The sequence below is a fragment of the Crocodylus siamensis genome, chromosome 4 (genome assembly GCF_052110815.1).
Source record: "Crocodylus siamensis isolate JL-2025a chromosome 4, ASM5211081v1, whole genome shotgun sequence".
Classification (NCBI taxonomy): Eukaryota; Metazoa; Chordata; order Crocodylia; family Crocodylidae; genus Crocodylus; species Crocodylus siamensis.
In genome coordinates, this window is record NC_143398.1 from 156,004,314 (window position 1) to 156,141,434 (window position 137,121).

At 52.2% G+C, this 137,121-nt stretch overlaps 12 protein-coding genes across 21 annotated transcripts; 8 read left to right on the forward strand and 4 right to left on the reverse strand.

Moving 5' to 3' along the window:
• The first annotated feature begins 4,768 nt into the window (after positions 1-4,768).
• RAB5C (RAB5C, member RAS oncogene family) lies at positions 4,769-33,948 on the forward strand. 2 transcript variants are annotated; one of them, XM_090044386.1, is made up of 6 exons: positions 4,769-4,924; positions 24,585-24,847; positions 29,137-29,288; positions 29,665-29,787; positions 32,114-32,207; positions 32,676-33,948. In XM_090044386.1, the coding sequence occupies exons 2-6, from the start codon at positions 24,682-24,684 to the stop codon at positions 32,789-32,791; spliced, it is 651 nt and encodes a 216-aa protein (XP_089900512.1). In that variant the 5' UTR covers positions 4,769-4,924; positions 24,585-24,681; the 3' UTR covers positions 32,792-33,948. The 2 variants fall into 2 exon arrangements, with proteins under 2 accessions (XP_089900512.1, XP_089900513.1); XM_090044387.1 differs by lacking the exon at positions 4,769-4,924 and adding an exon at positions 5,097-5,247.
• Positions 33,949-38,186: 4,238 nt separating this feature from the next.
• LOC149866868 (heat shock protein beta-11-like) lies at positions 38,187-39,069 on the reverse strand. The gene has a single exon (XM_090044388.1). The coding sequence runs from the start codon at positions 38,939-38,941 to the stop codon at positions 38,336-38,338; it is 606 nt and encodes a 201-aa protein (XP_089900514.1). The 5' UTR covers positions 38,942-39,069; the 3' UTR covers positions 38,187-38,335.
• Positions 39,070-39,215: 146 nt separating this feature from the next.
• On the forward strand, positions 39,216-41,812 carry LOC149866869 (heat shock protein 30-like). Its single transcript, XM_090044385.1, has one exon. The coding sequence runs from the start codon at positions 40,881-40,883 to the stop codon at positions 41,613-41,615; it is 735 nt and encodes a 244-aa protein (XP_089900511.1). The 5' UTR covers positions 39,216-40,880; the 3' UTR covers positions 41,616-41,812.
• A 2,726-nt stretch (positions 41,813-44,538) lies between these two features.
• On the reverse strand, positions 44,539-45,207 carry LOC149866870 (heat shock protein 30D-like). Its single transcript, XM_090041656.1, has one exon. It carries the CDS (start codon positions 45,205-45,207, stop codon positions 44,539-44,541), a length of 669 nt encoding a protein of 222 aa, XP_089897782.1.
• A 10,965-nt stretch (positions 45,208-56,172) lies between these two features.
• Positions 56,173-56,868, reverse strand: LOC149866871 (heat shock protein 30D-like). Its single transcript, XM_090041657.1, has one exon. It carries the CDS (start codon positions 56,866-56,868, stop codon positions 56,173-56,175), a length of 696 nt encoding a protein of 231 aa, XP_089897783.1.
• Positions 56,869-58,344: 1,476 nt separating this feature from the next.
• Positions 58,345-59,040, forward strand: LOC149866872 (heat shock protein 30D-like). The gene has a single exon (XM_090041659.1). The coding sequence runs from the start codon at positions 58,345-58,347 to the stop codon at positions 59,038-59,040; it is 696 nt and encodes a 231-aa protein (XP_089897785.1).
• A 431-nt stretch (positions 59,041-59,471) lies between these two features.
• Positions 59,472-66,194, forward strand: LOC149866873 (heat shock protein 30-like). Its single transcript, XM_090044375.1, has one exon. It carries the CDS (start codon positions 65,421-65,423, stop codon positions 66,192-66,194), a length of 774 nt encoding a protein of 257 aa, XP_089900501.1. The 5' UTR covers positions 59,472-65,420.
• Positions 66,195-71,331: 5,137 nt separating this feature from the next.
• Positions 71,332-72,245, reverse strand: LOC149866874 (heat shock protein 30C-like). Its single transcript, XM_090041660.1, has 2 exons — positions 72,226-72,245; positions 71,332-71,800 (listed from the first exon to the last, which is right to left on the reverse strand). The coding sequence occupies exons 1-2, from the start codon at positions 72,243-72,245 to the stop codon at positions 71,332-71,334; spliced, it is 489 nt and encodes a 162-aa protein (XP_089897786.1).
• Positions 72,246-72,930: 685 nt separating this feature from the next.
• On the forward strand, positions 72,931-73,626 carry LOC149866875 (heat shock protein 30D-like). Its single transcript, XM_090041661.1, has one exon. The coding sequence runs from the start codon at positions 72,931-72,933 to the stop codon at positions 73,624-73,626; it is 696 nt and encodes a 231-aa protein (XP_089897787.1).
• Positions 73,627-81,058: 7,432 nt separating this feature from the next.
• On the forward strand, positions 81,059-84,084 carry LOC149866876 (heat shock protein 30-like). The gene has a single exon (XM_090041182.1). It carries the CDS (start codon positions 81,098-81,100, stop codon positions 81,815-81,817), a length of 720 nt encoding a protein of 239 aa, XP_089897308.1. The 5' UTR covers positions 81,059-81,097; the 3' UTR covers positions 81,818-84,084.
• A 3,473-nt stretch (positions 84,085-87,557) lies between these two features.
• Positions 87,558-102,638, forward strand: KAT2A (lysine acetyltransferase 2A). Of its 8 annotated transcripts, none has more exons than XM_090044376.1 (18): positions 87,558-87,933; positions 88,017-88,140; positions 88,235-88,380; positions 89,589-89,678; positions 90,714-90,895; positions 91,709-91,900; positions 92,242-92,348; positions 92,575-92,682; positions 93,478-93,617; positions 94,145-94,353; positions 94,674-94,800; positions 95,526-95,636; positions 95,727-95,870; positions 96,190-96,304; positions 97,714-97,771; positions 99,390-99,453; positions 99,856-99,940; positions 100,380-102,638. In XM_090044376.1, the coding sequence occupies exons 1-18, from the start codon at positions 87,697-87,699 to the stop codon at positions 100,571-100,573; spliced, it is 2,433 nt and encodes an 810-aa protein (XP_089900502.1). In that variant the 5' UTR covers positions 87,558-87,696; the 3' UTR covers positions 100,574-102,638. The 8 variants fall into 8 exon arrangements, with proteins under 8 accessions (XP_089900502.1, XP_089900506.1, XP_089900510.1 ...); XM_090044380.1 differs by having other exon boundaries at positions 97,735-97,771; XM_090044384.1 differs by having other exon boundaries at positions 93,481-93,617; positions 94,103-94,353; positions 97,735-97,771.
• A 3,056-nt stretch (positions 102,639-105,694) lies between these two features.
• Positions 105,695-118,013, forward strand: DHX58 (DExH-box helicase 58). Of its 2 annotated transcripts, none has more exons than XM_090044389.1 (13): positions 105,695-105,805; positions 106,219-106,420; positions 107,524-107,725; positions 108,900-109,123; positions 109,606-109,722; positions 110,046-110,172; positions 111,157-111,348; positions 111,872-112,128; positions 113,091-113,240; positions 113,913-114,074; positions 115,134-115,321; positions 115,908-116,004; positions 116,779-118,013. In XM_090044389.1, exons 2-13 carry the CDS (start codon positions 106,253-106,255, stop codon positions 116,947-116,949), a joined length of 2,055 nt encoding a protein of 684 aa, XP_089900515.1. In that variant the 5' UTR covers positions 105,695-105,805; positions 106,219-106,252; the 3' UTR covers positions 116,950-118,013. The 2 variants fall into 2 exon arrangements, with proteins under 2 accessions (XP_089900515.1, XP_089900516.1); XM_090044390.1 differs by having other exon boundaries at positions 108,933-109,123.
• The last annotated feature ends 19,108 nt before the right edge of the window (positions 118,014-137,121 follow it).

The following is a 137,121-nucleotide window of genomic DNA, read 5'->3' on the forward strand; positions in this document are numbered from 1 at the left end:
GGTTATATAGAAACAATAGCATGGCAAAGAGCATGGGGTTTGGTCATATCTGCAGGGCAAGGGGTGACCTGTAGTTTCTTCAGCCACATATGGCCTGGTAGGCAGTCTGGGAGTGGGCTGACCTGCAGTTAAAAGATGGGAGGACCCAGCAAAGGTCCTGGACTTGGGGACTCCAAATACAACACCTTGCACTAGGCTGGGGTCAGGAGAGAGCCATCAGCCCTGGTGGCTGTGCATAGCATGAGGTAGGGAGCCTTGCTCTAAAACTGAGCAGAGGCATGGCACTTGCCTGGCACCCCTGCATCTCAGCAGGCACTAGTTGGCCCTTCACTTGCCAGGCTCCAGAATGGTGGGTAGCCAAGGGGCTAGGGAAGCTAAACTCTTCTTTGCTGTGTGCCGAGGCTCCAGGGCAGGGCTGAGGGAGGGCTGCAGGCAGCAACACTAGGGGTTAACATAGCTGCTGCCCAGGCCATCCGTGTTGCGTTGCCCCAGGCCTGTATGGCTGGAACCTTTCACCTCCAGGGTCCTGTCTGTCTATAACTGGAATGGCACCCAAAGCCCCCAGCTCCCAAGAGAGCCCAGGAAGTGCCAAAGAGGGCAAGTGGCCACCTGTTCTCATCCCTTCTCACTGGAGGCAGCCTCTGTCCAGAGGGCTGGGGCAGGGGCTGGCTGAGCCATTTTGTTGCCCCAGAGGAGAGAGAACGCATGCAGAAGCTCCTTACATGCTCCTGATGGCTGCCCTACGTAGGATACAGCTTAGGCCAGGCCTGCCTCAGGTCTGCAGGCTCTGTGCTAAGCTTGCAGAGCTACCTCAGTTCTGGCAGCTCAGGTTTCAAAGGGATTCCATGTACAGGGGTTTCTCTGGTTCCACCCCCACTCCCCACCGAGCTGCCTTCTCTGTGCTAGGGGAAGCCTGTGCAGAGCTCCCCTGGGTCTATGCTGACCAGGACAGGCTGACACCAGCAGGTCCCAGGTTTCTGTTAGCGAGTTGCACGGTGTCACCACTGGAAACACACAGAGAAGCCTCCTGGTTGCCATTCACTTAATGAGTCCTCTGGGTAGGTTGCATCACTTGCCCCAGGGATGGTGGCAGGGCCTAGGAGACTGGTGCTGCCTGGCTGGCTCCAGGCTGTTTGGCTGTGACAGTAGCCTGCTTCTAATACCTGTGGAAGGGGAATGAGACCTAACCTCATCCTATGGCCCAGCTAGTGCCTGCTAGCCCACTAGATCCAGCCTGTGATGCAGTGCAGCGAGGCTGGAGGGCCCCAGTGCAAGCTGGCATAACCAGGGCCACAGTCAGCCCTGCACTTCAAAATTGATGCCCCCCACAGGGACCTGCCACCAGGCAGGGCTAGGGCAGTTTATTACTTGGGCTGCTAAAATCTCCAAGGTAACCTGAGCTCATTCTTCAGTGCCTGGTCCCTGTCCCATATCTTGGCAACCAGCAAGGACCCTAATAATCTCCTAGTGTCAATTTTACCATCCCTGGAGCTGTTTTCAGCCTGCCTGCACCCTTCCAGCCCTGTCTTCTAGGTGCTGCACTCTGGATCCCTCTTGCTCCTCCGCATTAAGTTGCCCAGTGCAGAGATTGGGGCGGTTTCCAGTGACAGCTCTGTGTATACCAGAGCCCTCTGTGCAGCCACCTTCAGAAGCCTGGGCACTAGTGCCCTGTGTGGGCTGCTGGCAGGTGCTCAGTAACAGGGGTAGTGAGTTGGGAGGTGGTTATTCATTTATTTTAACAGAGCCTTTCAGTAAAGGAAAAGAGATACTGCCCCTATCCCAGGCAGAACACCTGTGGGGGCTGTCCCATGTACTGGTCCTCCTGCCATTTGATGGAGGCCAGCTGAACTCCTGTGCAGACTCTGAAGAGATCTCCTTCCCCCTCCTCCAACACATAGATCCAGAGCTAAGAGGGTAATTCTGACAGAGGTAGATAAGTGGGCTGTGGGTGTAGTTGCAAAGATGCAACCCTCTTGCAGCTGGGGCAAAGCAAGGTTCTAAGCACCATGCTGCAGCCGGAGCATGCAGGGGGCCTGGGGCAGTTCAACTGGCTTCCCAGGCCAGGATCTGCCCTGGGGGAGATGAGCTGTAGCTGGGCTGTCTGACAGAGCTCTGGTGAGGGTGAACTGGTACAGGCACACTATGGCACAGTGCCCAAGCAGCTGGGCTCCATTGGCTCTTCTGCAAACCTGGCTGGACAATAGATGCCCAGTCTCTTTGGGGTTGAGATGCCATGCACCTTCTTCCTGGCAGTGAGGAATGATAGCTTAGTGATAGCTTGGAGAAGCATAGGCAGCTGTGATCACAGAAACCTCTCCTCCAAACAGGGAGGCAATACTAAACCTTCACATTCATTCTTCCTCCCCCCAAACTTTGCTGCTGGAGAGAGGCTTTTAGGATGGCTCAGCTAGGCTCAGGCATACTGCACCAGAACCCCTCCCCTTTATAACCAGCTCGGAGAACAGCAGGATCCCTTTCAAAGCAGCTAATGGCAAAGATGGTGCTTGCAATCAGTCTGTTCAAAGGAGCTCCCTGCCCCCTCCACAGCAAATGACAGCCCTGCTCAGCTTCCATCAGCAAAACCAAGGGATCCTGAAATTACCCCCAGGACCTCTGCTGGGAACAAGGGAGAAAAGTTCTCAGGAGCTGGGAAAGAAAGATGGTGTCAGCGCTGTAATGCAGCTATTACCTGTGGTCCCAAGCAACCTCCCTGAGGGACTGGCCAGATAGGTCATCAGTATCATCCAGCCTCATTACTGAGCCATGGGACCAGGGAATTTCATATGCCTTATAAAACCACCTGGAAGGGGGAAGGGCTATGCTCACCAGGGAGGAAACATCTTGGTGACCCTCTGACTATCCCAACCCATAGCTGAGGCCAGATGTGTCTGCTCCAGCAAAAACCTCCCTCTTGACTCATGGTGACTTTTCCTGACTTAGAAGGCCTCTTTTTCAAAAAGAGATGCCCCTCAGAAGCTACCCCCAGAGGGCCAGGCACTGAGGTCATAGCAACCATCCAGGCATACAGAGCTCTGTACTGTCTCGGTTCCTCTCCGGCAACAGGAGAGAACACTTGCATTATTCTGCAGTGCCCCTGTCTGGACATTGCAGGCACAGCACACCTGGTTTCTGAAATGAGATCTGGTTAGGGCCTCCCAGCTATAGGAAAGTCACCAGGGTAGAAAAATCCCAGCACCACATCCCAGGTCAGGGGTATGATTTGGAGAGTGATCTTGAGCACTGCACTCCATCCTAGAGATATGAAAAGTTAGGTTCACCCAAACCCAGACATGTATCCCTGCACTGCAGGTGCCTTGGCTTTGCCTAACCTGGGTGTAAATCCACTAGGATCTTTGCTATGTCTATACCAGTGATTCTTAGCTAGGTGCTGTAGCACCCTGGGGTGCCTTGAGATCCTTTCAAGGGTGCTGCAAGGTGCAATGGAACGTTAGCACTGTTAGGTGTGAAAACATGATTCACAAGACAAACCCAGAGATTTCAAATAGGAATCCACAGTGTTAAGTCATTCTGTCCTATTGTGGTCTTTCTGAGCTCTTGGCAGCACAACAATTGCTCTGCTATCTTTCCATAATCAAAAAATGAGTGTAAACAAAGGAATGACATTTTCCGAGGGGTGTCTCGAGTCTAACAAGGGGTTCCTTGAGTTTAAAAAGGTTGAGAACCACTGGTTCACACAGCTCACTGCAGGGCACAGGCTAGGCTGGCTTCTGAAAGCAGCTCAGCCACAGTCGCGTGGACTCCGCTCAGGGTAGAATGGCACAGGGGATTGTTTAGATCTACCTCGGTATCTCCCCACTACATTACATAGCGCCATGCAAACACCCTCTAACCCTATTGCTAGTGCAGCAGAAACGTTCTGACAAGGTAGGCCGGCTTCCTTTCTCCACTGGCTGCTTCATAGAGCAAGTATTTAACGGGTACACACTTCAGCGTTGATAAAAGCCGCAAGGAAGGAGGCGGTGCCAGGGAGTGGCCTTGCTCTTGGTGCGTTGCAGTGGCCCAGTGTGAGTGCAGGTACCTGGTAAAATAGTGGGGATGCTGGGCAAGCTCATCCCAGCACCTGCAACCACTGCTTCTCTCCTAAGCTTTGGCCTGCCCCACACACAGCTCTGTTGATACTACACAGACCACCCCACCCGCTAACCCAGGCCTGGGGTTATTGCCCCCTTCCACCCCAACTCACACTTCATCCCCATTGCCTCCCAGCACTGGTGGTGCAGTTGCTCTGTGAGCACGACCTGGCCCTGTGCAGCGCTGGGGTAGCCCAGGGGTGCAGGGTTGGGGAAGGTCCATGGGAGGAATCTGGATGAAGAGCCGCAGATGGGGGCTCCAAGGGTAGAGGGGCTGGGCAGGTGGGGCCTAGCAGAGAGGCGCTGAAGCCGGCACCTCCAGGCCTGTCTAGTGGCTTGGGGCATCCTTTGCTATAGGAGCGGCCAGGAGTGAACAAGGAGGAGGGGGCTGAGGGGCGTTGCGGGCAGCGATGGGAGGGGCTGGACGCAGGGCCCGCCCGGTGGCCTGAACTTCCAGCAAAGGGGCAGCCTTGGGCACAACCCGGGTCCCACTACACCCCCACCCCGGGCACGAGGCCCCTGCTGCCTCTCAGAGTCCCTTGGCTCAGGCCCCGCCCCCGCCCCCGCAACAGCACTACAACTCCCATCAGGCCCCGCGCCCCCTCGCCTGCTCGGGGATCACGTGGGGCGGGCCGGAAGGGGCTGCGCCGCGAGGAGCGGGAGGGGCGCGCCCACTTCTTCCTGCCATTGGCGCAAGCCGCTGCCCGTCAGCCCCGGCTCGCAGCGGAAGGGGTGGGCGGATCCGGAAGCGGAACGCCTGAAAGGCGGAAGTGCAGGCCGGAGCCTGGCAGATTCACCTGAGGTGGGGGCGGTGCCGCAGCGACCCCCTGGTGGTGAGTGGGGCCGGGAGCGGGGTGGCTCTGGGGGCGGTCCGGCCCAGCGCGGGGCGCGGCTCGCGGCACCGGAGCGGACTGGACTGGACTGGACTGGACTGGACTGCGTCTGGGGGCGGCGGCGGCGGGGCGTCCCACCCCCACCCGGGCAGTGGGCCGCCCCGCCACTCCCCGCGGGGCCGCGCCGGGCGGTGGCGGTTCGGAACTGCCCGGCCGCCGCGGAGGCGCCCGGCCGCCGCGGCACGGGACCCTTCCCTGCGTCAGCTGGGACAACTCAGGGGCCAGGTCGGGGCTTCCCTTGGGAGCCCGGGGACCACGTGGAGGTGGGGCTGGGAGCAGCGCATAGGGGGCGTCCAGGCCACGGGGTATTGCGGTTGGGGAGCAAGGGAAGAAACTTGACTGGCTTCTTCCTCGGTTTACTTCGAGCAGAGAGAGGCTGGACTTACTGCCCCCCTGAGGTCCCATCCATTCCTCACTCTGTCTCTGTCTATGAAGAGTCACTCAGCCCTGACCTGCACATGTCCCCGTTCTGCAGCTGGGATGTTGGTGGCTTTCCCCCTTTCTGCAGCTTGCCTGCACTGTCTGGCCCACATGTGGAAGGAGCTATGACAGGCTTCTTTGGGTAGATGTGGTATCTCTTATTGAAGCAACTAAATAGCTGGGAAAACTTACTCCCTGTATGCCTGAAGAAGGATGTTTGTGCCCAAAGGCCTGCAACAATCTTTTTTTTTTTCTGATTATTTAGCTGGCCTCATAGAAGAGATTCCATTTACCCAAGGAACCCTGTTTGCCTATGTCCTTGGGCCAACACGGCTACACCCAACAACCTTAAAGGAGATATGATGTGCTTTAGGCTCTGGCAAGTGACTTGCAGTGTGGTGTTCATGCCCCTGGGGGGTCTCCAAAATAACTGGTTGGGTAGATGGTGCTTCAGCATGTTTCCCTGCCACTCTCCAGATGCCAACCAACAGCCTCTCTGCCACATCTGTTAGACGTATTTGATGTGGTGTCATGTGCTGATGGGTATTGGGCATCTGGTGTTTGTTCTTGTTCTGTGCAAAATAACTCCATTCTGGAGTTAGTTGGTGTGGTTTGGTTTTTTGTTGAGACTCTTAATTAATACAGGTTTTGGGCTGAGCTTATGTGGGCTTAGATTGCGTGGTGTCTGGAATGAGCTTAATACCTGGCTCAAGGTTGGAGACTAATCGGTTAATGGAAAGCACTAACAATGGTGAGAGTCATCCTTAATAACCTAAACTAGATCCTTCAGCTAATCCTTCAAGTGAAAGAGTATACTTGGATCGGTGATTCTCAACCAGGGTTCCTGTGGCACCTTACATTGCCTTGATCCTTTCAGGGGTGCTGCAGGATGTCATGTAACATTGGCACTGTGGGTACGCGTGATTCAAAAGTTACCCTGAATAAGAAGAATCCATAGTGCTGTAGTCAGAGTGAGTGAAGTGCTTCTCTCCTCTTTCCCCTGTGCCCTTCCCCAACAAACTGCTGTACAGAAACACTCCACTCCAAAAAAGGAGCAATAACTAAGGGATGGCTCTCTTCTAAGGGGTTTCTTGAGCCTCTCTTGAGGCTGAGCCACTGGCTTAGACATTAATGAGCATGTTTGGTTAATATCCAACTTGCCGAGTCTTGGTGAGGGTTCCTGTCTTGCAGTGCTCTAGCACAATGTGTACAAGGTACTTCACAACAATGTAGTAGATAAGGCCTGTTCCGGAGAGCCCAAAGTCTGGGGGATGATAACATATTGGTACAGTTCTTGAATGTTTCTGTATAGCAACGTTGCTCTAATGTAAACGGATGAGCAGTAGTTGGCAAGGAGTGCAGAGGGGAATTTGACTGTCAAATGGGACACTGATTTATAAATATATGTTGTCTTGGGGCTTCAGACATGGTATTCCCCTACATGTGGCAGGCTTACAGAATGGCCACTAAATAAAAGGGACAGTTTATTTGAGGAAGTGGTGTTTTCATAGGTACTTAAAAACCAGCACTTATCCCCTTCCAAAGATGTTATGTAGTGCTGTCTAGCTTGTGAGATCGATTCATTTAAGTTCGATAACTTTACTTTCCAGTGCCATGCAGCAAATGTTACAACACTTCTACTTGCTTTACTTTAAGAAGATATTTAAAAGGTTCTTTCCTAAATAAGAATAGAAACTGCACAAGGGCCTCAAGCAGGAGCTTAGGTTACCTAAAGCTTTTGGAACCTAACTGCATGTCTGTTAGACAGCTTTGCTTTTTGAACTGCTGAAAACAAAATATAGAGGTACAGTCTATTTTAAGAGCATTGTAATTAAATCACTACTTTAGTACTCTTAAAGTGGTGATGTATGATATCCAAATTGCATGGAGACTGCACTAATACACCAGATATAAGAGCAGAGTAAGAAGTCTGGTATCACAGAGATTTATAAGGGGTTAGAAGCACAGTTCCTATGCCCTTACAGTCACTCCACATACATTGGTTACATTGACTAACTGAGAAGATATGACTCAGTTCCAGTCTCTGCTGTCTTATTTGCCCTACCTGCAGTTGAAACAACATTCATTCCTCATCTCGGATGAGCAGCATTATCTGTTGATTCACATTTTTAACTTGTGTATGTGTATATTTACAACTTTGCCCTTGACCATAAGGACAGGGGAGGATGAGAGAATACATTGGAACAATTCTATTTTAAGCTTGTGGTAAGCTGGCTTGTTTAAATTTGTTCTTGGCCAGCTGCTAATGGTGGACCTCCATAGTTGGAAAAAGGCTATAAGCAACTGAACACCAGGTATTGTCCATCAGAATGTTTGTGCAAAACTAATAGTTACATGGCCTTTGTAAGATGGGAAGAGCTCAAGTTATTCCAGAACTCCAAGAGCAACACTGTCCAGGGGCTTGCCTGAAATGAAGTTGGTCCCAAACTAACAGCTTGAGTTAATGTCTCCTCACCCTCTACTCTGGCTAGTGCCTTTGGAACTTCCTGTTAATATATTCATTACATGCTTGGTTGTCTTGCTGTGGATCCTGCTAAGAATAATTCCTCTTTAAACTTCCTGTGAATAAAATGGAGCTTTGTCTTTTAAAGGGATGAGGATGTCGGAAGGTGAAGTGGGCCTGCATGGCAGGGAATTCAGACAGCAGTGCATGTGGACAGCTGCCCTAAAGCCATTTGTACACTCTGTACTCCAGGTGTCCTGAGCAATGACTAGACACTTGTGGGTTACTGACCCAGTGTTCACTTGACTGGCTGAAACAATCCTGGTTTGGAGTCTTGCCTTACAATTGTAACTGAAACATTGTTTATTTGAATTGGAATACCTAGGAGTTTTTCATCTCTAGGTCATTCTAGAGTGGATGTTTTGCTTGTGAACTGAATGGGTTACCTTAAGTTACCATCCCCTTACCATAAAATGAGCCAGTAAAGCAGTTTCTTTAGCAAACTGGTCTCTTTGTATAAATGCTCTGGGAATGCTGCCACCCTTTTCCCCCCGCCCCCATCTTGTCTGAAGGCTAATATTAAATGGGAAAATTATGGGACATGGCTCTTTTAAAGACCTTATAGATTCCTAAAATGGATATGTTAGTCATCTGTCTCAAGCTACCTTTTAGGCAGCTAAAGCTTAATACTGAAATCAAATGTATGCTGTGGGAACAGTTTTAAATAGTGTGTGGCTAGGTTGGCTAGCATAGATTTCATAGACATTCAGGCTGGAAGGGACCTCGGAAGATTGAGTCCAGCCCCCTGCCCAAAGGGCAGGAAGTCAGCTGGGGTCATAGGATCCCAGCAAGATAAGCATCCAATTTGCTCTTTGAAGGTGTTCAATGTAGGTGCTTGAACCACCTCCAATGGCAGGCTATTCCAGACCTTGAGGGTTTGGACAGTAAAGAAATTCTTCCTTATGTCCAGCCTGAAACGGTCTTGTAGTAGTTTTATGACTGTTTGACCTTGTCATCCCTTGGGGTGCTCTGGTGCACAAACATTCCCCCAGATCCTGGTGGTCACCCCTGATAAACTTATGACTGGTCATCAGATCCCCCCTGAGCCTGTGCTTTTCCAAGCTAAAGAGCCCCATGGCTCTCAGCCTCTCATCATAAGATCTGTTTTCCTGACCTCTGATCATGCATGTGGCTCTTCTCTGGACTCTCTCAAGCTTTTCCACATCCTTTTTGAATTGTGGAGCCCAAAACTGAATGCAGTATTCCAGCTGCAGCCTCACCAAGGCCAAGTACAAGGGGAGAGTGATGTCCCAGGTTATGCTTGAGAAGCATCTATGGATGCAAGCCAGCATTTTGGTCACTTTACTAGCTGCAGCATCGCATTGCCAGGCTCGTGTTCATCTTGTGGTCAACGATGACCCCCAAGTCTTTCTTCTGTAGTGCTAGCCAGTGTAGCGCTGCTGAACCTATAAGGATGCTGCAGGTTTTGCCTTCCAAGGTGGAGAACCTTCCACTTTTTTGGGTGTTAAACACCATCAGGTTCTCATCTGCCCACTTACTGAGCCTGTCCAGGTCAGCCTGGATTACCCGCCTGTCTTCTGGTGTGGCTGCTTTGCCCCAATTTTGGTGTCATCGGTGAACTTGGCCAGTCCACTTTTGACTCCAATGTTGACCTCCTCTTGGCATTCCCCCTCAAGCCTCAGTTTTGGTACACTTGCACCTCTATATTCCCTGTTCTCCATGAGGCCAAGTCATAGCCTGTTTGCTTCAGACCTTGGCTCTTCACTTCTGTCAGTTGCAGCAGCTGACAAATTCCCCCACCAAGTGAAACTAGTGGGAAGGAACTTGAACTTCATTCAGTGAAGTTTTAAAAACTGGAGATCTTAAGAGGCTAAATTTGCTACTAGCAAAATGGAAGCAACATGTTGAAAAGATCCATCCTTCTGCCAGTGCAAAAATCCTTTGTGGATATGAAGAACCACCACCAACTAATTCTTGTGAAAGCTAAAGTAAGCTTCAAGTGCTGTTCCTTGTCATTTCCCTTGACAACTTGGGACTTTAACCTTAACATCTCTTCTTTGTTACCCAGTGAACACCACAGACTGGTGACTATCTAATCAGTGAGGAGGAGAGCTGTAAAATAAATGAGACCAAGGCCTTATGGATGTATGGAATAACACCTATTACAGTTTCACTAGTAGTAATAGCCTAAAACAGTTTCTTGCTGTCTTTGGTGTCTCTTGGTCTGTGACTAAGTGTCCAGATAGTCATTCTCTTCAGTGAGGTCTCTCTTATGTGGCTTTGGGGCCATGCAGTAAAAGCATTCCATGTGGTTGCCAGAGAAGTTTGGAGCTTTTGTTTGTGGCTATGGCTGACAGTTTCTGGGAATTTAAGGTTTTGGTGCTAAATCCTAAAATGCATGCTTGCTTCTGTGAGCAGGAGAAAGAAACAACTAAGAGTATATTTCTGAAGGAACTGAAGCAAATAGCATTGTTCTGTTTGGCTAGCATCTGGTGTCCCACCAGTCTTGTTTTGATGAACCTCTTATAAATGTGTTGGATGTGATTTTTTGTTATTGCTTCATTTTGTTATGTGCCTTGCTTTGTCACTGATGTGACTGATAACACCCCCCTCTCTTTCCCTCCCCTCCCCTGCCCCCAGTTAAGGATCAACATAGTGAGTGGCTTCTCCAGCTCTTGAAACCCGGTAGATGCAGCGTTTGCCTTATGGCTATTCACAATGTTTCATCTTGGAGCTGATGTAGGCCATGGCTTAGTATCCCAAGCACCCTAAAGGCATCAGGAACAGCAGGTAGGAGTCCTTGTGGCATAAGGCATTGGACTGGGGCTCAAACTCTCATTCTCCCTGGCTACTTCAAACTGAGTGACTTGTTTGCTAACTACAAACTTCTCTCCTTTTTTTAATTGGTAGTACTAATACTCTGATCACCATGATCTCAAAGGAGAGAACATGTAGTGTTGGGTTTGTTTGTTTGTTGGGGGGGGGTTGTTTAACTAGCAAGGGGCCTTTACTAGACTGAGGAGCTCCTTCCTCTCAGAGCTTATATTGGCAAACCTAAGGAAGAGCTGTCTGTTAGTATACCAGACACCTACCACAGCTCTATGTATATAGAACTAATCTAAATAAAGGGCAGAACATGGTGTACAATTTTTTTTTGAGGGGGGGAGTGGGAGTGTCTTGCACTAATACTTTTATCCTAGTAACATTTAACAGGAAAGTTACCACTCTAACTTATATAGCCTTTAATGTTTTTAAGCAGGCTGTCACCAATAAATGGTGTGTGAAAGGGGTGGCAGGGTAACAAGTCACCTGTACATTAGGGCTTTGCCAAAGCCCTGCAGCTAACTTTTTTTCTTCCGTGGTTATCTTTCTGTAGTTGGATATTGTCTGTCATAATAGCTCACATTGCTGTAGTGCAAACAAATCCTATGATTAAGTGACACTTGCTAGAATGTAGTTTCTAATATTATCCTCATCACCTTCTTCATATACCAGGAACATGCACAAACACAATACCTCAGCCTGTTCTAATTGTATGTTTCTCTATTCAGCCTATGGTGATCTAATAGGGCACTGACTACAGTTTCTAAAGCATTAGTCATGCCATTCAGCCACATAAAGCCTTAACTGGAACTACCATGCAGCTTCTTTTTGAACCTTGTAGAGTTGTTACAATCCCTATCTTTGTATCCACTTACAAAACTGACCATCTCTCGCCATTGTTTTGCTTCATAAAATGTAACTGGTGTGTGTCCTTTTTTTATCTGCGCTCTGTTAGCAAGGTAGGCTTAATCCTGTAGCTTCCTCTTTTGCTTGAAGTCCCCTTCATGATGTAGGATGGCTGATTAAACACTACCTGAGGTCTGACAAGATAAGAATGTGTAGCCTCCTGAATAGAAGAGATGCTTTAAGTACAAACAGCACAAAAGGAAATTCCTTCTAATCTCATGACTCTGCACTATATACTCACCCCTTTTATCCTACCAAGTGAAGCATTATCAAACATGCAGCTCCAACAAGGAGAACATATTAAATGACTGTACAAAAAGACTAGTGGAATAGTTCTTCCCAGTCCTCTGAAGACTGCAGAGGATATTGCTACCTCAGTTAATGCTAGGCTTGAAACGCCTGTATTTTAATCATGAATGCTAGCAAGTGCCCAGTTTTCTTAGCTGCAGAACACAAGAAATGCTGCTATTGTACTGACTGGAAGTATTGTGCCATTTTTAACTACCATGGGACATTGCTTTTGGTCATCTCTTTATACCTGTTCTGTGTACCTCCTGGCCGTGACACCTTTTTTTAGCTTCAGTCATCTGAAGCAGTGGTAGGTATTGCTCCTTTTATCTGGGTCCCTGCTACTTGCATGTACCCTCCATACCCATAAGTAACTCTTTTAACAGCTGGAATTCTTATTTACTCTGAAGCTTCTCCTCCCCCCCCCCCCCCCCCCCCCTTGTTATACCTTGTTGGGACTTGGATTTTTAAGGTGGCTGGAACAGTGTCACTAAACCATCAGAAGATATTTTCTAAATAATGTTTGGGTGAATTAGTAGCACAGACTAGTGAAACGCCCTAAACTTGCATTTCAATGTGGCCTATTCCTGTGTAACTAACTTCTGAAGTATTAACTTTGAAAATGAGGCTTTTTTGTACCACCTCCTATTTGGAGGCCTGACTATCTGGGTAGAACACTTTTTATATGAGGAAGTGTGGGTGGGGGGAGGGACGGATGACTCCGATGCTTTCTGTGACACTAGTAATCTCCAAAGTATTTTTGAATTATCCATGTTAAATTGCGGGTTCTTTTTTCAACCAGGGTTCCCCAAGATCCTCTTAAGGGTGCTGTTGGGTGCTATACAGCACTCAGAGGTATACAAACACCTACGCATGATTCAAAAAATTAAACCCAGAGACTTCTAATGGGAATCCAGTGTGGGAAAAAATGTTGACTTGTTGAGCAATTAGTGCTCTGTTTTGAAGAGTTTTTTTCTTAATTTAAAGGGGGGGGGAATATGTAAGGGGTGCTTTGAGTAATGAGGTTGAGCACAACCGTTAAGTGAATGATTTAGTTGCCTGCTCTGTGGCAGTACCTAAGGCAGTAGTTTTTAACTGGGATGCTGAGACCCTTTCAAGGGTACCTCATTGGCTTTGCCTTGCTTTGAGATAGCATCACCTGACTGAGAATCACTGTTGTACCAAATTCAGAGGGTTTTTGAAGGGGGTGCCTTTGTGTATGGGGGTGGTTTGTTTGTTTGTTCTTTTTAAATTGACCTGCTGACTGAAGTATCTTTGTCATAAAGCCAGCTGTTGATGAGCTGGTGACTAGAACTTGCCCAACCCCACCTCCCCTGTTGAATGATAAGTTTGTATAATACAGCATCAGTGACATGATTTCTACCTCCATGTACCAAGGAAGAACTTTGACCTACAGATGTAGTAGCTTCTGCAAGGCATAGCTGCCCAAAGTATCTTAGCCAGGGCTGATGAGGAAAATAATGCCCTAGCTGAAGCGACATAATTGTATGCTCTAAACTAGAGCAAACGAACCCTCTTCCTCTAGTGTGGACACTCCAATTTTTCTGTAGCCCAGGCCACTTCACTTTAAGGCCATTTGACTCCCTCCCCCCCCCCCCCCCCCCCCCCCAGTTGTCTGCAGACAAAGTTACTTTACTCCTCCTTGATTGTCCACACTGCGAGGGGTTAACTTGCTGCAAGTTAGATGCCTGACTTCCTGTTCTAACTTTCTGTTCTGAATGTCCTTGGGTTGACAGCTTTCAGGAAGCTGGTTAGGGCTTAACTCCTTTTCTCTCCATCCCTTTAAAATGGGAATGCTTTTAAGTGTGATCTGCAGCGTCACATTTTGGATGCGACTGTATTCTAAACTCTCTAGTGTGATGCCTTGTGAGGAAGGGTCACTGCAGGTACAACTTCTCTAGCTGCACAGATGGATTTGTTCATTGTTGCTCTTGGGTTCTGAGCCTGTTGGTTGCTTACAATCACTACAAGAACAATTCTACCTCTTGGTGCAAGGTGTGGCATTAGGAGAGATGAAGTGTAAAGCCAGTCCTGATGCCCTGTGGGGCTGAGGAGTTGGAGAGAAGAGTTGGAATTTACCATGCATGCTAAATATGGTAGGGATTGGCATAGCTTGTCACAGCAGGTTGCTGGGAAGGTGCAAGGGTGTGCCCTACAGCAGCAACTGGCAGATGCTAGGAAGCGATTACAGACAAGCAGTTAGATGTGGGTGCTATAGCTGAAGTGTGCTGCTGCAGTCCAGATCCAGTCTTTGGGTCCATGCAATGGGTTACAAACTTGCTGAAATATACTGTTACCAGGGCCAGCTCTAGCTTGGCAAAGGTACAGTTTGTTAGTATTTTTTTTTCCTTCTGCCATGCTGGCTTATATTGGCTTGCCTCTGGCTTTTTGGGGGGTAAAATGCTTGCATCCGGTGGTCTCTGCCTCAGTCAAGGAGCTGAATGTGTGTATTTACTGCACAATTGTGAGTACTACAGGCCTTGGTCTGCAGAGTTTTTTGAAAGCTCATATGGGGAAGGGGTATGATGGGTATTGAACTAGTTGGGTTTCTTTTCTCCTTCAGCCACAGAACTCATTTGACTTGTGAAAATCAAAGGCCAGTAAATAGGCTTCCCAAATGTGCAGGGAAACAAGGTAGGTCAAACTGCTAGTAGGGCCATCCTGGGGGAGGAGAGGGGGGACAAATTAGGTTGACTGCCCCAGGTTCCATGTTCTATGGAGGCCATGCAGAGCTGGGCGGAGCAGTGCAGTGACTCTGTGTTACTGCTGCTGGCTTTGCATCCAGTCGCTTGCTACCCCCCCCATTCCTGCCGCTGCCAATAGCAGGGGCAGTATGCCACATGGGCTGATTTGTCCCAGGCTCTGTGCCCTGCTTGGGTTGGCTCTGACTGCTAGCATTGAAAATGTGTAGGTGTCCCTTTGCTTATCTTCAGGTCATTAATCTGCTTGTGTCATTCAGTAACTTTAGGGAATTTCTTGCTGAAGAGAATGCAGTAGCTTGTTTAAATAGCTGACAGTCAAGTCCTTTTTTTTTTTTTTAATCTGGCTCAAAAGCTCTAGTCTTGGTCAACAAGGTTACTTGCAACTTACTGGTCCTGATTAAGCTACTGGTGTCTTCAGGCTATCTCTCCATCTCACCTGGCTTTCAGTGTAGCTTTATCAATAGGTAGGCTATTGGACACAACTGCAGCTCTCCATTAATACCAAGACACTCTATATACACACCCATTTATTGTGTGTGTGTGGAATAAGGTACCTAAAGTCACTTGCTTAGCTGTCATGAGGATCTTGGAAAACTGGGTATATCGCAAGCTACCTTGAGGAGGTCTGACAATAGTCCTGCCATGTGGAGAATAAAATTTCAGGCTGGGATGCTGAACTTGAATGCTACAGGAACAAGTTCCTTGGTTTAACCTGTGTTTACACACCTGTAGGTAACCAATTTACCCTAGTCTCACATACAACACATGCTGGAATAAGGTACATGCCTCTTGTGTATTTTTGTCTGTGTAGTATGTGTTGTTGGGTTGGGTCTTTTGCTTGTTTTGAAAGGCAGAATGAAGAGATCTTTCCTTGCTGGAAGTAGTTGAGCAGCAATAGCTAGGGTATTGAGCCAGCATGTTGCTCTGCTCCCTGTGGATCATGTGCAGACTCTACTTTCATTTGTTCCCCTTTTCTCATAGATAGCAGGAACTGCTCTTAATGCAATTATTGTATAATGTGCATGCCAATTTCTAGCAGCTGTCCTTTGGAAAAAGGTGTTTTCCACATGAGGAAACTGGTAAAATAGGGGATCAAACCTGGGCTGTTTGAATGTGAGGATAAGGAATCCCCTCAGGCCGGAGAATCCATTGTGCCTAATCTGCCCTAGCTGTCTGTTAGGGCTGTGCAAAGCTTTGGGTGCAGATTCGATTTGGAGGAGATTCAACCAGGTTTGGTGACTGAATCTAGAAATTGAATCGGGACCAATGAAAAAATCCGAATGAAGTCTAAGCTCTCTGAATCTATTTTGGAGACCTTCAGTAATTTCAGGCAGTCCCTGCCTGCTGTAGAAAGGAGCTGGACCTGGACTCAGAGCTGGTAAGTAGGGGATGGGGGAGGGGACCATGGGGCAGGACCCCTGCCCACCCCGGCTTCCAGTACTTAAAAACCCCAGCCCCCACCCACTGGTGGTTGTTGGGGTGGGGGTGATCCCTGCCACCTCCATACTGTGGGGGGCTCTACCATGAGCCCCTGACCTTCCCCACTGTTCCAGCCCCCCCCCCCCCCCCCCCCCCCCGGGCTCAAGGCTGCTCCACCCAACCCAGATCCAGCCCTTTTAAGGAACACCCCCCTGACTTACCAGCTCCTGCAGTGGTCTCAGGGCTTCTGGAGACTTCTGCAAAGCCCCCCCCATGTGGTGTGTGGCAGTAAGGAGCAGCAGGGATTTTCCACCCCCTTCAGGAATGGGTGAATGGGGGCTTGTTTTGTTCCGAAGTGTGGGGAGCTGGGGTGGGCAGGGCAGCCATTGAGAGCAGGTGGGGAGTGGGGCCTGTATGATTCGGCAGCAGCCAGATCTCCAAATTGGATTCAGCCAAATCAATTTGGGACACTTGATTTAGATTCAGCAATTCAAATAGCTACTAGCTGAGTCACAGGCCTAGTGTCTGGTCTGTGTTTAAAGTCTGCTAGATCAGTTTTTGGTTTTTATAGCTTTGTCTAGCCTTGAAGCATCTATCTCCATAACTTGTCTATACACTAAGCTCAGAAAAGGTATTCCAGTTAGGGCTTCTGGCAGGTTGTCTTGCTGATCCTTGGCTTTGACTTCTCCCAGAATCTGGCTTACTAAAAGCTGCTAAACTGGAACTGTCTCTGAAGGAGTATATTGGTAGGGCTTTTTCCTCCTTTCTTTTTTTGGGGGCTGGGTGAGGGGGTTGCCAATGGTTGCATTGTCTGTTGAAAGTAGTTCCCAAAAATGAGCTTGAGGATGGCTGCTTCCTTCTGTTTTTCTATACTGGCAACCAGTCTTGAATGGACTATTGCCAAGTGACAAGGCACTAAATGCCACAAGAGCTTGGATAACCTAAATGGGACTCTATAATAGACTGTTTTAATATTCGGATTGATGGAAAAACCCTGGTTGATGGATGCATGCAGGTACAGTAGAGCTGATATCCAAGGAATAGCAAGGGGATTATCAAAAGCCTAGACTTCTGAACACTAAAAATGCATTTGGCAAATAGTGGTCACTCCGGCTTCCAAGGTGGCAGAAGACTATATTTAAACACTCCCTGAATCTGGACTGTCTTTCCTTGGCCATCTAAACTGTTTATTGGTGCCAGGAAACCTTCTTCTTCTGGGACTTGCAGTACAAGCTTGGCAGTAGGTTGGAGTTTTAGGTCCTTGCTCTCCAACTCATTGGGCAGATTTAAGCTCAGAAATGTAACTTTGCTCTCAGTTGTTTCTTTTCCTGCCATGCCTTCTGACAAACTAGGAATGCAAACTACATAGGCTAACCTTCAACTAGCTAGCAAACGCCTCATAAAGATAATGGATTAAACTGCTGCTACAATAACTGACATGCCTAGAAGACTACTTTTGAATTGGTCTGTGATCTTGCAGATAAAACTGGCCTTCAGAAGGCTGAGCAGCAAACAGTATGGTAGTTTGAGATGCTCTTAGCAGATGGTGGCAGAGAGCTGATGTAGTGGGTTAGGCACAAACAGCTTGACAACTGCAGAAATATTGATAATCAGGCCTAATAGTCAAGGCTTTTAGACAGGGTTTGTAACAATAAATACCTGTTGCTTATCTCAAAGTAAACACACTGACTCCTGAATTGAATCCAAGTGAACAGCACTTCAGTTATGCAACAGCAGTGAATCATAGCAGGAGCACGTGCCTGAGTAAGCAGGAAGCTCAGCAGCAAAGCAAGTGGATACGGAGGTGTGTAGTTATGATGGCCCAAGCTTCTGGGGCGTCTTAATTCTAAGGGGAACTCTGCTATTCATTTGAACGCTGCTGACTTGCTCCTGCTAGAGTGCCCTTTGAAAGAAGCTGGCACCACCGAAGGAGTGCTGAAGGTTGGCATACCACTTCACTTCCCTTTCAGTAGGAATTTACTTGGTGTTTGCCCCTAGCTTTTGTTCTCTGCATCTGTAGATGGAGACTTCAGTACTGTAGCCTGTTTTCTTGGCAACACTTATTGGAGGCTGTCATTGTCAAACAACTTTAGTATATTGTAGATTGGGGTGGGGGGGGAAGCAAATTCTGCTTCCAGAATACATGTTCTCTACTCTTGTTTCCTTGCTTTGAGGGTTGCTGATTCTTACTGAGGTAGAAATGGAATAGCTTGTGCAACCTTCCAAACTTGTCCATGGTGTGTAGTACTCACTGTCTTCTGTATGTGTAGTGAGACTCAAACTACTCTGGCTAGTCTGCTGGCCTCACTCTTTTCATAGCTTGCCACAGCAATTAACTAGTCCTTGGCAGTGTAGGCTTTTTTTTTTTTTTCTTGTACTGTTAGCACTGATTTTGACTCACAGAGCAAGTCTGATCTCACAATGGAAATGAGATGTGCCTTGGGAGTGGTTAGGAAAGCAGAAACTACCATTGGGTAAAATTGTCTGTCTTGGCTAAGAACATGCTTCTAAATCTCCCCTATTTTCAGGATCAACAAACAAATCTAAAATGGCATTCATGGAGTCTTGTCTAAGACCTCATGTCTTTTACCTCAAATGATAGTATATACCATCCCAGCTATCTTGCTAACCTGCCAACTGAGTTAAATATTCCTTCCTGTAAGGAGCTGAAGAGCTAAACATGAACTGATAACTTCAGACCAGGTGAAGGGTGCAGCATAATGCTTTCTCTGTATTGTACCTAGATACATGTAGCCTCATGAGGGAAATTTGCAATGAGTGGATAGTCTGGGCCTGAACTAGAATTGAAGCATTGCTGAGTGAAAGGTGGTGGCGGGGGTGGGGCAGCAGAATGCATGTAGCAACCCAGTTAGATTGCTTCCATTCCTTCCTTTTGCTAGTCCCTGCCCCCCTTCCCATTCTGAGTCTTAAATGGACTTGCTGCAAGTAGTCTTTAGCTGAGAATTGTAGAGATGCTGCTTACAAATCTTGCTGTTTTCTGAGGTGAGCTGGTGCAGAGAGATGAGGGGGGAAATCCCTGAAGCTAGCTGCATACAGGTACAGTGACTTCAACTGGAACAGCTTCTGCGGTAGTGGCTTGTTGCCACTATCTTGCATGTGGTCTTGATGTAGCCTTTAAGGCTGAGGATGAGAATTGGCAGTCTTTCTATCTGTGCTTAGCTTAAATTGTTTAGTTTGTCTCACAGGTGAGGTGCTTGTTCAAAGCACCATTGTCCAGTCCCTTGCAGAAGTCCCTAACAAAGGATCATAAAAATGCTTGCTAGAGTGCTGTAACCTTGGAGGTTTTTTAAGGCCTGATCAGACAGAACCTTGGCTGGGATCTGGTTGGGGCTGGTCCTGCTTTGACCAGGGGTTGAACTAGATGATTTCCTGAGGTCCCTTCTAACCCTAACTCCTCTATCATTTCTATACAGGAGCTATTGTGCATATAGAACCTTAGGATGACACTATAGCTGCTGATGGCCTGAGGCATGCAAAGCTTCATGGCTTAGAGTGCAGAATAGGATGCCTGCTTAATATGGGTATAAATAGCCACTTGAGGCTATCTTCTTTCTATAGAAAATCAGCTAGCTACCTCTGCTTTAGAACTGTTACCAGAATTAACTTGCATCTGGTTTATAATTGCTCCCATATATATCTCCAGGCAGGTAGATGTTGAACTGCTGCTCCTTGTTCATCTGTAACACTCAGCTGATTTAATGCTCACCTTCCTTACTGTACAGCTCTTGCGTTGCTGGCTGTATCCAAAATTCAGGATACACCAATAAGACTGAGTTGTTTTCATGATTGTGACCTAACTGTACTATAGTCCTTTCACTGCCAGCTAGTGTCAATTCACTTTGCCTGCCTTCAAGTAATAGTCTCTTTAAACTTAAAAAAAAATCACATGCACTTGCTTGCTAGCCAGCTTTTGGGGCGTTTCTGCATCCCTTCTCAAGCTCGAAGCCTCAAAGTAAATGGCAGATAACCTGAAGGGGAAGCATGTCAGTCACGGATCTAACTGCAACTTGTATAAAAGCTAGCTTGGGTGCATCTATGCCAATTTAATATAGACTACTGATGGTGTTCTTCCACAATTGTATAGAGCTCTGGGTAGACTAGCTGCCAGAGTATTGGCCACTTCTCAAGTGGATATTGAAGCCCAGGTTTTAGTGCATCTGTCTACAGCAACAAGAACTATCCAGTCTAAAGTTAGCACAAATACATCTACATGAGCTGCAGCTCTACTTCTTCTGAGTGCAGATATACCTGGTGAGGTATGTGCTCACACGGAGCCAGTACTAGAAGGGATGAGCTGGACTTCTATTATAGACTTGCTGGCCCTTCTGGGACTGGATTGGGAGGGGTGGAGAAATAACTAGACTGAAATAATTGGCTCCTAATCTGGCTTCTGGATGACCATCTGCTGGAAAATGACTTGGTCCCCTGGTCATGGATTTTTTTTTTTTTTTTTCAAGTCAGGTTTTCTTTCTCTTCTCTGGTATGGATGATTTGGAATCTGTAGAGAACCTGTTCAAACCTTCATCTCCCAGTGATTCTCGTCTGAGTTGCATAACAACCATGTTGACTTAATGACAAGAATAGGTCAATACTAAGACAGTCCAGGGGAAGCAATTCTCATGACCACTTTGGGAATCCCCCTTATTGGAGGTCAGGCCTGAGCTTGGCTATGACCTGTGAATAGCATTCTAGTGTGCAGAATGGGATATAGTGTGAAAAAGCAGGCTGGTGCTTGCTTGTTGATAGAGGCTGCCTTGGTTAAACGAATGAAGGTTAAACAAGCAAGAGCTGTTCCTTCAAAGGGGGAAGATTAGAGGAGAAATCCTGAAGGGTGGAAGAGGCTGGCTGTCCCAGGCTGGTACAGATGTAGAGCCTCTGTATGTATTGCAGATCTGGATGAGGACCAAGGTGGTGCTGGCCAGAAATAACATTTTGCTTCCTCCACTGTTCAGCAAAGAGCTGTTTAATTCCATTGCTAATAGAATGGTGCTTTTTGCCCAGAATGGGAACCTATGCTAGCATTTCTGGTTTTTAACAATCCTCCTTTTTGTCTCCTAGTTTCTCTGGAAGAGTAGTTCCAAGTTTGAGTGCTGCAAAGTGGCTTTTGTTTTGTTTTCCTCAGGGTCGCTGGAGGGGACTTGTCAAACAAGGACTAATGGCAGTCTAGCTTGGACACAGTGCTTGAGTACAGGTTGAACTCTTCTGGGTTTTTTTTTTTTTCTCCCCCCTTTCCCTCCCCACTCCCAGCCTCTGCACACAGCCAAAAAACTGTGCACTGACCAGATGCAAATGCTGGTGACATGAGGGGTCGCTGAATTCCAGGGGTGCTCTCGGCTTCAGCTGGAACTACACACTTCCATTGTTCCTAACAAATGGGATAAACTTCCATATGCTTAATGACCTTCGGGTATGGTAATCCTTCTTTTATAGCAGAGCATTATGACACTTTAAGACAAATGGCATAATAAAGCGATAGTTTACAAAAGCAAGTACACAGTTGTATTTATCAGTGCTCTCTCATACAGATGGGCCCTTTTCAAAGTACTGTCCTTAATGTGAGGGCTTTCTGCTAATCTACCTGGAGCCTCTGAGAGCAGTACCATTAAAGTACATTCCTTGCTTGCTGCTTTCCCCCAAACTAGCGCAAACTCAAGTTCTCCTTTTTAAGAATAGACTCTGAAGCTGTTGCTGGAAGGTGTGTGTGTATTTTTTCCCTCCTAACTTGTTTTATAGACTGCAAGGGCCTTTTGGATTGACATTGTGACCACAACAGTGCAGGAATATGTTTTAAAACCAATATGCTTTGCTAAGTCAAGTAATGCTACCATCACCAGTGAAGAAAATAATAGGCATCTTTTTTGATGGTCTATAGTTAGTAGCTGAAATACTTCATCCAACAGCATAAAAACACAGTTGGGCACCTTGGCTGGCTGCTATATGGGGTTGGGTAGTAAAGACCTGGTTGCTTCTGTCACTGATTTGCAAAAGTGCTTTTTCTTTGCCCTGTCTTGCCTCACCCTAGTTATACCACTGGCTTCATGAGTCTAGCCTCATCTTCATATGTACTTCCAAAGTCTTGTGTTTGGATGAATGGCTCTTTGTTCACTCTTATGAAATTTCCCATGCCTCTTAGTAATGTAGCTTCTGTACTAGCTATATTTATATCAAGCAGAGACCCTAGCTGGAGTCAGTCCTGCAGTAGTCTAGGCCAAGTCAACTCCTGCTCCAAATTTTTCTGATCTAGGTATGTCCAAAGTCTTTAGACACAAACAATGGCTAGGCCTTGTGGACCCCTCCTGAGCCCTCACCAGATCTAGTTGAAAGTCAGAAGTGGGGTGATGTGATACAACAGCAAGCTGCAAATCTCTTGGTCTACCTGGTGGCTCACAGTGGGGAGCAACTGATTTTAATCTTTAAGCAGCCTATTCCTTTGTGAATTCTAGCTATGTAGGATCCTAAGCAGGATTCATGACTTCTTCCCCAAGTTCTTCTTGGGGTCTGAAGGTTAAAATAGTAGGATGGCAGCAGCAGAGTGTGGTGTCCCTGATCTTAAGTGAGGTTCTGAACCATACAGTCTGCAGGCCATCTCTAGCAGCCTGAGCAGGACTGCCTAGCATGGTGTTCAGTAATACATCAATGGCCAATGCGTACCACTAATTCTGACCTGATGGATAAGTATTCTTTTGCTGAGGTGATCCACAGAACTAAGCTCTGCCATACGAAGGCAGAGTTGGAAAGTCATGAGACTTGGCAAACCTTCAGTATCTACCTTGGACTTCAGGTAGTGTTCCCTTCTAGAAAGGGAATCCCTGCTAAGCAGGCTTGGGACCCTAGCAAGGGAACTACACATGGTCTTTCAGGAGCTGCTTTTCTTTCTTGAATAAATAACAGCTTGGCTTACAAAAGCTAAAGTGCTGACAAGGAGCTAACTCCATATCTGACACTACAGGACTTTTTGCTAGTTCCATGTTGCCAAAATGGTAACGGATCCTGTAAAGGAAATGGGAGAAGTTGATGACCAGTGTATGGGGCAGGAAGTCAGCCTAAATCTTCTGTGGACTTGCAGTTTTGCATCCTTACAGCTTCCAATTACAAACCTTCCCCCACAGTGGATTGAGTAATTTCCTCCTTTCTTGGGATGGGGGTGGGGAGCTGGGTTCTTGTATAGAGTGGTTTTTAACATCTTCAAATAAGCCTTTCTTCATGCTCCTTTTTTGTAGCAACAGTTCTTAACATCCTTACGCCCTTGGAAAGATGTGGAGTACTGGGCCTGCATGATGCCTGTACAGCGGAAAGAACAGCTGGTCCTTAAATGAATGATAGCAAATACAAACTAAGTCCCTGGTAGCAGATAAAAGTATGCTAGCTGTACTGGAGCAAAATTCTCAATAATAAATGTGCTGATTCTGATTGCTGAACCTGGGGCTTTTTTTTAAGATCACTTGTATCATGGGATGGTTGAGCCATGACTTTTCTTGGGATGAAGGGTTCTGCTATTATAGAGATTCCAAATGAGATGGATTTGGGCAATGATTGAGGCTGACTGTAATACTATTGTAACTACCACTTTAGAACTACTGCTTGTGGCAGAGTTTTTTCATTATTGCCTTCCCTGCTAGCTGTGTTCTTGTTTTTTATACCACCTGTTTGATTTCTGATTGCTGCATAGGAGCCTGGTCCCTTTTTTGTAGCTTCAAAGTTAAACTGTCTGGGTCTGAAATGAAGATGACCTTCTCCTCCTTCCTCCTCCCCTCAAGAAAGTGTTTTAACGTTCCTTTTTTTTTTTTTTATTCTGCATGCTTTTTTGTCTAGTGTCTCATCTCTGCCTTAGTAAAGAGCAGACTGTAGAGGACAGTCTTTTAGATCAGGTTTTCTCCCCCCCGCCCCCTGCACACGCAATGTGTACTGCTGACACTACTAGTCTGAGATGACAAGCTACCCAGAGACCAAAGCTCAGGCCCCATTCCATCCATCTAGTTAGGGGTCCCTGAAGTAATCACACTTTCCTTCTACCTCCACTGCCTTTAGGCTGTAGAGGTGCTTGTGTGGCTTGTGGCACTGGATATGCCAAGTTGCCAATGGTCCTAATGCAGCTAAACAAGTCCTGTAGCTCTGACCAGAGCCAGGACCCCAGAACTGTCTGTACATCTAATCTGTGCTATCTTGAAAAAGGTCAGTACACAAAACAAAGGCCATTGCTCATCACAGAAGGATTTAAGCTTCACTGGGCCTCCCTATGAACACTGGCGGGGCCTAGACCAGGCTACCTCCCCCTCTCCCAGCAATTCTGGCCAAGGGCTGTAAAATGGATGCAGTTGCATCCCACTAAGTCCGTCTTATAGACTTGGCATCATGGGAAGGGGAAGACCCTGTCTTGTAAGCTCACCTTTGGAGACCCATTATACCTTGGACACAAGATGGGAGGGTGCTTGTGCAGGAGGGGGTTCTTTCTAGAGCATGTGATTTAGAGTCTGTGCTGGGAGATAAGCATATTGCTAATTCTGTCCTCTTCCAGTTGGAAACCTGCTGGCAAGTGCCTCTGAGTCCAGAATCTGCACAGTCCCCCTCACCTTGGCACACGAGTCTTCTGCGCTGCTGCATCGGAACAGACCATGGCAGGTCGAGGTGGAGCTGCTCGACCGAATGGACCAGCTGCTGGAAATAAAATCTGCCAGTTCAAACTTGTTCTCTTGGGGGAGTCTGCAGTGGGGAAGTCAAGCCTTGTTCTGCGCTTTGTGAAGGGACAGTTCCACGAATACCAGGAAAGCACAATTGGAGGTGAGTGTGCTGGTCTCAGCTACAAAAGCATAGCCCATGATGTAGGAACCTAGAAAGCATCTTGAAGCAGCTGGCCAGTGGTTGAAATGGAGCTTGACTAGAACCTAGAGCTCCCTAGTCCTATTACTGCCCCTAATCTTGGACAAACACTCCTGTGCTGACCCTTCCTATCTGTAAAAGGGTGCAAGACTTGGCAGATCCTGGCTGAGGAGGGCTTCTTAATAGATGATCAAAGTATTCTTCATGCGTGGGATAAGTGTCCCAAGCTTAAGGTGTTTGGTAATCTCAAATGTTTAACTGCGGAGTATCCAGGCTCTGAAACCCATAACTGCCAAAGTCAAGCCAGATAAATAATAGGCATAGAACTTGTTTGGGAACTTAGTTCTGATAGTAAGGTTCTTGTTATGCTTCCACTTCTTATTTAATGCTTCTATGGCAACTTCAGCCTTTACCTGTGGAAAAACAGTTGGGATAATGACTACATCTTGGTCTTGACACAGTTCATCAGCTAAAGATGGGGCCACTTCTCCCTGTAACCAGCTAGTGCCTTGTATCTGCAACAAGAGTTTCCTGGCTTCCCATCTAGGAACCTCTTGCCCTGTACCCTCATGGAGGGAATCTCAAATGGGACTTGGAGAGCTGCTGCTGTGCCTGGAGAATAAATAGCCCTTTGTAGCTTCCCCCATGTCCTCTCTTATTTGCCCTTCCACAGCTGTGTAGCACACTGGCTGCAGCTGTCTGCTCCAGCACCTCATTTAGGAGGGCTGGCATGCATGCATACAGGTCAAAAAGTTCTGGGGTGGAGAGAAGCCAGCTGTCATCCTCTTCCTGTTGGAAACCTGCCAGTAAGTGCATCCAACTTCAAAACTGACGCAGTCCCCCTTGCCTCTGCACTGTAATGGGCAGATGAAGCAAGTCTGGCATAGTAGCCCTGTCCCGCTTTCCTACTGGGGTCAGGCTGTTCCACAGCTGTGGCTATCTCCTTGTGTTTTTTTTTTTTGTGTGTGTAGTTTTTTAAAAAAAAACTTGAGTAAAATTGAGAGATGGGGAAGTTCCCTTAAGTGCTGTCAGTTCTTTACCTGCCCCCTTGCCCTCCCAAGCAGTAATAAAACAAGTTTCTTTTTCGGGCATAAAAGTTGCCACAGTTGGCAAATTCTTTTGTCACTTTGGTCTCCTGAACCCTGGTACCTCTGTGTTCTCATTTTGAGCTGAATAAAGCAGGTTTCATTTTTCAAGCAGAAATGGCACACTACCCTAGAAACAGTCCCTCTGCTACCTGAAGCAGGTAAATGGCTCAGCACTGAGAATACTGGGTTAGGCTTCACTTTAGCCTGGCATAGCCTACTTTTGTAAATTGCACAGCACTCAAGGCTGGCACTGATGTTAACTTCCATGACATCCTTGTATAGTAGGGTGTTGTGCAGCTTGCTTAATGCCAGACTTGGCTGGCTGGCTTGGAAATCCTGCAGCTGTATATTGAATCTGAATGACCTGAAAGTAAAGTGGCCTTTTTCCATCTGCAAAGGCAAATTGGTGGCAGAATATCTCAAAGGGCTGCTGAAAATGGAGCTCCCAGGGGAATTGGAATGAATGTTAATAAGGCTGGAGTGCTTGCTCTGTAACTGTAGCAGTGATGCTGTTTGTCTGAAGGCTGTCTCATTGTGGCTAGATAAATGGGCCACTGACAAAGACGGGTTTTTCTCTTGCAGCAATTACAAGGCTGAAACCTGGGAGGTAAAAGACATGCTGATGCTTGATTATAGACCATTATTAATGGCTCTTTTTGAAGCTTCTAAAGTCCTTCTCTTTGGAAAGAGTTAAAACAAATAAATAACATCTGTCTAGACAAGGTAAATAAGTAGTGGATGTATGCAAAACCCCTTGGCAGGTGCCTTCACTTGGCTATGAACATGCATAAGTATTAGCAAAACAACTTGTTCTGCATGTACAATCTTTTTAGAGACTTTTCAATCCATTTTTGGTCTCACACAGTCTTTAAGTGTCCCTTTACCACTGAGCTAGTATCACAATAACAAAATCCATCAAGAATGACCTGCCTAGAACTCACTGCAGTAGATCAATTTCTTGATGCAGGGAACTTGTACTTTTGTAACCAGCAGGTCTGGAGCAGTAGCATGTCTAAAGTCCAGTTCCTTCCACTAGCTGTAAGTAGGGCACACTAATACACGGTACTCTTCCCTTGAACTCACAAGATTCACAGTATCAACTTCAAGTTGCATGATGTAGGGGAAAACTCCTGTGCAGGTCTCTCTTGACCAATCACTAGCTGTTGCAAGGAAACAACTCCTGAAGACTAAGCTTGTTCCTCATGTTTGCTAGGGCAGAATTACTAGCTAATCAGGAGAGGCTTTAACATGGTACCAGGATACTTTCTAAATTCAGAAGGAAGTTGGCAGGCTTTTTATGCTGTAATGTCCTGCTAGTGACTTGGGTCAAAAGCACAGGACTAGATTGAAATGTATGAGTCATGCAAGTTGGAGTAATATGGGAGTCTTAAATGTAAAAATTCCCAGTAAACTTCACATGATTCCTTTGAATCGGCTAGTGAGGCTCTGCTCTGAAAGCCACTTCCAGACATGTGACACTCACTTCCCTCTCCTTTCCTGTTGTGCCATAGCCCAGCTCTCTCCTCTTAAGTGCTGACCTGACACCTTCCACAAGCACTGTAGGAGTGAAACTGTCCACCACAGAACTGGTGCTCCTTAGGCAGTCACACTGCAGGTGGTTCTTCCCTGTCAGTCTGCTAATGTGCTTTACTCTAGTTCTGAACTCTTGCAGAATTCCCCTTCCTTGTCTCGTCTCATCCGCTCAATCCTGGGCCATGCAGCAAGAGTGAGCTAGGAGGTGCCCAATTAGCATCTTTGAAGTGATCTTTGCAGAGGGCAGTGACCATCTGATAACTTGTCACCGGTTCAGATCAGTTGGAGGCTTTTAATTCATCCCCTGAGCTGTCCAGTCATGCAGCCTGGGGTAGCCTTTTAATTTTCTAAAAGCATAGCAAGCAAACATTAAATTCATGCTGCCTGGAGGGAACTGCTTTGAAAGTGCATTGCCCTGCGAACTTTTTTTCTGCTGCTCCTATACAGGGGATAAAACTGCATTGTGTGCCTGCCTTCCTGCTGCCCCCCCCTCCTCCCCCAAAAGGAGTGCTTTGCTGATTTTTAAACTTGACTAATGGTGGCTTAGATCTGCTTGCAGCACTCCTGTATCTAGCTGCCTGCTGTTGACAGCTTGGCTGGCTGCTTGTAGCACAGCAAACTGCAAGGCAACACTGTAGCAGCTGAAACAGCTGGCTCTGAAAGCTCAGTTCTGTTGAGTCAGGCAGAAATTCCTAGATGACACCATCAGAATAACTAAGTAGAAAGCAAAGAGCACTAAAACAAAATTCTAGTAACATGCCTCAAACTAGCAAGGAAAATGGATTTGGGACTCCTAGTTCTGTTCTTCTTGGTCCTCTCACATCTGGCATGGGCAAAGTCTTGTCCTGCCTGTGAGGTGCTATTGGGGCCTAATGGGTGTTTAAGAACAGACTGTTCCCACAGATCAGACCTAGGAACTTCTAAGATAATGTCTGTAGATGGTAGTGCTGAAAGATGCTTGCTGAGAATGTGCTTGCCATCTGCTGGAAGATCGTGTCTGTTTGCCTACAGGCTTTTCAACCTGCCGACTGTCAGCCAGAGATTCAAGGGGCACAGGCAGGGCATGCTGCAGTATGTGATCTTAAATGCCTGGCTGTTCCTTGGAACAGGAAAACAACTGGTTACTACATTTGGTGAGCTGCCCTGCTGTCACTAGTGGCTTCTTTGCATTTGCTTTGAAGGGGCTTCTTTCTAAAACTAACCACAGGAAGAGGCATTGCAGCTGGCCAAGCCATACATGGTACAGAAGAGGGTGCATCTCTCCCAGTAAGCTGGGGGAAGGGGAAATGAACTAAAATAAAGGAAAGATTCCTGTGTTGATGTTCACATCTCCATGGCAACACTGCAGTTTAGAGGGTGACTGCTGTTTTGAGCAGGACATGCCTCTAGTATCTCTTTCCAACCATCTCATTGTCTATTTGCAGTCACTCTGCATGTCTCTAGTGCCTTCATGGTGGGCTGTAACCTTGACTACAGCTAGTAATATGCCATCTCAGTAGGGTAGTGCAGACCTACTTGCATTTGCACCAACCATCAAAGCAGAGGGAGAATCCTGCTTTGAGGCCGTTGGCTAGAGTCCCTGTACTTACTTGGAGCCAGGAATAAAACAGAAGCCCTTGACTGTTTCAGCTGCCTTCCTGACGCAGACTGTCTGTTTGGATGACACAACTGTAAAGTTTGAGATATGGGACACAGCAGGACAAGAACGATATCACAGTTTGGCACCAATGTATTACAGAGGCGCACAAGCAGCCATCGTTGTCTATGACATCACTAACACAGTGAGTACTGTGCCTGGTCTGATCTGGGTCCTGGCTCTGGACATAGAAGCAAAGAGTAGGTAGTACACTAGGTGGTGGTCTCCTAGGAAGAAGGTGCTGTCTTGGCTGTGCCTTTTGTAAATTGGCTTGCCCAAAGGATAGGCAGTATGTGGGGCCAAGAGCCCTGGGATCAAATGTCCATTTAAGTGGATGGAGACATTTGGTTGAAGCTTGGTATGCAAGTCACTTGAGGGCCTGGCTTAATATGCTTAGTAGATGGGTGCTCCTCCCTTGCTGTCAAGATTTGGTTGGGGGGGGGGGGGGTGGAGGGGGGGAGTGTCCCACTGAAGGGCGGGGGGGGGAACCGTCCTCTTTGACCACAATCCATCTGTTTCAGGACACATTTGTACGAGCCAAGAACTGGGTGAAAGAATTGCAGAGACAGGCCAGCCCCAATATTGTAATTGCATTAGCAGGCAACAAGGCAGACCTTGCCAGCAAGAGAGCTGTGGACTTCCAGGTAAGTGGGGTTGTGGTTTTTGTCTTTTGTTTTTTTGTTTGTTTTGTCTTTTTTGTTTTTAAATAAATCCACAGCAGCTGCTTTCCCTGGCTCACACTACGCACTACTGCCCTGTATTTGATCTGGATTTCTTTTTCCCCCTCCACTATCAAACTCTCAGATTTTTTTTTTTTTTTTTTTTCAGGCTGAGTTGGGTTAAGCTTTTGTACCTGAACCTACCAAGCCCACTAAAAAGCAGAACAGGAGTAACTTTGCTCTGTGGTGCTGCACTTCATTTAACTAGATGTCGTTTTGGCAAGATATGGCCCACAGCACTTGAGCAGCAGCCTTTTTAAGTGTCTGATTCATGAGGAATCATTAGACAGCAGCCTGGGAAACAGCTTCCCTACCTGAAGTGGACTTGTTCTTTTGTGGGCTCTCCTCCTGAGCCAAGCTTTGCCCTTGCATTGTGCTTGGGCAGGCAGCCTTCAAATACTCTGTAGTTCCAGGCAAGGATCTCCTAAGATACTAAAACATGACTTCCTTGGATTTACCTTATATCTCCACTTAGTGTCTCCATAAGCTTTCATGGCTCTTCAATGGGGTATTGGATAGAAAACTGGCTGGATCACTTCCTTAGAGGGTAGTAGCCAATAGTTTTGTCTAGTTGGAAGGCCGTCTGAAGTAGAATGCCTCAAGGATCAGTCCTGGGGCCAGTTTTGTTCAATATCTTCATTGATTTATTTGGAAAATGGGATGGAGTGTACCCTCAGCAAGCTTACTGATGATACTGAGCTTGGAGTAGTAGATATGCTGGAGGGTAGGGCCAAGATTTGGAGAGACCTCAACAAATTGGAGGATAGGACCAGAAGACTCCTCAAAGGTCAATAATGACAAGAGTTTGTTCTAAGTACAGGACTTCGCAATCCAGTGCACAGAGATGACCCAAGCAGGGTACATGGCCTAAGGCAAACTAGCCTGTGCAGGACCCTATCCCCAGACACAAAAGCCAGCAGTGGGGGTGTGGTGCCAAGCAGCTGGATGTGAAGCTGGCAGCAGCAGTACAGAGTCACTGCCTTGTCCAGCTGCATGGGGCCCGGGGTGGTTGCCCTGATTCACAGTGTGTTGTCCTGTTTCTCTCTGCCCCATGACCCTGCCCATGCACCAGTACAGGCTAGGGACTGACTGGCTATGCAGCAGCTCTGCAGAAAAGGGCTTGTGGGTTACTGTGGAGAGTAAGCTGAATGAGCCAATAGTGTGCCTTTGTTGCTGAGATGGCTAACGGCGTAATGGGCTGTGTTTAGTGTTTCATAGTAGTTTCATTGTTAGTAGGGTCGATAGGGACCTGAGTAGATCATCTAGTCCAACCCCCTGGCATGGCAGGAAAGAGTACTGGGGTCAAGTGACCCCAGCAAGGTGTACATTTAACTTCCTCTTAAAGACCCCCGGGGTAAGAACCAGCACCACTTCTCTTGCAAGTTGGTTCCAGATCCTAGCTGCCCTGACCTTTGAAGTAGTGCCTCCTGATATCTAGCCTAAGTTCCCACAGATAGAGGAAAAAATGATGTGGCCTGCAGTGCTGAAGGGAGGGGAACTTTATTTGGAGTGCTGTGTCCAGTAGACAAATGGGAGAGAGCCCAGCAGAGGGCAATGAAAAATGGTTAGAGGGCTGGCACACATGACTGGTGAGAAGCAGCTGAGAGAACTAAGTGTATTTAGTCTGCAAAAGAGAAGCCTGAGGGAGGATTTAATAGCAGCCTTCAACTACCTGGGACGGGGCGGGGGGGAAGAGGTTTTTTTCCAAAGAGGATGGAGCTAAACTGTTTTCAGTGTTGGCAGGTGATGGAACAAGGAGCAATAGTCTCAAGCTGTAGTAAGGGAAATTTCTGTTTGGATATTGGGAAGAACTTTCTCACTGGGAGGCTACCCAGAGAGGCTGTGGAATCTCTAGGTTTGGAGGCTTTTCAAGAGGCAGCTAGATAAACCTTCTGGAGGCATGATCCTGCTTTGAACAGGAGGTTGGACTAAATACCCTTCTGAGTGTTTTTAATTTGTTTTAATGGGTGGGCATCTTGCACAAACCTGCCAAAGCAGGGCAAATGTTTAGTATAGCTGCCAGTATTTTGACAGTTCACACCCCACCCTCATACTGTCAGCAGACGTCTCAACTCTGCTTGGTTACTGCAGGTCAAGGGAAAGAAATGGTCCTGGAGGCAAGAGCAGGCTGGCTGCATCCCTGGCTTGCCTTGCTGTGGACTTCCCCTGCAAGGAAACTGCTGGGGGCTTGTCCAAGCCCTTGGCTGATCTAATGCTAGGTGGGCAGAACACTGAACTTACTTACTTACAGGATGCCCAGACGTACGCAGATGACAACAGCTTGCTGTTCATGGAGACGTCAGCAAAGACTGCAATGAATGTGAATGAAATATTCATGGCAATAGGTAACTACCAATTATTTTATTTTTATTTATTTATTTTTAAGGTGGGGTTGGGGTGTACCAGTGTCCTGAATGTCAGTGGAATCCATTAGATATGATGCTGCTGCCCAGCTAAAGCTCAGGGCAGCTGCTTTCCCTAAGCCTTGTGGCTCTTCATAGCCTGAGTTGTTGTCTGGAGCATGCTTCTGGGGATTTCTAACCCAGTGTAGCAGTCCCTGCTGGAAGATAGCTATGGAGCTAATGGTGAACTTGAATGTCCTTGTGGCCAACCTACTGGCCTTTCTTGCATGCCTGTCTGGGAGGGACAGTAGCTTACTGGCCCCAGACTCAGCTGGAGTAACCCAATGTCTGAACTGCTTGAAAGCAGAAGCTTGACATTAGAGTAGGAAACTAGAGATTACTAGTTCCATGGGGTAACTGGCTCTTCAGTGGCAGCAACAGCACCAAACTAACTTGCTTTTCTTCCTTTAGCCAAGAAACTGCCAAAAAATGAACCCCAGAATGTTCCTGGTGCCCCTGGCAGGAATCGGGGTGTTGACCTTCAAGAGAACAGCCAGCCTAGTAAGAGCCAGTGTTGCAGCAATTGAGCAACTCTTCCACTTGAGCAAAGCCCTGTCAAATGACCTGACTGGAATCCACTCTAACCAATCGCACTTACGGTAGAGCAGCTGCTGATTGTGGCTGCTGTGATTTTTCTCCATACCCTTCTGATCCTAGGCTGGAGGGAGCTATTCCACCTGCACCTTTCTGTATCAATACTAATTCAATTCTAAGTCTTAAGTCACTTTTTTTTAATATATGAACTTCTGCTCTTCCCTCTTCCTGGTGGTGGATACATGACCTGGTGTCTGCCTGGCCTGTTCTTCCCTCCCTTACTTCTGTTAGGTGGGGGCTAGCAGCTTGCCAGGTTCCACAGCCTCCTCGATCACTCTCTTTAAACAAAGGGATAATAGACATAATCTTGTGTTTTAAAAATTTATCCACGTATAAAAGCTAAGGCTAGTCCAGTACAACACCTGTAAGAACCACTAAACAAAACGGTAGCATTATAGTGACGTTTAAAAAAACAAACCTGTGGCTCTTGGGCCACATGTATTGACCAAATCACAATTATGAGTATTTTGGGGGTGGGGGGGTGGGGGCAGAGGGGAGCAAGACCCGGTTTCTTCTGTATTTTGTATTGTATGTTTCTTCAACATGTAACCAATCAGTATCTTGTCAATATAGTACATACCAACTAGCCTTCTGTTGTCTTTATTTTTGTGTTGGACTTTAGCATGCCAACTCTTTTTTCTATCTCCTTAGTTCTGTTGTAATGCACTAATCCTGTTGCAATTTTTTTGGGGGGGGGAGGTGGGGGACAACCAAATCTTGTATAGAATAAATTGTCTTTTTTTGACAGTGATGTGATGCCACTAATGTTAATAACCTTCCTCTAGTGCAAATTGATCTGGCTTACTGATGTACAGAGGTAGGGGGGAGGGATGGGGGAAAATTTTGGATAATCTTTTTTTTCTTTCTCTTTTGTCTGTGGAAACCATATGTATTACAAAAACTTGTGATTCCACAAAATAGGGCAGGAGGTATTAAAATGGCTTCTGTTGCCAGAATCTAACTGATGTTGGCTGCTGCCTAGTGCCTGATGCAATGTCTTATACATATTGGTATTTAAAGATGAACTGTCAACTTAGTCTTCATCACAAACTTCAGTTTTGTGTGTGATTAAAAAATTTTTATAAACCTATTCTGATTAGCAGTGTGTATGTGTATAATGTCTGCTTCTAGTCTGGAAGACTTGGGGAAAACTGGGGCTGGGAGGGACTTCAGGTCATCTAGTCCAATATCCTGGCTGAAGCAATATCATTCCTAAAAATACACTATCCCAGTTAAGTGTCTAAATCTGCTTTCCAACTTCTAGGGCTGAAGATTCCACAGCTTCTCTAGGTAGCATGTTCTAATGTGGACCACCCTCAGTTAGGTAACTTCTTTTTCCTCTTTCCCCTCCCAGTCTTCAACCTAAGCATCTGCTGCAGCTTGAGGCCATTTGCTCCTAGTCTTGTCCCCTGTGGCCATAGATGGGGGGGCTCCCCTGCTCTAGTCAGTTTGGGTATTTGGAGTAGAGACAACTAAGCTGGGATTTGCTAACAGTTTTCAAACTGAATAACTTTAACACTTTCCTCCCAATAGTGGCCTGGGAAGCAAGACTTATAGTTTCATGGTCGGAAGGGACCTGAGCAGATCGAGTCTGACCCCTGCCATGGCGGGAAAGAGTGCTGGGGTTAAATGACCCCAGCAAGGTGTACATCTAGCCGCCTCTTAAAGACCCCCAGCACCACATCCCTTGGAAGTTGGTTCCAGAGCCTAGCCGCCCTGACGGTGAAGTAGCGCCTCCTGATATCTAGCCTAAATCTACCCTCTGCCAGCTTGTGACCGTTATTCCTAGTCACTCCTGGTAGTGCTCAGGGGAACGGACTTCCCCCAATGCCTCCTGGTCCCCCCTGACTAGTTTGTAACAGGCCACTAGATTTCCCCCCCCTCCCCCAGCCTTCTCTTGTGGAGGCTGAACAGGTTCAGGTCCCATAGCCTTTCCTCATAGGGCCTGCCCTGCTGCCCTACTTGCCACTTCTGTGCTAGACTTTCAAATCTGCCCATCTTTCTGGGTGGGGGGACACAACCCAATACTAGATGCATTGCTGGAGGCGAGGCCTCACCAGTGCTGAGCAGATTGGATGATTCACTTCCTGAATTTGCAAGCAATATTGCTGTTAACCAACTGCATACTAGGTTGCATGTGGTTGTTGCAGCAAAAGCACACTGGCTCATTCAAGTTATGGGCTACTGCAAACCCCAGGTCCTCTTCTGCAGTACTGCAACTTAACCCATCATTTGCCAGCCTGTTTCCCACTAACAACAAGAGGTTCAATCAATAGTGGCACCTGTGTGAGTGATCTCATTCTAGGTGAGAGCAAGATTTTGGGTTTGGAAGCTTGCTCACTTTCCTTTGGATTGTCATTCAATGACTAAATCTAGGCAATTCTATATTTGACCCAGTTAATCCTTTTGGGTTGAGGGTAAGCTTGAATACATGGTAACTCTGATTTTCATTTCATGTGACTGCTTCTAACCAATGTGTGCTATAGCACTGGGTGATTCCAAGTCAGATCAGCTGCATATGTATGTAGGAACTGTTCCATCTGCAGTAGAGCTGCATAGTTTTCTGACAAGTCTGAAAATCTGGATGAGTGCCGCTAGTGCAGATCTTAGCATGGAGAGCATATGGGAAACATGTTGCTTCCACCAGTGCATGGATTCCCCTTGATCCTAATACAAGGGCTCCCTCTTGGCTTGTTTTTTTTACTTGGCCTCTTTGAAGAGGCCAGAACCCCAGCCCCCCAATGCCAAGTTCAGACTGCTTGCTGAACTACAGACTTTCAGACAGCAATGAACTTATCTGATAGTTCATCTTTAACAGTTTCTTTAGAGGTGGGGAAACATAGTACTCTCACCCTTTGCCAGAAACTTGTGACCATGCTGAAGATTTTGTAATGCAGCAAGGGCCAACAGCTTCTACAGATGTTCCTGATAAAGTTGCTTGCTGTGGGGAACTGCAGAAGCTAAACTTCCTGAGGTCTGAGAGGAACCAGGCCTATATGTACCTCTTTGAGATGGTAACATGGCGCCATCTATTGGCTGTTTTTCAGCTGATCTGGGTTTTCTGACTCAGACGTCACACTACTGTGCTATAAAGAGAGTGAAGTGCTGCCTGGGGCAGGGAGGCATCTAAAAAGCTTGTGTAGTACAGCACTAGGCAAGACTTGTCTAGGAACTGGGAGCAGTGGTCACAGCATGCAGCATGGAGAACACCATCACTGATGATACTTCACTGAAGGATGATTTGTCTCCCAGCATTGCTGATGAGGCTGATCCAGGATCAAGAAACTGTTACACCCTGGGTATGTGTTTCCATGTGGAATGAGTGGCTGTAAGTTCTTGATTCGGTCCACAGCACACTGTTTGTTTTTGCCACTGCTGCTTTTCTGTTGCCTACTGTTGTCATACTTTTCAAAGTACTGAGATCCTTGCAACAGACTTGTCCTCTGTTCAGGGCAGTCCTGGGTGATTTTTAATCTCCCATGAACTGATGGGAATTATTGCATTTCTTCCCCCCCCCCCCCCAAGTTGGCCTTGATGTCCTTGAAGCACTCTTTTTGCCCTTCTCTTGAGCATATGCCTCAAATGAGCTGGGAGGATTAAACTTGCTTTGGGAGTCTGGAGTTGGATATCTGGATGATGTGGCCAGCCTGGCAAAATTTGATGTTGGATGATCATCACCTCGGTGCTCATGACGTTTGCTTGCAGGAGGACATTAATGTTGGTGTGTCTGCCTTCCCACTGGATTTGGAAAATATTCCGCAGTAAGCAGTGATACTTTTCCAGTGACTTGAGGGGTCTCCTGTATGCTGTGTCCCAGCCCTGTACAATAAGGTAGGGATCACAACTGCTTGAAAAACCATGAGCTTGGTTTCAGATCTAATGTTGCAATCCTCAAAACACCCATTTCCCCAGGTGTCACTTGCACTTTTTGAGGTGATGTTGGATTTCTTCATTAATGTCAGTCTTCAACGAGAGATGGCTTCAGAGGTATGGGAAGCGTTTAGTGTTAGTCATAGAATTATCCAGAGTCTCACCATAAATCTGACTTACTGGAGCTGGGAATTGCTCATTAAGAGCTTGTTGATGGAGGGCTGTGGCCTTCTGAACGTTAAGCGTCAGCCCCATTTTCTTGTATGCCTTGATGAAGATGTTGAGGACTGCCTGAAGGTCTCCTGAGTGAGTACACACTACATAATCAGTGTACTGGAGCTAGATGATTCTGGAACTAGATGACTGAGCTCAGGGTGGACTTGGTTGACTCTCTCAGATTATTGAATGGATGGTAAACTTCAGTTTAGCTCCATGTCAGCTGGAAGCTTGTTGGTGGCCAGACATAGCATCATGAGTGGTGGAGCTGTGAAAAATGCAGATTTAGGTGGAACAATAGGCAGAAGCCAGGGTGTCAGCTTTCAAGTTCTAAGGTGGTGAATTTGCTTCCTTCTTGTAAAATTATGAAGTTTTCATTTTTAAAAAAAATAACACCATGGCTCCTGCCTATTTTTTTACAGAGTGCAAAATGCCTCAACAGAGGAGAATTTCCTGCCCAGGAGAGCACCCATCACACCACCCTCCTGTGAAATGAGATGCTATAACCAGAAGGAAACATCATTCAACATCCTGTTCGACACCAGGCAAGACTGAGGTAAATAGACTATTTTAACGTTTTTATCTGAACTCAATTTGCACAAAAATGAACTATTCCAGTCACCAGCTCTTACACCTTGAGCTCTCCTGTGAATTTTCACTTCTACTTAGGAGAATGAACAGATTGTGAAACTTTTCTCTTATGCCTGAGGAAGGGTTTGGGTGCCCAAAAGCTTGCAAATAAAGGTTTGTTTGTTTGTTTGTTTGTTTTTTACTGCTGGGTTTTTCCCGTCCCACTATGGGAAGTCTGGTCTGTGCCTTGGAAGCAGGGACTTCCTGTGATCAAGTGTGCAAGCACTGTGCAGTCTATCTGCTTTTGGCAAAACCTAGGTGACAGGACCTCCATCTGTAGGGACGACTAAATCTCCAGCATCCTCCCCTTCTGCACATGCATATTTGGGAGGGGGCACATGTTTCTCCCCCTCACAAAGATGTGTATGGGGCTCTTGAAGTGTCCTGGAGTGGCTTTACTCCAGGTCCTCGGGCACCTCCTCCTAATTTGCTAGTTTGCATCTTCATGCAGGTGCACAGCTGCATGGCCTCTTACCCCCGAGAGACATCTGAGCAGTGGAGCTGGCTGCCCCTTGCTCTGTGGGGCCCAGCACACTACCAATGAGGCCAGAGGGTGACCCAGACCAATGCTCCCTGCAAGTGAACCTCACAATAAACAAAGACCCAGCTATATTCAAAGAGGAGTTTGTTTATTTAAATACAAAAACAACTGCTCCTGCTTCAAGCCTCATGAGAGAGGAGAAGCTGCTTCCTTTTGGGCTCCAATCCTTCCTGGTCTGCCAAGCACAGCCTGGGTGATGGGCATCAGCTCTTGTTCCCTGTTATGCCTTGGCTCTGTCACTGGTCCCTTCCTTGCAGCCTGCCTCAGCCTCGGGGCTTCCTGCAGGGGTGATGTGGATGGGCACATTCCTCTCAGGGGCAGCTATCTGCCGTTGGCATGGGGCTTTGATGCGCAGCTGGCCCTCGCTGGAGATGGAGCAGGTCAGGCTGTTGGGGTCTACGCCCTCAGGCACGTCCCACTCCCGCTTGAACACCTCGTACTTGTAGGAGAAGGAACCTTTGCTGTCCTTGTTCTGTGTCTCCTTCTTGCCTGTCAGCAGCACCTTCCTGCCCACCAGCTTCACCGTTAGCTCTTCTGGGGCAAAGTCCTTGACATCCTGGCACACACTGAAGGCCCCATCTGCTCCCTGGGGCAGAGTCACACTGGCACTCTGCTCTTGCTCTGCGCTGGGGCTGCTGCTCCCTTCACCTAGCAGGAGCTGCTCGACACTGCTTATAAGCTCCTGGGCCCAATCCATCTTCCACTGCAGCTGCTGCTCCAAATCAGAAAAGACTGTGCTAGGTTGAGGCCACAGTGTGCGCAGAGGGCCCACATAGGGAGCTGGGGTGCTGTGGGAAGGTGGCTGGAGGTGCAGGCGGCACAGCATCTCTGCTTCTGGCTGGCTTGGGGTGCTGAGGCTGAGTCCTCTCTAGTCGTACTGGAGCTGGCCTGCCTGCCTGGCTGGCTGGAGCCAGTGGCTTTTATTCCCTTCTGGCCCAGGCCTGGCTGCATCCAGAACTCTGTCTCCCAGTGCCCCTGGGAGGATGACATGGTGCGTTCCCATTAATCACCTCCCAGATTGGGCAGGGTGAGGCAGCCCCAGTACCACGTGCCACATACCACATGTTTTAAGCCAGCTCATGGCTCTGCCCTGCTGCTCTATAATTAGAAGCATCACTTCAGTTTCTAAACAAAGCAGCAGCCCCCACCTGGGGAAGAGATCTGAGAGCCCCAGGCCCTTGGCCTTCTTGTTCCCTGACACTGAAGGTGGGGAAGGGGTTTCTTCTTGCCAGTCTTGATGCCTGATTCCATCTCCACCCCTTCCCACTATTGCCCAGCTCTAATCTCCTCCTTATCAACCATAGACACTAGGGTCAGAATGGACCTCAACAGATCATAGTCTGGCCCCATGCCTGGGCAGGAAAGAGTGCTGGGGTCAGATGACCCCAGCCGGGTGCCTATCCAGCCTTCTCTGAAAGACCCCAAGGTGGGGGAGAACACCACCTCCCTTGGAAGCCCATTCCAAATTTTAGCCACGTTACCGTGAAGTTTTTTCCTGATGTCTAGCCTAAATCTGCTCTGTCAGTTTGTGGCCATTGTTCCTTCTTGCCTTAAGAGGTGCCCTGATGAACAGAGCATCTCTAATTCCTTGCTGCACCCCTCCCCCAAATGAATTTTTAGGAAGCCACAAGATCACATCTCAACTGTATCCTTGCAGTTGCATCTGTATTATGTGGTTACAACTGCAAGGACACAGTTGTACATGTAATATAGCTGCTGTCAGCTGCGTGCCCAGGGGGCGCACAGCCTGCTCCTGTAGGGTCTTTGCCCTAAGAAGCTTTTATGTTAGAATGATGCACCATGGCCTGTTGAGAAGCAGGGTTGTGCAGGACAAAAGGCACCAGCCTAGACTTGGAGGTCCTGTTGTGTTCCCAGCTCTGCCCCTGCCCTTGGCCAGGTCACTGCTGCATTCTCTGCCTCAGTTTCCCCCTCCTCCACATTTGTTTCAAGTGCTCCAGCTGGACTACTTTTCACTGGGTTTATACAGTGCCTGGTAAGGAGGGCCTCATCCTTAGGGGTGGGAAATGCTGCTAGAACATCGATGATGGTGGAGTACTGGATGATACTTTATCCTGGAGGATTAGCTCCACTACTGAGGGGACTTTAGGCACTTGCTTACATAACTGATAGCCTGGACAGGCACCAAGGCTGAATGCATGTTGGTAAGAAACATACAGAGCAGTCACAGACCATCCATTGCCTTCACTGGGTGAGGGTTTTCTCTTCCAGCTGCAGTAATAAAGGGTTCATTACACAGTAGCCCATGCTAGATGGGGAGTGTAGGAAAGGAGGAAGAGGTAATTGATGTTTACAAACCATCTGTTGAGGCCTGTGACATGGGGCCACATTAAAATAGTTGCCTAATGTATTAATCTTTTTGGTAGACAGTTCATATGACAAAGGGATCCTCCATATGGTACATAGCCCCTAATTCTGTCATGCATTGTAAAAGGTGGTCTGAAAGAATTTGAAGGCTTCAGCTTGTGGTCCTGAATCCTGCCTATGTCTAAAACCACTCCCCTCCCACCCCCCATGCACAGCCATCCACTGCCTGTCTGTCTTTGTGAGCTCTGCTCTCAGTGGGAGCACAACAGCTTGGTCTGTAACCAGAGCTCCTGACTGACTCCACTGCCCAGTTTGGATGGGTGACGCTTGCCTTGGGAAACAGGCATTGTTATTTTGGCACATGAGTAATCCCTGAGCCATCAGCCTCTTAAAAATAGAAGATGGCATCTTGAGGGCGTGGAAGATGCAGAGAATTCTGGATGGGGCCAGGCCTGGCCGGCATGGGCATAAAAGCCACTGGCTCCCACCAGCTGAGCAGAAAGGCTGCAGCACCGCTGGAGAGGACTCGGCCCCAGCGCCCTGAGCCAGACGCAGAAGCAGCAATGCTGTGCCGCCTGCACCTCCAGCCTTCCTCCCACAGTGCCCTGGCTCCCTGGGTGGGCCCCGTGCGCACGCTGTGGCCTCAACCCAGCGTCCTCTTTGCTGAGCTGGAGCAGGAGCTGCGATGGGAGATGGAGCGAGCCCAGGAGCTTCTGAGCGGTTTCCAGCAGCTCTTGGCAGGTGGAGGGAGCAGTAACCCCAGCAGAGAGCGAGAGCAGAGCACCAGCATGACCCTGCCCCAGGGAGCAGATGGGGCCTTCAGTGTGTGCCAGGATGTCAAGGACTTTGATCCTAATGACCTAATGGTGAAGCTGGTGGGCAGGAAGGTGCTGCTGACAGGCAAGAAGGAGATGCAGAGTGAGGATGGTAAAGGCTCCTTCTCCTACAAGTATGAGGTGTTCAAGCGGGAGTGGGACGTGCCTGAGGGCGTGGACCCTGATGGCCTGACCTGCTCTATCTCCAGTGAGGGCCAGCTGCGCATTGAAGCCCCACGCCAGGCACTGATAGCTGCCCTGGAGAGAAACGTACCCATCGAGATCACCCTGGCGGGCAGTGCAGAAGCTGGAGCTGTGGTGGGCTTTGAAGAGGGGGCCAATGGCAGAGCTAAGGCATAACAGGGACTGAGAGCTGACAGATGTTGCCCAGGCTGAGCTGGGGAGAGCAGAGTCCTGGAGCAGAAGCTGAGCAGAGACTTATCAGAGACTGATGCACAGCCAGTGGGGGTGGGAGGATGCGAGAGACTGTCTACCTGCCCTTGAGACTTGTATTATGTTGCTATTTTATGTAAAATAAATGGGTTTGTCTTTTCCAAGTGTTGCTGTTGCCTTTGCCAGGCTTGCTGGCTCCCAGATTGTCCCTGTGCTCTTCTTTTTCTTTTCCTTTCCTAAGAAGGATGAATGGCCTCATGGTTTTGATGTGTGGGGCTGGGAGTCAGGGCAGCCTGATCCAATTCCTTAGTGTGCTATGGACTCCCTGTGTGACTACAGACAAACTCCCCCATGGGGCAGGGCTCCACTCCTGCCTGTAAAAAGCAACAATGTCAGTGCTCTGCTGAGAAGCACTGAGTGCCGCGGGAGCTTAGGGGAAGTGATAAAGGCAGATGCTCTGGGAATGCAGGGCTCTGCTGGAGCAGGCCAAGGCTCTGTCCCATAGCCTGGCAGCCAGGCTACAACTGCTTATCTGAGGCACAGAGGTTGCAGGGAATGTGGTGCTGCCAGCCCCTCAGTATCCTTGCTCCTTAAGTTTTTGGCAGATGCAGATGAAAGCTTCTGGGGCCTCGTCCTGGCTGTCCTCCGGGAACTGGGCATGCTGCTTGCCCTTACAGCTCCAGGCTGAGGAGGGAGCAGAGCTCGACTCGCAACACAGAGATGGAAGCTGCAGAGCAGTGTTTTCAAGCAGCTGGAGCATCTGATGGGCGCAGCCCTGCACGCTGTGGGGCCCGATTTGTCACAGGTGCTGAATGCCACCCATCACCTCTACCTGCTGTTGCCAAACGAACTGCTCCGGGTGCTTGGAAAGCTTTTCCCTGGGGAAAGCAAAGTGGGCCTGCACTAGAGAGCCTGCGCTGCTGAAGGCCCCTCAAGTGCCCGCTGTTCATAACACAGCTGCTGTCCCTGACTGGCCTAAGCTCAACCAACTTCGTCATCTTCCTTTAAATAGGGAGCTGTGCTGTAAAGCCAAGGAACAATGGCAGGGTAGGAAGTGCGGACCAGGCAGCACGATGCTTTTTTAACCCTGGTGTCTCCAGAGTTGACACTAGAAAACACGTTTTGTGCCCAGTAGGTTGTTTTTTTTTTTTTTTTTTTTTTTTACAACAAAACAAGTTCTGAAAGGATGGTGATAACAAGGGCAGGTTGGGAGTGGGATGTGAGGCACTGGGCAAGGGCTTCTTAAACAAAGAGGCTTAAGATGTGATCTTCCACATGGAAACTGCTGTGCAGTCACCGTTTATTGAAACAGCATTGTGCTCATTGAGTCAATGGCAGCAGATCCTGGCCTTGGCCTCAGTTTCCTGGTACTTGTAAACAAAGCCAGCAAGACAGACAGCACGACCCAAACCTGAGTGCATTGCCCTGCGCTATTTTCTTCTCTATGAGATGAGACCTATTTAAAAACTGAGCCCAACAGTTATAGCAGTGACTGAACTGCCAAGAAATAATTCTCATCAGAGAGAAGATACAATTGGGAGCATTACACAAAGTCCCTGCTTAGTGCAGGGATGTAAGCCAGGAAGGTCTGCCAAGTGTCTAGGGACCGGCTTAGCTCTCCTCTTGGCTGGAAAGTGAGGCAGTGATTGATGGCAGCTGTAGCCCTGGCAGACCCATGGGTTATTTCTGAGCACGAACATCCACTTCAGACCCAAACAAACAAATGTTCCAAGCAGGCCCTGGATGTGCCCCAGGGACACAGTTGTGTGCATGAGCAGAAACCGTGAGTTACTGCAACATTAGTTTCAGTTGTTTTGCAGTATTCAGCTGATGCAACCATGCAAGATCCAGTGCAGTAATGTGAGTGAACATGCCAATGATGTGTATATGCACATATGTGCATGCATGAGTCCACATTCACTCCAGTGAGCCTGTGTCTACCAATTGCAGATTGAGTGCCTTAAGTGTGTGCCCTGAAGCGGTGCCAGACCCAGGAGACAATGGGGTTGCAGGAGATCCTCCCTGTCACTGCCTAAGCAATCTGAGCCAGCCTCTTCAGCATGCATGCCACAAATTAAGGCCTATGCTTTTTCCAAGTGCTGCTCCTAGCCCCTGCCCTGCTGAATCTGCTGCTCTGGTTTCTGCTCCCTGCTCTCTCCTTCCACTATCCTGATTATCCTCTGCTCCATCTGCTTTGTACCAAACACTGGGGCTACCTGTTCCACATAGGGGATGAATAGTGTAGGTTGCATACCCTTGTCCTGAGCTGATTAAATTTATATCAGGTGAGTAGCTCCACTGCAACCTGAGTCACCCATGTGACTCAGCTGGCACTGTTGCTGGAAGGGATTGTTCTCAGGCTAGTGAATTTTACTTTAAAAGTGTATGCAAATATAGACAGTGACAAAACACAGAGGCCCCAGACCTTGTGGGGCAAGTAACAAAAATGACCACAACTGCCGGTTCTACAGTTCCCTGCTTGTTTGGAAATCAATACAAGAACAGTTTCTAGTCAATGCATTGACAACTGGAATGCAGGAAACAGGTTTATTTCCACCAATTACACACAAAAAAGACATTTGGGAAAATCACTGTCACCTGGCCAATGTAAATGAAACCTGGCAATACAGCAATATAGAAAGAAAGAGTCCCGTTTCTCTCCAGGTCCTGGACAGATATAAGAGTTCTGGCCAGAGTCCAAAGTGGCGAAGATCACGATGGTCACAGCGGCAGGAGGGACACTGGGACAGCTGGCCGTGATGTACTCGGATGGGACTGCAGGGCTGGGTGAGTGAGGTACCTCAGAAACAGCTGCAGTCTCTGGACAAGGGTAGTGGGCTTGTCGTCACTCCTGCTGCCTGGATCAGGTCTCCTGGCTGCTGCTCCCTACCTAGCTTCCCAGGTCCTGTTGCTCCTTGGCGGCAGCGTCTCCTTGTGTGGCTCCCTCTCCCGCCTGGACGCTGATGGGAATGGCTTTCCCCTCTGCGGGCTGCAGGGCCAGGCGTGGGGCCTGGATGCGGAGCTGTCCATCCGAGCACAGGGAGCAGGTCACTCCCTCCACATCCAGGCCCGCGGGCAGCAGCATTTCCCTGCGCAGCTCCCGGTACTCCTGCAACCTGCCTCCATCCTCTCCAGGGCTCCGCTTCTCACGCCTCCCCATCACCGTCACCCTCCTGCCCTCCTGCCTCACTGTCAGCTCATCTGGCGCGAAGCCGGCCACGTCCACGTGCAGCTCGAACTTCTCATGCTGCCGACACCCAGCCTCTGGCTCCTGCTCTGTGGCCCCAGCCTGGGCCGCTCCATCCTGCCTCGGCTCCCCTTGGCCCACAGGCTCCAACCACAGGAGCAGCTGGGCCTGCAAGGCGGCACGGCTCAGCCTGTCCATCGCCTCCACCTGCCGCTGCAGGTCACTCGCCATCTGCTCAAAGACACTGGCTGGCCATGGCTGCAGGAGGCTGCCCATCCCCTCGCTGCTGCAGACACACGCGGGCCCCCAGCCTCGCGATGGCCACTGCCGCACAGGGAGCAGCCGCACCAGGCCCCGGGAGTAGCGTGCCATGGCTCTGCTCCTGCCACACACACTGCCCTTGCCTTGCTCAGCTCAGCACTGCCTCTGCTGCCTGCCCGGCTGCCTTTTGTACCCACGTGGCCCTTCCAGGCGCTTCCTGAACCGTCCTCCTCCTGCCCATATCTGGGCTGAGCCCGCCCCGTCCGGCCCTGTGCGGCCTTGGTGGGAGGGCCCTGGCCCTGACTCATGAATGATGGATCAGGGCAGCGGAGCCGGTGACTTGTGGCACTGTGGAGCAGGGCTGGCTGCGTGGTGGGGGCTGGGCTTTGCTGGAAGGTGCCTGAAGCCTCTGGGTGCACAGAGTGGGGATGGGCTGAAGGGCACGATCCCTGCTGCCTGGGTTAGCCATTGTTGTGACATGGGCTTGGGAGATTTTCCTGGTAAATCTCAGTTGTGCTAAAGTACAGGACAGTTGGAGGGATGAGAGAGCTGGCATCTGTGTGTGTAACCCTGTCTGCCGGGCTCGTCTTAGTGCCTTGCCCTGTGCCAGCACGGCTGGGCCACGTGGAGTGTGAGACAGCTGCTCACAGACCTGGGTCTTTCAGCTCCAGCACTAGAGGACTGTACAAAAGCTGGGAGGTGCCAGGCTTTTAGCGCACGGTTAGCACCCCTGGGGCATAACATTATACATGTACTAAGTGCTTCTAAAACACTGAAATACACCCACATGGCTGTATCATTCAGACCAAGATGTGCCCCGCTACCATGTAAACGTAGAAGTGAGCATGCACACATAGTTGCATATGCACAATAACCCTTACCTATGGCAAGTGTCTTCCTTGAATAACGGCACCACCCCGTCCCCATTTCCCCACTCCCGCCACACATGCAGTATCACAGACTTTGGGACCAGAGTCTCTGGGAAGCTCTGAGATGTGGACTGATGTTCCTGCCTGTTGCGTTTTCCTGACACTGGGGGGTGCATCCTGATAATTTTTGTTCCCCGGAGACTGGCTGACTTCACACACCAGCCCTCTGCCAATCTGGTCCCGTGACTGTGAGTCGCTGGAAAGGCACTGCGTCAGCTGGATTTCTCTGGAGGCTCCTGGAGCATTTCTCCGCGATCCTGGACAACGGGGCTCATGCAAAAGCCATGGCTGCACCAGAGGGAGCAGGTACACAGCCCTGCAGCCCGTCCCCACTCTGTGCACCCAGAGGCTTCAGGCACCTTCCAGCAAAGCCCAGCCCCGAGCACGCAGCCAGCCCTACTCCACAGTGCCACAAGTCACCGGCTCCGCTGCCCTGATCCATCATTCATGAGTCAGGGCCAAGGCCCCCCCACCAAGGCCACACAGGGCCGGATGGGGCGGGCTCAGCCCAGATATGGGCAGGAGGACGACGGTTCAGGAAGCGCCTGGAAGGGCCACGTGGGTACAAAAGGCAGCCGGGCAGGCAGCAGAGGCAGTGCTGAGCTGAGCAAGGCAAGGGCAGTGTGTGTGGCAGGAGCAGAGCCATGGCACGCTACTCCCGGGGCCTGGTGCGGCTGCTCCCTGTGCGGCAGTGGCCATCGCGAGGCTGGGGGCCCGCGTGTGTCTGCAGCAGCGAGGGGATGGGCAGCCTCCTGCAGCCATGGCCAGCCAGTGTCTTTGAGCAGATGGCGAGTGACCTGCAGCGGCAGGTGGAGGCGATGGACAGGCTGAGCCGTGCCGCCTTGCAGGCCCAGCCGCTCCTGTGGTTGGAGCCTGCGGGCCAAGGGGAGCCGAGGCAGGATGGAGCGGCCCAGGCTGGGGCCACAGAGCAGGAGCCAGAGGCTGGGGGTCGGCAGCACGAGAAGTTCGAGCTGCGCGTGGACGTGGCCGGCTTTGCGCCAGACGAGCTGACAGTGAGGCAGGAGGGCAGGAGGGTGACGGTGATGGGGAGGCGTGAGAAGCGGAGCGCTGGAGAGGATGGAGGCAGCTTGCAGGAGTACCGGGAGCTGCGCAGGGAAATGCTGCTGCCCGCGGGCCTGGATGTGGAGGGGGTGACCTGCTCCCTGTGCTCGGATGGACAGCTCCGCATCCAGGCCCCACGCCTGGCCCTGCAGCCCGCAGAGGGGAAAGCCATTCCCATCAGCGTCCAGGCAGGAGAGGGAGCCACACAGGGAGACGCTGCTGCCAGGGAGGAGAAGGAGCTGGGAAGGGAGGAGGAAAGCAGCAGCCAGGAGACCTGATCCAGCCAGACTGGGTGAGAGCGAGCCACTGCCCTGGCCCAGAGGCTGCAGCCATTGCCAGGGAGATCGGTGCTCTGGACCCTGCAATCCCATCCAAGTACATCGTGCCCTGGAGTCCCTCCTGGAGCAGTGACTGGGGGTTGGGCTGAGTCCGTCACCATGTTTTTCTCTGGACCAATCTTCCATATCTCTTACGAACCTGGAGAGGGATGGGGCTTTGGTTTTCAGTACCATTATATTGCCAGGTGACGTGTGGCCGACTGACTGTATTGCTTGTGTGTCGTGATAGAAATAAACCTGTTTCCCACATGGCAGTTGTCCGTGGCTTTAATTGAAACTATTTCTTGTCCGATTGCCCAGCTCAGTGTTGAAGAGGGGGAAGTGTCAGTGCTTTGTGTGTAAAAATCACTAATTGAAGGGCATAGTACGGAGAAGAAAGGATTACATCTGATGCTGACATAAGGTGTGTCTTCAGCCAGTGTAGTCGACCTTTACAGCAACGTAAGGAAGGAGTAGATAGGCAGCATAAACCACTCCAGGGTATTGCTTCCTCAGGAAAAATATGCAGGAGATCATCGGTCCACATGTGTCCTGGTGTAGTTGGTTTTTTTCCTAGACCGAGAGGTGCACTCCTGCCACTGTGGCAAGGCTCTGGGATGGTGCACAGCGTGTGCACTCCAAGATATACTCTTTGCCAGTCTTCTTGTTTCCCTAGTGTAATTTCCATTGCTGCACACAACTGCTGTATACGTGTGGCACAGGTCTGGGTCCTTACAATGTTAGACTACTATTGTGTAGGTGAATGTCCCTACAGTCTCGGGACCTAAGTCTGACCTAGGGCCTGGACTTCTGGAGGAGACAGTTGTGAAGACTGGAAGATATTAGACTATACTGTAAAAGTGTAAGAACCAGGACTCGTGAGGAGAGGTCCTAAGAAGAGGTGTCCTGTACAGGCCTGAGAGTGCCTGTGCCAGAAAACTTCCCTTTAACTAAGAAAAGCAGTTGTAAGGCAACCATTGAGAGATGGACAGAGGGATACCGGCACCCACCCTAGCAATTTCTTCCAGATGGACAAACCCTCTCCTGACACCCTGGAGCTTGAACTCATGTTCCCTGCCTTCCACTGGCGTCAGCTCTTATGATGTTTCTAGACCTCGCATTAAGACTCATGCTTGTCTTCATGGCTCAGCTGCTGGATGAGGGGAGTTTCTAGCTTTTGTTACAAACAAAAAGTAAGTTTCTAGCTCTAAAGATGCAAGCAGAAGCTGGAAACATGGACTCTAGTGCCCCAAACAGAAGCCAATGAAAAGACTGTGCCCTTGTACAAATGTCAACAGGGGGAGCCTAATGCGGTCCATTAGTTGGGGGCCAAGATGGGCATGGTGTTGCATTAGAGCAGGGGCACTCAACTCTGAGCCTGTGACCAGATTCAGGCCCTGTAGCCCATGAGACTCTTTAAGTGTCCTGAACTTTATCCATGGGTGAGCGCAAGACAGTGGGAGTTGTGGCAATTCACACATCCATCAATCCCCTGTGGACAAATTTCCTAGCCCCTCAGGCCAGATGACATGGCCTTGCACATTGGACCCCACTGGCATGTGCAAGGCTGAAGCAGTGGAGACAGATCTGGCGCTTGTGGGGCTGAGCCAGGGCAGCAGGCCTGGTCTGGCTTGTGCAGGGCTGCAGCTGGGACATTGGGCCCAATGTGGTGTGGGCAGGGTTAGTAGTGGGGAATGGGCTATGGTTGGCACATGTGGGGCTGGGGCAGCAGACTGCATTCAGTGTGGGGCCATAGTCACAATGTGGGCCATGGACTGGATCTGGCCCGTGGACCCACTCCATGCCACTCGCCTGTGCCCTGGGGCCCAAAGCTCGGGCACCACTGGGTTAGAGGGCTCGTTCCCTTTTGACTCCAGGCCAAACCTTCTTTAGACTCGAGGCATTCACCGTGAGACCCAAGGCCTCCCTCAGAAACTGCCAGCTCCCAGCTTTCGCTTGTTCCTTGGATGGCGGAAATATATCCGTGCTACTGTTTCATGGCTGAGCGTACCAACCACCTGCAAGAGGGGAGATTGCCTCTAACAGGCTGCTGTCTTCAAGCTCACTGTTGGTGGAGGTGCTCCTGTCCAGCCCTCTATCCAAGACCTCTTGAGTGTGTGTTGACAAAGTTTATAGAAGAAGGCTATGGGCTGCCCTGGTCCCCCTGCTTTCCCCGTGGCAGGTTCTGGTGTGAAGTCTGTGTTGTGTCAGGGCATGGTGGTGAATGTGGAAAACCTCTTCATGTCTATCTGCAAAGAGGAGGACACGGACACCAAACAGGTATACTTCTGCTTGTCCAAGGTGCGTTGCTTGGGGTGGCGGCAGCGGGAGTGCCCTAGGCTCCCTGCTCTGCTGCTGGGCTGATGTTCAAGCTGGCGCTAGGGCTGACGGCCAGCTGGGCTGTATGTTCGTATCTCCCAATTCAAAAGTAGTTTTTAACCCTTCCATAGTAAGATGTGGGTCCCCCTGAAAGGTATGGAAAGAGTAGGTGGTAGGGAGCAGGCTCTTCCCCATCTCCCTATTCCTTCATTGGAATCCTTTGTGTTGTTAAGAACCAACGTGCTACGGTCTCTACCCATACTCTGTCCCAGTGCTGGGCTTGGCTAATTCCCCCCTGCCAGGTCTTCGTTTCATGAAGGGCTGCCAGGAGTTGTACGTAGCTAAGGTTTTCAGCCTCAAGTTTCAGAGGCTTCTCCCAGCCTCTGACGTTCAGGCTCTTTGATGTTGTGAAACTTCTCACCAAAGTCAAGTCCGTGTATGAGCTTGCTGTTAGGGTTCTGATTTTACTGGACACGGTGTCTTGACAGGCTGACTCTTCCTAGGTCTGTTTTGGGATCTGGGCCCAATGGGGTATCCGTTTATTAGGTGGCTGCAAACCCATTCAACCAGCCCAGCAGCAAAGTGGCTTTATGGAAACTACATGGAAGGCCTGAGCCAAGGCCCCTAGGGAGAATAATCTTCAAAGGAAGCATTGGGCCAGATTGGGGTAGCTTAGTGCTGCTCTACTAGAGGAACGGAGAATTGACAGCAGCTGGGGCTCTGGCCTGTTGCTCCTTGTGTCAGGGCACCTTTGATGCCTGCCACTTTAAGAGCTTGAGCAGGCAGCAGGGCAGCCTGCAGGTGGCTGCAGTGCCCATCAGGAGGGTCACATGGCCATCAGGAGGCCGTTTGATTGGAGCAGGGCTGCGCAACTGCAGTATAAGAGCAGGTCTTGAGCACTGGAGCAGGCAGTTGCTGCAGGGATGCTGGTGAGGGAATGTCGCCAGCCTGAGATCTGCTGCTCCTGGGTACATCTGGAGGTCTAGGGTAGGAACTGTGGGATAAAGGAGGTTCCTAGGGGCCCAGGGGGGTCTCAAGTGCCAGGGAGTGCACTTGGGGCCTAGGGAGAACAAGGCCCAACCTAGGAAGGGGCTTACAGCTTGTGGGCCTGCAGCGGGGCTAGGCAACCCCCTGATTAGGACTGGCAGGGGTGAGGCAGGGGCTCCGGTGATCCCAGTTGAGTGAAAGGTAGCCTCATATGAGATCTCTGGGGCCAGACCAACCCAGGAAAGGGTGGCCCTATGGTGGGGCCCAGAGGGGGCCCCCTGCTATCTAGGGAGGTCAGCTGCTGATGCACCATGTCAGATAATCCTGACTGGGCTGTGTGGAGCCATCTGGCACCCCGACTGGCCTGGAGGCAGAGCCAGAGCCCAAAGAAGCTGAAGGTCCCTTTGATAGGGGAGATATGCCTGCCAAAGGGCGGACAGGATCAGCTGGCCAGTACGCTGTGATGGGGGAGGCTAAAATACAGCCTCTGGATGGGAGGCATCTGTTAAGGGGTCAAAGAGCTGGGCCAGAGGAGGAGTGCAGTTATGAGATGGAGGCTGCATCAGAGCGCCAGAGTGAATAGCCCAGGGAGAACACCCAGGAGGCCATCGGGGAGAGGAGACCCAAGGGCAGGTTGGTGCTGGGGAATGACCTAAAACTACAGCCTGCTGGGGCAGATGGTGCAGTGGGGCGGCTTGTGGCAGGGTAGCTTCCAGGAAATGCCACACCTGTGCCTCCCTAGTAAAGTGCAGGGATGAGGCACCAGGTGGGTGACTGGTGCCACTTTGGTCAGGGGGCACGTGACCCCCCTGTGACGAGTCTCGCTGCCCGGGGGGGAGGGGTGTCCCTCTGCAGCAGATCTCAATGCCCAGCGGAAGCTCCCCCACAGCCGATTGCTGCAGCCACTTCCAGGAGTGGCTGCAACCATTGCCCGGCGCTTACAGGAGGGCCACTGGTGGCTCCCACCTGTCCATTGCTTAAGCAGTGAGTGCAGCCAGTTAGGGGGTACACCGGCGCTCTCGGGGAGTGTATGTGTACCGCCATGAACCCGGTACATGTTGCCCCTGGTGTGCCACAAAGCCTCAGCCCCTGCTGTCTTGCAGGTACCCCATGGAGGGGAAAGGCTGGGGAGCACATCCTGACACAAAAGCACAGGGGCCCAGGCCTAATGAGTGGGGCCTGAGGCAGGATCCCGGCACGTCAACAGATGTCTGAGGTCTGAGTGGGCCATAATCCAGGAGTGGGGTCCACGTATGTCTACAGACATCTGAGGCCCTTGGGGCATAAGGCCCCGTGGCCCCAGTGAGGGGGTGGAGTAGTGGCCCCAGGGAAAGGTAGAGTGTCGGGGGCTAGAAGCCTATGGGGGCATAGAGCCCAGAGGGTGAGAAGAGGCCCCAGTGAGGAGGCTTGTCTCCAAGGCAAGTCTCTGGTTGCCTACAGCCAAGTTCAGGCCTGAGGTCGAGTGTGGCATAGCAATGGGGCTGAGGGAGTTAGGAGTACTTTGGATGCCATCTGTAAGGCATGGGACACAGCAAAGAGGAGGTCAGAGCTCTGTATTGTGCCCTTGGCATCAGGGCATGAAATGGGTAGCCTCCTGCCTAAAAACAACTACCTATTTTTATTAAAACAAAGGTGTGGTGGGTAAGGCAACTCGGCAGGCTGCTCTAGACAGGTGGGCAAGCTTGTACTGTGACTGGCCCCCGTCACGCTCCTGCTCTTCCTGGAACCCCTTTCTGTAACCGGCTTGCCCTACCTTTGCTCTGCCGTTGGGGCTGTATCAGCTGCCTCGTGTGCTGCAGCTCCTGAGGAAATGCATCCTGGAGATGAGCTGTCCAGTTGGTGAAGGATTTCTTCGGACCCCCCCGCCCCCCCCATTCGAGAAGCCCACCATCAAGCAGGTAATGCAGGTGCTCTGCAGCGGCCCTCGGTTGTCACAACAACCTGCTTTGCTGTACCAGTCTCCTACTGTGTCTGCGTAGGGTGCCTCCTGCGGGGCACTGATCCTGCCAATCCCTCCCATGCTTATTCTTTTCTATCATGGTTTTCAGTCTCCTTCATTTCTTCTATCCCCGTAAAACCAGAAGAGCTTCCTTGCCGCTCAAAGGTGCTTCCCCAGGCAGAGGCTCACCTGAGCCCCAGTCCCAAGGCTCCTCAGAAGCAAACCAGACTACGTCTTGTAGCAACAGCATGCCAGTTCGTGAGGATGAATTTCTGGGTTGCTCATGTCTCATGTAAGCACCACCGGGGATTGGTGTCGCATAGTCCTGGGAGGCCTGGTGTCTGTCCTGGGAGGCAGGGATGTGCTGGAGTTGCACGGAGCTGTGCAGCTCCTGACTCCACACCTCGCGTGCGCACGCTTCTCCCGTCCTGCTGGGCCTTGCCTGTCTCTGTCCTTAGCTCTCAGGCTGTGATGATGGTACGTCTGGTAATCGGATGGAAGAAGCCTGCCCTGAGGTTTGCTAATGGGCCCCTCTCAGTCCCAACCAGCAGTCCTGCGGGTTTCTCTCTCTTCAGGCAGAGCTGCCAGGTCTGCCAGCCTGTGGGCAGACTTCTGCAGTGTGATGTTACTACAGTCCCACCGTGCCCTGACCACTTATTGCCTGGAGCAACGCTGAACCCCAATCTCTGCTGGTGGTTGCAGCTGGACTCTCTGGGCAGCTCTTAGCCTCTCAGTCCATTAACCTCATGTTTTGCACTCTCACCAGCCCTCATCATAGGACCACAGAAAAGTAGGGTCTCAGGAAGTTGTCTAGCTCCACCCACTGCTCAAGGCAGGATCTTCCATATCCAAACTGTCCTATACAAGTGCCAATCTAAACTTTCCTTGAAACTGTGCAAACAATCCTGTTGCACAGCTGCAAGGCACATTGTGCAGAGCCTGTCCTGGCACTGACCATGATATGGTGGTGCCTCTAGCTGGGGCAACCCAGAGGTTCATTCATCCCTAATGTCCCACTTGCCTCCCCCACCAGGGGGAGAATCACCTCCTCGGACCTGCTCGAGATGCATCTGTGGATGCATGACAAGGTACGGTTGGCCTTCCTGACTGCATCCCCACACTGCCGGCCCATGTTCGTCTTGGAGTCAATGATGACTCCAAGATCCTTTTCCGCCCCCGTGCTGACAAGAGGGGAGTTCCCCAGCCTGTAGGTATGGTGCCGGTTGTTCCTCCCCAGGTGCATCACTTTGCACTTATCTGTGTTGAATCCCATCCTATTCTCATCCGCCCACCCCTGTAACCTGTCTAGGTCCAATTGTAGTCTGTTGCTTCCTTCTAGCGTGCCCACATCCCCCCACATCTTAGTGTCATCAGCAAATTTGAACAGGGTGCTTTTTACCCCCTCGTCCAAGTCACTGATGAAGATGTTGAACAGTGCGGGCCCGAGGACTGAGCCCTGGGGAACCCCATTGCCCACGTCCTTCCAGGTTGAGAAGGACCCATCCGCTACCACGCTCTGGGGGCGGCCCTCCAGCCAGTTGGCGACCCATTTGACTGTGTGGGGGTCGACACCGCAGTCCCCCAGTGTCTTGATGAGAACTGGGTGAGAGACAGTGTCGAAAGCCTTCCGGAAGTCCAGGAAGACTATGTCCACTGCTACCCCTGCATCTAATGATTTGGTGATCTTAAACCTCCAGACTGATGAGGGAGTAAAGCTTGACTCACACAACCGGGATGGAAGCTGCAGAGCAGTGTTTTCAAGCAGCTGGTGCGTCTGATGGGCCAAGCACCGCACACTGTGGGGCCCGATTTGTCACAGGTGGGAGGATGTCAGGTGCTGGGCAAGGGGTGCTCAAGCAAAGAGACTTAGGAAGAAGTCTTCCGTATCTGAACAGCTGTGCAGTCGCCATTTATTGGAACAGCGTCCCGCTGATTGAGTCAATGGCAGCAGATCCTGGCCTCGGCCTCCGGCTACTTTGAAACAGAGCTAGCAAGATCCAAACCTGAGTTCCTAGCCCTGGACTATTTTTTTCCCCCTATGATCCAAAGATCTATTTGATCCTGAGCCGGACAGTTATAGTAGTGACTGCACTGCCGAGAACGATCTCTCATCAGAGAGAAGATGCAAACAGGAGTGTTACACAAAGATGCTGCTTAGTGCAGGGATGTGAGCCAAGACAGCTGCTGTCTGCCGAGTGTCTAGGGACCAGCTCAGCAGTCTGCCTGGCACAGAGGTGAGAGGCAACGGTCGATGCCAGCTGCTGCCTGGCTGGCCTATGGTTCTTGCTCAGAAAGACCCATCAGCACCAGACCCTGAAAAGCAAAAACTCCAAGCAGGCCCTGGATGTGCCTGGGGACAGAGTCTTGTGCATGGGTCTTATGTGCATGTTCCTTGCAGCATTCATCTCAAATGCCCTGCTGTTGTCAGCTGATACAAATACGAGAGCCAGAGCAGCAATGTGAGTGAACATGCCAATGATGTGTGCATGCACATTGGTACGTGCATGAGCCCACGTTCCTTCAAGTGAGCCTGCATGTGCCAATTGGATGTTGCGTGTCCTATCAGCGTTTCCCGAAACGCTGTCTGACTCAGGAGTAAATGGGCCCTCGGGAGAGCCTCCCCGACACTGCCTAAGCATTTGGGGGCCAACGTATGTAGCATAGCTGCCACAAATAAAGCCCCATGGCCCTCCCCAAGTACCCGTCCTATACCCTTGCGCTGCCCGATTTGCTGATCTTTCTGCTTCCTTTCCCATGCTCCATACCTGATCTGCTACTCTGCTTTCTGCCCCATGTGCACTGTGCTGACTGTCCCTTGCTCCGTCTCCTTCATGACACACACAGAGGCTGCCTGTGCCATTTGAGGCACCCATATTGCAGCTTGGCCACCCCTGCTGTAAACTGATCAATCCTTACCAAGTGAGTGGCTCCACAGCAATCCAGTGGATCACTCAGGTGACTCAGACTCACAGGCCTGAGCCCTGTTGCTAGAAGGGATTGCTCCCAGGCTAGAGCAGTTTACTTTGAAAGTGTATGCAAATATAGACAGTGACAAAATACAGGTCCCAAGGTCCCCAGATAGTGTGTGGCGACGCTCAGACCTCAGGGCACCAGTAACAAAAGTGACTACAGTCACAACTGTTCCCTGTTTGGAAATAAAAAAACAACAAAACAGTTTCCCGTTAATCCACTTGCAACTACAATGCGGGAAACATGGGTTTATTTCCACCAATGACATACAAACATGACATTCAGGAAGATCACTGTCACCTGGCCAAGATAAATGTCCAGAAACAAGAACTATTGAAAACAAAGGCCCCGTTCCTCTCCAGGTTGGGCACAGGTATAAGAGTTCGGTCCAGAGTCCAACACGGGAAAGACTCAATCGGTCACTGCTGCAGGAGGGACTCCTAGGCATGATGTACTCGGATGGGATGACAGGGCTTGGGCAGGGATACACCCCAGAAATGGCTGCAGTCTCCGGGCCAGGGCAGCGGGCTCATTGTCACCCCCTCTGGCTGGGTCAGGACTCCTGGCTGCCGCTTTCCTCCTCCCTTCCCAGCTCCTTCTCCTCCCTGGCGGCAGTGTCTCCGTGTGTGGCTCCCTCTCCTGCCTGGACGCTGATGGGAATGGCTTTCCCCTCTGCGGGCTGCAGGGCCAGGCGTGGGGCCTGGATGCGGAGCTGTCCATCCGAGCACAGGGAGCAGGTCACCCCCTCCACATCCAGGCCCGCGGGCAGCAGCATTTCCCTGCGCAGCTCCCGGTACTCCTGCAAGCTGCCTCCATCCTCTCCAGCGCTCCGCTTCTCACGCCTCCCCATCACCGTCACCCTCCTGCCCTCCTGCCTCACTGTCAGCTCGTCTGGCGCGAAGCCAGCCACGTCCACGCGCAGCTCGAACTTCTCGTGCTGCCGACCCCCAGCCTCTGGCTCCTGCTCTGTGGCCCCAGCCTGGGCCGCTCCATCCTGCCTCGGCTCCCCTTGGCCCGCAGGCTCCAACCACAGGAGCGGCTGGGCCTGCAAGACGCCACGGCTCAGCCTGTCCATCACCTCCACCTGCCGCTGCAGGTCACTCGCCATCTGCTCAAAGACACTGGCTGGCCATGGCTGCAGGAGGCTGCCCATCCCCTCGCTGCTGCAGACACACACGGGCCCCCAGCCTCGCGATGGCCACTGCCGCACAGGGAGCAGCCGCACCAGGCCCCGGGCGTAGCGTGCCATGGCTCTGCTCCTGCCACACACACTGCCCTTGTCTTGCTCAGCTCAGCACTGCCTCTGCTGCCTGCCCGGCTGCCTTTTGTACCCACATGGCCCTTCCAGGCGCTTCCTGAACCGTCCTCCTCCTGCCCATATCTGGGCTGAGCCCGCCCCGTCTGGCCCTGTGTGGCCTTGGTGGGAGGGCCCTGGCCCTGACTCATGAATGATGGATCAGGGCAGCGGAGCCGGTGACTTGTGGCACTGTGGAGCAGGGCTGGCTGCGTGGTGGGGGCTGGGCTTTGCTGGAAGGTGCCTGAAGCCTCTGGGTGCACAGAGTGGGGATGGGCTGAAGGGCACGATCCCTGCTGCCTGGGTTAGCCATTGTTGTGACATGGGCTTGGGAGATTTTCCTGGTAAATCTCAGTTGTGCTAAAGTACAGGACAGTTGGAGGGATGAGAGAGCTGGCATCTGTGTGTGTAACCCTGTCTGCCGGGCTCGTCTTAGTGCCTTGCCCTGTGCCAGCACGGCTGGGCCACGTGGAGTGTGAGACGGCTGCTCACAGACCTGGGTCTTTCATCTCCAGCACTAGAGGACTGTATAAAAGTTGGGAGGTGCCAGGTTTTTAGCGCACGGTTAGCACCCCTGGGGCATAACATTATACATGTACTAAGTGCTTCTAAAACACTGAAATACACCCACATGGCTGTATCATTCAGACCAAGATGTGCCCCGCTACCATGTAAACGTAGAAATGAGCATGCACACATAGTTGCATATGCACAATAACCCTTACCTATGGCAAGTGTCTTCCATGAATAACAGTGCCTCCCCCGTCCCCATTTCCCCACTCCCCCCACACATGCAGTATCACAGACTTTGGGACCAGAGCCTCTGGGAAGCTCTGAGATGTGGACTGATGTTCCTGCCTGTTGCTTTTTCCTGACACTGGGGGGGGCATCCTGCCCGTGCATCCTGATAATTTTTGTTCCCCGGAGACTGGCTGACTTCACACACCAGCCCTCTGCCAATCTGGTCCCGTGACTGTGAGTCGCTGGAAAGGCACTGCGTTAGCTGGATTTCTCTGGAGGCTCCTGGAGCATTTCTCCGCGATCCTGGACAACGGGGCTCATGCAAAAGCCATGGCTGCACCAGAGGGAGCAGGTACACAGCCCTGCAGCCCGTCCCTACTCTGTGCACCCAGAGGCTTCAGGCACCTTCCAGCAAAGCCCAGCTCCGAGCACGCAGCCAGCCCTGCTCCACAGTGCCACAAGTCACCGGCTCCGCTGCCCTGATCCATCATTCATGAGTCAGGGCCAGGGCCCTCCCACCAAGGCCGCACAGGGCCGGACGGGGCGGGCTCAGCCCAGATATGGGCAGGAGGACGACGGTTCAGGAAGTGCCTGGAAGGGCCACGTGGGTACAAAAGGCAGCCGGGCAGGCAGCAGAGGCAGTGCTGAGCTGAGCAAGGCAAGGGCAGTGTGTGTGGCAGGAGCAGAGCCATGGCACGCTACTCCCGGGGCCTGGTGCGGCTGCTCCCTGTGCGGCAGTGGCCATCGCGAGGCTGGGGGCCCACGTGTGTCTGCAGCAGCGAGGGGATGGGCAGCCTCCTGCAGCCATGGCCAGCCAGTGTCTTTGAGCAGATGGCGAGTGACCTGCAGCGGCAGGTGGAGGTGATGGACAGGCTGAGCCGTGGCGTCTTGCAGGCCCAGCCGCTCCTGTGGTTGGAGCCTGCGGGCCAAGGGGAGCCGAGGCAGGATGGAGCGGCCCAGGCTGGGGCCACAGAGCAGGAGCCAGAGGCTGGGGGTCGGCAGCACGAGAAGTTCGAGCTGCGCGTGGACGTGGCCGGCTTCGCGCCAGACGAGCTGACAGTGAGGCAGGAGGGCAGGAGGGTGACGGTGATGGGGAGGCGTGAGAAGCGGAGCGCTGGAGAGGATGGAGGCAGCTTGCAGGAGTACCGGGAGCTGCGCAGGGAAATGCTGCTGCCCGCGGGCCTGGATGTGGAGGGGGTGACCTGCTCCCTGTGCTCGGATGGACAGCTCCGCATCCAGGCCCCACGCCTGGCCCTGCAGCCCGCAGAGGGGAAAGCCATTCCCATCAGCGTCCAGGCAGGAGAGGGAGCCACACACGGAGACACTGCCGCCAGGGAGGAGAAGGAGCTGGGAAGGGAGGAGGAAAGCGGCAGCCAGGAGTCCTGACCCAGCCAGAGGGGGTGACAGCGAGCTACTGCCCTGGCTCAGAGACTGCAGCCATTGCCAGGGAGATCGGTGCTCTGGACCCTGCAATCCCATCCAAGTACATTGTGCCCTGCTGTCCCTCCTGGAGCAGTGACTGGGGGCTGGGCTGAGTCCGTCACCATCTTGGTTTCTGGACAAAGCTTTCATATGTGTCACCAAGCTGGAGACGGATGGGGCTTTGGGTTTCTGTACCACTTTATTGCCTGGTGACATTTAGCTGGCTGTCTGTATTGCTTCTGTGTCACAATTGAAATAAACCTGTTTCCTACATGGAAGTTGTCAGCGGATTTAATGGAAACTGTTTCTTGCCTGATTGCCCAGCTCAGTGTTGAGGAGCGGGGAACGTGTCAGTGCTTTGTGTGTAAAAATCACTGATTGAAGGGCGTAGTATGGAGAAGATAGTATTACATGTGGCGTACACATACAGCGTGTCTTAAGCCAGTGTAATTAACCTTTACAGCCCCATAAAGAAAGAGCAAATAAGCACCATAAAAAAGTCATATACAGAGAGGCTGAGGGAACTGGGTTCATTTAGTCCACAGATGAGACGACTGAGAGGAGATTGAATAGCAACCTTTAACTACCTGTAGGGTTATTGCTAAGAGGATGGAGCAAGGCTGTTCCCAGTAGTGGCAGATGACAGAACAAGAGGCGATGGTCTCAATTTGCAGCAAGGAAGGTTTAAGTTGCATATTAGGAAAAACGTTCTCGCTTGGAGGGTGGTGAAGCACTGGTACAGGTTTCCTAGAGAGGTGGTGGACTCTCCATCCTTGGAGGTTTTCCAGGCCTGACCGGACAAAGCCCTGACTGGGATGAGCTAGCTGGGGCTGGTCCTGTTTTGAGCAGGGGAGTGGACTATATGATCTCTAGAGGTCCTTTCTAACCCTAAATTTCTATGATTCTATGAAAAAGCTCTCTGGGTATTGTTGCCTCAGGAAAAATCTGTACGAAATCATCCGTCTACATCTGTCCTGGTGCAGTTGTTTGTTTCCTAGGCAGACAGGTGCTCTCCTGCCGCTGTGGCAGGGCTCTGGAGCGATGCGCACTGTGTGCACTCCTAGATATATGCGTTAACAGTCTGTCTTTTTTTCCTAGCGTGATCCAGCGTTTCTCAACCTGTGGGTCGCAACCCAACAACGGGTCTCAAGAATATATGAAAGGGTTGCAAACAAATTTAAAAATGGAAACACACAGGAAACTGTGGCTTTTTCCTTGCAGGATGGCAAAGGGGGTTGCTTGCCCCGCCCTTGCCGCATAGCCAACACCCCTCTGCCCCACACACAGTAGGGGACTGGGCCTGGGGGTGGGGGACAGCAGGTCAGGTCTGGCCACTGATTTACACAAATGGGTCCTGGTTCAAAAATGTTGAGAACCACTGGCACAATTTACATTGCTGCAGAACTGCTGGACACCACACTAGTATACATGTGTCAAGTATTTGGTAGGTTACTGTTTTCTGGATGAGTGTCCCAACAGTCTTGGGAACTAAATATGACCTAGGGCCTGGACTTCTGGAGGAGACAGTTGTGAAGGCTGGAAGATAAGAGCCCAATAACTTCTTGCCCATGGCAGGGGACTGGATTTAATGATCTGCCAGGTACCTTCTGGGCCTTCGATTCTATGGTATTGCACCATGCTTTAAAAGTGTAACAGCCAGGACTTGTGAGGAGCGATCCTAAGAAGAGGAGTCCTATACAGGGCTGAGGGGACTTGTGCCAGAAAACTTCCTCGCAATTACAAAAGGGGTTTGTAAGGCAAATGTTGAGAGAAGGGCAGAGGGACATCAGCACCCACTCTAGCAATGTCTTCCTGATGGAAAACCCCTCTCCTGACACCCTGGAGCCTGTCCTTGTGTTCCTTTCCTTTTTGTATCGTCAGCTCTCATGATGGTGCCAGACCTTGCATTAAGACTCGTGCTTCTCTTCATGGCCCTGCTGCTGCTAGGAAGAGGTAAGTTTCTATCTTTTATCACAAACAAAAAGTAAGTTTTTAGCCCTCAAGATGCAAACAAAAGCTGTAAAGGTGGACTCTAGTACCCAGAACAGAGGCCAATTGAAAGTCTGTGCCCTTCTAAAAATCTCAGCTGGGGCAGCCTAATGCGGTCAATTAGTGGGGTGACATGATGGTGGTGGGTTAGAGCAGAGGCACTCAACCCCTGACCTGTGGCCCAGAATGGGTCTTGAAGCCCGTGGGGCTCCTTAAGCATCCAGAACTGTATCCGCGCGTGGGCGCGAGGCAGCGGGAGCCGTGGTAATTCACACATGCATCGATCCCCTGCCAACAAAATTCCAAGCTTCACAGGCCAGGTGACATGGCCTTGCACATTGGAGCCTACTGGCATGTGCAGGGCTGAAGCAGGGGGGACAGAGCTGGCACTTGTGGGGCTGAGCCAGGGCAGCAGGCCTGGTCTGGCTTGTGCAGGGTAGAGCTGGGACATAGTTGCCCAGTCTGGTGTGGGCAGGGCTGGTAGTGGGGGATGGGCTTTGGCTGGCGCATGTGGGGCTGGGGCAGTAGACTGCATTCATTGAAGGGCCATGGTCACAATGTGGGCCATGGACTGGATCTGGCCCATGGGCCCACCCTGTGTCACTCATCTGGCCCATAGGGCTAAAAGCTCGGGCACCACTGGGTTAGGGTGCTGGTTCTGGTTAGCACTCTTTCCTGCCCAGGGCAGGGGGTCGGACTCGATGATGTAATTGGTCCCCTCTGACCCTAACATCTAGGAAAGTATGAGACCGTAAGGTTCAAGGCAGCCCCTCGGCGACCCAAGGCCTCCCTTGGAAACTGCCTACTCCTGGTTTTCACTTGTTCCTTGGATGGTGGAAATATACCCATGCAATTGCTGAGAATATGGACTGCTTGCAAGAGGGCAGATCGCCTTTAGCCGGCTGCTGTGTTCAAGCTCCTTGGTGGTGGCGGTGGTCCTGTCCAGTCCTTTGTCCAGGACCTCTTGAGTGTGTGTTGACAAAGTTTTATAGAAGTAGGACTATAAGACGGACAAGAAATCCTCAATGGCAGAGCAGGCGCAGGAAGGCTGTGACCCCAACAGCTGTGAAGTTGGAAGAAGGCTGCAAAAGAGAAGTGGCCCCCCGCAGTCATTGTGGTTTGCCATGTCACTGAACCCAGCCACCAACCACCAAGACCGTGTGGACCCAACTGCACACCGGAGTCCCCACACCAAACAAGCCACGTGCAGGCTTTTGTCAGGGCCAAAAGCCCTGTGGTAATGGAGGACTGGTGACAGGGACTGGGCTCTGATACCTGGAGGCCCCCAGCCAAGGATCGGCACCTAGGTGGTAGATGCACGATGTTTGTCGGGCACTGTGTCGGGACCAGGGTGTCCTTTGGCAGCTGTACCACCAGCTGAAGGCTGAGGTCCAGCGATGCATGTGTGACATGAAGAACAACTGGTGGGTGGAGAAGGCGCATGTGATCCAGGGCTACGCCAACCAGCATGACATGCATAACTTCTTGCATGCTACCAAGACCATCTCCGAACTGTGCTGCATTGGAAAAAACCCCCTCTGATCACAGGACAGGTCCCAGCTCCTCAAGGATGAGGAAAGGTAGGGTCTCAGGAAGCTGTCTAGCTCCACCCACTGCTCTAGCTAGGATCATCCCTAGCCAAACTGTGCTATACAAGCGCTTGTTTAAGCTTTTCCTAAAAAGGCACAAACAACCCTGTTGCACAGCTGCAAGGCACATGGTGTGAAGCTATCCTAGCACTGACCATGATGTGATGGGGCCTCCTGCCAGAGCATCCTACAGCTTCGTTCATCCCTAATGTCCGACTTGCCTCCCTCCTTCCAAGGAGTCTTAAACTTTGTCCTGTACAAGTTCAGGCACCTGCTGCCGAAGGAGCAGCAGGCCATGTATGAGCTCTCCATGATGTTCTCCCAATTTCAGCAGCGCTTGCAGAATGACGATGTCTCCCCCGACAAGGTGAACTACACCAGGTGAGTGCTGGAGTTGTGGGGTGTGTGCGGTAGGGGGGCTGGGTCCCTGTGTCAGGGCAGAGCAGGGAGGAGTCATCAGCACAGACCTTGGGTGTGCTCAGTGGTTGTCAGTGATCAGCGGGACACTGCTCTGGGGCTCTTTGCTCCTCCATAGCCCTGGGGCCTGGGTAGGCCCTGTCCAAGGCTTCACTGACTTTCCATCCCTGGCAGAAGCACTGCAGCCTGGGAACTATGTGACGTCCATTCCCCCGAGCTGCATCATCTGATGTAGTCCCAGCGTCCCTTGTCCTGGTTCTTGCCACATTGCCGGCTGTGAGCCCTGCAAACCCTGAGAATCTGCTGATCAGCCTCCTTGACAACGGATGCAAGTCCCGCTGCAATCTCATCTCTAGGCCTAAAGGCTCAGAGCTTTGAGTCCTCGCGGCACCCGTGGAAAAGGCTTGCTGGTCTCTTGAGAGCTAACAGCCTTGCTCGGTGGCATTAAAGGTCCTAATTTTTTTAACAGGTTGTCCAGTTCTTTAGTGCTAGGGTGTTGCATGGAGGGGGTGGGGTGATTTGGGTGGGTGACGACTCACAAGCTGATACATCTGTGTCCTTGGTTAAGAGCTAAGAGGGTTTGGATGTGTCCAGCACTTTGAGGGGGAAGGGAAGCAGAATCACAGAAAAGTAGGACTGGAAGAGACCTCTGGAAGTCATCTAGTCCAGCCACCTGCTTGAGGTAGTATTGTTTCTGTCCAGACAATGCCATGCAAGTCGTTGCTTATGCCTGACCTATTCCTAAATGTGCACAATCTGCCCCATCTCACAACGATAGCTATTGCCTAAAGACACCCGAAGCACCTTAACTTGCCATGGGTAAAACACAGGGATAAGGATTGTTAGTGTCCCACTACTATGAGAGTTGGTACAACGCACTCCAGCACAGGGCAGGCCTGGTCTGTGCTGCTTTGCCCTGGCCCAGGTGGCCTGAGCTGCCTCAAAGCCAGTGTGGGGGGGCGGGGTGTAATGCTGGCTCTTCCTGAGGCTGGGCAATAGGCCCACTGGCATCTCTCCCCAGACTCCCTGCTCTGGGCTTGGCACTGAACATCAAGAGATCCCCGCCCAACAATTTTAGTGATATCTTCTGGTGCTGGTCATCCCTTGCCCCAGCAGCGATAGAAGCAGCGACGGCAGCGACCAGCGGGGCCCACCCTATCCAGGTTTTTAACATTGGATCCGTCCCCACAGCCCACCAGGGGTATAAGGTCCACATCCACCACCGGCTGCCGTCTGCAGGCAGCCCACCATGACTGGCGGTCACCGCTGCAAAACTCGAGGACATCAAATAGTCCCTGCTCTGGGCTTGAGTGGAAGTGTCGGGTAGCCTCCTCAGCAGCTTGGGATCCCTGTCTGAGATGCTGCCTGTGGCTTGTAGCCAGCACCTGGCTGTTCTGTGCTTGGCAGCCTGGGGCTCTGTGGCACCCGCCTGAGGGGCGTATGCATGTGGCTGTCTCTCTGTCTGTCTTCTCAGGGCAACAGGACACACTTGAAGAACCGCCTAAAGGAGTATCACATCAAGCACAACATCCTGTATTTCCTGGCCTGCACTGATAAGTACACCATCGGCTCCTGAAAGAAGTAGGTACAGCTTCCACCCGCTCCAACTTCATGGCCCAGCACCTCTCCTCCGCATCAACTATAACATCATCATTACAATTGTCACACGCAATATATTTGTGGCCATCTGGGTGCACAGCGGGGCGCACAGCATGCTTCTGAACGACCTTTGCCCCAGGAGACTTTCCTGCTTGGATGATGCATCATGTCCCATTGAGAGGCAGGGTTCTGCAGTGCAGCAGACACTGGCTTGGGACTTGGGGGCCTATTATATTCCCAGCTCTGCTTCTGTCCTTGGCCAATTCACTGCTGCACTTGCTACCTCAGTTTCCCACTCTGACCCATGGATTTTAAGTGCTTGAGTCAGGGATTATTTCTCACTACGTTTATACAATGCCTGGCACAGGGGGCCTCATCCTCAGGCCTGGGGCTGCTGCAGGCATATCATTCCTTTTGTAGCATTAGATGATGCTTTACCCTGGGGAACTAGCTCCCACTGAGGGGAGTCCAGCCACTTGCCCCAAAGAGCAGCAGAGCTCGTGTTGCTGATAGCCTCGGCAGGCACCAATGCTGAATGCATGTTGGGGAGAAACATACAGAGCAGCCACTGACCTCCCATTGCCTGTGCTGAGTAGCGCTTTCTCTGCCAGCTGCAGTAATAAAGCATTCATAAGCTACCTCTGGAGGATCCCCTGACTCATTCCAGCTGGCCATTTTGGTTCAGGTAACAGGCGCTGTTATTGTGGCACAAAACTAATCCCTGAGCCATCAGTCTCTTAAAAATAGAAGATGGCATCTCGAGGGCGTGGAAGATGCAGAGAATTCTGGATGGGGCCAGGCCTGGCCGGCATGGGCAGAAAAGCCGCTGGCTCCCACCAGCCGAGCAGAAGGGCTCCAGCACCACTGGAGAGGACTCGGCCCCAGCGCCCTGAGCCAGTTGCCGAAACAGCGATGCTGTGCCGCCTGCACCTCCAGCCGCCCTCCCACAGTGCCCTGGCTCCCTGGGTGGGCCCCGTGCGCACGCTGTGGCCTCAACCCAGCACCGTCTCTGCTGAGCTGGAGCAGGAGCTGCGATGGGAGATAGAGCAGGCCCAGGAGCTTCTGAGCAGTGTCCAGCAGCTCTTGGCAGGTGGAGGGAGCAGTAACCCCAGCAGAGAGCAGAAGCAGAGCACCAGCGTGGCCTTGCCCCAGGGAGTGGACGGGGCCTTCACCATGTGCCAGGATGTCAAAGGCTTTGCCGCCAAGGAGCTAATGGTGAAGCTGGTGGGCAGGAAGGTGCTGCTGAGAAGAAAGAAGGAGACACAGAGTGAGGATGGCAAAGGCTTCTTCTGCTACAAGTACGAGGTGTTCAAGTGGGAGTGGGACTTGCCTGAGGGTGTGGACCCTGATGGCCTGACCTGCTTCATCTCCAGTGAGGGCCAGCTGCACATCAAAGCCCCACGCCAGGCCCTGACGCCCACCCTCGAGAGGAATGTGCCCATCCAGATCACCTTGGCGGGCGGTGCAGAAGCTGAAGCTTTGCTGGGCTCTGAGGTGGGGGCTGATGGCATAGCCAAGGCATGACAGGGACTGAAAGCTGACAGCCGTTGCCCAGGCTGAGCCAGGGAGAGCAGAGAAAGTAGAGTCCCAGAGCAGCAGCAGAACTGAGATCTGTGCAGGCTCGGTGGGTGTGGGATGGTGTCAGGGACTGTCTAACTGCCCTTGAGATTTGTATCATGTCACTCCTTTTTACATGAAATAAATGGGTTTGTCTTTTCCACGTGTTGCTGCTGCCTTTGCGAGCTCGCTGCATCCCAGTTTCTCCCTGTGCTCCTCTTTTTCTTTTCCCAAGGAGGACTGATGGCCTTATTGTTTTGAGGTGCGGGGCTGGGAGTCAGGGTAGCCTGATCCAGTTCCTGAGTGTGCTCTGGACCCCCTTTGTGACCACAAGCATCCCTGTCCTGTTGGGCCTCCACTCCTTAAGTTTGGCGGATGCAGATGAAAACTTCTGGGGCCTTGTCCTGGCTGTCCTCCGGGAACTGGGCATGCTGCTTGCCCTTACAGCTCCAGGCTGAGGAGGGAGCAGAGCTCGACTCGCAACACAGAGATGGAAGCTGCAGAGCAGTGTTTTCAAGCAGCTGGAGCATCTGATGGGCGCAGCCCTGCACGCTGTGGGGCCCGATTTGTCACAGGTGCTGAATGCCGCCCGTCACCCCTACCTGCTGTTGCCAAACAAACTGAGGCTGAGGCTGCATGCTCCAGGACTGTGGTTGTCATGGGTGACTTCAGTTACCCGGACATCTCGTGGGAGGATCACTCAGCAGAATCCGAGCGGTCGCAAAGCTTCCTCTTGTGCGTGGACGACCTGTACCGGACTCAGGAAGTTTTCGGGGCAACAAGAGGTAAGGCGCTCCTCAACCTGGTACTGGCTACTGGGAATGACCTAATCGACGACATAGTGATCGCTGGGAAGCTGGGTGGCAGCGACCATGAGCTGCTCAGCTTCACCATCCACCATAAAGCTGGCAAGTCAGTCAGCAACACAGAAGTCCTTGACTTCAGGAAAGCCAACTTTGACAAGCTCAGGGGGCTTGTCAGTGAGGCCCTAAGAGACCATGACCCCAGGGAAAGGGTTGTTCAGGAAAAGTGGTTGCTTCTCAAGGGAGTGATCCTCGATGCACAAGCTCAGGCTATTCTGTCTCGGAGGAAAGGCAGCAAGAGGGCACAGCAGCCCCCCGGCTCTCCAGGGACCTAGCAGACCTGAGGCTGAAAAGAAAGGCCTACAAAGGATGGAGGATGGGATTCACCTCCAAGGAGGAATATTCTGCGCTGGTCCGGTCCTGCAGGGAGCAAACCAGGAAAGCCAAGGCTGCAACTGAACTCCAACTAACTTCGAGCATCAAGGACAATAAAAAGTCCTTTTTCAGAAATGTGGGGAGCCAGAGGAAAAGCAAGGGAACATTGGACCCCTGCTGAACCAGATGGGACAGCTGACAACTGACACCCAGGAAAAAGCCAACCTATTAAATGGGTATTTTGCATCGGTCTTTCATCAGTCCCATGGGACACCCATGCCCTCTACAGGACAGGGAGGTCCGGGTGAGGGAGATCCCCTGCCCTCCATCAGTGCTGACCTCATGAAAGAACACCTTGAGAGACTAGACACCTTCAAGTCAGCTGGCCCTCACTATCTGCACCCCAGGGTACTCAAGGAGCTGGCGAGCATCATAGGCCAGGCCCTGGCACGGATCTTTGAAAACTCCTGGCGCTCTGGTGTAGCGCCCGAAGACTGGAAGAAGGCCAATGTGGTGCCGAACTTCAAGAAAGGGAGGAAAGTGGATCCGGCTAACTATAGGCCCATCAGCCTGACTTCTATGCCAGGAAAAGTCTTAGAAAAGTTTATTAAAGAGACCATCCTTAATGGACTAGCCGACGCCAACATCCTAAGGGATAGCCAGCAGGGGTTTGTTACGGGTAGGTCTTGCTTGACCAATCTCATTTCGTTCTACGACCAGGTGACCTATCACCTGGACAAGGGAGAAGAGGATGTCGTATATCTTGACTTCAAAAAAGCCTTCGATCTGGTATCCCATGATCACCCCTTGGCGAAACTGGCCAACTGTGGCCTTGGTTCCACCATGATCCGCTGGCTGGGAAATTGGCTCCATGGTCGGACCCAGAGGGTGGTAATTGATGGAAGTCACTCCTCATGGTGTTCTGTGACCAGTGGGGTCCCCCAAGGCTCTGTTCTGGGACCCATATTGTCCAGCATCTTCATAAATGATGTGGACATAGGAGTCAGGAGCGGACTGGCCAAGTTCACCGATGACACCAAACTTTGGGGCAAAACATCCTCGCCAGAAGACAGGCGGGTGATCCAGGCTGACCTGGACAGGCTCAGCAAATGGGCAGATGAGAAACTGATGGTGTTTAATGCCAAAAAATGCAAGGTTCTCCACCTTGGGAGGAAAAACCTACAGCACCCTTATAAGCTCGGCAGTGCTACGCTGGCTAGCATTATGGAAGAAAGAGACTGGGGGTCATCATTGACCACAGGATGAACATGAGCCTAGCAATGCGAAGCTGCGGCTAGTAAAGCGACCAAAACGCTGGCTTGCATCCATAGATGCTTCTTAAGCAAGTACCGGGACATCATTCTGCATCCAGTCTTGGGCTCCACAATTCAAAAAGGATGTGGAGAAGCTTGAGAGAGTCCAGAGAAGAGCCACATGGATGATCAGAAGTCAGGAGAACAGACCTTACAATGACAGGCTGAGAGCCATGGGGCTCTTTAGCTTGGAAAAGCGCAGGCTCAGGGGTGATCTGATGGCCACCTATAAGTTTATCGGGGTGACCACCAGGATCTGGGGGAACGTTTGTTCACCAGAGCGCCCCAAGGGATGACGAGGTCGAATAGTCACAAACTCCTGCAAGACCGTTTCAGGCTGGACGTAAGGAAGAATTTCTTTACTGTCCAAGCCCCCAAGGTCTGGAAAAGTCTGCCAGCGGAGGTGGTTCAAGCACCTACATTGAACACCTTCAAGAGCAAATTGGACGCTTATGTTGCTGGGATCCTATGACCCCAGCTGACTTCCTGCCCTTTGGGCAGGGGGCTGGACTCAATGATCTTCTGAGGTCCCTTCCAGCCCTAATGTTTATGAAATCTATGAAACTGCTCTGGGTGCTTGGAAAGCTTTTCCCTGGGGAAAGCAGAGTGGGCCTGCACTAGAGAGCCTGCGCTGCTGAAGGCCCCTCAAGCGCCCGCTGTTCAGAAACCAGCCCCTGTCCCTGACTGGCCCAAGCTCAATCAACTTTGTCATCTTCCTTTAAATAAGGAGCTGTGCTGTAAAGCCAAGGAAAAATAGCAGGGTAGGAAGTGCGGACCAGGCAGCACGATGCCTTTTTAACCCTGGTGTCTCCAGAGTTGACATTACAAAATGTGTTTTCTGTCCAGGGGATTTTGTACAACACAAGCTCTGAAAGGATGGTGATAACAAGGACAGGGTGGGAGAGGGTGTCCGGAGCTGGGCAAGGGCTGCTCAAGCAAAGAGACTTAGGAAGAAGTCTTCTGTATCTGAACAGCTGTGCAGTCACCATTTATTGGAACAGCGTCCCGCTGATTGAGTCAATGGCAGCAGATCCTGGCCTCGGCCTCCTGCCACTTGGAAACAGAGCTAGCGAGATAGACAGCAAGATCCAAACCTGAGTTCGTAGCCCTGGACTGTTTTTTTCCCTAGGAGCCAAAGACCTATTTGGAAGCTGAGCCGGGCAGTTATAGTAGCGACTGCACTGCCGAGAACGATCTCTCATCAGAGAGAAGATGCAAACAGGAGTGTTACACAAAGATGCTGCTTAGTGCAGGGATGTGAGCCAAGACAGCTGCTGTCTGCCGAGCGTCTAGGGACCAGCTCAGCAGTCTGCCTGGCACAGAGGTGAGAGGCAACGGTCGATGCCAGCTGCTGCCTGGCTGGCCTATGGTTCTTGCTCAGAAAGACCCATCAGCACCAGACCCTGAAAAGCAAAAACTCCAAGCAGGCCCTGGATGTGCCTGGGGACAGAGTCTTGTGCATGGGTCTTATGTGCATGTTCCTTGCAGCATTCATCTCAAATGCCCTGCTGTTGTCAGCTGATACAAATACGAGAGCCAGAGCAGCAATGTGAGTGAACATGCCAATGATGTGTGCATGCACATTGGTACGTGCATGAGCCCACGTTCCTTCAAGTGAGCCTGCATGTGCCAATTGGATGTTGCGTGTCCTATCAGCGTTTCCCGAAACGCTGTCTGACTCAGGAGTAAATGGGCCCTCGGGAGAGCCTCCCCGACACTGCCTAAGCATTTGGGGGCCAACGTATGTAGCATAGCTGCCACAAATAAAGCCCCATGGCCCTCCCCAAGTACCCGTCCTATACCCTTGCGCTGCCCGATTTGCTGATCTTTCTGCTTCCTTTCCCATGCTCCGTACCTGATCTGCTACTCTGCTTTCTGCCCCATGTGCACTGTGCTGACTGTCCCTTGCTCCGTCTCCTTCATGACACACACAGAGGCTGCCTGTGCCATTTGAGGCACCCATATTGCAGCTTGGCCACCCCTGCTGTAAACTGATCAATCCTTACCAAGTGAGTGGCTCCACAGCAATCCAGTGGATCACTCAGGTGACTCAGACTCACAGGCCTGAGCCCTGTTGCTAGAAGGGATTGCTCCCAGGCTAGAGCAGTTTACTTTGAAAGTGTATGCAAATATAGACAGTGACAAAATACAGGTCCCAAGGTCCCCAGATAGTGTGTGGCGACGCTCAGACCTCAGGGCACCAGTAACAAAAGTGACTACAGTCACAACTGTTCCCTGTTTGGAAATAAAAAAACAACAAAACAGTTTCCCGTTAATCCACTTGCAACTACAATGCGGGAAACACGGGTTTATTTCCACCAATGACATACAAACATGACATTCAGGAAGATCACTGTCACCTGGCCAAGATAAATGTCCAGAAACAAGAACTATTGAAAACAAAGGCCCCGTTCCTCTCCAGGTTGGGCACAGGTATAAGAGTTCGGTCCAGAGTCCAACACGGGAAAGACTCAATCGGTCACTGCTGCAGGAGGGACTCCTAGGCATGATGTACTCGGATGGGATGACAGGGCTTGGGCAGGGATACACCCCAGAAATGGCTGCAGTCTCCGGGCCAGGGCAGCGGGCTCATTGTCACCCCCTCTGGCTGGGTCAGGACTCCTGGCTGCCGCTTTCCTCCTCCCTTCCCAGCTCCTTCTCCTCCCTGGCGGCAGTGTCTCCGTGTGTGGCTCCCTCTCCTGCCTGGACGCTGATGGGAATGGCTTTCCCCTCTGCGGGCTGCAGGGCCAGGCGTGGGGCCTGGATGCGGAGCTGTCCATCCGAGCACAGGGAGCAGGTCACCCCCTCCACATCCAGGCCCGCGGGCAGCAGCATTTCCCTGCGCAGCTCCCGGTACTCCTGCAAGCTGCCTCCATCCTCTCCAGCGCTCCGCTTCTCACGCCTCCCCATCACCGTCACCCTCCTGCCCTCCTGCCTCACTGTCAGCTCGTCTGGCGCGAAGCCGGCCACGTCCACGCGCAGCTCGAACTTCTCGTGCTGCCGACCCCCAGCCTCTGGCTCCTGCTCTGTGGCCCCAGCCTGGGCCGCTCCATCCTGCCTCGGCTCCCACGATCCCTGCTGCCTGGGTTAGCCATTGTTGTGACATGGGCTTGGGAGATTTTCCTGGTAAATCTCAGTTGTGCTAAAGTACAGGACAGTTGGAGGGATGAGAGAGCTGGCATCTGTGTGTGTAACCCTGTCTGCCGGGCTCGTCTTAGTGCCTTGCCCTGTGCCAGCACGGCTGGGCCACGTGGAGCGTGAGACGGCTGCTCACAGACCTGGGTCTTTCATCTCCAGCACTAGAGGACTGTATAAAAGTTGGGAGGTGCCAGGTTTTTAGCGCACGGTTAGCACCCCTGGGGCATAACATTATACATGTACTAAGTGCTTCTAAAACACTGAAATACACCCACATGGCTGTATCATTCAGACCAAGATGTGCCCCGCTACCATGTAAACGTAGAAATGAGCATGCACACATAGTTGCATATGCACAATAACCCTTACCTATGGCAAGTGTCTTCCATGAATAACGGCACCACCCCGTCCCCATTTCCCCACTCCCCCCACACATGCAGTATCACAGACTTTGGGACCAGAGCCTCTGGGAAGCTCTGAGATGTGGACTGATGTTCCTGCCTGTTGCTTTTTCCTGACACTGGGGGGGGCATCCTGCCCGTGCATCCCGATAATTTATGTTCCTCGGAGACTGGCTGACTTCACACACCAGCCCTCTGCCAATCTGGTCCCGTGACTGTGAGTCGCTGGAAAGGCACTGCGTCAGCTGGATTTCTCTGGAGGCTCCTGGAGCATTTCTCTGTGATCGTGGACAACGGGGCTTATGCAAAAGCCATGGCTGCACCAGAGGGAGCAGGTACACAGCCCTGCAGCCTGTCCCCACTCTGTGCACCCAGAGGCTTCAGGCACCTTCCAGCAAAGCCCAGCCCCCACCACGCAGCCAGCCCTGCTCCACAGTGCCACAAGTCACCGGCTCCGCTGCCCTGATCCATCATTCATGAGTCAGGGCCAGGGCCCTCCCACCAAGGCCGCACAGGGCCAGACGGGGCGGGCTCAGCCCAGATATGGGCAGGAGGACGACGGTTCAGGAAGCGCCTGGAAGGGCCACGTGGGTACAAAAGGCAGCCGGGCAGGCAGCAGAGGCAGTGCTGAGCTGAGCAAGGCAAGGGCAGTGTGTGTGGCAGGAGCAGAGCCATGGCACGCTACTCCCGGGGCCTGGTGCGGCTGCTCCCTGTGCGGCAGTGGCCATCGCGAGGCTGGGGGCCCGCGTGTGTCTGCAGCAGCGAGGGGATGGGCAGCCTCCTGCAGCCATGGCCAGCCAGTGTCTTTGAGCAGATGGCGAGTGACCTGCAGCGGCAGGTGGAGGCGATGGACAGGCTGAGCCGTGGCGTCTTGCAGGCCCAGCTGCTCCTGTGGTTGGAGCCTGCGGGCCAAGGGGAGCCGAGGCAGGATGGAGCGGCCCAGGCTGGGGCCACAGAGCAGGAGCCAGAGGCTGGGGGTCGGCAGCACGAGAAGTTCGAGCTGCGCGTGGACGTGGCCGGCTTCGCGCCAGACGAGCTGACAGTGAGGCAGGAGGGCAGGAGGGTGACGGTGATGGGGAGGCGTGAGAAGCGGAGCGCTGGAGAGGATGGAGGCAGCTTGCAGGAGTACCAGGAGCTGCGCAGGGAAATGCTGCTGCCCGCGGGCCTGGATGTGGAGGGGGTGACCTGCTCCCTGTGCTCGGATGGACAGCTCCGCATCCAGGCCCCACGCCTGGCCCTGCAGCCCGCAGAGGGGAAAGCCATTCCCATCAGCGTCCAGGCAGGAGAGGGAGCCACACACGGAGACACTGCCGCCAGGGAGGAGAAGGAGCTGGGAAGGGAGGAGGAAAGCGGCAGCCAGGAGTCCTGACCCAGCCAGAGGGGGTGACAGCGAGCTACTGCCCTGGCTCAGAGACTGCAGCCATTGCCAGGGAAATCGGTGCTCTCAACCCTGTAATCCCATCCAAGTACATTGTGCCCTGCTGTCCCTCCTGGAGCAGTGACTGGGGGCTGGGCTGAGTCCATCACCATCTTGGTTTCTGGACAAAGCTTTCATATGTGTCACCAAGCTGGAGAGGGATGGGGCTTTGGGTTTCTGTACCAATGAATTGCCAGGTGACATTTATCTGGCTGTCTGTATTGCTTATGTGTAATGATGGAAATAAACCTGTTTCCCACATGCCAGTTGTCCGTTGATTTAATGGAAACTGTTTCTTGTCCAATTTCTAGCTCAGCACTGAAGAGAGGGAAACTGTCAGTTTTTTGTTTATAAAAATCAGTAATTGAAGGGCATAGTATGGAAAAGATAGTATTATATCTGCACCAGATGTACCATGGGTTTTAAGTCAGTGTAGTCAACCTTTACAGTACCGTAAGAAAGGATCAGATAGGCAGTATAAACCACTCTGGGGTGTTGCTGCCCCAGGAAGGGTATGTAGGAGATCCTCCGTCCACATCTGTCCTGTTGTAGTTGTTTTTTTCTGAGGCCTACAGGTGCGCTCCTGCCACTGTGGCAAGGTTCTAGGATGGTGCACACCGTGTGTACTCCTAAATATTAGGTCTGTGCGAGGCTTCAGACCATGTTTCGGATCTGGAGAAGCTTCAGACACTTCAGCTTCCGAAGCAGCATCTCCGGATCGAAGCAGTGGCTTTCTTAGGCTTTCCAAAGCATTTAGGATCTTCCAAACTGCTTCAGAACCACTTCAGAGATACGGCCTTATGGTATAATGGGGAATCAATGAAATATCTATAACTTTTTTGTTTTTTATCTAATTTTGTCTGATTTGGCACCTGGGAGCCCGATTTGTCTCAATGCAAGCTCTGGCAACATCATGAGAGCTGAAGACAGTGGAAGACAGGGAACATGCAGGGTGTCAGAAGGTTTGTGTATCAGAAAAAAATTGCTAGGGTGGGTGCCGGTATCCCTCTATCAGTCTCTCAATGGTTGCCTTAAAACTGCTTTTTGTAGTTAAAGGGAAGTTTTCTGGCACAGGCACTCTCAGGCCTGTGTAGGACACCGGATCGAATAGCTGCCTACTTGCACAGGCCTACTAGATATACTCTTTGCCAATATGCTTTGTTTCCTAGTGTAATTTCCATTGCTGCACATAACTGCTGTATACGTGTGGCACAGGTCTGGTTCCTTACAATGTTAGACTACTATTCTGTAGGTGAGAGTGTCCCTATGGTCTTGGGACCTAGATTTGACCTAGGGCCTAGACTTCTGGAGGAGACAGTTGTGAAGACTGGAAGATTATTAGACCATACTGTAAAAGTATAAGAACCAGGACTCGTGAGGAGAGGTCCTAAGAAGAGGTGTCCTGTACAGCCCTGAGAGTGCCTGTGCCAGAAAACTTCCCTTTAACTAAGAAAAGCAGTTGTAAGGCAACCATTGAGAGATGGACAGAGGGATAATGGCACCCACCCTACCAGTTACTTTCAGATGGACAAAACTGACACCCTCGAGTCTGTCCTCATGTTCCCTGCCTCCCACTGTCATCAGCTCTTATGATGTTGCCAGACTACGCATTGAGACTGGTGCTTGTCTTCATGGCCCAACTGCTAGGATGAGGAAGGCTTCTAGCTCTCTTTACAAACAAAAAGTATTTTTTTTTGCCCTAAGGTTGTAAACAAAAGGTGGAAATGTGTACTCTAGTGTCCAAAACAGAGTCCAGTGGAAAGAATGTGCCCTTCTAAAAATATCAGCTGGACGAGCCTCTCGCTGTCCATTAGTTGGGGGCCAAGATGGTGTTGGGTTAGAGTAGGGGCACTCAACCCCTGGCCTGCAGCCCATAATGGGTCCGTGAAACCCTTAAGGATCCAAAACGTTATCCGCGAGTGGGTGTAAGGCAGTGGGAGCTTTGGCAATTCACACATCCATCAATCCCCTGCTGACAAATTTCCAAGTCCCTCCGGCCATATGACATGGCCTTGTACATTGGATCCTGCTGGAATGTGCAGGGCTGGGGCAGGGCAGTGAGCTTGATCTGGCTTGTGCAGGGCTGCAGCTGGGGCACTGGGATCCAGTCTGGCTTGGGCAGGACTGGTAGTGGGGAATGGACTATGGTTGGCACGTGCAGGGCTGGGGCAGCAGGCTCCATTCAATGTGGGGCCACAGTCATAATGTGGGCCCCTGGACTGGATCTGGCCCGTACTACTCACCTGTCCACTGGGGCCAAAAGCCCAGGCACCACTGGGTTAGAGTGCTGGTTCTGTTTAGACTCCATGCCAAACCTTCTTTAGACTCAAGGCAGCCCTCAGAAATTGCCAGCTCCTGGCTTTCGTTTGTTCCTTAGATGATGGAAATATACCCGTGCAATTGTTTTATGGCTGAGAGTAATGACTGCCCTCAAAAGGGCAAATCACCTTTAACAGGCTGCTGTGTTCAAGCACTGTGCTGGCAGTGCTCCTATCCATCCCACTGTCTGTGGCCTCTTGAGTGTGGGCTGACAACGTTTTATATAAGCAGGACATGGGCTGCCCTGGTTCCCCTGCTTTCCCTGTGACAGAGTCGGGTGTTGGATCTGTGTTGTGTCAGGGAATGGTGGTGGACATGGAAAACCTCCTCATGTTGGTCCAAAAAGAGGAGAAAATCAGCACAAAGCTAGCGTACTTCCACCTATTCAAGGTGTGTTGCTTGGGACGGCAGCACCAAGAGTGCCCTGGGCTCTCTCTTCTGTTGTCAGAGCGATGTGCAGGCTGGTGCTAGGGCTGATGGCCAGCTGGGCTGCATGGTTGTTTCCCCCAATTCAGCAGCAGATTTTAGCTCTTCCATAGTAGAACATTAGTCCCTGTAGCAGGGCATCTTTGGTGCCTGCCACTTTCACAACCAGAATAGGAAGTAGAGCAGCCTGGAGGTTGCTGCCCTCCCAGTCAGGAGTCACATGGCCAGCAGGAGGCCACCTGATAGGGAAATGGGACCAGCTGCCTAATGTAAGAGCAGGCCTGAGTAGGAAGGCCGGCAGTTGCTGCAAGCAGCCGGAGGGGGAACATCAGCCGGCTGGAGCTGCTGCTCATATAACCTCTTTGGAGGTACAGGGCAGGAACTATAGGGGTGGCAAGAAGTTCCTGGTCCTGGGTCATTACCCAAAACTACACCCTGCTGGGGCTGGATGGTGTGGTATGGCTGCTTGTGGCAGGGCAGTCTCCAGGAAATGCCATACCTGCACCTCCCCAGTGAAGGGTGAGTATGGGGCACCAGAAAGCCTCAGTCCCTGCTGCCTGGCAGGTTACCCTGTGGAAGGGAGAGGCTAATGGAGCACACCTTGAGACAAAAGCACAGGGACCCAGACCCACTGGCCCAGGCCTATAGTGTGGGGGCCTGGAGAAGTGTCCAGGTTGTCTGCAGACACCTGAGACCTGAGTCCACTCATTAGGCCATGAGTGGAGTACAGGCCCATCTGTGGACACCTGAGACCCATGGGTTGCAAGACCCCACAGTCCCAGTGAGGGGGCATCGTAGGATCTGGCAGCTGTGTGGAGTAGGACCTTATGCAGCCTGAAGGACTACACATGGCAGACCACAATAGCTGTAGTGGAGGCTGTAGTGAGCAGGCAGGAGACCCAGGCATACATAAGGACACGTGAGGCAGAGCTTTTATTTTGGATGCCATCTGCAAAGCATTGGATTGGATATGGTATAGGGAAGGTTGAAGCTGTGTATAATACCATAGGCATCAGGGCATAAAATGGGCAGCCTCCTACATTATTACATCTTCTCTTATAAATCAAGTTGTGGCAGGAGAGACAGGGCAGACTGCCCTAGACAGGTGGGCAGGCTGACCTTGGGACTGGCCTCAAGACTTCCCTTGTCATAGTCCCTCTAAAGACATAGGGAAAGAAGGTGGTTGGGAGCAGGCTTCTCCCCCTCGCTTCCCCATCCCCCATATCCCCTTGTTGGATGCCTTTGGGTTGTTAAGAACTGATGATCTCTTCCCACACTCTGTCCCAGTGCTAGGCTTGGCTAACTCCCTCCTACAAGGTCTTGATTTAATGCAAGGCTGCTAAAGTTTCCAAGGCTGCTCCCAGCCTCCAGTGTGCTGGCTCTTTGATATTATTCTGCTAGACAAACCCCTTGCCAAGGCTTGGGTCTGTGTGTCCACTTAGATTCACAGATTCATAGAAGTAGGGTCGGAAGGGACCTTATAAATCATCAAGTCTGACCCCCTGCCCTGGGCAGGAGAGAAAACTGGGCTCAAATGACCCCAGCCAGATAGACGTCAAGCCTCCTCTTAAAGACCCCCTGGGTAGGAGCCATCACCACCTCCATTGGAAGTTTGTTCTAGATCCTAGCGGCCCTGACTGTGAAGTAGTGCCTTTGGATGTCTAGTCTAAACCTACTCTCTAACAACTTGTGGCCGTTATTCCTTGTTACTCTGGGAGGCACTCAGGAACAAGGTCTCTCCCAAGCCCTGCTGGTCCCCCCTAGTGAGTTTATAGATGGCCACCAGGTCCCCCCTCAGCCTTCTCTTGCAAAGGCTGAACAAGTTAAGGTCCCATAGCATCTCTTCGTAGGGTCTGCCCTGCTGAAGTGCGGCACCCAGAACTGAACATAGTACTCCAGCTGTGGCCTGACCAGTGTCGCATAGAGGCAGAGGATCACCTCCTTGGACCTTCCTGAGATGCATCTGTGGATGCACAACAAGGTACGGTTAGCCCTGCTGACTGTGACCTCTCATTGTCGGCCCATGTTCACCTTGGAGTCAATAATGACTGCAAGATCTCTTTCTGCCACTAGACTCTTGAGAAGGGAGTTTCCAAGTTTATAAGCATGCTGCTGGTTCCTACTGCCCAAGTGCAGCACCCTGCACTTGTCAGTGTTGAAACCCATCCTATTTTCATTAGCCCACCCCTGTAACCTGTCCAGGTCCTGCTGTAATCTGTCCTTCCTTACTAGCATGCCCACCTCACCCCAAATCTTGGTATCATCAGCAAATTTAAACAGGCTGCTCTTCACCCCATCGTCCAAGTTGCTAATAAAGAAATTGAACAGTGCAGGCCCAAGGACGGAGCCCTGGGGGACTCCACTGCCCACTTCCCTCCAGGTTGAAAAAGGCCCATCCACCACTACCCTCTGAGTATGACCCCTCAGCCAATCTGCAATCCATCTGACTGTGTAGGCAACAGTGCCACAGTCACCTAGTTTTTTGATGAGAATGGGGTGGGAGACCATGTCAAAGGCCTTGCTGAAGTCCAGAAAGACTACATCCACGGCAACACCTGCATCCAATGCTTTTGTGACCTGATCATAAAAGGCAATCAGGTTGGTCTGACATGACCTGCCCCTAATGAAACTATGCTGATTGCCCTTGAGCATCATCCCTGAGGCCAGTCCATTGCAGATGTGCTCCTTGATGATCTCAAAGAGTTTCCCTAGGATTGAGGTAAGACTGACGGGCCTATAGTTGCCCGGGTCCTCCCTCCTCCCTTTTTAGAAGATGGGGACCATGTTGGCTATCTTCCAATCATCTGGCACCTGGCCCGAGCACCACGAGCGCTCGTAAAGCCGTGCCAAAGGCCCTGCAATAACCCCTGCTACCTCCCTCAACACCCTGGGGTGGAGAGCATCTGGACCCACTGATTTGAACATGTCCAGTCCCTCCATGGTCCGCTCTCTAACCTGGTCCTCCCCAGCTTGAGGTCTGGAGGCGTTCCTCTCAAGTTCGTCTTGCATCACGGTGGGGAAGTCCCGGTCCCTGCACAAGAAAACGGAGGTGAAGAATTGGTTAAAGAGGTCTGCTTTCTCCTCTGGTGCAACCACCAGATTGCCCAGAGGATCTTGCAGGGGCCCCACATTTCCCGGTGCTTTCTTCATCCTCCCTATATATTTGAAAAAGGACTTTTTATTATCTTTGATTTTGGATGCAAATCCTAGCTCTATGTCCGCTTTAGCTTTCCTGACAGCCCCCCTACAGGCCCGAGCAAAGGAGGTATACTCCTCTTTGGAGATAGCACCCCCCTTCCACCAGTCGTACACCGCCTTTTTGGCAATCAGGCATTCCCGTACACCCTTGGTGAGCCAGGGGGGCTTTCGGGCACTCCTGCGCCACTTGCTTCTTGTTGGGATGGTCACCCCTTGGGCCCTGAGTATCGTCTTCTTAAGGAACGACTGCTCATCTTGGGCACTGAGCTCCTCTTCTCTCGAGAACCCCAGCGCCTCTCCCACTAATCTCCTCAACTCGTTGAAGCTGGCCCTCTTGAAGTCTAGGGCTACCGCCTTGCTGCAGGCCCTTGACACCCTGCGCTAGATGGTGAATTCCAGCAAGCGATGATCGCTATCACCCAGGTGGTCAAGAACCTGGAGGCCCCTTACCAGGTTGTCACCTGTGGCCAGGACCAGGTCCAACAGGGTATTTCCTCTGGTGGGGCTGTGCACCTCCTGAATTAAGTGGAGGTCCTGTATCTCAGCCAGGAACCTCCTGGAACGGTCCAACCTGGCTGCCTGTTCCTCCCAGCAGATGTCCAGGTAATTTTAATAACCCATGACAACTACATCCCTTGCCTTAAGTCCCTCTGCAAGCTGGCCCAAAAATTCCCGGTCCAGCTCCTCCCCTTTGGTTGGGGGGTCTGTAGTAGACCCCCATGGTTAGATCCTTCTCCCCACGGCCTCCTTGTATCTTGACCCAGAGCACTTCCACTTGCCCCTCCTCTGACCCCATTCTGCTGGCAGAGGATGTGTAGTGCTCCTTGACATAGAGTGCCACACCCCCACCTTTCCTTCCTTCTCTATCCCGCCTATAAAGCCTATAGCCCCTAATGCTAACCGGCTCCCAGCTCTCCTCCCTCTTCCCAGGGCAGAGCTGGACTCCAGTGGGGGGAGGGCCCCTTCCTCTCCGGTGCCACACAGCAGTTCATTAGCTACAGCTGGAAGATCCAGCAGTAAGGGTAGCCTGTGCTAGAAAGGCAGTGGGGGGAAGGAGGAAGACATAATAGATGTTTACAAACCAACTCTTGAGGCCTGCACCATGGGGCCATGCTAAAATATCTACTTAACGTATTAACCCTTTGTGCATTGTTTTTATAACACAGAAATCCTCAGCACAGCATATGGTCCCTAATTCTGCGACGTGCCATAAAGTTTGGTCTGGAAGAGCCTCAAACCCCCTGATGTGCTCCCACCCATCCCACCTTCCTTTGTGAGCTCTGCTCTCAGCTGGACCACAGCAGCTTGGTCTGTAACCCAAGCCCCTGGCTGGCTGTGACTACACTGCCCAATTTGGATGTGCGATGTTGCCTCAGGAAGCAGGCACTATTATTTTGGCACATGAGTAATCCCTAAGCCATCAGCTGCTTAAAAATAGAAGATGGCATCTCGAGGGTATGAATGGGACTGAGAACTGTGGATGGGCCCAGGCCTGGCCAGGAAGAGGATAGAAGCCACTGGCTCCCACCAGCCGAGCAGAGCAGCTCCAGGACCATTGGAGAGGACTCAACCCCAGCGCCCTGAGCCAGCCACAGAAGCAGAGATGCTGTGCCGCCTGCACCTCCAGCTGCCCTCCCACTGCACCCTGGCTCCCTGGGTGGGCCCCGTGCGCACGCTGTGGCCTCAACCCAGCACCGTCTTTGCTGAGCTGGATATCTGCTGGGAGATGGACCGGACCAGGGATTTTATGAGCGGTGTCCAGCAGCTCTTAGCAAGTGGAGGGAGCAGTAACCCCAGCAGAGAGCAAGAGCAGAGCACCAGCATGACCCTGCCCGAGGGAACAGACAGGGGCTTCACCATATCCCAGGACGTTAAGGGCTTTGCCCCTGAGGAGCTAACAGTGAAACTAGTGGGCAGGAAGGTGTTGCTGATAGGCAAGAAGGAGATACAGAGTGAAGACAGTAAAGGTTCCTTCTCCTACAAGTCTGAGGTGTTCAAGCGGGAGTGGGACGTGCCTGAGGGCATGGACCCCGATGACATGACCTGCTCCATCTCCAGTGAGAGCCAGCTGCGCATTGAAACACTGCACCAGGTGCTGAGAGCCACTCCCGAGAGGAACGTGCCCATCCAGATCACCCCAGTGGGGAGTGAAGCTGCGGCGGGCTCCAAGGAGGAGGCCAACATTAGAGCCAAGGCATAACAGGGACTGAGAGCTGACAGCTGTCGTGCTGGCTGAGCCAGGGAGAGCAGAGAGCAGTTTCCCAGAGCAACAGCAGAGCTGAGACTTATCGGAGACTGATGCAGGCCCCGTGGGGGTGGGAGGATGCAGGAGACTGTCTAACTGCCCATAAGATTTGTATTATATCATGTCTTTTGATATGAAATAAGTGGGTTTGTCTTTTCCAAGTGTTGCTGCTGCCTTTGCCAGGCTCGCTGGCTCCCAGATTGTCCATGTGCTCTTCTTTTTCTTTTCCTTTCCCAAAAAGGATGAATGGCCTCATGGTTTTGATGTGTGGGGCTGGGAGTCAGGGCAGCCTGATCCAATTCCTTAGTGTGCTATGGACTCCCTGTGTGACTACAGACAAACTCCCCCATGGGGCAGGGCTCCACTCCTGCCTGTAAAAAGCAACAATGTCAGTGCTCTGCTGAGAAGCACTGAGTGCCGCGGGAGCTTAGGGGAAGTGATAAAGGCAGATGCTCTGGGAATGCAGGGCTCTGCTGGAGCAGGCCAAGGCTCTCCCATAGCCTGGCAGCCAGGCTACAACTGCTTATCTGAGGCACAGAGGTTGCAGGGAATGTGGTGCTGCCAGCCCCTCAGTATCCTTGCTCCTTAAGTTTTTGGCAGATGCAGATGAAAGCTTCTGGGGCCTCGTCCTGGCTGTCCTCCGGGAACTGGGCATGCTGCTTGCCCTTACAGCTCCAGGCTGAGGAGGGAGCAGAGCTCGACTCGCAACACAGAGATGGAAGCTGCAGAGCAGTGTTTTCAAGCTGGAGCATCTGATGGGCGCAGCCCTGCACGCTGTGGGGCCCGATTTGTCACAGGTGCTGAATGCCACCCGTCACCTCTACCTGCTGTTGCCAAACAAACTGCTCCGGGTGCTTGGAAAGCTTTTCCCTGGGGAAAGCAGAGTGGGCCTGCACTAGAGAGCCTGCGCTGCTGAAGGCCCCTCAAGCGCCCGCTGTTCATAAACCAGCCGCTGTCCCTGACTGGCCTAAGCTCAACCAACTTTGTCATCTTCCTTTAAATAGGGAGCAGTGCTGTAAAGCCAAGGAACAATGGCAGGGTAGGAAGTGGGGACCAGGCAGCACGATGCCTTTTTAACCCTGGTGTCTCCAGAGTTGACATTAGAAAACACGTTTTGTGTCCAGTAGATTTTTTACAACAAAAGTTCTGAAAGGATGGTGATAACAAGGGCAGGGTGGGAGTGGGATGTGAGGCACTGGGCAAGGGCTTTTTAAGCAAAGAGACTTAAGAAGAGATTATCCACATGCTGATTGTCCCTTGCTCCATCTGCTTCATGACACACACAGAGTTTGCATGTGCTGCTTGAGGCACATATGCTGCAGGTTGGCTACCCCATCCTAAACTGATAAATCCTTAGCAAGTGAGTGGCTCCACAGCAATCCAGTGGATCACTCATGTAACTCAGACTCACAGGCCTAGGCCCAGTTGTTGGAAGGGATTGCTCCCAGGCTAGATAATTTACTTTGAAAGTGTATGCAAATATAGACAGTGACAAAATGCAGGGCCTGAGGTTGCCAGACAGTGTGTGGTGATGCTCAGGCCTCAGAGGACAGGTTTTAAAGGTCACTGCAACTGCATCTTCCACTGTTCCGTGTTCGGAAATTAAAAAAAAAAAGCAGTTTCTGATCAATCCACTGCCAACTGGAATGTAGGAAATGCGGGTTTATTTCCACCAACTACACGCAAACAACACATTCAGAAAGATCACCGTCGCCTGGCTAAGATAAATGTCATCCGGCAAAATAGCAATATTGAAACCAAAAGCCCCGTTCCTCTCCAGGTTGGACACAGGTATAAGAGTTCGGTCCAGAGTTCAACATGGGAAAGACTCAATCGGTCACTGTTGCAGGAAGGACTCCTAGGCATGATGTACCCCAATGGGATCACAGGGCTTGTGCAGGGATACACCCCAGAAATGGTTGCAGTCTCTGAGCCAGGGCAGTGGGCTCATTGTCACTCCCTCTGGCTGGGTCAGGACTCCTGGCTGCTGCTACTCCCCAACTCCCTTCCAAGCTCCTTCTCCTCCTTGGCTGGGGCAGGGATACACCCGAGAAATATTTGTCGTTTCTGGGTGAGGGCAGCGTGCTTGCCATCACCCCTTCTTGTTGGGTCAGGACTCCTGGCTGCTGCTTTCCACCTCCCTTCCTAGCTTCTCCTCCTCCTTGGCAGCAGGGTCTGTTTGTGTGGCTCTCTCCCCACTGGCCACAGTTGGAAATGCCTTTTCCTTCTGCAGGCTGCAGGGCCAGGCATGTTGCTTCAATGTGGAGTTGTGCATCCAAGCGCAGAGAGCAGGTCATGGCATCCAGCTCCAGGTCCGCAGGCAGGAGCATTTCCTTGTGCATCTCCTGGTACTCCCAGAAGCTGCCTCCATCCTCTCCAGGGCTCTGCTTTTTGTGGCTCCCCACCACTGTCACCTTCCTGCCCTCCTGCCTCACCATCAGCTCCTTCGGAGAGAAGCTGGCCACGTCCATGTGTGGATCAAACTTCTTGCCCTGCCAACCCCCAGACTTGGGCTCCTGCTCCATGGCCCCAGCCAGAGCTGTTCCATTCACCCTTCAGCCCGTCCCCACTCTGTGCACCCAGAGGGTTCAGGCACCATCCAGCAAAGCCCAGCCCTGAGCACGCAGTCAGCCCTGCTACACAGTGCCACAAGTCACCGGCTCCGCTGCCCTGATCCATCATTCATGAGTCAGGGCCAGGGCCCTCCCACCAAGGCCACATAGGGCCGAACGGAGCAGGCTCAGCCCAGATATGGGCAGGAGGAGGACAGTTCAGGAAAGTGCCTGGAAGGGCCACGTGGCTACAAAAGGCAGCCGGGCAGGCAGCAGAGGCAGTGCTGAGCTGAGCAAGGAAAGGGCAGTGTGTGCAGCAGGAGCAGAGCCATGGCACGCTACTCCTGGGGCCTGGTGCAGCTGCTCCCTGTGCGGCAGTGGCCATCGCAACACTGGTGGCCCACGTGTCTGCAGCAGCGAAGGCATGGGCAGCCTCCTGCAGCCATGGCCAGCCAGCGTCTTTGAGCAGATGGCGAGTGACCTGCAGCGGCAGGTGGAGGTGATGGACAGGCTGAGCCGTGGCGTCTTGCAGGCCCAGCCGCTCCTGTGGTTGGAGCCTGCGGGCCAAGGGGAGCCGAGGCAGGATGGAGCCACAGAGCAGGAGCCAGAGGCTGGGGGTCGGCACCACAAGAAGTTCAAACTGCCGGCTTTGCACCAGAGGAGCTGACAGTGAGGCAGGAGGGCAGGAGGGTGACGGTGATGGGGAGGCGTGAGAAGCGGAGCGCTGGAGAGGATGGAGGCAGCTTGCAGGAGTACCGGGAGCTGCGCAGGGAAATGCTGCTGCCCGCGGGCCTGGATGTGGAGGGGGTGACCTACTCCCTGTGCTCGGATGGACAGCTCCGCATCCAGGCCCCACGCCTCCGCAGAGGGGAAAGCCATTCCCATCAGCGTCCAGGCGGGAGAGGGAGCCACACACAGAGACACTGCTGCCAGGGAGGAGAAGGAGCTGGGAAGGGAGGTGGGGAGCGGCAGCCAGGAGTCCTGACCCAGCCAGACGGGGTGATGGCAAGCCTGCTGCCCTGGCTCAGAGGCTGCAGCATGGCTGTGGTGTATCACAGCCCCGCAATCATACCTAGGTGTCCCTCCTACAGCAGTGACTAGGGGCTGTATAGAGTCCGTAGCCATCCTGGTTTCTGGAGAAAGCTTTCGTATATGTCACCAACTTTATTGCCAGGTGACATTTATCTGGCTGACAGTGTTGCTTATGTGTCATGATGGAAATAAACCTGTTTCCCACATGGCAGTTGTCAGTGGGTTCAATGGAAATTGTTTCTTGTCCGATTACCCAGCTCATTGTTGAAGAGGGGGAAAATGTCAGTGCTTTGTGTGTAAAAATCACTGATTGAAGAGCGTAGTATGGAAAAGATAGAATTACATCTGGCGCAGATGTATCGCGTGTCTTCAGCCAGTGTTGTCGACCTTTACAGCACCATAAGGAAGGAGCAGATAGGCAGCATAAACCTCTCTGGCATATTGCTGCCTCTGGAAAAAACGTGTAGATCATGCGTCCACATGTGTCTTGGTGTGGTTGTTTTTTTTCCTAGACCAACAGGTGCGCTCCTGCCACTGTGGCAAGGCTCTGGGATGGTGCACACTGTGTGCACTCCTAGATATACTCCGCCAGACTTTTTTTTTCTGCAGGGCATTTGAGACAAAGGGTGCAGTAAACGCACGCTTTTTGCCCATGCACAGAACTCTGTCTCTGGGCACATCCAGGTCCTGCTTGGGATTTTTGGTTCTGGAGCAGATGTTCTTGCTCAGAAGTACCCCACTGCCATCAATCTCTGCCTCTCACCTCCAGCCAGGCAAACGGCTGAGCTGGTCCTTAGACACTTGGCAGACAGCAGTGTTATTTATATTGCTGCTCACAACTGCTTTACATCACATTAGTATACATGTCATAGGTCTGGGTCCTTACAATATTACATTACTATTTTGTAGGTGAGAGTATCCCTACAGTCTTGGAAACTAAATCTGACCTAGGACCTGGACTTCTGGAGGAGACAGTTTTGAAAGCTGGAAGATATTGAACCATGTTGTAAAAGTGTAACAGTCAGGACTTGTGAAGAGAGGGCCTAACACTCAGAATTTGTGAAGAGGTGTCCTGTATATAGGGCTGTGGGTGCCCGTGCCACAGAACTCCTCTTTGATTACAAAATGGTTTATAAGACAACCGTTGTGAGAAGAAGGGACGGAAGTCAGCACTCACCCTAGCAGTGTCTTCCTGATCGACAAATTCCTGACACCCAGGAGCCTGTCCTCGTGTTCCCTTTCTTCCCCTGTTGTCAGCGATTATGATGTTGCAAGTGCTTGTCTTCATGGCCCAGCTGCTAGGATGAGGAGTGTTTCGCTTTCACGAAAAACAAAAAATGTTTCTAGCCCCAAAGATTCAGACAAAAGCTGGAATGTGGCCTCTAAAGCCTCAACCAGGGGCTAATGGAAAAAATGCAGCCTTCTGAAATTCTCAGCTGGGGGAGCCTAATGGTCCATTGGTAGGGGGCCATGATGGGGGCAGTGTTAGGTCGGACCGGGGCACTCAATCCCGGGCCTGACGCGGGGCAACAAGTCTGATTCAGCCTGTGCAGGGCTGCAGGTGGGGCAGCAGGGCCCAGCCTGGCGCAGGCAGGGCTGGGAGTGGGAAACGGGCCGCGGCTGGCATGTGCAGGGCTCCATTCAACGTGGGCCCTTGGTTACACTGTGGGCCCATGGACTGGATCCGGCCTCGGACACATCCTGCACCACTCATCTGGCCCGCAGGGCCAAAAGCTTGGGCACCCCGGGGTTGGTGCTGCTGGTTTTGTTTAGGCTCGGGCCAAACCCTCTTTAGACTCGAGGAAACTGCCGGCTCCTGCTCCGTCCTTGGACAACGGAAACAAGCGTGCGCAACTGGTCGCGCCACGGGCACACGGCCTCTTCAAGCGTGGCAGACTGCGGGCAGCCAGCACAGGGCACATCCCTGTTTCCCGCTGCTCTGTCCCGTCCACGCAAGACCCGACGCCTGCAGTCCTGTTTTCCCCTTCACACAGAGCACGTCAAGGCGTCCGGTTCCGTCTCCACAGAGGACGCCCGGGCTCTCCTCCACGACGGCCACCCCAGCGGGGCCTGGCGCGGTGCGGGCCGGCGGGACAGGGCTGAGGGCCCGCGGGCGGGTGCGTGGGGCCGAGGCGGGCCCACGCGCCGGGACCGGCTTCCGGGCGGCCCCCGGGGCGGGCGCGGGACTACAGCTCCCAGCAGGGGCCGCGCAGGCGCGGGGCGGCGCAGCGGGGCCGGGCGGGAGCCGGCATGGCGGAGCCGGAGGCCGCGCAGCCCGGCCGGACCCCGCAGCCCCCCGCGGCGCCGGCGGCGGCGGCGGCAGGAGCGGGCCCCGCGGGGGCGGGCGCGGGCGGCGCCGCGGGCTCCAGCGACCCGGCGCGGCCGGGCCTGAGCCAGCAGCAGCGGGCCAGCCAGCGCAAGGCGCAGGTGCGCGGCTTCCCCCGCGCCAAGAAGCTGGAGAAGCTGGGGGTCTTCTCCGCCTGCAAGGTACCTGGCCCGGCAGCACCCCCTTGCCCCGCCCCTGAGCCCGGCCCCGGCCCCCCTCACGCTCTCTTGCCGCCCCCGCGCAGGCCAACGACGCCTGCAAGTGCAACGGGTGGAAGAACCCCAACCCGCCCACGGCGCCCCGCATGGACCTGCAGCAGCCGGTGGCCAACCTGAGTGAGCCGTGCCGGAGCTGCGGGCACGCCCTGGGTAAGCCCGGGCAGGGGCTGGGGGAGCGGGGCCAAGGGGTGGCTGCGCGCGGCCGCCGGTGCTGACCCGCCGCCCCTTGGCCGCGGCCCCGCAGCCGACCATGTGTCCCACCTGGAGAACGTCTCGGAGGAGGAGATCAACCGGCTGCTGGGCATGGTGGTGGACGTGGAAAACCTCTTCATGTCGGTCCACAAAGAGGAGGACACGGACACCAAGCAAGTGTACTTCTACCTGTTCAAGGTGTGTTGCTTGGGGCTGTGCCCCGGGGTCCCTGCTCTGCTGCCGGGTGACGCGCAAGCTGGTGCTGGGGCTGGCAACCAGCTGGGCTGTGTGGTCACGTCCCTCCGGTTCAGCAGCAGTGTCTAGCCGCTCTTCCATAGGACATTGGTGCCCCCAAAGCTTATGGAAAGCGGCTGGTAGGGAGCAGGCCCCTTCCCCCTGCCTCCCCTGTTGGCTGCCTTTGGGGTGTTAAGAACCCATGTGCTATGATCTCTCCCCAAACTCTGTCCCAGTGCTGGGCTTGGCTAACTTCCCCCTGCAAGGTTTTGATTTCATGTGGGGCTGCTAGGGGTCGTGCACAGTTAAGGTTTTCTGCCTGCAGTATGCTAGGCCGTTCCCAGCCTCTGACGTGGTGGCCCTTTGATGCTGGTCTGCTAGACAGACCTCTCACCAAGAATCAGATCTGTGTGCCCGCATGCCGTTGCAGTTCCAGTTTTGCTGGACGCAGTGTCTCGATAGGCCAGCTCTTTGGGGAGCGTGCTGCAGAAGTCTGTTTTGGGATCTAGGCTCAGTGGGGGATTGATTTGTTAGGTGCCTGCAGACCTGTTCAATCAGCCCAGCAGCAAGGTGGTTCTTTGGAAACTGCACGGAAGGCCTGAGCCAAGGCCTGTGGGGAGAATTATCTTCAAAGGAAGAACTGGGCATGCTTTGCCACAGGCCTGGCCGGATCTGCAGCTGGCTGCACTGAAGGCAATGCCCAGGCCATGTGGCCCCCTCGACGCACTCTCACAGGGCCCCCAGTTCAGAATCCCCAAAATATAGAGGGCCCCCTCTTGCGTGTCACACCACTGACCACTGGGACGTTCCTTGCTGTTTTTACCTAAAATCCAGCGGGACCTAGAGCTGGCTGGCAGAGGCAGGGGGGCAGTGAGATCTGTCTCGCTGCCCCCACAACTGGGTGCTGTGGCTCTGCATGGAGCAAGGAAGGGGCTTCGCTCCTGGGTGCTACCCTGGGGCAGGGGCTGCCCTCCTACCTTTGCAGACAGGCGCCTGCAGACTCCAGGCAGGGGCCAGCCAGGCCCTAGAGCACATGGGAGCTGCCCTCAGTGCTGGGGCTGCCTGGTCTCTGACTTGTTCTTCCTGGTCTTGCTGGAACCCCTTTCTGCAGCCGGCTAACCCCTGCCCTTGCTCTGCCTTCGGTGATGTAACAGCCTCCTTATGTCCTGCAGCTCCTGAGAAAGTGCATCCTGCAAATGAGCCGTCCAGTGGTGGAAGGGTCCCTTGGGAGCCCACCTTTTGAGAAGCCCAATATTGAGCAGGTAACACAAGCGCTCCACAGCAGGCATTGGTTGTCACAACAACCTCTTCTGCTATAGCAATCCCCTAGTGTGTCTGCGCCCAGGGCCTCCCAGGATGGGGATGCTGCTGCCAATGCCTCCTGTACCTGCTGTTTTATACCATGGTCTTCAGCTTCCTTCTTCCTTTCTCTCCTACCCCTTGTAAAACTAGAAGAACTTCCTTGCAGCTCAGTGATGCTTCTCCCAGATAGAGGTTCTCCTGGGCTCTTCAGGAGCAAACCAGGCTGCATTTTGGTGCAACAGTGTGCCAGAGGGTCTCTGTGCTTGAAGGCAGGGATGTGATGGAGAGGCATGGAGCTGGGCAGTTGCTGGGCTGCGCTCCTCTCTTCTGACTCCACACCCGCTGTGTGCAGCTTTGTCCATGCTTCTCCCACCCTGCTCTGCCCTGCCCATCTCTTTCCTTAGCTCTCTGGCTGTGGTGACAACATCACATCTGGTAATTGGATGCAAGTCGCTTGCCCCCATGTTCTGCTACTGGGCCCCTCTCACTCCTGACCAGCAGTCCTATGGGTATCTCTCTCTTTACGCACAGTTGCCAGATCTGCCAGCCTATGGGCAGACTTTTGCAGCGTGATGTTACTTCATTCCCTCCCTGCCCCAACCTACTTACTGCCTGAAGCAAAGCTGAACCCCAGTCTCTGCTGATAGTTGCAGCTATCCCATGCTGCCTCTCTGGACTCTCTGGCCCTCCTGGTCCATTAACCTCACCCTCTGCACCCTCACCATCCCTTGATCATAGGACCATAGAAAAGTAGGCCCTCAGGAAGTTGTCTAGCTCTGCCCACTGCTCAAAGCAGGATCATCCCTATCTAAACTGTTCTATACAAGTGCTTGTCTAAGCTTTTTGTAAAGCCATGCCGACAACCCTGTTGCGCAGCTGCAAGGCACTTTGTGTGGAGCTGTCTTAGCACTGACCATGATGTGGTGGTGCCTCCAGCTGGGGCATGCCGCAGCTTCATTCATCCCTGATGTCCCACCTGCCTCCTCCTCTCGCAGGGAGTCTTGAACTTTGTCCAGTACAAGTTCAGTCACCTGCCACCCAAGGAGCGACAGACCATGTATGAACTCTCCAAGATGTTTCTGCTGTGCCTCAACTACTGGAAGCTGGAGACGCCCTCCCAGTTCCGGCAGCGCTCTCAAAATGATGACGTTGCCACCTACAAGGTGAACTACACCAGGTGAGTGCTGGAGTTCTGGGATGTGGGGGGTAGGGGAGCTGAAATGGGTGGTCCCTGTGTCAGGGCAGAGCAGGGAGGAGTCATTACAGACCCTTTGTGTTCTCAGTGCTTGTCATTGATTCAGGGGACACTTTGCTTTGGGGCTCTTAGCTCCTCCTTGGCCCCAGAGCCTGGGCAGGCACTGTCCAAAGCTTCACTGACTTTCCATCCATATCGGACCATTGCAGCCTGGGAACTATGAGACGTCTTTCTCCCCTGAACTGCCCCATCTACTCTAGTCCCAGCATCCCTTGTCCTGGTTCCTGCCACACTGCCGGCTATGAGCCCAGCAAACCCTGAGAAACTGATCAGACTCCTTGAAAACAGACACGAGTCCCACTGCAATCTCACCTCTACTCCTGCAAGCTCAGAGCTGGGCATCGTCATGGCACTCATGGCAAAGGCTTGCTGGGCTGAGAGCCTGCAGCCTTGCTGGGCAGTGTTACATTTACTTAACAGGTTGCTAGGATGTTGTGTGGAAGGGGTGGGAGTAGTCTGGGAGGACAAGGACCCACAAGCTGAGACGTGTGTCCTTGGTTGAGAGCAAAGAGGTCTCGCTTTGTCTAGCACTCTGTTGGGGAAGGGCCCCCTTCTTGACTGCAGTCACTGTCTCCTCTCTGGCTCCCCTGCCCTTCCCATTCCCTGTGAGATGCATCTGCCAAGCCCATGGCTGCCAAGCCCATGCCCTGTTCATGAAGGCAACCCTCTGGGGTGCCACACCCAGGGACCAGAAATGGGCCAGTCTCTAGGAGTGTCTGCTGTTTTGTTGCCTAGATGGCTGTGCTACTGCCACGTGCCGCAGAGCTGCGACAGCCTGCCCCGCTATGAGACCACTCATGTCTTCGGCCGTAGCCTCCTCAAGTCCATCTTCACCGTCACCCGCCGGCAGCTGCTGGAGAAGTTCCGGGTGGAGAAGGACAAGCTGGTGCCTGAGAAGCGGACGCTTATCCTCACCCACTTCCCTAAGTAGGTGGCCTGGCCCCAGAAAGGTCAATGGCAGCTCTTCTTCCCCTTAGTCCTCCACAAGGGGCAAGGAGCGCAGCCAAGCTCTTTCCTAGGTGTTGTGGACTCAGCATTAATGCTTGTGGCAAGGCGTGGGCACTGGGGACTGAACCTACCATGGGCTCCCCTGGCTGGGTGAGGCTTCTAGCGGCTCTGTCCTCCCTCGCTACTAGCGAGCGCAACAATCGTGCTCTCTCGTGGCTGACACTGTGCTGTCAAGTGGGTAGAGCTTCCAGTTCTCTAGGCTGCATGTGCCCTCCTCTGGTGGTCCTGCTGACTCATATTTTATGCCACTCTGCACCCAGGTTCCTGTCAATGCTGGAGGAGGAGATCTATGGGGAGAACTCTCCCATCTGGGAGTCTGACTTCACCATGCCAGCCACGGAGGGCACCCAGCTAGTCCCACGCCCAGGTACTTGATAACAGAGTGGCTCATCCAGCATGTGAGGTGCCCCTGTAGGCTTGACAGCTTGCTGCATCCTCTGCATGCCAGTGCTACACTCCACACCACCTCTGTGTGTCAGGGGCACAAGGGTCCAACCTGAAGGAGGCCTTGTGAGCAGTGACTGCACTCTGCCCCTTGGTCGCTATGTAATGGGGTGGGTTTGGCTAGTGAAAGCCACTGTTGTGCTTCCCAGCAGCTGTTAGTACTGTGGCTGTGCCCAGCACCCCACTGTTCAGCAAGAAGCTCAGCAGCAGCAGCTCCTCCATGAGCATGGACACCAGTGCTTCGGAGCCCATGCCAGGTAATGCTTGGGAGGAGGTGGGGGAAGGTGCTGGGACTTTAGGGGCTGGCACAGACTTCCTGCTCTGATTTGTTCAGGAAAGGATAATCCCAGGTCTGGGAGCCAGTCTGCAGCCAGTGCCAGCTCGGTGCACAGAGAGCAGAGACCCAGCCTAGCCCTGGTGTGAATCCCTTGGGGTCAGTGGGACAGCTGGGAAATTGGTCTGAGGTTTACAGGTGTGGGGGCTCTTGCTCCCATAATGGAGAAGGGTTGGCAGGGCAAAAGAAGCAGACCCATTAAGTGGCAGCCCTGTGTGCAAGGTGTAGGTTTTGTGGGTGTGTGCACTGGCAAATTCATACATGAAGGCTCTGGGCCTGGCACTGGGGCATGCTCAGACCACTCTCTTTCTCTATAATCTGGTACAAACCTGTTCCGCTGAAACGGGAGAAGTGAGAAGCCAGTGTGAAAAACCCTTGTCTGCTGCCAGCCCGGTGTACTGAGCCTTTTGGGGACTCTGTGGGGCACTGGGATTGACTTTCCCTAGTGAGGCAGGTCTGTGTGGAAGCCATACAGAAGGGCATCCTTCCTTCAACTCCTGTGAGCATAGGGCTTTTCAGAGTCCCAGTAGGTTGTGGGACTTGAGACAGTATTGGTTGTCATGGCATCCTGTGGGCAGGGCTGTGGTTGTCTCTGTGTGGCATGGGGAAGGGGGATCCCAAGCCATGTGGGGTGGATGTCAGATCCACTAACAGCCCCTGGTTGCAGTCTGAGCTCTGTGGTGACTGTTCTCCCCCCCGTCCCCTACCCGCCCTCGAGGAGGTGAGAAGCGGAAACTGCCCGAGAGCCTGACGCTGGAAGATGCCAAGCGTATCCGGGTCATGGGTGACATCCCCATGGAACTGGTCAACGAAGTGATGCTGACCATCACAGACCCTGCTGCCATGCTGGGGCCAGAGGTACGGTGAGGTGTGGGGGCAGAGGACCTATCGTTTGCTGGAGCAGACCACAGAGCTGCTAACAGCTTGGGATGGTTGTTGCTGGTGATAGCCGGTTCTCCATTTCTGCAGGGTCTGGCTCTGGTATCGCCACCCTCCAGTGAGACTGGGTAGGATAAGTGGGATTGCCAGCTCTTCACACAGTGGTTCTGGACCTGCTGGTGGGGGTGGTTTTGACCTCATGTTGGGGTTGGTTGTGGGGATCACTCTAGATGGGAGACTGGAGCTGGCATGGGTATGGTATGGGCTGGGGGCTCTGCACAGAGCTTCCTCATTCAGCAAGGGAGAGAATGAAGTTCCAGTTGCAACAGTGCTGAGGCCCTGCTGTGATGCTCTGAGCTGCCTTGACTTGCAAAACAGGGCCTTTCTTCTGCACTGGTGGCCCCTGTGTCCTTCTTACTGGTGGGCTTGGTGAGCAGGGTGCTAGGGGGAGGGGCTTGTGTGAGTGGGTGCGGCTCTCTCTTGCACTCTTGCCCCTGGACCCCCAGACCAGCCTGCTATCAGCAAATGCGGCGCGGGACGAGACAGCGCGGCTGGAGGAGCGGCGTGGCATCATCGAGTTCCATGTCATCGGCAACTCACTCTCGCAGAAATCCAACAAGAAGATCCTCATGTGGTTGGTGGGGCTGCAGAATGTCTTTTCCCACCAGCTGCCCCGAATGCCTAAGGAGTATATCACACGCCTCGTCTTTGACCCGTACGTTGGCTGAAGCCAGGGAGGGTGGGATTGGTGGAGTTTCCGCTCTGCTCTAAGGAATTGGGCTGTTCTCACATTGGGTCAGAGCTTAAAATGACATTTGAGAACCTTTGTTTTAGTCTCTGCTCCAGGGCTGTGGGTCACCCCAGCTACAACTTTACCTTTCTGCCACATAATACTGATAAATTCTTGGGGAATAGGGAGCCCCTGATTGCCCCAGGTGGGCTGAGATTGCTCCTCATCCCATAAATTGCCCATCCTCAGGCCCTTCCTGATTGATTCAAATGCCCTCTATGCATTTGCTGTGCCTTTTCCTGCAGCAAGCACAAGACGCTGGCTCTGATCAAGGATGGCCGAGTGATTGGGGGGATTTGCTTCCGCATGTTCCCCACCCAGGGCTTCACGGAAATTGTCTTCTGTGCTGTGACATCCAACGAGCAAGTGAAGGTGAGAACACATGGCAGCTCATTGAGGGTGTTGGAGCACCATGCTTGGTTTGCTTGAAAGCAAGCAGGGGTCAGCTGGGATTGGAAGGTAGGATGGAAGGGCACTCCTGAGTTGTTTGGGGGAGCCCTAGGCTGGGAAGCTACTTTAGTATTAGGGAAGCATAGAATCGTAGAAAAGTAGGACTGGAAGAGACCTCCAGTGGTCATCTAGTCTAGCCCCCCTGCGCGGGGCATTATCATTCCCATCCAGACCATGCCATGCAAGTGCTTGCCTAGCCTATTCCTAAAACTATACAATACAATCTGCCCTGTCGCACAACAGTGAGGCCTACTGCCTAAAAGCACCTTAAACTGCCATAGGTTAAGCAAAGAGATGAGGGTTGTCAGCATCTTGCTTCTACAGGGGTTGTTAAAATGCACTCAAGCACAGGACAGGCCTGGTCTGTGCTGCTTTGTCCTGGCCAAGAAGCCAGGGTTGGAGTGTGTGTAATGCTGGTTCTTTCTGATTCTGGACGATAGCCCTGCTGGTACCTGTCCCCATCCATGCCCTGCTCTGGGCTTGCGTGGAACTGTGGGTTAGCTTCCCCCAGCTGCTTGGGATCCCTGTCTGAGATGATGCCTGTGGCTTGCAACCAGCATCTGGCTGTTCTGTGCTAGGCAGCCTGGGGCTCTGTGGCACCTACCTGATGGGGGCATGCGAGCGTGTCTGTTTATCTGTCTTCCCAGGGGTATGGGACACACTTGATGAACCACCTGAAGGAGTATCACATCAAGCACACCATCCTGTACTTCCTGACCTACGCCGACGAGTATGCCATTGGGTACTTCAAGAAGCAGGTACAGCTTCCCGGGCCCTACAGGAACCAGCAGCTCTTCCCTGTCAAGGAAGCGGGGAACTCGCTCTAACGACCCCTTTCCCCAACCCAGGGCTTCTCCAAGGATATCAAGGTGCCAAAGAGTCGCTACTTGGGCTACATCAAGGACTACGAGGGGGCGACTCTGATGGAGTGTGAGCTTAACCCCCGCATCCCTTACACTGAGCTTTCCCACATCATCAAGAAACAGAAGGAGGTATCTCTCTTAGGACACAACTTCATTGGTGCAGGGTTCTGAAAAGGTCTTGCCAGGCTGAGTCCGAGTTGCCTTTAACTGGCTTTTAAAATGGTAGATGAAATAAAGGGGGCATGCTGGCAGCCAGGAGCTCACCGAGGGGTGAGTCTGCAACCAGAGCTCCAAGGCTGCCAAGTGCAAACCAGGCATTGTAGTCAAGCTGTAGATAGCGCTTTGGGGAGGAGTTCTAGGGAGCTTGGCAGCGGAGTGTTCAGGTCTCCCACAGCAAAGTGCTTTGCAGCATTGCCCTGGGATTCCAGCCTTTACCCGTCTGCCACAGATCATCAAGAAGCTGATTGAGAGGAAGCAGGCGCAGATCCGTAAGGTGTACCCAGGCCTGACCTGCTTCAAGGAGGGTGTGCGGCAGATCCCCATTGAAAGCATCCCTGGCATCCGTAAGTTCCTGCCTCTGCAACCCTTGGTGTCTGTTTTCCCTGTTCCATCTCCCCTCTCCCTCATTACTGAGCAGCTCAGCACAGCAAATTTCTTTGAGTCTAGCTGCCCCAAATGTCCCAGGAGCTGCTGATTCGGGTCTCAGGAAATGTGTGCACACTTCCGTCATTGGGAATGTGGAGGCATATTGATAGTACATCTAAGTTACTGTGGACCTATTGATGGGAGTGGGGAGACGCTCTTGCTGTGGAAGAAGGGCTTGGAATAGTATTTGGCATTATTGCGTGTTGTACTTCTTTTTTACCCGACACTTGCATGCCCGTGTGCATCTATAGCAAATGCCTGGATGTTGGTTATGGGCCTCTTGAACCCTTGCAGTAGCGGGGGCTGTAAGTTTATGCCTCTTGCTTTCTAAGGAAGCCAGGCTCATCACTATTGATCAATACACCTCTGCATTGTTGCCAACTGAAGTGGGGTATACAACTCTGTGATGTCCTGTATTTGCTGCCCAGTCCACCTGGGGACGGGAGGGTGCTCAGGTCACTCTGCAGTGAGGTGGCAAAGTATAGCTGCTCTGTCCAAAGCCCAGCTGGAGAAAAATCACTTGCAGGAGGTCCAGATTCACTCTAAGCACCAACTGTGTGTGGCTGGGGCTGGGCAGGTAAACCATGCTGTCCTCTGGGATGCACTTAGGGTCATCACAGGTGGGTGCAACAAAACTGCTCCCTCCACTAGCTAGGGCTGGAACCTGCTGCAGCTGCCCAAAGTCTTGTCTTGTGAAGCATCCCAGCTGTGTACAACACTGCTGCTGCTGCTGCCACCTGCAGGCCAGGCTGTGCCACTGCCCTGCCAGATGCCTCCTGTAGCAGAGAGCTCTGCTTCCCTTCCAGGTTTGAGATGCTTTAAACTTGTCCCAGGAGTCGTACCTCTTGGGCTGGGATGTGAGGCCTGAAAGCTGCTGGGATTCCTTAGCAATGGTGCAAATGGAGGCATAACACTGGGGATGCAGGGAAGGGTGGTCTCAGGGGCTTTGCCAGAGACTGCCAGACTCTTTGAGCTCTGCTCCCTTCCATGGCAATGCAGGTTCTTGGCCAGCTCTAAAGTTCTGCAAGTGTGACAGCTCTGTGCTGAGGCGTGACAGCTCCTGACATTCTCCCTCCCACCACCCCCCACCTTCCTTCGTTCCTTGGAACAGGGTTGATAGGCCAGATCGCTACCAAAGACTGCAGTGGCGGGGAGGGCACAGTGGGAGGCCTTGCCGCCTGTTCTAATGTAGTCTGGAGGGCGATGCTGGAGTTGGAGTTAGCTGAGTGCCTGGGCTACTCTGGGCTTGGGGTGGTGAGACCCAGAAGGACTGATGAGAAGCCAGTGCTGTACTGGGAAGGGGACAGTGACCCTCATGTGTGAACAGACTCTTCTCCCTGTCTCCCAGGAGAAACGGGATGGAAGCCCCTGGGGAAAGAGAAAGGGTAAGTGCCATTCTTAGCCCAGAGTTAGCATGTGGCCTGGGTTGGTGGTCAGAGGCAGCAGCATAGGGGTGATCTTGAACCTCTGTAGGCCTCTGGGCCAAGTGAGGGGTCTTGATGCTAGACTTTGCAGGTGATGTAGAGATGGAGGGGGTTGTGCTTCATTCAGTGCTGCAGCTGGTGGGTGTCTGGTCAGCAGTGCTTCTACCCTCGTAAGTGCAAGAGCCCCCATGGCACACTTGGTCTGAGGGTGGTCATGCTGCTCTCAGGTCCTAGGGCAGGGGCAGTCAATTATTTCGGGCGGAGGGCCACTTACCCAGTTTTGGCAGGCTGTCGAGGGCCACATGGGTAGCCCCGCCCCTTGACAGGTGCCCCGCCCCCAGTCACCATCTTGGGACCAATGTCCCAATGTTTTGGGACCAATGTCCCAGGGCCAGCACCAGTAGGGCTCAAAGTGGGGCACAGGCTGGCAGGAGTCTGCGGACCCAGGCTGGGATGCACCAGCAGGGAGAGGGGGGAGCTGGCCCGGCTCTATAGAGCCCCTGCCAACTGGGACCCACTCCTGCCACCCTGTTCTGAGCCCTGCCAGCACTGGCCCTGGGACACTGGTGCGGGCCCCGTGTTCCCGCGGGCTCCCTGCCCACTCTTTCCCAGTGCCCCCCAGCCTGCCAGCAGGGAAGAAGCTGGTGCTGAGCATAGGGAAAAGCAGCCCCTCACCTGCCCCGTGAACAGCGCTCTGTCCTGCAGGCACTCGCAGCCCACGTGGGGCTGTCCGAAGCAGGCACAGGCAGCCCCATGTGGGCTGCAAGCGGCTACAGCACAGGGCGCCAGCCACGGGACGAGCAAGGGGCCGCTTTTCCCTGTGCCAGGAAGGAGCCTGAGGAAAAGCTAAGCACAGGGGTGGGAAAAGTGGCCCTTCCTCCACCCCATGGCCAGCGCTGTCTGCTGTAGCTGCTCGCAGCTCACGTGGGGCTGTCCGAAGCAGGCACAGACAGTCCCACGTGGGCTGCAAGCGGCTGCACTGTAGGGCGCCAGCCACGCGGTGGGCGAGGGGCCGCTTTTTCCCCCCCTCCCCTGCTCAGCTTTTCCCTGGGCTCCTTCCCTGCCCGGGGTCCCACCTTACCTGTAGTTCTAGCACAGGGCAGCCATGTGGTCCCAGGCCAGAAGCCCCTGCTGGGACTTCCAGCTGTGGGGGGGCGGGGGGGCAGGCAGACCCTGCTGTTGTGGGAGCCCACCGGGCTTCTCCTGGGTCCTACTGCCCTTGGTTCCTGTCATTTTTGACAGGAACCAAGGGCAGATAAGTATTAATTTTCTAAATTTTTTTAGGGGCCCCACAGGCTGGATAGAATGGCCTCATGGGCTGGATCCGTCCTGCGGGCTGTATTTTGCCCACCCTTGTCATAGGGGCCAGGTGCCCTGGTGCTCTGAGCTAGTGCTTCCTACTTAAGGAGAGCATGCACCAGTCTAAGCTGTCCGGGAAAAAGGAGACATTGTTCCCAAGGTTGGGAGCCCAGTGGCCTGGGCACCTGACAACATTGTTCATGGTCACCTATGGGTGCTGGGAAAAGACAAACATGTTTGGCGCTGACAGACTGAGCACTGTCCAGGTTTTCCCTTACAGGAAAGAGCTCAAAGATCCAGACCAGCTCTACAACACCCTGAAGAATCTCCTGGCCCAAATCAAGGTACTGGGATTGTGGGCTGGGGGGATGCATCCTTGGGGGTACCCTCCTGGCACAGGGGTACCAGAGGCCTAGTTAATAGCAGCATTAGTGAGACCACTAGACCCTTCTGCCGCAAGCCGGGCCAGAATCCAGGACAGCTTCTTGGCAGTGTGTTCTGACTTTTCTGGCCATCTGTCACCTTCAGCAGCCACAAGGACCCCTGGGTTCATTGGGTTGCAGTTCTGACCCATGTTCCTGATTGCAACTCTTTGGTTCAGCATCTGAGTTTCCCAGAGCAGTGGGTGCTGGAAGTCAGCAACCTGTAGGGCTTGATACTGGTTGCAGGGGCTGGGGAAGGGGGCCTGCCTGCCATTTTTTTTCCTGTTGAATTGAATGAGGTTCTTAGTTTTTCTCCTTCCATAGACCCACCCCAGTGCTTGGCCCTTCATGGAGCCCGTCAAGAAGTCTGAGGCACCTGATTACTACGAAATCATCCGCTTCCCTATCGGTAGGTGGGCACCTGCTCTGTGGGGCCAGAGCTGAGGGAGGGGCTGGTAGTCAGGATCCCTGGGTTCTCTGAAGTTTTGGGAGGGGAGATGGAGAGGAGGCCCAGACTTTGTCCTCTGTTTGGAAGGAAGAGAAGATACCAGTGGTTAGAGCAGGGAGAGGTGTTGAGCATCAGGACTCCTGGTTTGTCGTCTTGCCTTTGGAGGAGGTGTTTGGGGCTCTGCAAGTTGGAAATCAAAGGTCCTGCGCTCTGTTAGCCTAACCTCTGCCACTGACACATGGCAACATCAGATAAATTCCTTCCCCTGCCTGTGTAGAGTTGATAAGACTGAACTGGCAGGGCATTTAGGGGGGACCAGAAGGGACTCTTGTGTGGGATCAGAAGGGTTGGGGGGGAAGGATTAAAGCCATGCAAGAGCTGACTGCTGTCCCCCTTGCAGATCTGAAGACCATGACTGAGCGCCTGAAGAACCGCTACTATGTGACCAAGAAGCTCTTCATCGCGGACCTGCAGCGTATCATCACCAACTGCCGAGAGTACAACCCACCTGATAGTGACTACTGCAAGTGCGCCAATACTCTGGAGAAGTTCTTCTACTTCAAACTCAAGGAGGGGGGCCTCATAGACAAGTAGCACAGGGGAGAGCCCTGTGGCACTGGGGGGTGGTGCTCCAGCTCCTCCTTAGAGCAGGTGCCTCCTGGTCTTATGCTCCCCCGGCAGCCAAAACGCTGGTGTGCAGGGCAGGGGTGGCATGTCTTCTTGTTTACATCCTCCAGGTGGGGTCTGCACTCTTCCCAGCTCAGCAAGGCCTGGTTGCTGCCATGTACGGGGTGCAGGCTGCTGCTGACAACCTGGGTGCTGAGCTGCACCCTTGCAGCAGGTGGGGGTGCTCTTTCATGGGCATTTGTCATTTCACAAACAGAGGCTGGACTCTGACGGGGCTGTGGTGATGGGGCTGTGGTGGCTGAATGGCAGGAGCCGTTCAAGGCCTTTACAGCATTATGGGCTGGACTTTGCATCACCGTGCAGCCTTACTCTGGAGGAAGCAGCATGGGTAGCTTGCTGTAGAGGCCTTTTTCCAGAAGGGAATGGACCTATACCGATATTCTGGCCTGCTGTGAGGTCCTATCAGGGCTGCCCACTCTCTTCTGCTGGGGCTGCGCCTTATCTGGCCGTAGGGGCTCCCATTGCTATGTGATTAGCCCAGAGCAGCAAGGGGATGGTAGGGAACATACAGGGGCGCTTGGCCAAAGCAGCCCAGAACTACTGGCATGTGCCTGTGTTTTGTCTTGCTCTACAAAGCAGAGTCTGGACCTGCTTCCTGCCCTAGCAGAGCTGCCTTCCCTCTCCCCGCCCTCTTTGAGCCTGGGCTCTGCCTCCTCAGCCTGGCATTATGCTGCTGGCTCATGCTTTGTCTTGCTGCACATGCACACTGCGCCTCCATCCCTGCCCTTTACCATATGAATGTATGACCAGGGCCTTCCTGCCTCCTAGGCTGTCTAGAAGGGGACAGATTGGGGAGGTTATGGAGCAGGAGCCCACTCACCTGTGGTCTGAGAAGGTGTCAGGGTCTTGCCTGGGGCCTTCAATTCTTGTTCTTAATTGAAGATGCATCAGAGCTCCTACCCCTGTCCCATTGCCGCTCTCCGCCCTTTTCTTCCTGGGGTACAGAGACAGCTACTCCATTTCCTCTGAGTCGTGCTCTATCTGTGCCCTGGCACCCCCTTCTGTTGTACGGGCTGTGGCCATGTGCCCCACTAGACACTCCACTGCCCTGCTACTTGTCACACGGGTCACTGTCCTGCTTGAGCCCTTCCACTGGACTTCAGTTTAGGTCCCTGCCATGCTCTGAGTTCTGCACAAGCTGTCTTCTTCCTGCTCTTCACTCCACCCACTCCACTGCCTTTCATGACTATCCTTAGCAACCTCCATGGCTGCTCTGGTGCTAGGATCCTAGGGCAGAGCCCCGTGCCTATCACACAGAGGTGATGTTGTGCCACATGGTCTCTGCCTTGGGAGGAAGCATTGGCCCAGGTCGTTCCTGGGCAGTGAGTGTAAGTGCAGGGGAGTGGAATCCTTTGTCTATCGTCAGGGTGGAGCTCAGATGTTCTTGGCCAAGGGGGTAACTGCAGAGGTGACCAGGGCTTCACCAGTTCTGGCACTAAGCAATTTGGACCAAGCATGGGACTCCAGCCCCCACCCCCACACACTTCTTCCTGCTAGCCATCTTGCCAGCAACCTTGCCCTGCCTCAGACAGTGGACAGCAGACCAGGTGCATAATCGCCCCATTTCTTCTTGCATGTGGCTGCAGCTTCTGAGAGCTAGAGGCTGCCACTTCCATGCCCAGCATCTTCCTGAGCCCGCAGGCAGCCCCAGGGGAGTTCAGGGCCTTCACAGGAGCCTGTTCCTCACTGCTCTGTCCCTGTCTGCCCAGCTGCTGGACTGAGCAGATTTTTCCCCTGCTCTGGAAGCGAAATGAAGATAAGCTATGTTTGTACTGCCTCCCCCGCACCATTGACTGCCTCTTATCTTTTCTGCTGTGCTTGCCTGTCCCTTATGCTGTCCTTGCCATGTGAGAGCAGGTGCTCCTCATGCCTGGCTTCTGCCTTGCTGGGCTGTACCCACACCCAGCCCTGCCCATCCACCCATTCCACCTCACACTTGTGGGTTTTTTTAAATAAATGTACTTGTCCAAAATGGAGTGTGCCTCTTCTTACTGGCTTTCCTGAGCAGATCATCAAGTCTGACCCCCTGCCATGGCAGGAAAGAGCACTAGGGTCAAACGACCCCAGCAAGGTGATTGTCTAGCTATGTCTTTAAGACCTTCAGGATAGGAGCCAGCACCACTTCCCTCGGAAGTTGGTTCCAGATCCTAGCCGCCCTGACAGTGAAGTAGCACCTCCTGATGTCTAATCTGAATCTACCCTCTGCCAGCTTGTGACCGTTATTCCTAGTCACTCCTGGTAGTGCTCGGGGGAACAGGGACTCCCCCAATGCCTCCTGGTCCCCCGAATAGTTTGTAAATGGCCACTAGACCCCCCCTCAGCCTTGTCTTGTGGAGGCTGAACAGGTACAGGTCCCTTAGCCTCTCCTCGTAGGGCCTGCCCTGCTGCCCCTTGATCACGCGGGTGGCCCTCCTCTGGACCCTCTCCATGCTGTCCACATCCCTCCTGAAGTGCGGCGCCCAGAACTGGACGCAGTACTCCAGCTGCGGCCTGACCATAGTTTCATAGTAGCTAGAGTCGGAAGGGACCTAGGTAGATCATCTAGTCCGACCCCCTGAAAGAGCACCGGGGTCAGATGACCCCGGCAAGGTGCTCATCTAACTTCCTTTTAAAAATCCCCAGGCTAGGAGCCTGCACCACTTCCCCTGGAAGCCAGTTCCAGGCCCTAGCCACCCTGACTGTGAAGTAGCGCCTCCTAATATCTAATCTAAACCTACCCTCCGCCAGCTTGTGACCGTTATTCCTGGTCACTCCTGGCAGCACACGGGGGAACAGGGACTCCCCCAATACCTGCTGATCCCCCCTGACCAGTTTGTAGCAGGCCACAAGGTCCCCCCTTAACCTTCTCTTGTGGAGGCTAAACAGGTTCAGGTCCCGTAGCCTCTCCTCATAAGGCCTGCCCTGCTGACCCCTGATCATACCAGTGGCCCTCCTCTGGACTCTTTCCATATCGTCCACGTCCCTCTTGAAGTGTGGCGCCCAGAACTGGACGCAGTACTCCAGCTGCGGCCTGACCAGTGCCGCATAGAGGGGGAGGATCACCTCCCTGGACCTGCTTGGACCAGTGCTGCATAGAGGGGGAGGAGCAATCTGCTGATTGCTAGCTACTGCAGAAGCTTTCCTTGCAGGTCTCTTCCACGGTAAGATTGCTATAGTGTTTTTTTTAACACCCGCTGGTGCCTCTGTCCAGTGGTAGCAAGTTAGGAAGGCAGGCTGGAAGGCCTCAACAGTGTGTGCAGGAGGAAGGCAGTGTCTGGGTGGGTTAGGGTTGCCAGCCCTCCAGGATTGATTGCCCTGGAGTCTCCAGGAATTAGATATAAATCTCCAGGAAACTGCTGAGAGTCACCCAGGAGACAAATGATAGGGAATTCATTAAAATAAATATTAACTGTTGAATCTGATTTATACAATAGTCCAATAGGTTTTTAAAATGTAATAGTAATGTGCATTTGCCTTCCTGAAGTAATGACTCATTAATGTCATTATGTCATGTAATGTAATCTCTGGGAATAGAGTCAAACAGAGTTGGCAACCTTAGAGTGGGCACTGAATATAATTTCCTTTGTTTACACATACTTCCTAGTCCTAAGGTAGTGGTCAAACAACATGCAGGGCAATCTCCTGCAGCGCTCAAGCCAATATCCATGCCTGGGAGCAGCTCAGCTTCAAAACATAATTCCAGTTGGAGCAGCCCATACTCTGCAGGGACTCCTGCCCCATAAGCTTTGCCCAGGTGGATATGAAGAGCTACGTTGCATATCAGATAGGCATGAGCAGCCAGGCACTCGCATGCACGGATGTGGATGATGTAGCGGTCGCTCTTGCTTCCCACTGTGCCGCTGGACTGATTGAGGCAAGTGGAGGTGAGTCAAGGGGAAGCAGTGCCTGGGCAGGGGAAGCAAGAGGAGCCGGTGCTTTGGAGGGTGAGGGAACTTCGCTTTCCTGAGTCCCAGTGCCTTGGAGCATGGTCCACAGGCACACTCCCCCCTAGGTTGTGCTGCTCCTAATTGCTGTGAGGGTCAGTACCAGTCCTTTGGCCTCTGTACCTGTTGCAGCAGGTAGGGCAGCACAGCTGTGCTAAAGCAGCCTGCCTTCAGGCTCACTGGAAGGAGCAGTGGAAAGCCTCTCTGTATGGAGACCACAGGTTCTGGGCCACTGTCAGGCGATGAGATCCCAGGTACCAGCTGTATGGGGTTGGCTGGGAGCAGACAGCCAGAAGCAGGGGAGAGCTGGGTGCTGAGGTGGGAGCCCCTGAGGCCCCAGGCTGAGCAAGGAAAGTATGGTGAGGTGCCCAGGGAAGGCTGCGCTCATGGCCCAGCTCCGCAGGCTGAGGTGGTGCCCTCCAGTGAGGCGGGGCCTCCGGCTGGGGAGCAGGAGATGACTCAGTTGCAGACTGGATTTCTCTTTCTGACAAAGCAACAGGGAGGGAAACCCCGTGGAGGGGCAGCAAGGCTGTGTCGACTGTGACAAGGCCAGCAGGCTGGAATTGCCCACCTTGCTGTTTCTTGTTGGGGAGGGTTTTTAAGGAAAATTTTTGTGTTCCAAGTCGAATCAGCCAAATAAATTCCAAATCCGCAAGTCACTCAAGAACGGCATGTGGCCCTGCTATCAGCAACCATCCTCCACCCCCGCCTGGGGCTTCAGTATGTGTGAGAGGTCACCCACAGCTTGGGCACATATGCCAAGGCAGGACTTTGGGGGAGTCGAGGCTGCCCAGACCTTCCATCCCCCACTTTAGGCCACTGAGACAAAATCCAAAGGCCCCACTGAGTCCAGACATTCAGTGCCTCTATGGCTGCAGCTGCATATTGAACATGGGTCTTGTGGGTGGCAGACAAAGAGTGTACCACTGAACCACAGGGAATGCCAGGAGTCTGTAGAGACTCCAGTGATCCCAGCTGGAGTGCAAGCAGTGTGGCCTGACCCTAAGAGAAGAGACTGCCTAAAGGCTCAGTGCTCAGGCTCTGCAAAGTGCTGAATCTGCAGCCGTCAAGAAACTCCTTGATGGGGCTCCCAGACAGGAAGGTTTCAGTTTTGAGTTTCGATTTCTGGACTGAGGTTTAAAAAGCAGCAGTGTCTGGAGTGCTGGAGACTTGTCTTGGACAACAACAGAGGCAGCTGCCTAAAGCCCTTGCAAAGGTAGGTGTGTGGGCTGCACTAGGATCAGGGCTCCCCCCTTGGGTGATTTCATGCAGAGAGGTGCCTTAAAAGAAGGGGAGAAAAGCCAACCTCCTTTTGTCCCTGTCCACCCCTATCCATTGCCTGGGTGACAGCCATCAGCTGAGTGCCCTCTGCAGACAAGGGCCTCCCAGCTGACACACCTGGGGAGGCTTACAAGAAGCTCAGTGCTTGAAGATGTCACTGTAGCATCAGCATTAGGGTGGGGTAGAGGGACAGCATCTGCCTGCTCAGATGCTTAGGAGACTGCAAGGGCTGGAGGAGGCTAGAGGATGGGGATGTGGATGTACTGGAAGCTGTGAAGGGGAGGAAAGATGGGGAGCTGGGGTCAGGGTTCTAGATCAGTGCTGATCCCAGCTGTGCCCCTTCCCCAGGCTCATCCCCCAAAGATCTCCAGTGCCTGCTCACATGGACCTGTACGACTATCAGTGGGAGGTGATCATGCCTGCCCTGGAGGGCCAGAACATCATCATCTGGCTGCCCACCGGTGCGGGGAAAACCCGAGCAGCTGTATACGTCTGCAAGAGGCACCTGGAGACCAGGACTTGGGCCAAGGTGGTCGTGCTTGTGAACAAGGTATGGCTGGAATTGGAGTAGGGCTAGCTCACACCGGGGTGGGACAGGGTGAGGGGATTCAACCAGTACAGCTAGGAGGTGGGCTCCCATCACCAGCTCCCTGTGCAGGAAGGCAGGAGTGAGTGCAGGGTGCAAGAGGGACACACGATGGAGCTGGTGTCCTGCTGTATGAGCCAGGCCTGACCAGCTACCAGGTCTGCTCTTTGTATTGGGGACCCCCATGTACCTGGAGCCCTCTCACTCTCAGCTTTGTGAGCTGTGCACAGCATGCCAGGCACCCCCACTGAAGTGGGAGACGGTGTCTTGGATCCATTGGGTCCAGCCTTGGAGGGGAGATCTGTTCACACAGGGGCTGCAGGAGCGCCCAGAGCCTTTAGCTGCATACACCACATGCCTCGTTCCAGATGTCTCTGGAAGCTGCAGCCAGGGGCAGATGCAGAGGGGTGCACCCCTTTTCAGTCAGTGCCATGGGAACAGAAGTCAGGGACTTTATTTAAGTCCCTGAAGGAAGTAATAATTCCCCCATCCTTTCCCCTCTTCAGCACATCCTTTTCCCTCTCATTCCCCCTGCCTACCACCACTGCTATCCCCATGGGGTTACTCTTGTTAACTCAACTGCCAGCAAAGGCAGAGCTTTGGGTTCAAACTTTGCTGGGTATGGTTCTTTGTGCTGAGATGCTAGAAGTCTTTTCCATTCATTTCTGAGAGGACTTGTCTGCCCTGTGGGAGGGCACTGGAGGACTCGGAGGATTTAAGCAATATAGGCAAGTTCCAGTCACAGTTAAAAGTAGAGACTGGGTTCTTACACTCCTTCGATCCACCTCCCCAGCCTGGGTCTGCAAGCCTGGACTCACAGAACTGCTGAGCCAGCACCAGAAAAGTTTCCATGTGGCTGGAGGGCAGAGTTTTAAGGCTAACCCCTGGGTCGGATGCTGAATGTACAAGTATCCTGTGTCTCAGCATGGGGGTGGCTTGTCTGTCTGTGTTTATGGAGCAAAAGGGGCTGTTGGCCTGTAGGGTAACTCAGGTCAGGGCTGGCTCCCCAGCCTCTACTCTGGCCCACAGGGGCTATTGCTTATAAGTCTGTGGGATGTGGCCGGCAGGTGCATCTGGTGGACCAGCACTTCAGCAAGGAATTTGGGGTGCTCAGGAGCTCCTTCCAGGTCACCCCCATCAGTGGCGACAGTGACCAGAAATTTACTTTCTCCCACGTGGTGAAGAACAACGACGTGGTGATCTGTACGGCACAGATCCTGCACAACGCCCTGTCCAGCTCAGAGGAGGAGATGCACGTGGAGCTGACAGGTGGGTGCCTGGCACATGGGGCTGCAGCAAAGATGGGTCCCACCAGCTCTGTCAAATCAAAGCTGACTGATGCCAGCTGAGGACCTGAGTATTGGGGAAACTTAGCCAGATCCTGGGTGGTGAGGGAGGGGCTCGGGAGGGTGGGAGTTAGGAGTATCCCACTATTGTCACCACCTGTCATGGAATCAAGCCATCTTTGAGAGGAAGCTCTGCCTCAGGACTCCCCAAGGAGATGCCTTATCCAGTCTCCCTTTTCTGAGAGGACTGACTTCCTAAAGCTAGTCCTGGCATAGCTTCTCCAGGGGCAAGCCTCTGGCTCAGGACCATGGCTCCTCTCTGTCCCTGGCTTCCCTGGTGATCCAGAGCTCCTTCTTTCTGGTCAGCTCCCAGGAAAGGGGTGTTTTCTTCTTCAAAATGCAACGGGGTCAGTGTGCCAATGTCCCAGACAGCACAGCAGACTGCTCAGCTCCAACTGAAGCTGCCTGTGTCCCTCCTCAGACTCCGTTCTGTCCTCTCTGAGACTAGTCCTCTCTCTCTTCCTTTCTGTGTTGCCCTGAGACCTCCCTTACTCTCTACTCTGCACATCCCCCCCTCCCCCCCCAGGACTAGCCTATTTTCTCCTCCAGCTCTCACAGGACCTCATCCTTTCTCCTCAGGCCCAGATAGCCACATGGACAAAAACAGTTACCAAACTGTAGTATTAACCTGGGGACAACACACACACACAATTTAATTAAACATAATGCCGTGGGGAGCCAAACAGAGTGGTCTCTGTGGCAAGCTGTCAGGTCCTGACTGCTATCTGCCCCTAGGGTGGAAAGGGCATAAAGGCGTTCCGCTTATGAAATTATTTACAGGAGCTCTTTACAGTGGAGTATGCTTCTGCGGAGCCCTCCAAAGTATTGAGGGGGCTTAGTTGCAGGTTTCCATGTATCCCCCTGTATCTTTCTCACCCCCTGGCTGCTGCTGCTTATTTCTCAGAGTAGCACCTAGTCCCTGGCAGAACCAGCCCTCCAAAACAGCTCTTGACACGTCTCCCATATTCCTAGTCTCTGAGCTTCAGAATCACAGGTGAACTGCTCTTCCCCAGAGCTGTTACCTCCATGATACAGTTGCGGAACAGAGGCTCTGAATAGTTAAGTGATTCACCCATTGACCTCATGCCTCCGGCTAGCACCACTCTTCAGCCTGGCTCATCCCCATGCAGACTTCTCCCTGCTGGTCATTGACGAGTGCCACCACACCCACAAAGAGGCTGTCTACAACAAGATCATGCAGGATTACCTCCAGCGCAAGCTCAGTGGGCAGCGGAACCTGCCTCAGATCCTGGGCCTGACTGCCTCACCTGGCACAGGAGGGGCCTCATCCTTCAAGGGAGCCAAAGACCACATTTTGCAGGTAAGTAGAGCAGGCCCCATGCTTTCCCATCCCCACTGGGGGAAGGCTATGGTGGGAGGGCTGTGGGTGCCCTTGGCACCTCCTTGCATTGCATGTGGAGTTTATACTGCCTGGTCTCTTGGCTATTGAGGGAAGTCTCAGAGGAAGATGCAGGGTCATGCCAGGCATGTGCCAGCCTCCCGGTCATCTTACACACTTGAGACTTCAGCCACGGGAGGTGAAGATGTCACTGAGCTGCTGTGCTGCTCCCTCTGGCAGGAGGGGGTGAATACCTGCAGGTGCCTGGCTGGGATCCCCCCATTCCCCCAGGAGCAGTAAGGCTTTCTTGGGGGTAGTTTGCTGCACTTATGGTGCTTGGCCTTTTGCCCCTGGACTGCTTTGGTGCCCTGGGGTCTTGTGGCAGGGAGCAAGCTGCCAAAGGAGTTGGCACAGCACATGGTTTACCCATCTCTCTGGGGTTGGGGGGCATTTAACCCTTTCAGATCTGTGCCAACCTGGACACTGCTAAGATCATGTCATCCCAGAAATATCACTCGCATCTAGAGGCTTGTGTCCCACAGCCCAAGAAGAAGTATGACATACCCCATGAGAGAACCCAGGTAAGGGCCTGCTGACTAGGAGTGGGGGCTGCCTGCTTCTGAAGGGGAGGGGGCTCCACAGGCAGGAGGGAGAGAAACCTCGTCTGATTAAATTGCTTGGGCTCTGTTCCTGAGGGAGGCAAGGTCCAGGCCTTCATCTCTTCTCACCTCTGTCCAGTGTCTTGGGGTATTGACAGAGCCAGGATGGAGCCATCCTACTCTCAGCCTGCAGCTCAGGATCAAATGCACCCTAGCTGTGCAGCTGGGGGAACCCAGGGCAGGAGCCCCCTGCTCCACTGGAAGCTGTGCTCTTCACTCTTCCCCACCACTGCTTGCTTTCCTAGGACCCCTTTGGCAGGAAGCTGAAGGAGCTGATGGCCCAGATCCACCAGAAGCTGAATGTTCCCAGTGTGTCTCAGGACTTTGGCACTCAGATCTATGAGCAGCAAGTTGTCCAGCTGGAGAAGACAGGTGAGGAGATAGTGCCAGTGCAGGGGGTGCTCCCCTTGCCTGGAGGGGAGGAGCTCACAGAGGGGATAAATCATTGGTGGGGTATGGGGGGATACATGGAAACCTAGAACTAAGAGCCCAGAGGAAGGTGAGGTTTGTAGCTAGGACACTGGGCTGGGATTCAGGAGATAGGGGTTCAGTTCCCAGCCCTGCCACTGATTCTGGGTAAGTCATGTCATTGCCTGGTTGCCTCAATTTCCTCATCTTTCAAATAGGGCCATGACCCTCACTTTGCCTTGTTTGGTTACAATGAGCACTCTTGTGGGCGAAAGCTGTCCCTTGTTATGTGTCCATGCGACACCATACAGAATGGGGCCCCAGTTCCAGGTGGTGCCCCCAGACCCTACTATAATAATAACAATAGCTGATATAAAAGCAGCTGGGCTCCATGAAATGAGGTCAAAGGGATACCAAAACCATTGGATGTAAGAGACTGGAATCCTACATTCAGCCTGCTCGCTCAGCTGTGGGTCCCTGCTAGAGGCAAGGTAGAGGCACAGATCAATTTTCTAGAGCTGAGAGAGACAAGTTGTAGCACACATGTACCACTAGTGACATGGGCAGCCTCTGTGAGTGGCACCTGGCAGCTCAGAGAAGGAATAGGCAGCACAGCAGCAGATCAAGCAGGGAAAGAGGATCAGAGTGGCACTTGGGGAAGGTGCAGGCCTAATTTTTGGCATGCCTGCCAAAAAAGATTGGCTCCCAGCCCTCTGGGGGGTCAGACAGTTGCCGGGGGGTAGTCCCCCCTAGATAGAAACTCGGAGTCCTGACTTCCAGCTCCTCATTCTGTAACCTACTAGATCTCACTCTCCTCCCCAGGGCTGGAATAAAATGCAGGAGTCCTGACTCCCCAGTAGGCCCTGTTTATTTGGGGTATCAGTGACACTGTCAGGTGCCAGTGGCCCTAGGCATTTGCTTCAATGGTTCTGTTCCCTGTGTCTCCAGGGGCTGAGTCGCTCTGTCGTAAGACGCGACTGTGTGCCATGCACCTGCGGAAGTACAATGATGCCCTGCTGATCAATGACACCGTGCGCATGGTCGACGCTTTCAACTACCTGGATGAATTCTACCAACAGGAAAAGGCGACGAAGTTCCTGCCAAATGTAATTTGGAACTTCCTCATGACCTTGTTTGATGGTAAGGGATGGGCCTGCCTCTGAACAATCCACAACAGGGGTCTGACCTTCTGCATAGCCCAGGCCAGAGAACTTCCTTGCAAACAGAGAGACAGAGACACGTGACACAGCAAGGTCACCCAGTGGCTGGGTGGAAGAGTCAGAAATAGACCCTGTCACATCTCTTGCATCCCAGTCCAGTAGTCTTACCTGCTGGGCCATGCTGCCCCTCGTGGCATGTCTCAGGAGAGCATGCTGGTGCCTAGGCTCTCCTGGGAGACAGATATATATTACTTGAAAGAGCACACTGAAAAGCATTTGTGCTAGTCTAGCATGTGGGTATGGGGGAATGGAGTATACACGAGAGGGTAAGAACCTATACCTGCCATCAGTAAAGTGGCTCTTCTACCAGGCAGCAGATCTGAATGCTGAACATCCAGGGGTTCAAACCCCATCATTAGCTGGGGGTAGTGGGAAGTTGTAAATGGGCACCAGCTCTTTGGTCCAGAGTTGAGGGGCTCATATGCCAGTGTGCTGTGTCACAGAGAACAGGAGCACCCTTTTGGCATTGACCAGAAACCTGGAGTATGAGAACCCCAAGCTAAACAAGCTGGAGAAGATCCTGCAGGACCAGTTCCAGGACTTGAACAGCTCCCGTGGCATCATCTTCACCAAGACCCGCCAGAGTGCCCATGCCCTGCACAAGTGGATGCAGGGGGTGCAGTCACTCACACAGCTGGGGATTAAGGCTGCTGTCCTGACTGGGGCTGGTTACAGCAATCAAACCAAGCACATGACACAGGTAAGGGCCTGATGGGGCCAGTACAGGAGCCAAGATCATCTGTGTCCTTTGCTGGGAGCTTCCCTGTCCCCTTCTTAGCCATGGCTCTAGAGGCTGTGTTCAGACAGGCTTCCCCAGGGAGAGTCAGGGTTAGTGTCACTTTACAGAGGGAGAAACTGAGGCAGGGAGAAGGAAGTGGCTTGCTCCTGGACAGCAGGGCACTGATGGAGGTAAGAAGGGAACATGTGAGTCCACTTCCCATGCTGTAACCTACTAGATGCCAATTGCTGCTTGCATCTAGGAGAACAGAAGCCAGGACTCTTAATTCCTATACCCCCACCTCCCCTCCAATTCAGCAGCCCTGAGTCTCAGCCTACCACCAACACTGCTCTAACCATACCTTCATAAGCCTGGGGTCAAAGATGACCAGAGCAGGGTGTGGGGCCTGGGACAAATCAGCCTGTGCAGGGCCCCACCCCTGGACACGAGGAAGCTGGCGGCAGATTCAGGGGTGGGGTGGGGTGGCGAGCGGTTGGATGTGCCGGTTTCAGTGGCGGATTCAGGGGGTGGGTTGCAGAGCGCTTGGATGTGAAGCCAGCAGTAGCACAGAGTTGCTGCGCCGCTCCACGGGGCCCCCCCAAAGTCCAGGGCCCAAGGTGGTTGCCCCAGTTTCCCCTACCCTGGGATGGCCCTGCCTGGGGTCTTACTTGGTGAGCTAGAAGAAGCAGGGAAAACTGTGGGGCAAAGGGAATAGTCAGCAGTTTTCATCCAGTAGTGACAGATGACCCTACAGAACCATAGCTTCAATCCATCCCTATCCTAGGCCATGTCTTTTCCAGGTGCCATGCTGTGCTTTCACCTATCTGCCAGGCAGGAGGGAGAAAGAGTGATAGGGCTGTGGAGCACTGTGGTACCTGAGCTGGTCCCCACAGCGGGGGCACGCCGGAGGAGCTGCCTAAGGATTTGTCCCTCTCACTTCCCAGAACGAGCAGATGGATGTGATCAAGAATTTCCGCAGGGGAGATGTCAACCTTCTCTTCTCAACCAGCGTGGCCGAGGAGGGCCTGGACATCCCAGAATGCAACATTGTGGTTCGCTACGGGCTGATGGCCAATGAGATCGCCATGATGCAGGTAGCCAGGCTCTCTGCCCAGCCTGGGCCTGGGTCTGGGGGTGGGTGAACTCTGCCCTCTGGGGTCTCCCCTAATTGTGAGTAAGCAGTCCCACCAAGCACCATAGTGTTGCATGTGTATCAGCTCCCTGGGCTGGTGGGGGCTTTTCCCTTGCCTCAGTGCTGGAGGGAAGGCTGTCCACTCCCCAAGTCCCATCCCAGTAGTCTCCTAGTGGGGGACATGCAGGTCCTGATGCCTCACGCATCCACACCTGACCTTGGCCATGCTGCTCTGAGCCAACCCTTTTCTAAAAGATGCTCTAGTATATTGGAGAGAGGTGCTGTTCCTGTGACAGGGGAGCACAGAGAAGCTGAGGAGGCTGGACCCTTTGCTCTGCTCTGTGAGCACATTAGGGTTCAGAGATGCTGTGGGTGAGCATATGTGCAGCATGTATGTCCCCAGCATGGGCATCCAGGCAGCATCCTCTAGCCCTCAAGGGAGCGGTTCAGCAAGATGAGTAGCACATGCCAAGTGGCATCACTCATTACTTGCCAGGGGGTATCAGAAATCTCTCCCAGGACCTGCTTCTCAGCGTGGGTGAGAGGGAGCACCTTCACCACAGGCTCCTTTGTTGGTAGCCCCCAGACCGAGATGTCAGATGTGACCTGGTTAAGTTTGTTCCTGTTTGTGCAGGCCAGGGGCCGTGCCCGAGCTGAGAACAGCACTTACTCTGTCTTGGCTAAAGCCAACAGTAAAGAGGTCTCCCGGGAGCAGCTCAATGAGATGCTAGAAGAGCTCATGACCCAAGCCATTAAGGAGGTGCAGGCCATGCCTGAGCAGGAGTACCAGCACCGGGTGAGTAGAGGCTAGGTGTACTGCCAGGACCACAGGGGTCCAGCAGCTTCTAGTAGAGTCGGAGTGAAACAGGGCTACAAGGGGCATGTATATGTAGTCCATCCCCTGCTCGAGGCAGGCTCATCCCTGTCCAAACCAGCTCAGCACAGTCTTTGTCTAGTCTCCTCTTTAAAAGCTTCCAACAATGAGGATTCCACATTCCTTCTAAGCAGTTTTTTTCCAGCGCCCTCCTGGCTAGACAGTGCTTTCTCAGATCCAACCTACATGTGCCTTGCTGCCATTTTAGCCCATTATTTCCTGTCCTGTCTCACTGGTATTTGTACCTTTTGGGGCAGAGGGGCAGCCCCTATGCACTGGCTTGTTTCTTTGGGGCTCCTAGACCCCAGTGCTGCATTATCCTCAGTCTCTAGCAATACTGCTTGGATTCTCAATGGCTTATGTTGACAAGAGATGAGACATCTCTTCCCCAGCCTTTGGGAACAGCAGCAGCAGTTCCCAGGTGGGAAAGTTAGACCTGTGATTCCCAACCAGGGTGGCATGAGATCCTTTTAAGGGTGCCATGGGATGCCACATGATATTATCACTGTGAAGTGTTCAACCTACATATGATTCTAACGATAAAACCTAAAGATTTCAAATAGGAATCCACAACGTATCAAACATTCTGCTTTGTTGTCATCTCTCTGAGTTTTTTACAGCAGAAGAATTGCTCTGTTATTTTTCGGTAGTCAAAAATATAGTGAAAGCTGGCATTTTGCTGGGGGTGCCTTGATGATAAAAAAAGGTTGAGAACCTCTGGTTTAGACAGTGCTGGGGAGGGAAAGAGGAACTTGGGAGCTGTACCTGTGGCTTTGTCTCTTGCCACAAGGTTGCATGTGTGTGGCTGTCTCTAAGTCTCTTATGGTGCATCTGTCTCTCGCTGGAGCTGTGCAGCTCTCTGTGACTGTCTCTTGTTGTGTGCTTGTGGCCAGGTGAGCCTCAAATCCCTCACTGTCAGCCATGTGTCTGCAATTTGGTGTCTGTTGCATCCCAGCTTAACTGCCCTTCCTCCTTCTCCAGATCGGGGAGCTGCAGAAAGCAGCCATCATTAGCCAGATCATGAAGATGGACCGTGTTCAGAAGCAGCAGCTGCATGACCCAGACACTGTCCGCTTCTACTGCCTCCATTGCAACGAAGCCGTGTGCCACGGCAGTGACTTGCGCATCGTGGAGAAGATGCACCGTGTCAACATCAACCCATACTTCAAGTGAGGGCCTGGCATGGGAATTGGAGGGAACCAGTGAGCAGAGGCTTCCCTTCAGTCAGAGCTGCAGGCTGTAGCTCCCGTGTTCCCAGGGGGTACCACACATTTCACCCTATGTCACTTCCCCTCCTCTCCCAGCTCAAGCTGGAAGGGAGGGTGAGCAGTTCACCAGCCAGTGCTCAGCAGGCTGAGAGACGGCATCTGAGGAAACTTACCACTATTGGCGTGGTACATGCCCTCTTGCCCTTGGCATCCAGCAAACAGCTCCTTCCCTTTCCCTTTTCTGCTCTCTCTCCACTGGGTAACCACACATTTTCAGCTGAGGCTCCAGGTCCTTTCCACCTTGCTAAGCACTGGGAGTTCACTGTTGACCCCGTTAGGCTTGATTTATGTCTGGCTGCTCCGGGGATACAACTAGGGTGCTGCTTGGAGGTACATGTGCCTTGAATTGTTCCCTACAGGCAGGGGCAGTGAGAGGGGAGCTCCTCTTTCTAGGTGACAGCTCCCCTGTGAATCCCATGTGATCACAGCACCCCCACACCCTCATGCCAGCTCCTCACTGCAGCAGCTCTTTGCGCTTTTCCTGCAGGCATTACTACAGGGTGTCAAACAACCCGGTGGAGATTCCCCGGACCTTCAAGGACTGGAAGCCAGGGAGCATCATCAGCTGTAAGACATGTGGCCAGGTGGGTGCAGCATTTAGAAACCCCAGCAGGTCTGGGCAAGGTGGTTCATGGATTGGACAGGTTCTTGTCTATAATTAAAACTACCAAGGCCCCAAGGAAGCAATGGGATCCCATTGTCTGCATAAGACAGGACAGAAGGTCTTACCTAGTGGCTTCTGTGTTGTGAGGGATTACTCTCCTTTCCTGTGAACATCAGTGACCCCAGAAAAATGGGTTGCTCTAGAAAGACAAGTGGATTCAAGGACCCCAAGCCCTCAGGAATCCATCCCATCCCTTGTGGATCGAAGTGCTGCCAGCCCCAGAAATTCAGATATTGTGGTTCTCCGTGCCATTAGGGGGGTTGCATCATGTCCCAGCTTTCTCTACACATTAGAAACAGAATTACTTTTAAGTGATAGGTGGGGTCTTCAATAGTGTCTAAGATATGAAATCCCAAGAACTGGAAATGTTAGCAACTGCTCCAGTCATGAATTAGCCTCACTTAAAGTGGGCAACTCGTTTTTCATTTGAATTTATCTGACTTCAGCTTCCACCAATTGGATCTGAGGTGTGTGTGTGTGCAGGCTTGCAAAATATACATGCTTGCCTCCCTAGAAATAAAGACGCCCATAAATTATGAACTAGGAACCAAACCTAAGGTTTGGAACTTGGATCAGATTCTTCTCCCTTGCCTCGCTGAGTGTGGGGGGGGGGCAGGGAGTGACTCTTTGCTGTTAGCAATGAGCTCTGTCTGTCTGTCTGTGGCAGGTGACATAACCCTCATTGTTTCTTTAGGCATGGGGCATGGAGATGATTTTCCGGAGCGTAAAGCTGCCCAACCTCTCCATTGAAAACTTTGTGGTGGAGACGCCAGACATGAGGAAAAAATACAAGAAATGGAGCAAGGTCACTTTTGCTATCAAGGACTTTGACTATGTGGAATACTGTGAAAGCCAGGGCGACTAATTTCCAAGGGGCTCAGGGGACTGACTGTTCCAGCCTCCACCACCCTCCAGTGGTGATAAGGCAGCCTAGACCAGCCCTTGGGATGGCAGAGGGGAGCATGTCTTCTGGCCCTGGACTGCAGAGAGCAGCATTTTGTACCAATGAAGTACCTTAATCTTCCCCTTTCCACCTCTGGCCTACTCTGTCCTTTACAGGCTGAGCACTACCCAGGCAGCTGCCAGACTACTGGAAGGGTAGGGGCTCCTTAACAATAAGCACTCATGGCTCTCACCCCTCTCTGAGGCTCCAGTCCTGCAGATGACTTTGTGCTGTTGGGCTTCCCTAGCACCCACACAAATATTGCCTCCATTGAAGACCAGGCTTAGTCCAAGACAGTGACATCCCAGCATCTGTCACTGGGCAAAGCTATCTCCTAGTGAAGAGAGTGAAGACTTTTTGGGGGAGGGCATTTCCGCTGGCCAACAAGCAACTCACCTACCTTCCACAGGATCTTATCATCCACTCATATGCCCTACCCTCATCTTCCCCACCATGCTTATTGCTGAGGAGGGACTCAGTCTTGTGGCCAGAGCATAGCACAGGTGCTCAGGACTGCTGAGACCTATGCCCAGTTCAGCCACTGGGTCACTGTGACCTCACAGCACTCATTCCCTCTTTGCCTCAGTTTCCCCCCCACATCAGATGAGGAGAACTACCCACTGTGGGTCAAGTAGGAGGGTAAATTTGCTTGCAGAAAGGCTTTCTATCCCCCTCCCACTGTAACCCTCCCCTGGAACTCCCCACACATGGTCCCTGCTCACAGTGACTCTGTGCCATGCACACAAGCAACTTTTTTCTTCTACTCAGCCAGTGACAGTTGCAGCAGCATGGAACCAGCTCACAAAACCATCATCCCCTCTGCTCTCCACAGCACCAGCCAGCGTGGCAGCTCATGCCAAGCCATGGGAGAGAAGCCAAGGTTTGCATAATTTCAAATGAATTGTGTTTCCCTTCTGCCTGCGATGACTTCTCTAGCATCAGCTTCACTGCTGTTAATTGGGAAACAATAAAAATTCTGCTTGAGCTTGGCACAAATGAATGCTGTCAGCTTCATTCATTTCACAAGTGTGATTTATTCTCTCACAGATTTTGACACTGGGTGCAGTCAAGTTTCCCATGCTAAATCTTTGTTGTTTAAGATGCATAAATCTAGCATTGGGTGAGACTTGCTAGTTCCCATAAAATGCTATTTGGATTGGCCAGCAAGTTTTTGAGGCTGGTTTCTTAGCAGCTCATGAGTAGTTGTGGTCTTTTAGGTGTATGGCCTTAAACTTTATATTTGCAGAGTTTCTCTGAGATCAAAGGGTGTATGCTGTGGCTGTCTCACTACAGCCCTAGTAAAAAGAGAGACTCCGAGAGATCCCAGATATCCACCCCACCAGCCTGCAATGTGCAGTCATGTCCAGCTACATTATAGCATCTGAGAACAGCTGACATAGAAGCCATACAAATGGGTGACATGACCCATCAACAAACTATGGCCGTGGAGCGGCCATGGCTTAGATTGAGCAGAGCAAACAATCTGACTTACAGCATTGTTTGGAAAACCCACATTATAGAGTTCAGTTCATCCACTTCAAAGTTGCAAAGCTGGTGCTCTGCCCCTTCTGGCAGGAGATTAAAGAGCCAGCATGGTCAAGGTTGGAGACACAGAAAAGCTGGCTTGAAACCCAGTCACAGTGGTAGCTGTACACATTCAGCAAGTTTCACTGGTGTCATTAGGGCAAAAGACTGCACTCAGGGCAGCTTGGAGAGGCCTACAGCAAATTTAGTAGGATTCTTATGCACTGAACTTCTTCCTTTTTATTTCATAGGTCAGAAGCCAATGAATTCAGTCTAAACCAGTGATTCTCATTCTTTTTAGATTCAAGGCAATCCATAGAAAATGTCAGTTCTTAGTTTTCACTTGATTCTTAACTACAGAAAAATAATGTAGTGAATCTTCTTTGCAAAAAAACTAAGGCCAAAACAGAATGATTTTAACACCATGGATTTTTCTTTGAAATCGTTGTGTTTCTCTTATGAATTACATTTGCACACCTAACAGTGCTAATATTGAGTAACACCCCTGAGAGAATCTCAAGGCATCACCCTGGCTGAGAATCACTGGTCCAGACACAATAGACACTGGGCTAGGCAGCCTCAAGTGCTCTGGCAGTAGCTAAGGACTAAGGCAAAGCTCTTGAGACTTAATGAGCATCAGCTTGTGGTTGGTGGCATAGTGCTTCAAAGAAACCTTCTAAACCCATACCATATTCCAGCTATTCATCTTAAGCATCATTGGACAACAAACTGCTGTAAAAGAAACCTCCACCCCATTGCATCCCAGTCTCACTCACCTTAAATGGTCCCAAATGGCCATCACCCTGACTCTTCCCTCTGCGGTAGAGCCACCATTAATTGCAGCTGTGTGATAAAATAATGCTGGCCCTTTAACTTACCTCCAGGGAATGGCAGCCACAGGTGGGCCTTGGATGGGATGATTCCTCCATCTCTGCCCATGGTGCCTCCCATATATGCCATGCTCCAAACAAGCCTAAAGCAGTAGCTTGCTTGTGCCTTAGTGAGATGGGTTGATTTGCAGCAAAGTTAGGATTTGTGGTAGCGTCTCTGGTTAGCAAGATTTTGTCTTGTTACAATGGGCACAGCAATAAAATAAGGGTTTGAGGCTACCACGTCTGCAGGAGCAGTGGCTTAAGCAGAAGCACCTGTGCCTTCTGTGGGACTCACTGGAACTGAAATGGCTGCAGACCTTGCTTAGCCCAGTGCTTCTTTGTACCTTGCTGCCCCTGAGTGTCTGAGCTAGATCTGCATTTCCCTTCAGGTCTGTAATGTGCTAATGGGGGGGATGCAAAACTCTGTATTGATGCAGTGATCTTTAGGGGAAGATCTGCTGAGCCTGCCTGTGGGAGGGAATCTTTGTAGCCCTGTAGACAGTGTTACAAACCTGTGCTGTGGATGCATTTTAATGGCCTACAGCAGGGCTTGTACGGGCAGCAACACCAAGGAAAGTGGCACCAGCCTGACCTCTCTATGGAGGGACTATATATAGATGCAAATAGCCCCTCTGTCTGATTTTTTTTTTTTTTTGGCAGCCTGGCTGTGCAGTTCTGTGCTGTATCACTAGAGGGAGGCCCTTGCCAGCAATCAGCTCCTCTGCCCAGTTTAACTCATGTGTTGGCTCCCTCCCAGAGGCTGTGGCTGGGGAGCAGTGCTGGGCTTGCTTGGTAACACATGGTACTCCTGTCCTGTTAGAAAAGGATGGGGATGTCTAACCTGATCCTGTTACAGCCTAAAACCCGCCCCAAGTCTGGGACCTGCTTTCAAATGAAAAAGCAAACTGAATGAACAGAGGCCTCCTTGTGGCACCTAGTGTGCTCCCTCCCTGTCTCAGAGCAGCCTTCAGCCCAGCCTGCTCCTCATGGAGAAAACTGGCTCCAGTTAAATGAATGTTTGCTGTGTAAATGTCCTCTTGGGACTGCTCCACCCTCCCTCAGGCTCTGGGCCATGCAGCCCTGCCGTGTTCCTCCTGTACTGTGGTCAGACTTGGGCCAAGGCCCTTGGCTCTTGGCAACAGAAGACAGCCCTGCCTGGCTTTGCAGGATGTGGCAGCTCTTACAAGATGGCCCTGTGGCTTGTAGCTGGCATTGGCTGGTGAAAAAGTCTTGACTTCAGCTGTAGTCTTTCTCGAAGTTGGCCGAGATGGCTATGGGGTACCGTAGCATCAGAGCCAGTGCAGCAGGGATCAAACCACAGCCCTCTGTTGTTAAAATCTCCAGTTTCTGCACAAAGCCAAGTCTGGGCTTGTCGCAGGTGCCTGTGTGACTTGGGGGAAGGGGGCATTAAAAGCCCCAGTCTCTGCACAGTGAGCTGAGTCTTGGCCTGTCTCAGACCCGTCACCAGGGTCTCCAACCTCACTTGGAGTCAAATGGTGCCAAGGATGCCCTGGTGCTCGCACCAGCTGCCTCTCTGCTCATTCCTTGTTTCGCCTGGCTGGCAGCAAGAAGGGCCAGATTCACATTTTGGGGTACTGAATGAAGGATACCAGGGCCTCAAGCCTCCACCCAGAAATCTGGGAACACTAAATTTGACTGGGGTATTCCACACTGTAAAAATCCCTATTCTCTCAAGCAGTATAAACCAAATACAAATTTATTATAAAAACAAAACAAAACAAAAAATAAAACCTTAAACACAATATAAACATTGTCTCTACAACTACAGTTCCTAGGTTGAACCTCTTTAGAGAGACTTCACCCCAGCCCAGGCCAGTCTGCGGCTTGGGGCTCCCCAAAGCGCTAGTTCCAGGGTCCACACCGGAGCTATCTTATGATTGGGGTTTATCTGCTTGTGGTCGGTGGTTTGGTTCCGGTGCCTGGGGCCCCTTGTCACTCCTGGAGAAGTGGTAGAGCCCAATTTTTGCTCCTGCAAAGAGGATGTTGGGGTGGGAGGTGGCTGCACCTCTGGCCAGCATACCACCCCTGCTCCAAAACTTCTGGGCTACAGCTGGCCCAATGACAGCTTGGCTGGAGCCAAGGACTGTCAAAAAAAGCAAAGTAGGGAAAGTCAAACCTACCCTCTAGGCCTGGGCTGCAGGTAGTCTGGGTCACAGCTCCACTGGCAGCAGGAGGTTACAAACTTTAACCCCCTCCCCAAGCTGACAGAATTAGAAACTCCCAGGTTTCAAACTTGTTTAGAAACTGGCAGACCTAATTCCTGGCCAGCCAAACCAAAGAATCAATGCTCTCCTCCCCAGTATTAATCCTGTCCAACCTCAGAAAAGGAGAAGAGAGGACTCCCAGACACTGGGACAACTCTCCCTTCTTCTCTCTTTCTCTCCTGTACCTGAGTTCCCCCTGCAGATTTCTTCTTCCCTTGGAGGGGACTTTGCTCTTCAGCAATCCATGGCAGCATCTCCCCGGCAGCATCTCCCCCTTCCTCAAACCAACCTAGCTGACCTTATATCCCTTAACATGACATCTGACTTCTCCTTTTCTGTACCCTTGTGCAGTCAGGGAGTATCACACTCCAGTCTCTTTCTTAACCAATCTGCCAAAAAAGTCTTTGCTCTCCCAGGCCAATCAGGCCGAATTATTTTATCTGAATAGAAGGCTGCAGCTTTCCACATGGCCAGAATAACAGTGGCCATCTTTCCCACATGGCCAAAATGCATGTTTTCTCCTCAGCAACAGGCCAGAGGAGAAAAGGAAAGAGAAAATCAAAAGATAAATACAGAAAAAACACAGTACACAGCAACCAAAGGCACACACTGCCATACACAGTACAAGTGTGGGTGTTATACTGGTGTCTTTGTTCCTTTGCAGCATCTGGACCATGGAAAGCCTCACCTGTGCTCTCATCTCCCAAGATGGGAGATGCTCCCCACACCCCAGAGCAGAGCTGCACACCGGTGGACGTGAGAATCTCTGCTACCGCCCTATGAAACCAGGTATGCAGTTTGGGAATGGCTCTGAGCCCTAACTGGGTTGAGGAGGAGCTGGGGAAATGCAGAGGCACCATTCAGGTACTCTAGCGTTGGTGCACCGTCCTAGTGCACTGCCAAACAAACAGCCCCTTTGGATGCACTGTCCTAGTGCCTGGCAGAACAAACAGCCCTCTTGGGAGCTACCAGCTTGCGACTTTGGTGATCTCCACAGAGTTGTTGTACAGGCACAGCGGGGCAATGCGACTCCATGTCCTCTTCTATGAGGGTAAATTCTGTTCCTCTCGTCCTTCCTGCTGCACAGGCCTCTCCCAGCCCACAGCTCTGTGGCTAGGGACTGTCCAGGGGGAGATTTTCAAATGCACACATTTGGCACCAACCCAGTGACTTTTAGCAGGAGATAATTGCCTGTGCCTCTGCAGCTCTGTCCCCTGCTGCCTGAAATCCAGCCTGTCTTTGAGGCGCACCCCATCCAGAACTGCAGCTCCTCTAGTCCAAGGACTGGCTGCAGCTGTTGTGGCTCATTGCCCCTGCTCCTGTGTGTCATCACAACCCTTTGCTTCCGGTATCTCCAGTGTGCAGGCAGGGCAGGGCAGGGGTGAAGGTCTTGCAGTAGCCAGAACAGCTGGTACAAACATCCTTGGATGTTTTTTCAGTGGCATCCTCTCCCCCTGACCTCAACAAATGCCCATCAGTAGCTGCTCCTGGATGCCTCCTGCTTTTTTAAGTATATGCTAAGTCACATTTAGCCTCCATCATTAAACCCATTATGATCCAGGTCAGTGGAGTCTGTCACTCCAAAACGTCCTCAGTGCCATCTTCCCAGATTCCTCCTTTGACGGGTTTAGATTAGCTTCATACGCTCTCTGGAGCAGGACCAGGACTAGGCAGTGACATACAATGCATGATGTCCTCACTCTTTGTGTCCAGTCCCTGTGGGGAGGTCAGTTGGATAATAATCCTGGCAGGAAGAGGCAAGTTGTTAGAACCATTGGGAGATGCCTCCATGATTGCTACTGGCTGGGGCCTTAGGACATCTTTGTAAGATGGATGCCCATGTCAGCAAAGCAGGGCCCTGCAGCTTTTGCTGCTGAAGCCTGCTTGTCCCATTGCAGAGCTTTGTCCATAGCAAGGTTCAAGGCCCCTTTGCTGGGGGAAGAAGGTGGCCCCAGGTGATGGTGGAGACTCTGATTGGGGATGGCTTAGCATCTTGGGCAATCAACATCATTGCTGGGAAAAGAGGCAATTTGAGTGGCTTCTCACTGGGCCATGTGGTGATGTTCTGCTCTAGCTCAGATGCCCTGACTTGAGCAGGTTTCTGCTCCGTCTGGTTCCCCAGCAGTGGTGGTGGAACAGCAACTGTTCGAGATGATGCACAAACCGGCTGCAAAAGCAGTGAGCTGGGTTTGCCTTGCTGAGTGTTTCTGACTTCTTAAGCCGTGTAAGCAGCTCTTTCAGACCTCAAGGTCCTACCCCAACGGGACCTACTGAAGTGCAGACTCGTGGAATGGTAGTTTGGATGCCAGGACGAAAGGAAATGCCATGAGGAGGGGAAGGTGTAGGGTTCCCTGGAGCCTGTGCTGAAGTGCAGCATGGATGAAGTGGACATTTCCTTCCTACTGAGGAAGGAACAGGAGTGGAAAGGAAGTAGGGCGGAGGGTTGAAGTGGAAATAATTAACCCAGAAAGATTGGAGGGGAGAGGAGAGGAGTTGTGGATGTAGTGACAGACCAGGAGGTGATGTGGCCACAGAATCCATGTGCAAGGGTGACCCGGTAACAGTCAGTTCATATGGTGGGAGCCTGGACTAGTTCAGCCCAGCCCAGTTCCTGATAGTTGACAACCGTCTGCAGAGGAGAGTTATCAAGGACATGTTCTTACTTACCTGGCACTTTCCCATGACTTTGAACATGGCTGGCCTATGCCATAATGAGACCAGTTTCAGGTGCAGCTGGCCCTGGGGGGAAATTTGAAACCAAATTTCTGCTCATCAGAAAGTAGGTAATGAGGCTGTGTGAGTTATTTGTGGCTCTCTGTGGGCTGTGATGGCCTCCTCTGCTTTTCCCCTCCTACTGGGACCCCAGATCATTTTGCTAAGCTCAAATTGCCCTGGTTTATGCATAGAGAATTCAGGTCCTGAGTTGTCCTGATGCGTGGGGCACTGCATACAGGTGGAGGGGGATCTCTCTAAGTGTAAGTGGCTTATGTCTTTTTCAGCATAGGCAAGTTGTTGGGTTTTTTGGAATACCTCCCTCCCACTACTACTATTACCATTCTCCAGAGTCTTGCACAGTGCTGAATCCAAACTTGGCTCCAAAGCCCACATCTGGTGATGCCCTGATATCTGGTGATGCCCCTGATTGGGGACAGTGAGTAGGACACTGGACTGGGACTCTGGAGGTAGATTTCTATACCCAGCTCTGCCATTGACCTGCTACATGACTGCCTCTGTGTGTGTGACTGTGCCTCAGTTTCTCCTCTTACCCTCTGTCATGTACCTTTTGACTATCCGCTCTTCAGTTCAGGGACTCTTTCATTATGCATTTGCCTATTTCCCAGCACAATAGGACTAAAACTTTTAGGAGAGACTATAGTCAGATCCTAACTGGAAATGGTAGATTTGAGCCTTGTGGTGCGCCATATTGAGATCTGATCCCTGAAGGTGCATAGATAAAGGTTTGTTTTGAAATGAGCTGTGTGGTGGCCCTGGGGCCAGCAGACCAAGCAGCAGGCAGAGACCTGATACAACTTGAGTCAAGGCAAAAGTGTTACCCCCTCGTCAAGGAACCAAGAGCTTCTGTTATCAAGGCAGGAGGTTTAAGAAAATGTTAGTTTTAAAAATACTCTTGCATCTAACAGTCAAAGAATGACCTGAGGTGTCTGTCTGTGTTTCTCCCTGAGGTCAAGGCTTGTTCAGAAAAGGGAAAGCCATCTTGGTACTTCTTCCTGGAGGCTGCAGTGGCATTTCCAATCATCCTGAGGTTAAACTTGCTTGGCAGAATGGCTGCTTTTTCTCTATGCAAGGCTCTTCCAGTCTCATAGAAGGCGCATGGCACTGCAGATCCAGGCAGAACATCCTCCTCACTGGAAAATGTTAATAAAGCTCCTTCTCTAGCGGATGTGCTGGAAAGGATGAAGAATTTGGTATCCACTGCCCAAAGGGCATCCCTGGTTGTGATTCTCTTGTACCAGGTGACATTTAGGTGAGACCTTCAGAGGAGGACACAGTGGTGGAGGCAAACTGTCTGCCTTTCCCAAGCTTGCAAGGAGAGAGAGCCAAGAGGCTTTCCATTGATCACCAGACTGCCTGACTAGGGGATCTGCCTCTGGAGCAAACTTTGGAGTAGGCAGGGAGCAATTAGTAGCTTGCAGGCATGGGGGGCAGAGGTCAGTCTTCCTGCATCCATACTACGTGCTAGCCATGCCTAGGTCAAGTTGGCAGAATGAAAAATAGGGAGTAAAATCATTTGTGTTCCTTCAGCCATCCTCTGGGGGATGGATGGTGCCTCTGATAAGTGCCTGCATTGGTGTCTGGAAACATTTGAGGGCTGCCTGCAAACTGATGCAGCACTGGGAGAAAGGTCTGTCTATAGGATTGATTCTTCCTTACAGAGGCACCCTCTCACAGCTGCACGGGTGATGCAATCATGCACAGATGGGACAATATGGACAAAAAGGACAGTGTCTGAATTTGAAGCTGACCTTTGGTCAGGCCTGAAACTTAGTGCCAGGTGAGCCCAGTCCCCAGCTCCTCAGGCCCTGGTTCCTACTGGACATGAGGGTGGGGAAGCAGCAGGTCCAGAGGAGTGCTTTATAGCCCCAAAGCCACATGAATGCTAATTATTCCCTTCCATGAGCATGATAAGCCTATTGGTAGCACTGATGTCAGACCATGCCAGGCTGCTATTGGCTTCCTTGGCCCACCGCCGCCTCATCCCCTCGCTGTGGCTGGGAGTGACGGCTGCAATGAGTTCAGAGTCTGGGCTGGCTAGATAAGCCCTGAGCTGCTCACAAGGGATTGTTCACCTGGGCGAAGCTGAGAGAAGGGCTCTGGGGAGGGCGTGATGCTGATTGGCAGGGCTGTAGCAGAGGGGAGTCTGGCTCAGCACAGCTTGGAGAGCTCTGGGTGAGCCAGGGCACTGATCCAGCCCTGTGCAAGGAGCAGGGGAACAACAGGGGCAGCTGGCCAGGGGGAGAGAGGAGAAATCTCTGTCATAGCTGATGTTTAGCCAGCTGCAGCCATCTCTGAGGACAAAGAGCCAGCTCCCTGAGCTGGTGCTGGCCTTTGAATAAATCATTCACTGGCAGGGGGACCAGTGTTGTCCATCTTCGGTGCTTAGAAAATGGTCAGCCATAAAAGGCCAGTATGGGGAGACTCAGGAGCCAGGATTCCTAAGACCTCATCCCAGGCTTGTCACTTAGCTTTAGTCAGCTGATAAGAGTAATGGGCTGAACCATAAATTCTGGGTTCTCGTGTTGACTTTTTTTTTAAATGATACACATTGTTACCTTGACATCTGTGCCTCAGTTGTCCCACTTACAGCACAGTTAACAGTGTCCCCGCTGCAGCCCCTTCCTGGGTGGAGGGCTGACTCCAGGTCATTTGTGTCTATCTGATGCTGTGAGATCTTGGAGGGACACCACTGTGTACATGGATTTCATAAATGCATTTCCATGTGGAGATATTGAATGGTGAAGGATGGTCCCTCCTGACTTTCTCCTTGTCCAGATAGCTTTTTGGTCCCTAACAGCAGGGCTTGAAGGGTTAAGACCAGTGGGAGAGGGGAGCTCAGCTGGACATCTTGCAGCTCTTGGCCAGACACGCCCTTATGTACTGGCCTGAATTAAAACTATGAAGAGCTTAGACTCTACAGTGTCCTCTAGCACCTGCCCTTTTCCATGGACAACCCCCACTGCCCCACGCCAGAGAGACAGCTGCCTGGTATCCCTTGGTCCTAGGCATTTTGTCCAGGTTTGCAGAAAGAGATGGCATTGCACACTCTGGGCAGCACTTCTGGCTTATCTGGCAGTGCCACATCTGTTCTACAGTCCTCAGCAAAGGCAACTCCAGCCTGATTTCCCTCCCTGCCTGCAGTTTCTCCTATGGAGAAAAGGACATCCCAGGGCTTAGTTATATTGCTTCAGTGCCTGCCAGGGGTAGTCACAAGAGGCCTGCCTTAAGCTTCAGCTGTGTTTATGGGCAACCTTTGCAGTGGTGGCTGGTTGCACATCCAGCCTGCTGCTCCACGCACCTGGCAGTTGCTGTGCCCTGGTTCTATGTGGCATAGGTGGCTTCCAAACTTGTGTCATGTGTGCTTTGCAGAGCTGAAGCAGAGCTTCCTTGCCCTTCACTGCCCAGGAGGCTTTGTTGCACTCCCTGGGGATGCCAGTAATGCGGGCACCTCTGGGTTGACAGTGGAGAGTGCAGGATAGCTGCAGCAGCAATCAGCTGATGTGACCTTGGTTGGTGTCCTTCAGAGCCAGCCCTGCTCAGCCTGTTTGGTAAACAGCGGGGTGAGCCCATGTCAGTGAAAACACTCATCCCAGCTGATCCCCCTCTAATCTGTGTGCTGCCTGATGCCTGCTGAGGCCTGTCACCTGGGGGTTAGCAGTGAAGACCTGCGGTGGGGAATGGGGTTATTACAGAGCTCTACTTGGTGTCTGCCCTTGGCATGTGCTGTCATGCCTACTCCCTTCCTTGCTCGTGTAATTGTGTATGCACCCCCTCTATCCACTAGCTTCCTACTGAGAGGTAATGCTGCCTGTGGATCAGGACTCCTGGGTCCTGTTCCTGGTTTGGAGGAAGCTGGCAGCTCAGGTCGATTATTAAGGGAAGAATCAGAACTCCTGGGTCCACTCCTAGTTTGGATAGGGAGGATTCTGCCTCCGGCCAGGGGTTGGACTAGATGACCTCTCAAGGTCCCCTCTAGCCATACTTCTCTCTGGTTCTAGGATTCCAGCTCCCAGAGGGATCGTGGAGGGCAGGAAGCAGTGCCCTTGGTTTTGAATCCTGTGGTAGGAGCTGTGAAACCCTGGCCAAGTGGTTCCATCCTTCCTTTCGCCTCCCCCTGCAGCATAGCTCTGACTGTGTTTTGCTTTGCGACAATTGCCTGCTATGGTGATCACAGTGCCAAGTGCGGTACAAAATCCGTGCGAGGCCTTGCTCTGAGATACTGACCATCAACACCAGCTGCAGACCCAGTGGGGGGAAAGGGGACAGCTATTCCGGTGCAGGATGCTTTGGGGTCCTTGGTAATGATGAGACTTAATGAAGAAAGGGGCCTCCTGGAAGGACCTAGGCATAGGAAACACAGATTTCCCTCACTTTATGCTGCACTGGATACGCGTTCCTGGAAAATAGCGCATAACTCAAATTTGCATAAAGGGAACCCACCTTATAATGTAACGAATAGGGATATGTTCCAAGACCTCGAGTGTACTGATGTGGCATCATGCCACTCCCGGGGCAGCTGCAGCTCCAGAAGCACAGGCACCAGCTGCTTTGGCTTCATGGCTCATAGCTCCTGGGGTGCCGCACTGATGGGGCCAGACCGGGCCAGGCTGCAGGAGCTGGTGCTGCAGCCCAGCTTGGGCACTACCACCTGGCTCAGCCCCCCCAAATAACTTCTTCTTCTCTCTGCCTATGGTGTCACTCCCACAATGTACCACACAAAACAGCTGATTGCGGGTTTCCACCTGTGGCAGGACAGCCCCTAGGGGTGCCGTGACCTCCTCTAGTGTCCTTGTCTACCGTGGCAAGTCTGGGTCTTTCACATCCTCTGTCTCGCCCGCCATGGCTCTTATTTGTTCAGTGAAGGAGGCTGCCTTTCTACCCTTCTTGGCACGGGGCCGGTCTTACTATGCCGGGATTTCCTCTGAGTCCTGGTGCTGGTCTTATCCCGGGGCCAACTCTATTCATGCGCCCCCTCCTGGGGCGGCTCTCTCTGACTTCTTCTAGACATAAGGAAGAACTTCTTTACTGTCCGAGCCCCCAAGGTTTGGAACAGACTGCTGCCGGACACAGTTCAAACACCCACTTTGAACGCTTTCAAGAGACTTTTGGATGTTTATCTTGTTGGGATCCTAAGACCCCAGCTGACTTCCTGCCCCTGGGGCAGGGGGCTGAATTCAAAGATCTTCTGAGGTCCCCTCCAGCCCAAATGCCTATGAAATCTGTCTGGGAAATGGTTCCAGACTCTCCTAACAGTGACCGGATCCAACATGGAAGCAGCAGTTCCCCTTGCCTTCCCAGTGGCTGCTCCCACTCAGCCATTCAAGTCGTTCCTGGCTTTATGGGCTGCCCCTCAGAGGCAAGTGTGCAGCCCTTGGAAGGGCTCTGCGTGGAGAAGCCTTGGGCTTTGCTGTTACAACTATGAGCCATGCTGTGCATGTCCCAGTGGGAGATGCTGGGTTATGGTGCAGAAACCACAAAGCATTTAAAAGCCATATGGGAAAGTGTTGGGCTAATGGGAAGCAGGTGTGAAAAACTTCCTAATGGCTTAACAATCGATCGGGGATTGTTAGCTGGCCCCAGCCTTGATGGACCATTGGCTGTATTGTTCCCAGACTGAGGTTTGGCCCCGCTTTGGGCTAGGCACGTTGCATAGATATAGCCAAACAGCAGCCCCTGACCCAGTACCATCTGACCTGGACTCTTGGCATTGCTTCCCAGACCTTGCTCTGAGGATTTGTACTGCACTGACACCAGTGACAATACAACAGTACTTTCCTCCCATGGAAACCAGGGTTGTAGTTGGGCATGGTGATGTTGCATTGTCAGGAGGAATGGGGAGTGGTATTAGGCAACAGTGAATGCGTAAAAGGCAGCAACCATCTGACTGCAAATGGAAGAAGTGTGACCTAAGATGTGGAGAGGAATGACAAGAGTGAGAGCTGGATAATGGGGAGGTACATCTGGGACACTGTTTTAAGATGTGATCTCCTCTATGGAAGTGTCTGAGGCTTCTTGAGCTGTGGAAGAGTTGGGAGTCCTGGTTTAGGGGGGTGGGGTTTGTTAAGTTCTGGGCAGACTGAACAGCCTAACACATAAGATCCTCTTGTTCCTGCTCCAGCATCAGGACAACAGGGTCAAACTTGGACATTGCTTCTTTTTGCCTGTTTATCCATTTTAAAGCATGCTCTCTGAGCAGTTTGCTCTTGTAATTGGACCTTGATCATCAGACTATGCCTGTTATGCTGGAATCTTGTTTCAGCTGATTCTGTGGAACCCCTTGCCACAAGCTGCCAAGGGCAGCACAAAGATAAGCAGGATTCAAAAGACTGGCTGCTTAGATTTTTTTTTCTTTTGAAAGGCTCTTGCAGGGCATAAGCCCAAATATGGAAAGTCAGCTGGCTGGAGGCATGTTTATCTCATTGCTGTGGGGTGGATTTTTTGTGGTGTTTTGTCTTTTGCACTTTTCTTTGAGGTGGGTGATGTTACCACTCTGAGACAAGATCCTATAATAGGTGGACGTGAAATGCACAACTTGGAGGAACCCCCTGGGTGACCCAGTCCAATTCCTATTTCTGCAGGCTTCCATGTTATAAAATCCTTTTAAAAAATGGCTCTGTCCCCAATCTGGCACTTCCTTGAAGAACAGGAGTCAGCCCTGAACCTACTCACTACTGTTAAGACTTCAGTAGTTCCTGTTGACACTGGATTTGGACCCAGCACCTAAATGTTTGTGCTGGGCAGGCACAACCCTCAGACGGACCACAGCACCTGCCCGTTGATAATAGGCGAGTTTACTGATACAGAGTAAGAACAAAAAGCAACAATACAAATGGTCAAACAATTCTATATCTGCCAATCCTAGGGCTGTCGTCAAAGTCAAAGTACATCTGGTCAGGATGCAGGCTCCACTCTCTCTCTCTCTCTCTCTCTCTCTCTCTCACTCACTCTCTCTCTCTCTCTCTCGCTCTCTCTCTCTCTCTCTCTCTCTCTAGGTGTCAGCAGTCTGGAGATGGGATGCCAAGGTGCATAGGCCCCTCCAGTGGGGTGCATGAGACAGGCTACTGGTATGCCCTCAGTTCGTGGTGGCTTCAGGTACCTTTCCCAGGGGACAGGAATGGGGATGGGGACCCCTCTCAGGGATGGGCAGCCTTTCTGCTTGGGCATCCAAACAGGCCCCGTTGTTGGTGGAAGAATGACCTGAGACCTGGTAGGGTGGTCCATGCTAGCATTTAAACCTTGCTTCTGAAATTCCTGGCTTTGGTGAGGTCTATGGTCAGCTGTGCCTACCTGCAAACTCTGTAATTTGAGGGGGCTTCCATTTGCAGTATCTGCCTGTCAGTCACTGGTGGTCCTGACTGCAGTGGGGAACCTGGAGGTCTCATTCAGGGCAGAAAAATGCTGGCTTCTAATTTACTGCAGGAAGTTCTGTGTGCATTTTTGTATTTAACAAGTAGTGATTGTGAATCAGCTCTAAGACCCCAGCAGGGCTGGAGAAGGGAGGAGTCCAAGTGACTCATTCAGCTTTTCTACTGAGGCTGTTGATGAGGATGCAAATGTGGAAGGTAATTTTGGTACAAGACTGGACTCCACATTCTGGATCAAGAGGCAGCCAGCTCTTTCCATACAGGCAGCCAGCGCCTGAGGGTTGCTGCCATCTGCACCTGACTTGAACCAGGGGCCCTGGGCTGCCAGGCCTCCAAGCACATCTCCCATCCATGCCATCAAACAAACACTCACGTAGCAGCCCCAGGCACGTCCCATGTCTGTTTGATGCATGCATGATGCATGTTCTCTTTTCTGGGCAGCTCCACTTTTCTTGGCATGGAGTCTTGTAATCTTCTAGGCCAGTGGTGCTCAGCAGAGCCCAATTACGAGGCCTACAAGGTTCCCTGCAGGTCTGGAAATTTGGCAGCAGGGGAGAGGTGGCAGTGTGAATTGTGGGAAGCCTTATGAGTTGGATGACATGGCCCTGTGCACTGGCACATGGTGTCGGCCCATGGCGGGAACACACCTGTTGACTGACTCCCATGTACCAACCCCATGTTGGATCAGGCCCACGGACCAGCCCTGTGCTGCTTCTCTGCTGGATAGATTGAGCAGACTGCAGGCAGATAGACTGTTGTAGGCTGCTAGCAGGTGTCAGACCAAGCTGGCCTCTGCTCAGAGCACAGTAAAATTCGGAAGACGCTTGTGATAAGATTACTCCTTTGGTTTTTGCCTTGGAGTTGCCACCCTTTAGGTTGCACTGCTGGAATCTGTGTCTTACCAATGGGACAGCTCTCTAAACTAGCTTGCAGTCTTCCCTTCTGAGGGTGAAATCCCGGAACAGCTGGCTGGTAGCTTAGACATGTTTCCCTGGAGAATGACAGATGTGTCTGACACTTCCGGCAGCGACTCAGAGGCTCATCCTGCGATTAAAACAGATTGAGAACCCCACTTCATCACTCAAATTGCCTTGTCAATAAGCACGCATTAGAAAGGGCTGCTGTACCAATTATAACTCACTGACACATCCCTTGTCAATAAGTTCTGAATTTAAGTCAGCTGCTTGGAGCATCTTTGCTTATCTCAGCTCCCCAAAGCACTTCCATTTTAGGCTATCATAAGTCCCTGACTGCAAACGGAGATAGGAGCCATTAAAGTAGGAGTAAGCAGCTGCTGCAGCAACTTCTGCTGGCAGGAGTGCTGCTAAGGTGTGTTTACAGCAGTTGTCTCACAGGTGAGGGCACAAAGGGTTTGGCCAGCCATAAGCAAAAGGCTGAGCTGCAAAAGGAATGGGACAGGCCCATCTCCTGGGTTAGGGGTGCCTGGCCTCTTTTCTGTCACCCCCATTTTGATTGCCAGAGGCAATGACTGCTTTCAGCTGCCTCCAACAATTCATTTTGTTTCCTCGCATCGTTTATCACCGGCGCATCAGAAAGTGGCAATTTCACCTTTTCAAATACATCAGCTTAAAAAAAAAACAAACCTCTGATCCGTTCTCCTTGGCAACGTCTCAAATTGTCCCTTCCCCAACGCTCCATGTTTAATAGAGCCTTAGAGGGACTTGGAGCTCAATCTATTTAGCTTATCGAAAAGAGGCCTGAGATGTGACTTGATTACGGTGTGCGAGTACCTTCACAGGGAGAAAAATGCCAGGTGCTAACATCATCTGGACTTAGCGGAGAAACGTACAGCCGGAATCAATAGCTGGGAAGTAAAGTCTGGCAAATACAAACTGCAAATTAGGCACAAATCCTTAACAGTGATTAGCCCTCAGAACAAATGCCCAAGGGAAGTGTGAGGGCTTCTCTGTACCTTCTGCAACCCTGGATGTCTTTCTGCTTCTTGCCAAAACGCAAGTATAACGCTCAATATGGGAGAAGAGGGGTGGGGGGGAGGACCCGGTGAATTTTACAGCTAGGTACTGATGTGGTCTCCTGGGGCCTTTACCAGCTCTGCACCTCATTACTGCAACCAGCCAGCTTCCATAGCATTCAGAAGAACCAGGAACATGGTGTCTCTTCCCCAGTTTGGGAGCTCAGGTTGCATAGAAAGCTGTGTCCGAAGAGAAGGGTCTCTGGACCCATGTGCCCCCAAGCTCTGTGCGCCTGTGCCAGTAAGGGATGAAGGCTGCTGCCCGTGCTTCTCTCAAGAAGATCTCGGAGCCAGGCACTAGTGGTAGGTGAGGTTGGAGCCAGGAGTAGAGAAAAAGAGCGAGGAGTAGGAGGGCTGCCTGAAGGAAGGGAAGAGGGTCAGGCCTCTGAGGGCACATTCTCCAAGGTTGCTCGGATTGGGAGATGCAGCTGAGCTGGGAAGTTCAGCGCTAAAGTTGCTTCTATTTTAGAGGCAGTTCTAGATTTGGGGGCTTCTGGTCCTGAATCTTTCTAAAGCAGGGCTTATGTCCCCCCTGGTCCTTGCCCTCAGACTGTATTAAGACCCCTGGGACTGGATGAGCTAGACTGAGCTGAAATGTGCCTTCAAACCCAACAGCCAAGCAGTGCCACAGAGCTCTCGAGCAGCACTTTCCAACATGGACCCAGACTGGGTCAAGGGGACCCGCATGGTATTCTCGCCGCTGCCAGCCCTTCATTCCAGGCTCTCATGCTTGTACATCTCGCTCTGTTAATTGGTGTGGTTTCTCATTGGACATCCGGTCCTCCCCTCCCCCACACACCCGGGGTGCTGCAGCACAGCTTGTCTGCAGCTGTCAGTAGCTTTGATACAGGGGATGGATGGAAAATCAACATTCAGCTTAAATCTGTCTTTGGTAACTTCATTTGGGAGATAAATCTGGTCAGTGCTTTAAGGCCAATGGGAGGTTGCTAATAACCCTGACATCATCCTCTTCAGGAGCCTTTCTTTTTTCTGCCCTCCCTTCCCAAAGCTTAAATCCCCTCCTGCAATGAAAGCCCTCTCTGCTCAGCAGATAGAGTTACAGCTCACGGTGCAAATAGGATAAGGTAACTTTCTCTGCATTGGCAGTTTCTGCTAATAACCCCTGAAGGTTGCAGCCTTTCCCTATTGCTGTTACTCTAAGTATGTGCGCATCACCTCAGGAATGGGAGATGTTGTTTGCGTTTTCCTTCTCCTAATATTTTAAGCTGCATTTAGGTGGCAGGCATTGGTTCGACAGAACGATCTGCCAGAGATTCCAACTATACCAGCCTAGGAGAGAGAAACCTCCTGTTATTAATGACAGACTACTCATAATAGGGCTTTTTCTTTAGCACTTCCTCGTGGCCGATCTCCAAACACTTGCAAATGAATTTGAATGCTGCTCTAGGAACCCTGTTTATCATATTGAGCCAAATCTTCAGTTGCTTGGGAAATTATATTTCTCCAAAAGAACTCCACCAAAATGAAATTTAATTTCAGTTTTTAATTGAAAATTGGTGTGGTGGTTTCAGTGATGTTTTAGCAAACAAAGGTGTGTGTTTTCAGCCAGTCCAGTGGGAATGTCTTTGTTTCACTGAAAATGTCCACCAGATTGGCTGGAATTTTTTTCCTTCTTTTGGTCACTACAGATGATTTGCCTCTCTTCTTTCTGTCACGTAGATCCATAGAAATGAAGGCTAAAAAGAATCATTGATCTAGTTGGACCTTCTGCATGACAAAGGCCAGGTACAGTGGCCCAATGGCTCCTTTCAAGCCCATAATATTGGGCAAAGCTACAGTGTATTAATCAGAAGTTCGGCACTTATACACTTGTGATGGGGGTGTAGTCCTCAGGGTTTTAGTCTATGACCTATAAATTGAAATGATGGGGTTTTAATTTAATTCAACTTTCCCGTTATGTTTTGGTGAGGGGCTTGATCCTTTTTTTTGGTCAGAGCTGGAGCCTGTCTGCAGCCAGGGGGTGAGCGGCCGCTAGGCTGAGCAACCCCTGGAGCCATCCGGATGGGCTGCTAGCAGGCCAGGTGCTGTCCCAGCTCGAGGTAGCGCCCGGCTGGATCCAACTGTTCATCGAGCCCACTGTTCCACCAAGGGAGCAGTGCCCAGTGGGCTTCCAGTGGGCGAAATTGGGGAACACTCGGGTCGGACTGGGTGCTGCCTCCAAGCTGGGGCAGCACCCCAGGGACACCATCACTATGGAGGGAAAGACTGGAGCCCCTCACAGTGCAGGGGTTGCTCAGCCCACCGACAGCCGGTATCTCCGCCGCAGGAGAGGCAAGCAGGCTCTGCTTGGGAAAAAAAAAAAAGGATTGGGCCTCTTGCCACTTCTGCCTTTAGCAGGTGCCTGTTGAAAGTGAAAGTGGCAAGGGGCCCAGTCCTTTTTTTCTGCAGAGCCTGCCCGCCTCTCCCAAGACTGGGGTGGGGGGCAGATGACCACTGCAGTGCATTATTGCAAACTAAACTACATCCAGATGTAATTTAGTTTGCAACGATGCTAAAACCCCCAGAATAGGTAAGAGAGAGGGGCCAGGGTAACGCTGGGACTAGGGGGTCAGTACACACACCCACAGGAGGCCTCAAATGTCTCTACACAAACGCTCGTAGTATGGGCAACAAGCAGGAGGAACTTACCCTCCTGCTGGCTGACACCAGCCCGGACGTAGTGGGGATTACAGAAACGTGGTGGGACGAAACACGTGATTGGACGGTCAATGTCAAGGGCGATAGGCTGTACAGGAGGGACAGGATAGGAAAGAGAGGTGGGGGGCGTGGCACTCTATATTAAGGAGGAATACACATCCTTGTTAATTAGCAAGGAGCCAGGGGAGGGGCACTCTGAAGTGCTTTGGGTTAGAGTACAAGGCAGTCGAGGGGAAAGGGACTTAACAGTGGGGGTCTACTACAGACCTCCCAACCAGGGAGAAAAGCTTGACCAGGAATTCTTGGGTCAGCTCACAGAGGTAGTGAAGGCTAAGGATGTGGTAGTCATGGGGGACCTGAATTTCCCGGACATCTGCTGGGAAGAACAGTCAGCCAGGTCTGAACTCTCACGTAGGTTCTTGGCCAGAGTGCAGGACCTCCATCTAACCCAGGAGGTGCACAGCCCCACCAGGGGGGACGCCTTGTTGGACCTAGTGCTGGCCACGGGTGATGACCTGGTGAGGTGCCTGCGGGTGCTCGACCACCTGGGCGACAGCGATCATCGCCTGCTGGAATTCACCATCCAGTGCAAGGTGGCAAAGGCATGCAGTAAGGCAGCGGCCCTAGACTTTAGGAGGGAAGACATCAACGAGCTAAGGAGGATAGTTGGAGAAGCGCTGAGGTCCCAGAGGGGAGGGGAGCCAGGTGTCCAAGGAGAGTGG

Bases quoted from the DNA above. Each gene is read 5' to 3' on its own strand.
- LOC149866875 (XM_090041661.1), top strand. From the start codon at position 72,931: ATGGCACGCTACTCCCGGGGCCTGGTGCGGCTGCTCCCTGTGCGGCAG.
- LOC149866876 (XM_090041182.1), top strand. From the start codon at position 81,098: ATGGGCCCAGGCCTGGCCAGGAAGAGGATAGAAGCCACTGGCTCCCAC.
- DHX58 (XM_090044389.1), top strand. From the start codon at position 106,253: ATGGACCTGTACGACTATCAGTGGGAGGTGATCATGCCTGCCCTGGAG. The intron at 109,723-110,045 runs GTAAGGGCCTGC...TTGCTTTCCTAG, and splicing joins TACCCCATGAGAGAACCCAG to GACCCCTTTGGCAGGAAGCT. The intron at 113,241-113,912 runs GTAGCCAGGCTC...CTGTTTGTGCAG, and splicing joins ATGAGATCGCCATGATGCAG to GCCAGGGGCCGTGCCCGAGC.
- LOC149866868 (XM_090044388.1), bottom strand. From the start codon at position 38,941: ATGCTGTGCCGCCTGCACCTCCAGCCACCTTCCCACAGCACCCCAGCT.
- LOC149866874 (XM_090041660.1), bottom strand. From the start codon at position 72,245: ATGGAAGACACTTGCCATAG. The intron at 71,801-72,225 runs GTAAGGGTTATT...TGGCTAACCCAG, and splicing joins ATGGAAGACACTTGCCATAG to GCAGCAGGGATCGTGGGAGC.
- RAB5C (XM_090044386.1), top strand. From the start codon at position 24,682: ATGGCAGGTCGAGGTGGAGCTGCTCGACCGAATGGACCAGCTGCTGGA. The intron at 29,289-29,664 runs GTGAGTACTGTG...CATCTGTTTCAG, and splicing joins TCTATGACATCACTAACACA to GACACATTTGTACGAGCCAA. The intron at 29,788-32,113 runs GTAAGTGGGGTT...ACTTACTTACAG, and splicing joins AGAGAGCTGTGGACTTCCAG to GATGCCCAGACGTACGCAGA.
- LOC149866871 (XM_090041657.1), bottom strand. From the start codon at position 56,868: ATGGCACGCTACGCCCGGGGCCTGGTGCGGCTGCTCCCTGTGCGGCAG.
- LOC149866873 (XM_090044375.1), top strand. From the start codon at position 65,421: ATGGCATCTCGAGGGCGTGGAAGATGCAGAGAATTCTGGATGGGGCCA.
- LOC149866872 (XM_090041659.1), top strand. From the start codon at position 58,345: ATGGCACGCTACTCCCGGGGCCTGGTGCGGCTGCTCCCTGTGCGGCAG.
- KAT2A (XM_090044384.1), top strand. From the start codon at position 87,697: ATGGCGGAGCCGGAGGCCGCGCAGCCCGGCCGGACCCCGCAGCCCCCC. The intron at 88,381-89,588 runs GTGTGTTGCTTG...TATGTCCTGCAG, and splicing joins TGTACTTCTACCTGTTCAAG to CTCCTGAGAAAGTGCATCCT. The intron at 92,683-93,480 runs GTAATGCTTGGG...GCCCTCGAGGAG, and splicing joins TGCTTCGGAGCCCATGCCAG to GTGAGAAGCGGAAACTGCCC.
- LOC149866870 (XM_090041656.1), bottom strand. From the start codon at position 45,207: ATGGCACGCTACTCCCGGGGCCTGGTGCGGCTGCTCCCTGTGCGGCAG.
- LOC149866869 (XM_090044385.1), top strand. From the start codon at position 40,881: ATGGGGCCAGGCCTGGCCGGCATGGGCATAAAAGCCACTGGCTCCCAC.